Below are 144,179 nucleotides of genomic sequence, written 5' to 3' on the forward strand. Positions count from 1 at the left end.
ACTTATCTTCTAATTCTCTTGATATTATCTTTGGCAGAGTAGAAGTTTTTACTTTTAATGAAGTCCAGCTTATCAATTCTTTTTTTTCATGGACTGTGTCTTTGATGTTGTATCCAAAAAGACATCACCATACCCAAGGTCATCTGGGTTTTCTCCTATGTTATCTTCTAAAAGTTTTATAATTTTGCATTTTACATTTAAGTCTGTAATCAACTTTGAGTTAATTTTTGTGAAGGGTGTAAGGTCTGTGTCTAGATTCATTTTTTTGCCTGTGAATGATCAGCTATTCCAGCATTGTTTGTTGAAGAGATTACCTTTTTTTTTTTTTAAACATCTTTATTGGAGTATAGTTGCTTTACAATGGTGTGTTAGTTTCTGCTTTATAACAAAGTGAATCAGTTATACTTATACATATATCCCCATATCTCCTCCCTCTTGTGTCTCCCTCCCACCCTCCCTATCCCATCCCTCTAGGTGGTCACAAAGCACCCAGCTGATCTCCCTGTGCTATGCGGCTGCTTCCCACTAGCTATCTATTTTACATTTGGTAGTGTATATATGTCCATGCCACTCTCTCACTTCATCCCAGCTTACCCTTCCCCCTCCCCGTGTCCTGAACTCCATTCTCTACGTCTGCATTTTTATTCCTGTCCTGCCCTTAGGTTTTTCAGAACCTTTTTTTTTTAGATTCCATATATATGTGTTAGCATATGGTATTCGCTTTTCTCTTTCTGACTTACTTCACTGTGTATGACAGACTCTAGGTCCATCCACCTCACGAAAAATAACTCAATTTCATTTCTTTTTATGGCTGAGTAATATTCTATTGTATACTTAAAACAAAACAGAGGGCTAGTAGAAATAGGTATAGAAATTAGGATATTTAAGAAAATTTTCTTTCTGAAAATTTAAATGTAATTAAAATTTTTATGAAGCATAATTTAATTTAAAAATATAATACCTCAAATAAAATTTATTTGAATTTATGAACAACTTATTTTTACTTCTTTCATCATAATAAAATAGGTTGGAGGAAATTCAAGGTATGGTGGTTAGAATTACCAGGTAAAATCACTGGCTGGGCAGGAAGCCAAGGAGTAGAGCAGGGAAAGGCCTCTTAGCACTGCTTGTGTAGGGGTGAGAGAAGAAGGAAAGGTTATAGTATCAGTGGGGGACACATACTCCTCAGAGGAGATGTGCCTACAGCTCTTCAGGAAAGTCTGTTTAATTCCAGGGCCTTGGTTGTCTTCTAAGGCCTGAACCTATCTTAAACTGGATTACTCCCAAGTGTGGCAAGGCTTTGAATAATCCCTAATAGACTTCTAAATAGATCTCAAATTTGAATACTACTCCTAATATCTCCTCTCATTTTTCCTACTTTCACTAGTATCTGCTCTTGAAGGAAAGGAGAAAAGAAAGAGAAAGGTAATGCTAAGTAAAGGCAGATGGTGGGAGGCATCTGGCAATGATCTTTGCCTTTTTCAATGAAATGCAAAAACATTAATAACAAGAGTACTATTCCAGAATGTCGTATCTTTGCTTCTGGGTTGGCTTTGAATGACTTTTGTTCACAAAGAAATTCTAATACATGCTGACAAAAGAAGCGGTCAATGGAAAATATTGGAGATTTGGTGGTCTCTTGGAAAGTAGGAGCTGTTTGTTCTAAGCAAAGGAGAAAGGAAAGAAGCATAGAGCAAACATTTTTATCCTGATATTCCTTCTTTCCTTCCTTCCTTCTTTCCTTTCTTTTCTTTTTCTTTCTTTTCCTTCCTTCCTTCGTTTCTTTTTTTGAGGAAAGTTTATGCCAAATCCTCTAAAATTTATTTATTTCCATTACTATTCCCAGTCTCTTAACTTGAGTGGCATGAACTTCCATCTGGGTTATCAAAACAGTGTCCACATTGTTTGTCAGCTTCAACGTCACCAATTCTAACCAATTCTCTACACTCCCTATTTAATGAGTGGCCTTCAGGATGGAGGTCAAATTCCTTAACTTAGGCTTTACCTCTAGCAGGAAGGCTTTTGCTCTTGTGCTTCCCTCTGATGGGGCACCTTGCCCCAGCACCTGTGCTTAACTCGCTCCTATCATTCTGCAGATCTTAGATGTCACATTCTCTAAGCCCTGCTTGCCAGCTAAGTAAGTATGGGTTAAATTCCCCTCCTCCCTACTTCCATTACGCAGTGAACTTCCCTTATCAAAACATTTATCACATTTTATTGTAGTTGTTTGTTTGGGTGCCAGCAAATGCTTCCCAACAAAGTGATGCTTTAGCTGGACCTGGGAGGCCGTTCATGAATTAGTCAGGTGGATGGGGTTGAGAATAAAGACCTTCCAGGAAGAGGGAATATCCCTGCACAAATGCAGATGACTTCAGTCTCAGTTTGAATGAAGTTCAGGAAGCACTGGGGAAAATGAGAGTACATAAGCCAAGAGAGAAGGAGGCATGTGGTCACAAAAGGTCTTGAATATACAGAGATAAATTGTCTGGACTTAATCCAGAAGGGTGACATTTTAAATGTTTTGAAAATATGAATTACCACCATCATATTTGCTTTTTACCAGCATCATTTCTATTGAAAAATAAAAATACACATTACTCTGGCAACACGGGGAAGGGTGGCTTGAACAATAATACAGGAGAGAAAAAATAAAGCCCTAAAGAAACGAATGAAGTAAAAATGGAGCAGTATAGCCAGAACTGATAGGGTTTTGTTTTGTTTTTTTCTTTAAGTAGAGTTTTTTTTTAAAAAAAGTATTTATTGAATTCAGGTAGGAGAATGAATAGCGGTATTTAGGATAGATGAAAAGTTTTTGACATGGGTGACCACAAATGACAATGACAATTTTATTAACAAACCTCCACTGCTTCCAAAAGAGTTACTATTATAAGAGAAATAGACTAATATGGGAAGCTGACGAGTAAGGATTTATACACATTGAGTTTGAGATGCTGGGGGACATCCAAGTGGAAGTGTTTTGGAAGAAATCTGGATGTGTGGACTCAGTGTCATTTTTAAAAATTCCAAATATGATATTTAAAACCTGTATTTTAACACCAAAGGAGTACACAGAACATAATCTCAGAATAAAGTTATGTTCTTGACAGGAAAAAATCTTTTCTGTTTACATATATACATATATATATGTGTGTGTGTGTGTGTGTGTATGTATATCATTTTCTAAATTAGATATATAAATATGTTCTCTGACCCCATCACAATTAAACTGGAAATCATAAATGAATATATGGAAAATCCTCCAAATTTTTGAAAATTGAAAGCCACACCTAAATACTCCATGGATCAAAGAAAAAATCAAAAGAGAAGGATGAAGTAAATCTGCCTCTATTTGGAGACAAAAACATTGTGTACATTAAAAAATCCCATGGATTTTTTAAAAAATAATTTTTAGAAAGCTATTACACCAAGTAGAATTTAGAAAGATGCACAATATCAATAAACAAAATCAAATAGGGTTTCTCTGTAATATTAATTAATTTTTTGCATATTGCTTTCAAGTAAACAATACCATATGCAAAAGCATGAAAATCTGAAGTACTTAGGGATAAATTTAATAAAATATATGCAACACCTATTTGTATCTCCATATTTAAACTGGGTTTGGTAATTTTTAAATTCTATTTGACATGTTTGTCTTTCAAGTGGAGTGTTTAGATCATTTACACTTTATGTAATTATTGATATGGTTGAATTTATATCAATGATATTGCTATCTTACTATGTTTTCTATTTGTTCCATCTTTTGTTTGTTTGTGTTTGTCCTTCAAGTTTTCATTCTTTTAAAAAATTATTTTAGTACTTTGAAAGTTTCCATTTGTCCCCTCTTTTGGCTTATTAACCTTCTCTTTGTTTTATATTTTTAAACGGTTATTCTACAATTTAGAATGTGCTTAACTTATCACAGTCTAACTTCAAATAATATACCACTTCATGTATACAGTATAACACCTATTCCAAAATACTTCTATTTCTTCAATCTTGTCCTTTTTGCTGTGTTAGGCATTTTTTATACATGTTTACAAACAAATTATAAAAAACATACATTATTATCTTGCTTTATACAGTCAACTTAAAAATATTAAAGATGAGAAAATATGTCTTTCATATTTATCCACATGTTTACAATTTCTAGTGCTTTTCATTCCATTGTTTAAATCCACATTTCAATCTGATATCATTTGCTTTCCACCTGAAGAACTTCCTTTGACCTTGTAGTGCAGCAACACTGGTGATAAATTTTCTTACCTTTTGTTTGTGTTAAAAAGTATTTGTTTCGGCAAATTACACATATATAAGATTGTTAGATATTGGCCCATAGGTTACTGAGACTCTGTAACTTTTTTTCCTCTCTAAATTTGCATAGTTTTTATTCTACATTTTCAAGTTCATTGATCTTTTCTACTGCAGTTTCTAATCTGCAGTTAAACCCATCTGGTTTATTTTTCATTCCAGATGATTTTTGTTCATCCCTAGGACTTCTATTAGGATAATTGTTTATAATTTTAATTTCTCCCCTTATTACTTCATGTGTTCCTTTATAACCTTGTCCATGGTTATAATATTCAGAATAGCTATTTTAATATCCTGTTCTGCTTATTTCATAATTAATACCGTAACTGAATCTGTTTCTTTTTACTTCTGCTTAAGAGCCACATTTTCCTGCTTATTCCACTTTCTGAAAGTTTTGATTGGTTACTGGACATTGTAAATTTTATAGTACTGAGTGCTGCATTTTACTGTATTCCTTAAGTATGGCATGCACTTAAATTCCTTTCAGATTTGTTTAGCCTTTTTGAGGCTTGTGTTAAAGTGTATTTAAGTCAGGACTGGAGCAGCCTTTGATGGAGGGCGGAGATCCTGAAACTTAGTTTTCTCAGGACCCATTCTGTCAGATTTCATAATCTTGTGCTGACTATTGTTCAATGTCTAAAAATATTTGTTTCATACATTTTGTCAAGTTTTCTAGTTATTTACAGTGAGACGGCAATTCCCACATCAATCTTTTGTGAATGTAGGCAGGAGATCCTGACTTTAATTTTAAGTAACCTTAAATAAAGCCCTCTTCCCCAATGATTGCACCTCATATTAATGACAGCTTAGAATTTGATTTTTTCTCTCCCACATTAGCTTACTTAATTTTCATGCATTAAATCAACGCAGATATCTTGAAGTAACTAAGATATGGAGAACATAACCATAACAGAGTAACGATATAAACAAAACTTCCTACCACAGTCAGCAACATAGACTCTCCGGACTGCCTAGATGAATTACTCTACTTTACAATTTCAAACAGAAAAAGTTAATCATATACAGTTAACCCTATATAGGACTCAACTGATAACATAAGAGCCACTGAGATAAAACAATATAAAGAAAAACAAAACATACAGAAATTATTTGAGTGCAGTCTTACAAATACCTATAAATGCTTACTATAATAATAATAATTTATAGTCTAGTTAGGATAGTATAACACATTTCCATCTTCTTGTTAAAGAAGATTTGTGTAAAAGAGTAGAGAGCCTTATATTTGTAGTGTATGACTTGGCCATGGGGGCCATCCTCCCTCGCTCCACCAAGAGCAGCAATCAACTTCAGCCAATTGTGTTGATAATTCTGGCAAATTGAGGTGAATGCACAAAGGCTGTTATATTGTAGGTTTAACACATAGTCTCTGATTGGGCAAAAAAAAAAAAAGTGCTCACTATTTTTTTCATCTAAAATAATAAAAAGGTAATGTGATCATATTAGAGATTAATCATGGTTGTTCCAAGAAGGTGTTTAGAGCCTCCTGAGATTTCTTGTCATTGGTGTTAAGAAAATGGACTAGAGTGGATTCATATCCTACAAGCTGTTCCATTGGTAGCACATCAGCACTTCATGCTGCCTCACGAGCACTTACCCAGTTACAAGGTGACCTCATGACAAGCTGCTTTTGCTTCTTACATACTCTGCAGTGGATGAACTGTTCTGGATTTTCATACTTGTGGTTTTAAAATATTTTATATTTCTGTTTAGCACTACAATTCTGATTATTGCTACAATTTGCGTGGGTTTTCAGTAGAAAACAATGCAGGTCAATGCAAGCTAATGCACATGCAATCGATGTCTTGAAAGCTTTTAATCATACTTTCTTCCTGTACAGATCAATCGTTAATGAAGGTATCCAATTACCTTCCTTGGAGTGTGTTTGGGAATAGCATTAAGTGAAGAGATCTTGATGTGACTACCTGTTTATAACTGTGCATTATTCATGAGACTTTTCCTGTGTGTATCAAATGCTGCAGCAGCAGAGATCCTCAGCAGACCTTGGCTGGTTTTTCTTGGGTTGCACTGCAGTAGAATCTTTGTGCGCACTGGAAGGGTGCAGTGCTTTCTTCTGCAGAAAGCAAGGTGAAGACACGGAAATACATTTAATAATTTAAGGTTCAGGAGAAAAACAGACATCTTAGAGATGATTCTTAGTCACTCTTTGGGATGTAAAAGAAAATAAATCAACACATCTCCTTTAATCAATCTGATGCTACTACTGCAGAGTCTTGTTTGTCCTAAGTATGTCAGTGTTTCTCCTTGATCTAAAAAAGCTTTGCTCAGTTGAGAGAACGAATACTTTCCTTCACCAGAACTGTCAAGCATGGTTGATAGAACAATTCGAAAGAAATAATTATTCAGCAAAAAAAAAAAGATAGCTCTTTCATGTACTGAAACAGTATGATGTACCCAATGATCGAAAAGCACTATTTTATGAGATTATGATAGTTTCCTTCCAATTCACTTGTTTAGGATTATTGGAGAGAATCCTAAGCAAAAAGTGAAAGTCAGTGTAGGGTTGGAAACTACTGCCCGTAATACCCATATGGTTAACAAAGAGCCAATTATAATGGGATATTATATTAGAGTGCTATGCTCTCTACTGCACTACTGTATAACAATTTTTCAGTTTTAAGCTCTAGAGAATATGATTCTGCTATAATGGTGTGATTTTTTTTTTTTAAAGATTTGGACCTTTGCCCGGAAATTTTGGAAAGAGGTTTGGGTCATCCCTCAGGGTTCATATTTTTCTTCATAGTTTAGGTAAAGGAGACACAATGTGATCTGACTGTTCCCTACTTTAATCATAAAATATGATTATACTTTAATCATAAAGTATGATTATCTGAACCAGACCCTTCTAACTTATTGCTTAGCATTCATTGATTGTTGGCCTCCCTTGTTTCATAACAGATGCCCTGCCTCTTCATCCATGTTCTGGTCAGTGGAAAGAAAGTTAAAAAGGATAGAATTTAGTTACATGGACAGCCTTAATTGAAAAAAAAAAAAAAAGGTTATAAAGTATAGTATTTATTCCAGAAGGCCATGTTATCTAGCTAAGAATCAGGAATGCTATTACCACCTAAGGATGGGAGAACAAGTTTGGGGGAACAAAGAGTCTTTGTAACATACTAAGAGTCTGCTTAACATGAGACCTAGTTAGAAAATTAGCTTTTATCTAAATCTTACACTTATTAAAAGGAACTTCTTATTGAACAGTTTTCACTGTCGTGCCTTGAATTTTCTGTAGTTTTCTCATCAGGATGAGAGTATGGTGCCCATTTGGAAAGGAGGCTGCTATCTCTGTTTCTGCTGGAGGGACTGGAAGCTTGGAGAGAATTCAGACAGTATTCTTGGTGATGGATTTTCAAGTGCTCAGGCTGGGTTGTGGCAGCAAAGATGTGATTTTCTGAGCAGAAGCACTTCAAGTAATTGGGAGTTGAAGCAAGAGAGGAAGAAGAATTGGGCTGAAACTTGTGAAAATACTGTTTTTCCTAATTGTGTTCATACTGCTAGTGTGTGATCAAAGGCCAGATCAAGTCCTATGGTGATAATCAATTTAGTAGCTGTGGTACATTTACTTCCATTAGTAATCTGAGTTGCAGCATATATCACCTTTAATTATTTTTATGTCATTTTATTAATGGTCTGTTGCCCCACCTAGATGTCAACTTCTTGAGGTCAGAGAGTCTGAATTTTACTTGGTTTCTGTACCTAAATATACTACTTGGAAATAAGAACAGACTGGTTTCTTGGCATATATGAGACAGTCTATGCTACAAGAATTTTAACACAAAAAGAAAATGAGATTCTATTTTGCATATTTTCAGATATTATTTGATATCAGTTCAGATTTTTTTTCACCCTTTAACCTTTGTTTCTGCCCTCTCTCAATTTCCACACATTTAGGAAGAGAACTGATTTGTTCTTTCTAAACCCAGCCAATTATATGTCAAGGCAGAAAAGACAAATAGCTTCTAAGTACCCTGGACTTTGCTTTTGAAAAGCCTAGATCTTTAGGAAATCTTATAGGTTTTAGGTAAGTTTCAGATAGAAACAAAACATCTTGAAAAAGCACAGGGGAAAGGTGAATTTCCTTTCTTCAGACTAGAAAAAAAGATTCTCCCAGACTGAAAACAGGAGTGCTTCTTTCAAAGTGGGGCCACCAGGGAGGTGAAAAGATCTAAACAATTCACTCTACAAGTCTCACCACATAGGTCACTTCTTCCCAAACTTTGCTTGCCCAGCCCTTCTATATCCAAGTTTCCTCTCCTATCTCCCATGTTCTCAGAGCCATATACTTTCTCTATTGTTCTGAGCAGTCAATTCAGCTGTGGTTCCAAGCTTGTTAACACTCAGCAAAATACAAGTATCATAGTATGTACTCTTCTTTCCTTCCTTCTTTCCTTCCTCTCTCCCTCCCTCCCTCCCTCCTTTCCTTCTTTTCTTCCTTCCATTTTTCCTTCCTTTACTTTTTCAAAAAAATAAAGTTAAATTAAAAAAATTTTTAAAAAGAGAGAGAATAAGATTTCAGCTTACTTTGAGGTCAATTATTACAGGAGGTAGAATTTGAGTTCTTTCAGTTTCAAGAACTATAAAAGGCCAAAAGTTTAGCTGGTGTATGGATCAGGGATAATTTGTGGAGAGTTGAGCTCATAAAATGTACGGGCAAAGTTTAAAGGGAAGTCAAGGGATTTTGCTTCTAGGCCTGAAGGCGGGGTGGGGGCTGGGGATCAGGGTGCAGGAGGCATGTTTACAAGAAGTTCCCTAGAGACTAGATGTAGCTATAACAAAGTGTCAGTTACAGAAGTTGCAGCCATAAAGAGTGGAAATTAAACCCAGTAATCTGGGAGATGCAGAGACTTTCTTTCTCTGCCCAGAGACACCTGAATGGATGGGAGGAGCCAGCAAGGAGGATGTAGGCACAAGTAGCCCGGTCCAGAAAGTCTCCTTGTCCTCATGAGCTGTTAGTAGAGGGATCCTTCCTCATTCCCTGACCTCCCTCTGAGAAAAGCCAGGTTGCTTGGCCTGTGAAAACCTCTTTCAGTCCAGCAGGGACCAGGGGCAGCCCAAGCCACATCAGATAAACAAGGAAAACCAAAATAACACCTCCAAGGCTCTGAAAATTAAACTACCATGAGAACCACAGCCTGCAAAAATAGACCAAGACCTATATGCTAAACCTAAACAGTGTGATTAACTGCTAAAATGAAAGATTTAAGTAGGGTCCAGTATCTCCTAATATAGACAAAGTATCCAGAGTATGATTTTAAAAAAACAGCCAACATACCAAGAAGGAAGAAAAATCACAAGTTGAAGGACAAAAGACAATTAGTTGACAGTAATCCTGAGATGAGTCAGATACTGGAATTATCTGAGAAATATTTTAAAAACATCAACTATAACAATGTTTCAACAATGAATTGCAAATTCTCTTGAAACAAATTAAAAACCAGAAAATCACTGCAAAGAAATAGATTATATAAGAATAAAATCAGTGGAATTATAGAACTGAAAAATACAATAACAGAAATAAAAAACTCAATAGATGGGTTCAACAGTAGAGTGAAGATGATGAAGGAGAAAATCAGTGAACTTAAGCAGAGAACAATACAATTCACCCAATCTGAACAACAGACAGAAAAAAGATTGTAAAAAAAAAAAAAAAAAAAAGAACAGAGCCTCAGGGACCTGTGAGACAATAACAAAAGAGCCATCCTTCATGTCATTACTATCGCAGAAGGAAAGGAGAAAAAGGCGAGGCTGAAAAATTGTTTGAAGAAGTATTGGCTGAAGATGCCATAAATTTGGTTAAAGACACAAATCTACAGTTCCAAGAAGCTGAGTAGATGCCAAACAGGATAAACACAAAGAAATCCATGCCAAAGCTCTACCCAGTTAAAAAATTTGAAAACTAAAAATTAAAAATTATTGAAAGCAGCTGTAAGGAGATGACATTTTACCTACAGTGGAATGAATACCAATGCAAATGACAATGGATTTCTTATGTGAGGTTATGGAAGCCAGAAATGGCACAATATTCTTCAGGCAAAAAACTGTCAACCACAAATTCTATATCCTATGAATTTATCCTTCAGGAATGAAAGAGAAATAAAAACATTCTCAGAGGAAGAAAAGCTAGAAGAATTTGTTACTAGCAGACATAGTCTTTCTAAAAATTTAGTAATATATTCTGTTTAACTCAATATATCAAAACGCTATCATTTCAACTTGCAATAAATATATATTAAATATAAAAATATTAAAGAGAAATAAACTCTCTTACTTTTAAAGATTGGCTAAGGAAAATTCTTCAAACAGAAAATAATTGATAAAAGAAGGAATGATGGAGCGTCAGGAAGAAAGAAGAAGTAATGCAAAGAGCAGAAATATGGACTCATACAAGGGACTGTTCTTTTCCTTATGAGTTTTAAAACCATATTTGATGACTGGAACAAAAATTGTAGTGCCTTCTGATTCCCAAGACAATAATATTTTCAAATGGGGAAGACAAAGAGACAAATGAGAGTGAGGTTTCCACGCTTCACTAAAAGTGGTAAAACGCTTTATATTAGACTGTATAATTTGTAGATTGATAGATATATAGATAAGTAGATATAGTAATACTCAGAACAAGCACTACCAAAAATATACAAAGAGATATATTTAAAAGCACTATGAATAAATCCAGATGGAATCCTAAAATATGTTCAGAATTGTGCAGGAAGGTAAGAAAAGAGAACCAGAGACATGAGACTGGAGGAAACAAATAGAAAACAAATAATAAATGACAACCTTAAATGTTAACATATCAATAATTACCTTAAATGTAATTGATCTAAATATACCAGTAAAAAGTAGATTAAAAAATGTGACCCAGCCATATAATGATTATAAGAAACCCACTTCAAATTCAGGGACATATGTCTATTGGAAGTAAAAGAATGAAAACAAGGAAGATTTCCCTCACCAATGGGCAGGCATCATCCAGTTCATTTAAGGTCCAAATAGAACAAAAAGATGGAGGAAGGATGAATTCTCTCTCTGTTCTTGAGCTGGGACATCTATATTCTCCTGCTCTTGGACACTGGAGCTCCTGGTTCCAGGGCCTTTAGATTCAGATTTTGGGACTTACACCATTGTCCCTCCCCAGTTCTTAGGCCTTTGGCCTTGGACTGGGAGCTACCCCATGGCTTCCCTGGTTCTCAGGCCTTTGGATGTGGACAGAATTGTACTGCCATCTTTCCTGGTTCTCAAGCTTGCACATGGCATATCTCAGATTCTCTAATTGTGTGAACCAATTCCCATAATAATAAATCTCCTCTTATATATCTCTATGTATCTAATAAATCTCCTCATATATCTCTATGTATCCTATTAGTTCTGTTTCTCTGGAGAAGCTTGACTAATACCTTTTTAAGGATAAAGACAACTTTATCTCTAAATTACTGTGCCTAGGAGATGCTCAACAGTTTTTTATGAAAGATAGTAAGAAGAAGGGAAGAATGGTGATGAAATTTTGTATGAATGGGGACCCTGAACTTATGGGTCATTTGAAGACGTTACCTTCATTTGGTCTAGACTAGAATCCAGGAGTAAGGGTGTTGTGCCACCTGGATGGTTAATAGAGTAGATAGCTGGAGTTGAGAGAAAATCCTGTGAGCTAATTTGTAATTCTGAAGTCAGTGAAGATAAGAGGTTCACTTACAGATGAGGAGAAGAGTAGGTGTCTGACCCTGACAGTTTTAGGTTACCTAACATAAAGATGAAAACCCCCACCGGTAGAGTGAAGCCTCAGTCATCCACTGCGGCATGTTACTGAGTGTTAGAGTTGAGAATGTGGACCTGGAATTTATTGAAAGGAGCAGTTAAAGGAGGAGAGGGTTCAAGAACCAAAGGGCAAAATAAAGCATGTCTGGGAAGGCATTCAGAGTGCCCAGAGTAATTCTGCTCCAGTTTCTATTCCATCTCTGCTGTGAAAATTTTATCCTATTGTTGATTCCTCTCTCTCTCTTTATTGTCTAGCTTGAATAACTAGTAGCTGGAACCTTAGGTCTCATCTCCATGATGAACTCCTCTCCTTAAAATTGTCTCTGTGTTGAATACAGTTACCTTTTTCTCTAACTGATAAAATCTTTCTTTTTCTTCAGGGGCTCATTTTATTAATATCACCTGTAATTTCTAATGTAGAATCCATCATTCCTTCCTGTATATATATATTACAGGTTATATGAAATAGTATAAAAATTACCATATATTATATATCCAGCTGAATAGTTATGTTTCCCCTGGTAGCCAATAAATTCTTTAGTCTCATATTTCTCTTTGTATGTATCTATGTGTATATGTATGTATATCTATCCAGGCTCTCGGTTTATCTCTAGTATCTAGCATTCAATAAATGTTGAATGAAAAAAACTTCTGTAGTTTTATCCCTTGTGCCTTTCCTTTTTCCAGAAGTGGTCATAACTTTTAAAATTCCTTCCGCGGGGGTGGGGTGTGGGCAGTGGTGGTGGAGAGGGCTGGAGGTTGGGGAGAGAAGGAGAGAGGGAGAAAGGGAAAGAGAGAGGGAGAGAGAGGGGTGGGGGAGAGGGCAAGAGGAGAGGGAGGGAAGAAGATTCGTTATCTCTGCACAAAAATATAATTTATCTTAAACTTCCTTTGTCTTTACCCAGGTCATTTATTACTAGACAGTTGTCATACAGAGTGGTTAGCTATTCAGGCTCTGAAACTAGCCCTGGTTTGCATTCCTGGCCGTGTTAATTACAAGTTCTGTGTCATATAAAAGCCCTTATAACCCTTCTAAGCCTGAGTATTTTCATCTATAAAATGAGAATTATCATTGCTTCATGAGTTGTGAATGCTGAGTTCATGCATGATAAATACTTAGCACAAGGCTGGGCTTAACAGTCTGCTCAATAAATGGTAGCTATTTCCAACATTTGAAAAACCATTTTAAAGTGAATTATATTTATTAAAGAAGCAGAAAGAAAAATTTTAAAGAAGCAGGTATTGATAAATATTAGCATACCAATAAATTTAATTTCAGCATTATCTTCCATATAGCAACTTCTAAAAATATGGAGATATATCTAGTAAACTTCGGATTTTGCTAAGAGGAGTGCTTTTTACATTTTGTCAGTTTGTAAGGGTCTCTGGCAAGCTTACTAATATTTATTTTACAAAATTAAATTAATCCAAAGGAAGCAAAAATATTTCCAGTTTTGAACTTTGAACCTGAATGAATAAGCTTTAATATAAGGCTCATTTTAAAAAGTTCTTATTACACAAAGTTGCCAACCTAATTTACGAAAGAAAAAAACCAAAGCTTACCTTGGTTAACAAGTTGTATTTACTATTTTCTTTAGTATCTAAAAAGTAAAATATATTGTAATATTTGCTAAAAATAATTCTTTACGTAGTTTTTGGAAGGTTAGTGGCAAACATGATTTACAATTAAAAGATATCATTTTCGAACTAAAATCAGTTCATAGTCTTTATGGAATTTACAGAAGCAAGCTTAGATTCAGTTTAAATATTTGAAGCAGTTTTCACATTAAAGCATTTCCAAGAAATAGAAAATTGAGAAGCTTAAATAAAGCACCAGCTGTCACCATGTCACCAAATTAACACTGATTCCTCACTGGTCCCCATCACATGATGGAGAACAGGAGGAGAGAGGGAAGGAACACTTACAGTAAGAAACAACCCTGAAATTACATTTGCTTAGGGGATCCCCCAAAGGCATCTTGGTCAGGTTAATACATTTCTGAGGAGCAGAAATAGATTATAATAGTTAAGGCTCAATCAAGATCATGCATTTATAATAAAATACGATTACTGATATTTAAGTGATATTGAATGTCATACAACATAGTTAAAGCTTGTCATTAAGTCATCAGTATACATATTTTCTTTCTGAATCCTTTAGGACTTTGTAGGCACACTGAAATCAATCTTCATACAAATAGAATAAATATCTGAATCTCAAATTACAGGGATGCAAGAGACTGCATTTTATGATTACATCAAAACAACTATCTGTGCCTATCTTTTAAAAATAATTTTACTAGTGAAAATTAATGCTTAGGATTTTAAAGTTTTTCAAACATAAAACATTTTACATAGTAATTATGTATGTGATGAAATAAACATGAAACAAAACAGAAAACTTGGAAAGATAAATGAGAAAGTGGAAACTAACTTGCATACACTAATGTTATAAAACACCATGAGCAACAAACTCACACTTTGATCTCCTAGTTCAGAGTCCACACAGTTTTAGTGATCATTTTCTTTCTCAAAGTTATAAAAATCCATGAAGTGCAGTGGAAAGTACTACAAAGTGGCCACTGTTTCCCAATGAGAAATGAGAAAAATTAGAAAATGTAAGCTGTAACTGTAGTTCCCTTTATGCTGACTGTTCTAGGAACCCATTCTCTTAAAGAGAGAATGGTCCTTAGCTGGAACTAGCCAGAAAGATGAGAAACCAGGAATCCAAGAACAATGAAACATTAATTCACAAACCAAAAATAAATAAAACCAAAACAATCAAAAACAAAACCTAGGCTCTAATCAATCTTTTTCAAAAGTGGTTTGAATCAGCCCAAGAGTCTCTTTGATTAATCTCAAAGACACTTTCTAAGAACTGCCTTTCCTCTTCCCTTGATTGGTATCGGTCTAGGCAAGTTTATGATTTAATGGCCTGTAGCATTGTACTATTTTTTTAAAATACCATCCTACTTTAAGAAAGTACTTGTTTATTTGTAATTAAGTCCCATTAGTAGTGACTTGAATCCCATCAAGTTAAAGTAGACATAAAATGTATAAGTAAGCTCCTTTGGCTACTAATTTCTGCTACTACCTCCCCCAACCCTCCAGAAGAAGCACACACCATATAAGCCATATAGAGAAAACAAGTATTGGATTATTAAACAACAGTTTTAACCCAATTTAACTCTGCAGTAATATCAAGGGGTTGTCTTGGTCAGACTGAATATACAGGGGTAAAAGTGAATTGGACATGGGATCTTGTGAGCACAAGCTTATCTTCCATGGGTTGTAAACAATTCATTTTTAAGTGAAATCTTTAGTTTCTCTGATCTTTGCTTTTATTTCTGATCTAAACTTTTAACATTTGGGGAATATGTAAAGAAGGTGAAAAGGTAGTAAGTGGGATTAGATCTGGCTTTAAATAGTTGACTTTCCCTCAGTTTTGTCAAAATATGAATCTTCTTTGATAGCCTGAACTTCCACGTCCCCATCTATCATACGAATATCTGATGTTTTTTTGTCATTTTGCCTTAAACGGTAACTTTCATAAGCACGCTGAATGATGGTTGCTGAGACTACCTCTTGTTTTCGTTTCAGAGTAGTTGTAATTGGCTCATATGTGATCTTAAAAGGGTTGGCTAACGTAAATCCAGATTCCATCTCTGAAAGAACTTTCTCCATGCTCACATCTTTACTCATAACTCTCTTTGTTAAAGCGAGTAAGATGTCAAGGCAATGAATTCTGTCCCCAACAGCCATGGGAAGATCCATAGCAACGATCTGGCCCTTGTTTGGTTTTGCCATTAGAAGAGGAGGATCAAGAGCAGCTGCGAAGTCTGAAAGCTTGCTAGAGTCTATATACTGGGTTCTGTCAGGATCAAACCTCTTCCATACCTGAAAAAATTTCCTAAAATCATCTTTACTCAATGTCTTGGCTTTTTTTTTAGAAGCAATATTTAAAAACTCCATGACAACAACAATGTACATGTTTACAATGATCAGCCACGATATGAGGATGTAACTGACAAAATAAACAATCCCAACAAAGGGGTTACCACAGTCTCCTCTAACCTGAGTCCCAGGGTTAATTTTATCAGGATCACAGTCAGACCATTTACTGTTGAAAATTGCATTGAGCATCTCGTCCCAACCAGCAAAGACTGTAACTTGGAAAAGACAGAGCATACTGCTGCCAAAGGTTTCAAAGTTGGACACGTCATTAATTCCAGCTTCCTTTTTAACATAGGCAAAATTGTACATTCCAAAGATGGCGTAGACAAACATGATCAGGAAGATAAGGAGACTGATGTTCAACAATGCGGGGAGGGACAGCATCAAAGGAAGCAGCAGATCATGGAACATCTTTGGTCCTTTCTCAGGACGCAGGATGTGGATGATCCGTGAGAGAAGTATCAGTTGCACAAGGGAAGGAGGTACAAGGTAATATCCCACCATCAGAGGCAGAAATAGTCCTTGGTGTAGAAAAAGATAAATCAGGCAATACAATTATTTAGAGGAATATAAATTATTTTACACTTCTTTGGTTTTCTTCTATATGTTAAGGTAATTAATCCTTCCCGTATAACATTTAGCACATACTGAAAGTCTGGGTTAGCCAAATACTAATTGTGGCAATGCTCAGAGTGTCTAACAAAATTCGGAAGAGAATTATTTCTACCATCATTTTCAGAGTATTACAGATCAAGCACTTCTGGAGTCACAGATGGCATGAATTCATAATATACGGCAGTAGTCATATTTTTTTTTCCTGATTGCAGTTAGATCAAGAAATTTAATTCAACCCAACCTTTATTGGATACCTAATAAAGGTGTCAAGAAAATATGTGAAGATGAGTGACATGACTCCTATCCTCAAAGACCATATAACCTAGGGAGTAGAGGTAGACATTTAAACTAACTATAATGCAAGGCAGAAAGACCTATTGGATAAACATAGTTTAAAAAATATTTCATATTCAGTGATCACAGATTATAATTTGATTTATTGACTTCATAAATAGTATCTGGGACCTTAGGAGCTTTAAATGTGAATTGAATAAATGAGTTTTCGCCAAGAACTTTTCTTTCTGGCAATGGTGGGAGGATGAGGGCACTATGAGAGGGAGATATATAACTATAAAGCAAGGTGAAATTATAATTACCATAAAAAACATAAGGGATGCTCTCTGAAAGTACTGGAGAGGGTGTGGTTCATTCTGAGTTGAGAAGGTGGAGAAGGGGAAAATCCCATGAAACTTCTAAATGAGATGGTATGTTTGCTGAATCTGGAAGGATCATGTCTCACATTTCTGTTAATTTGGTCACTGTCAATGATGGCATTCTCCCTGACGTTCTATCTTACATATACCCTCATTTCCACAGTGCTTTAGTGAACTTTCTACTCTGACTCAAATGTTCATTTCTCCTCAATCTCTCAAACCCTTCCATTATGCAGGAGGTTTTCCTACTTAACTATAAACACATTTTTACTTCTTCATCACTAAATTTTCTTCACTTCCTTTCTTATCTAAAATCTGACTCTATCTTGAGGACACTATTTCCCTTGCAACACTCTCAAGCACAGATAACTCACTCTTTCCCATTCCACATTTCACAGGGTAGAAAGATGGAACAAGCAAGCATCTTTCCCTCTTTCCAATGTGATTTCTAGATACTTTTCCTTCACATTAATTTTATAAACAAAAAAGAAATTTTTCACAGTTTGTGGACCATGACATTCAACTATACCATCTCCTACCATTCCTTGGTTCTATGATTTATTCATTCCCCCTCGTTCATATTCATTGGAGACTTTGGTACATGGCTCACTGTCACCCTTTCCACCCCAGCACCTACCATCAACAACCCATTGAAAGGCTAGCCCTCCAGTATTTGGCTTTCTTAAATTTTAATAATCTCCATCATTTTACTGTAGACACACCCATCTATGGCCACATTCTGCACCCAGGATACCTGACCTTCTGAGATCTCTAATTCGAACATCTTTATCTCGGACTGCAATCTCCTCTCCTTCTAGCTGTCTGATTCAGTAACTCTCATTTCAGTCTCATGGGGCTCTTTAATTCTGTTTTCCTCTGTTTTCTTCCTATCAGCCCTTTCCTGACTTTACATACTTTTCTAGCAAGCTTCTTGTACTTGTCTATCAATATTAGCTGCACTGCCTCTACTACCAGCTGATGAATGAATTTTCTGGGAGCACAACTGAGCAGTTTATCTACATTTTTCACTACTGACTGCATAGAATAGTACTTGACAATAACATTAAATATTGTTTCTACTCTTATGGAGATAACATTCTAGTATGTGTCTTATGGGAGGCAGACAATAAACAAACTTTTCTCTGCCTAAAACACTTTTATCCTAGATTCTTGGCTACCTCCTTATCCAATAGGTCTCTATTTAGATTTTTGCTTCTTCCGTAAAGTTTTCTCTGATCTCTACTTACTGATTAGGTGCTCCTCGCTCTGCTGTGCTGCTGTGGCACCCCATGCTTCTTCCCTTATCATAACCTTAATAGCACAACATTAAAATGTACTGTTTAATTGTCTGCATCCCTTGATAGATTATAAACTATGTATATACAGGAATTATGCCTACTTTGTTTGTAACTGAATTCTTTGCACACAGCATAATACATATTCACAAAGAGGGTAATCAAGTATATTTGTTAAATATAGGACTGGGATCTCCAGAGTAAGAGAAAACTTGTAACAAATTCATTAAACCCTAAAACTCTAGTGTTGTGAAAGTAGCAAACAGCTTTAGAGATTAGAGGAAAGGGAACAATAATGAGTTTGAAAGGTTATATCATGCTAAAACATAAAGGTCCGTCTAGTGTCATCTTAGAAAAATAATGTATGTGATATACTGAAGGGGTAATTAAGCATTTATCTGGTGGTCTGTGAAGTCAAGTCTATGTATTAATTCAGAAAGTATTTTAAATATCTTATATCTGTCAGGCATGTGTACATGTATGAATGTAAAAATGTAAGGCATTCCTGCTGGAAATAAAAAGGATCCCTACCTGTTTTGCTTATTAAGAGACTATATCTCAGGAGATGTTTACTCTAAGAGCTTGCCTGAATTAGTATTATTACAAATGAAAATCTGACTAAACAAAATCTTACCTGTAATAGAGAAAACAACCACCATAAAATCAAAAAGGTTCCATCCATTGGTGAAATAGTTGTAATGGAAAACGACAAGCTTTAGTACACATTCTCCAGTGTACAGTGTAACAAAAACTGAGTTAATCCAGTAGAGAGCAATGTCAATTTTTGGGTTCTGTTCATCACTTTGTATCATAATGGTTATTGCTTGGAAAAATATAAGAACCATGATGATGACATCAAAAACTTGATTTGTTACCAAGTCAAAGACAAATCCTTGGAACTTGTTCTGTGTGTAAAGAAAAAAGGTGTAATATTTTTATTAATAAGATATTTATACAGACGTATTGTCTTTAGATTTACAGCTTCCCTCCCAGCATAAATAGGAGAATAACTGAAGACTAAGATTTTACCAAGCTATGACTATAGCACAGAGTAAAAGCAAACAAACAGAAAGACCATCAAAAGCTCTTTCAAAGACTATATTTTAAAAATTTTGTCAAAAGCATTTGTTGTTAAGAATTTTAAAAACACATCTTCATTTGTAAGAGAGAATATATAAAGGAAACTTTTTCAGAACTTAAAACAAAAATCTAGATATTTCCTTACTTCTGGGCGAGGTACTGGTTTTTGAGAGACTTCGCACATCAGCTTCTTCAGTGCATGGCATTGTTTCTTCTGTTTTACTGTTATAAAGATATTTGAGCCTCCCAGGTAAAGAAATGAAAGAAAAAGATGTTAAAATCATATTTAATCCAAATTTCATCTTACATTAATATGCGTTTTCGAAAGCTTGGCAATTATTGATTTAATCCTTTAAAAAAGGCTTAACTGCAATGAACTAAATCATGTTTAAACATGTCTGACCTTCTGCACAAAAATTCATACAAAACACAGAGTATACACTGGAACTGATTGATAATCAATTATCTTTTGATGAACTTTCCGATGGGTAGTCAACCTTATTTTAACTTTTTAGTTACTGAGGCCTACCTCTTGTTAGAGACAAAGGAGAAACAGCAGAGGATATCTGGAAAGGTTACTAAGAAAAGTTGAACTAAAAAGCTAAAGGTAAAGCTGGTTTGTACCTTTTAATAATCAGGAAAAAAATAATTGGTCATATATGTGTTTTTTATATGTTCATACATTACTTAATTTTCCAAATACTATTAGAAGATACTTTTCAGTATTATTCAAAAAGCACCAGTGCTTACCTCTTCATAGAAACTTCTAGGGATTATTCGTCTTTGTGTTTCTAGTGTTAATTTCAGTATCTTATACAGAATATGCAAAGTGAATAAGAGGTGAACATTTAATGTGTTAATCTAGGAATTAGGAATTGTTACTGCCCATGTCAGGACTTGCTCACTTAAAATTGACAGGGGTCATCAGTTTGAAGTCCAGAAGCAAATCCTAGGATATTATCCCATTAGGTTGAAATCATTAGGAAGATGAAGCATCCAATTCAATGAATATTTCATTTGACCACTGATCTCTCTAATCCCATCTAATTAGTGCAGACTCAGAGTGGTTTGTTTACCAGATTCTACATGTGGTTAAACTTTGATGACATGGCCAAAGATGGAATTTCAAGATTAAACTCTTCTTTTCTTTGATTTACCACAAGTCATTCCTACACCTAATAGGAAGTACGGCCCTGAGGTTAAAATAAGTGAACTTATATGACTTTTGAGGCATTTGTATTAACAGAAGCCCTGAAGGGAGTCTTTGTGTGGAGATGGCACCAAACATGGGTTGTTAAATTCTGCCTCTGAATTCTCTCTTATGTGTTTCAAGCGCTCCTATTTAGGTCATGTAATTAGGATTTATGACTCCCTCTACTTCTAGCAGAAAAAGCTATTTCAACCAGCAAATATGTCTCTGCTGGTTATGACTCTGAAAGCTTTGAGTATATCAGAGAGTAAAAAAGTGTGGCTTATTTTTCTTGAACATCTTCAGATATTTGTGCAGATGCATAACAATGTTATTTTTCAGCATGTCATTATTTACAAACCTATATACAGAAACATTTGTAATTTTTAACGTTTAAACTTGTCTGTGCTTATTTGAATATAGAAAACAATGTAAAGATGAACATTTCAGCAATATCCATCAATCTGCAGGAACATCAATCATTTTTTTAAAGATAAGTACCAAATAAAAACAATATTAAGCTGAATCCAAAACCAATTATTTGAAGCAGGACATATTTTTTCCCTCGGGCATTGATGAACAAAGAATATTTATACTTATCTTTACTTTATGTTTGTTGAAATTAGCAATAATAGCACCAATCAACATACTCAGAGGAAGAAATAATCCAATGATAATAAAGTCAATAAAGTAACAACACATGTAGATGTTGTCTTCAAAATTAGGCTGCATATCTACCTAAAAGTTAAATTAAAAAATAAGCAAAATAAGGCAGAGCACAGAGGATTTTTAGGGCAGTGAAAATACTCTGTATGATATTATAATGAAGGGTATATGTTATTATACATTTGTCCAAACCCATAGAATGTACAACACTGAGTGAACCCTATGAACTATGAACATTGGGTGATTATGATGTGTAAATGTAGGTTTGTCTTTGGTAAAAAATGTAGCATTGTGGTGAGGAATGTCAATAATGGGGAGGTGTGCATGTGTGAGGGCAGAGGTATATGGGAAATCTCTGTACCTCCCTCTCAATTTTGCTGTAGATCTAAAATTTCTCTGAAAAAATTGTTTTTAAAAATAAAATAAAAAGTGAGAAAATAAGCAAAATATTTATACTGACCTTTTAAGACTTAGAAAATAATTTATGACAAAAAAAATACAACAGTGATACTTGAGGCAATATTTCCTCCTTGTTCTTTGGTGAAGAGATATCATGGCTTTTATTTGAATTTTAAAGTTTATTGCATCGGTTTAATCATTTTTATGATAATCCTTCAAATGGGTCTATTTGGCCTCAACCATTGTATATAATCCTGGAAGGAGTTCATTGTTCATGAAATATTCAATCTGAAATGTACTTAATTTCTATCTAGCATAAGCATTTGCTTTTACCATGTTAATTACTCAATTATTGCTTGTGTCCTGTCCTTGAATTGCAAAAATGACTTTGTGTGAACCTTAACAGTGGCTCTAGGATTATATTGTACTTACACCAACAGAATCAACTGCTGAATTCATAATAGTGATCCATCCATTAAATGTGGCCTGTAAAAATGGCATGTATTTAATTTTTATGGAAATCTTATGTTTTGTGGCAAGTAAAAATTAAAACTCAATCTGTTATTAATACAGTAAAGCATTTGATTAGTAAGGCTGACCACACTTCAATATACTGTGTAATTGAGATCTTTACCACTTTCATTTTTACATTTGTATTGTCTATTAACAACTATTTAAAACTACTTAGCTTAATTGTAGTTAATAACTTAAAATATTTTAAGATAGTATTAATAAAAAGAGAGAGAGAGAGCACTGGTTAGATAGATAGATAAATGGTAAGTAAATACACGCTGCCCAAGTGTCATAGTTAGTTGTAACTGCTGTATATGTGGTTTACTATGACGGAGGTAAGACAGGAATTATTCACCACCTTATATCTGCTAGATATTGGGGGACCAAGTAGCCATTCCTCAAAGCACTAAGTAGAAACAAAATAGCAGTAATCTGAGTTAGATCAAAAATTGTGAACCTATTATCTCATCAGTGGTGGAGGAAATAGCTTTGGCCAGTACCTGTCATTTCCTCCGTTAGTCCTACCTTTATTTCCACTTCCTTCTCCCAACAGAGCAAGGACTATATTTCACTTTTGTCTTTCTAAATGAGCTTACTATAGTATGTCCCATAACATGTATCTGCTAACTAATAATTGCTAAAATAATTTAAAACCAACTTTATTAAGCATCCACATTTTGTCCTTTATGTTCACAAACAATATGAATGAACATGTAATTCACAAATTCAAACATGTACTTACTACTTGAAGCAGTGAAAGAAAACTGATTCCAACATTATCAAAGTTCAGTTTTGCATTCTCCCATGGCATGGATTCATTAAACACAAGGCTTTCACATTGACTTCTATTCATGACTTCAGATACAGGAAACCTTTCTCCACTTGTTGGGTCAATGCATTCATAGAATGTGCCAGCAAATAAGTGTACTCCTATGATGCTAAAAGCCAGCCAGATCATAAGGCAGACCAGAAACACATTCAATGTGGGTAAAGTTGTTTTTACCAAAGCTCTCACTACCACCTGGCATATAAAAAACAAACATGTAAACTTTAGGTAAGAAATGTGAAAGTGTTTTAATTAAATTGGAAATATTTATTAATGTAAGGTCATATTGAAATAACAACAAAAAGGCCATCTTTAAAGATTTAATAGATCACATCTGGTATTTGAATAACCTAAAAAACAAATTTCAGTTAAAAATATATATTAAAGGCCGTGAGCCTGTGCTCTAGTGTCAGACTCAGTGCACCCCGTTACCTCACCACCCACACCTGCCCGGACGGTCCCGTTGCCTCCTGCCTGAGCAACTTCAGTGCTGGCTAATCAGACGAGACCAGCCCCAGGTTGCTGATCTTTCTGGAAAGTTTTAACTGTGGAGGAGAAAGGAAATGTCTTAGCTTTAGAAGATAGGCCTGCCTTGAGGGAGTGGCAGACAGGTTGAGGGGGCTGGATTTCTAATAAGTAGAGAGAGGGTGGAAGAACATAATAGGTCCTGAGGGCTTCTGAACCCCAACTAGGTCAGCCCAGCACAGCTTCACCCAACATGACCCTTGGAAGGGAAGAAGCGAGGCCCTGGTTTATTAAATGTGAGGAATAAAATGCCTGCAGTAGAACTAAAACAATCAGAGTGGTTGATGAAAGAAAGAGAGAGAGAGAAGAGAAGAGAAGAGAAGAAATGAAACGAAAAGAAAAGAAAAGAAGGATTGAGATGTTCGAGTTTTAACAAGCTGCCACACGATGCCCATGTGCTGGTCTTAAGATCACATTTTGGATACTGCGTGGCTGACAGGGTCTTGGTGCTCCGGCCAGGTATCAGGCCTGAGCCTTGGAGGTGAGAGAGCTGAGCTCAGGACATTGGGCCACCAGAGACCTCCTGACCCATGTAATATCAAACGGTGAGAGCTCTCCCAGAGATCTCCATCTCAACGCTAAGACCCAGCTCCACTCAACAACCAGCAAGCTCCAGTCCTGGACACTACATGCCAAACAACTAGCAAGACAGGAATACAACCCCACCCATTAGCAGAGAGGCTGCCTAAAATCATAATAAGTTCACAGACACCCCAAAACAAAACAACAGACGTATTTCTGCCCACCAGAAAGACAAGATCCAGCCTCATCCACCAAAACACGGGCACCAGTCCCCTCCACCAGGAAGCCTACACAACCCACTGAACCAACCTCACCCACTGGGGGCAGACATCAAAAACAACAGGACCTATGAACCTGCAGCCTGTAAAAAGGAGACCCCAAACACAGTAAGTTAAGCAAAATGAGAAGACAGAGAAATACTCAGCAGATGAAGGAGCAAAGTAAAAACCCACCAGACAAAACAAATGAAGAGGAAATAGGCAGTCTACCTGAAAAAGAATTCAGAGTAATGATAGTAAAGATGATCCAAAATCTTGGAAATAGAATGGAGAAAATACAAGAAACATTTCACAAGGACCTAGAAGAACTAAAGAGCAAAGAAACAATGATAAACAACACAATAAATGAAATTAAAAATTCTCTAGAAGGAATCAATAGCAGAATCACTGAGGCAGAAGAATGGATAAGTAACCTGGAATATAAAATACTGGAAATAGTTACAGAGCAGAATAAAGAAAAAAGAATGAAAAGAATTGAGGACAGTCACAGAGACTTCTGGGACAAAATTCAATGCACCAACATTTGAATTATAGGGGCCCTAGAAGAAGAACAGAAAAAGAAAGGGACTGAGAAAATATTTGAAGAGATTATAGTTGAAAACTTCCCTAATACAGGGGAGGAAATAGTCATTCAAGTCCAGGAAGTGCAGAGAGTACCATACAGGATAAATCCAAGGAGAAACACGCCAAGATACATATTAATCAAACTATCAAAAATTAAATACAAAGAAAAAAATATTAAAAACAGCAATGGAAAAGCAACAAATAACATACAAGGGAATCCCCATAAGGTTAACAGCTGATCTTTCAGCAGAAACTCTGCAAGCCAGAAGGGAGTGGCAAGGCATATTTCAAGTGATGAAAGGGAAAAACCTACAACCAAGATTACTCTACCGAGAAAGGATCTCATTCAGATTCAACAGAGAAGTTAAAACTTTTACAGATAAGCAAAAGCTAAGAGAATTCAGCATCACCAAACCAGCTTTACAACAAATGCTAAAGGAACTTCCCTAGGCAGGAAACACAAGAGAAGGAAAAGACCTACAAAAACAAACCTAAAACAATTAAGAAAATGGGAATAGGAACATACATATCAATAATTACCTTAAATGTAAATGGATTAACTGCTCCAACTAGAAGACATAGGCTGGCTGAATGGATACAAAAACAAGACTTGTACATATGCTGTCTACAAGAGACCCACTTCAGACCTAGGGACACATACAGACTGAAAGTGAGGGGTTGGAAAAAGATATTCCATTCAAATGGAAATCAAAAGGAAGCTGGAGTAGTAATTCTCATATCAGACAAAATAGACTTTAAAATAAAGACTATTACAAGAGACAAAGAAGGACACTACATAATGATCAAGGGATCAATCCAAGAAGAAGATATAACAATTGTAAATATTTATGCACCCAACATACGAGCACCTCAATACGCAAGGCAAATGTTAACAGCCATAAAAGGGGAAATCGACAGTAACACAATCATAGTAGGGGACTTTAACACCCCACTTTCACCAATGGACAGATCATCCAAAATGAAGATAAATAAGGAAACACAAGCTTTAAATGACACATTAAACAACATAGACTTAATTGATATTTATAGGACATTCCATCCAAAAACAATAGAATACACTTTCTTCTCAAGTGCTCATGGAACATTCTCCAGGATAGATCATATCTTGGGTCACAAATCAAGCCTCGGTACATTTAAGAAAATTGAAATCATATCAAGTATCTTTTCCAACCACAATGCTATGAGACTAGATATCAATTACAGGAAAAAAAATTGTAAAAAATACAAAAACATGGAGGCTAAACAATAGACTACTAAATAACCAAGACATCAGTGAAGAAATTAAGAGGAAATCAAAAAATACCTAGAAACAAATTACAATGAAAACACGACAGCCCAAAACCTATGGGATGCAGCAAAAGCAGTTCTAAGAGGGAAGTTTATAGCAATATAATCCTACCTCAAGAAACAAGAAAAATGTCAAATAAACAACTTAACCTTACACCTAAAGCAATTAGAGAAAGAAGAACAAAAAGACTCCAAAGTTAGCAGAAGGAAAGAAATCATAAAGATCAGATCAGAAATAAATGAAAAAGAAATGAAGGAAACGATAGCAAAGATCAATAAAACTAAAAACTGGTTCTTTGAGAAGATAAACAAAATTGATAAACCATTAGCCAGACTCATCAAGAAAAAAGGGAAAAGACTCAAATCAACAGAATTAGAAATGAAAAAGGACAAGTAACAACAGAAATACAAAGGATCATGAGAGATTACTACAAGCAACTATATGTCAATAAAATGAACCACCTGGAAGAAATGGACAAATTCTTTGAAAAGCACAACCTTCCGAGACTCAACCAGGAAGAAATAGAAAATATAAACAGACCAATCACAAGCACTGAAATTGAAACTGTGATTAAAAATCTTCCAATAACCAAAGCCCAGGACCAGATGGTTTCACAGGCAACTTCTATCAAACATTTAGAGAAGAGCTAACACCTATCCTTCTGAAACTATTCCAAAATACAGCAGAGGGAGGAACACTCCCAAACTCATTCTACAAGCCCACCATCACCCTGATACCAAAACCAGACAAAGAAGTCACAGAAAAAGAAAACTATAGGCCAGTATCACTGATGAATATAGATGCAAAAATCCTCAACAAAATATCAGCAAACAGAATCCAACAGCACATTAAAAGGATCATACACCATGATCCAGTGGGGTTTATCCCAAGAATGCAAGCATTCTTCAATCTATGCAAATCAATCAATGTGATACAGCATATTAACAAATTGAAGGAGAAAAACCATATGATAATCTCAGTGGATGCAGAAAAAATTTTTGACAAAATTCAACACCCATTTATGATGAAAACCCTCCAGAAAGCAGGCATAGAGGGAACTTACCTCAACATAATAAAGGCCATTATATGACCAACCCACAGCAAACATTGTTCACAATGGTGAAAAACTGGAACCATTTCCTCTAAGTTCAGGAACAAGACAATGTTGCCCACTCTCACCACTATTATTCAACGTAGTTTTGGAAGTTTTAGCCACAGCAATCAGAGAAGGAAAAGAAGTAAAAGGAATCCAAATCGGAAAAGAAGAAGTAAAGCTGTCACTGTTTGCAGATGACAAGATACTATACATAGAGAATCCTAAAGATGCTACCAGAAAACTACTAGAGCTAATCAAAGAATTTGGTAAAGTAGCAGGATACCAAATTAATGCACAGAAATCTCTTTCATTCCTATACACTAATGATGAAAAATATGAAAGAGAAATTAAGGAAACACTCCCATTTACCATTGCAAGAAAAAGATAAAATACCTAGGAATAAACCTACTTAAGGAGACAAAAGACCTGTATGCAGAAAACTATAGACGCCAATGAAAGAAATTAAAGATGGTATAAACAGATGGAGAGACATACCATGTTCTTGAATTGGAAGAATCAACATTGTGAAAATGACTATACTACCCAAAGCAATCTACAGATTCAATGCAAACACTATCAAACGACCAATGCCATTTTTCACAGAATGATAACAAAAAACTTCACAATTTGTATGGAAACACAAAAGACCCCGAATAGCCAAAGCAATCTTGAGAAAGAAAAATGGAGCTGGAGGAATCAGGCTCCCAGACTTCAGACTATACTACAAAGCTACTGTAATCAAGAAAGTATTGTACTGACTCAAAAACAGAAATATAGATCAATGGAACAGGGTAGAAAGCCCAGAGATAAACCCACGCACATAGGGTCACCTTATCTTTGATAAAGGAGTCAAGAATATACGATGGAGAAAAGACAGCCTCTTCAATAAGTGGTGCTGAGAAAACTGGATAGCTACATGTAAAATAATGAAATTAGAACACTCCCTAACACCATACACAAAAATAAACTCAAAATGGATTAAAGACCTAAATGTAAGGCCGGACACTAAAACTCTTAGAGGAAAACATAGGCAGAACACTCTATGACATAAATCACAGCAAGATCCTTTTTGACCCACCTCCTAGAGAAATGGAAATAAAAACAAAAATAAACAAATGGGACCTAATGAAACAAAAGTTTTTGCACAGCAAAGGAAACCATAAACAAGACAAAAAGCAACCCTCAGAATGGGAGAAAATATTTGCAAACGAACCAACTGACAAAGGATTAATCTCCAAAATATACAAGCAGCTTATGCAGCTCAGTATCAAAAAAACAAACAACCCAATCCAAAAATGCGCAGAAGATCTAAATAGACATTTCTGCAAAGAAGATCCACAGATTGCCAACAAACACATGAAAGGATGCTCAACATCACTAATCATTAGAGAAATGCAAATCAAAACTACAATGAGGTATCACCTCACACCAATCAGAATGGCCATCATCAAAAATCTACAAACAATAAAGGCTGGAGAGGGTGTGGAGAAAAGGGCAACCTCTTGCATTATTGGTGGGAATGTAAATTGATACAGCCACTATGGAGAACAGTATGGAGGTTCCTTAAAAAACTAAAAATAGAACTACCATAGGACCCAGCAATCCCACTACTGGGCATATACCCTGAGAAAACCACAATTCAAAAAAGAGTCATGTACCACAATGTTCATTGCAGCATTATTTACAACAGCCAGGACATGGAAGCAACCTAAGTGTCCATCGACAGATGAATGGATAAAGAAGATGTGGCACATATATACGATGGAATATTACTCAGTCATAAAAAGAAACAAAATTGAATTATTTGTAGTGAGCTGGATGGACCTAGAGTCTGTCATACAGAGTGATGTAAGTCAGAAGGAGAAAAACTACTCCAGAGTGGGAAGATTGGGAAATGAATCTACCACCTAAAATTAAATAATAGCAATAATCTATGATCACTGTCTCCATTTCCTCAGTTCCCTTCATTCTTTAAATATTATTGATACATTCAGAATTTTATTCTTATCACTCCACTAAAGCTGTTATGGTGAATGTAAACCAGTGGCTATACCCAATAAAATATTTTCAATCTTTGCTACCTCTTTATCTTTCCTTTATCATTTATACTTTGACTCCTTTTCCCCAACCTCACTTCTTTCTCTCTCTCTCTCTTTTTTTCCCTGAGGGACCCTTCTCTTTTCTACCATTCTAACCTTTCCTTCCCTCAGCCATTACTGGATACGTAGCCTTTTGCCAATACTTTCTTTCTTATATTCCTTAGATTTCTGTCCTTGAATTAATATTTTGATTTTTAATTATGCTTTTAATTACATTTAGTTTTATTTCTAAAACTAAGTCACAGATCCTTTGTTGACCTTTAGATATTTTGAAAGGCCCACTGATGCTTCTGATGGAAAAAATGCTATGTCTATTAGAAAATACACACAAATGTAAGAATAAAAGCAATAGATATGGTTGAAACAAATATTTAAATAGTAAGAGCACCTGAAGACCTGAAGCTTATTAAATACATAAAACATTAATTTTGTAATCACTTAGCTTCCTTATATACTCAGTTAATTCAGCTACAGAACTTCCAGAGGATGAGATGAAGATTAAGATCTGAATCTGACCTTGACCTAAACATAATTATTTACCTGACCTCGAATTGTCCATGGCTACTGTCTCATTGCCGTTCTAATTAATGAATGGCATCAAATAGTACAGCACTTGATTTCTGACAGAGGCAGCTTCCCTAGCAAATCGCTTCCTACTTTTCTGTGAATCAAGGGCAGAAAATTTGCTGATTTTGACACTTTTTTTTCGTCTTTGTATCTAAATTTATTAGGAAAAAGAAACCCTGATATTATGCCAGAATGTTTTTTAAAATAAGGAAAAGTAGTCTAGTTACATTCATTATCTAATTTTTGTGTGTTAGTGTATATCTGTACATGTGTTTTGCTTTATTTAGGTATAATTTACAAAAATTGTGTAAATTTAAGATGTACAAGGTGATGTCCTGATATATGTATAAATTGTGAAATGATTCCCACAATCAAGCTAATTAACACATCCATCACTTCACATAATTATCTTTTTGGGTATGTGCTGAGAAACATTTAAGATCTACTCTCTTAGAAAATTTCGAGTATACAGTGCAGTATTACTAACTGTAGTCACCATACTGTACACTAGATCCCCAGAACTTATTCATCTTATAAATGAAAGTTTGGACACTTTGATCAACATTTCTCCATTTCCCTTACCCACAGCCCCTATGTTTTAATAGGCCATGTGTAGTTTATAACTCTAGAATATACTATGAAATTATCTTATCACTAAACTGAATTTATGCTAGAAATTTGGCTGTATTGTCATTCCTGAATCTTACAGATCTTTTCAATCATTTTCTCCTTTTCAGCTTATTTTCCTCCTTATTTTGGTTTAAAAGCACTGGGGAATATCACCACCTGTGGACTTCCATCATGTTGTTAATAAAGTGTTTTGTAAGTCATAATGTAAATTACAATTAATATTCAAAATTTGTGTTTCCTAGGTGTATGATAACTGGAATTTTTCTGTATTTGCTACATGATCAAATGTTTCTTTCCCAACACCAGCACATCAAATGTATTTGGAGAATAGGTTGACCAGTCACAGATTCGTATTAATTACAAAAATATTGTCAATCATGCATTTGCATATATATTAAAATATAATTAACATACGTAAAACATATACACATATATACACACAACTGTGTATCACATAATCATATTATATTGAATCATATAAAGATGGTACTATTAAAATTTTGGCAGTATGTTTTTGGTAAAATACATTTTTAAAATTACTTATATTTCTGTTTGGATTTATAATAATTACTCACATTTTGAAATAAAAATAAATATCTATTTTTTAACCAAGTGGAAAGAATTTAAGTATTGAGTTTCTTAATGAATGGCAGTTTAAATGTAACATATAATGTATCAACTATAAAAACAATACAGCTTAAACATAAATTATATTTCTTATTGTTTCCACCTACATTGAATATATGACATTCCATAGTATTAGTCAAATAGGCAGGCTAATGTTAAATAATCCATGTAAATGACAAATGCAAGGAAATATAAATGTATGATTACAAAATAAAAGGTAAAATACGACTCTCCCATTTCTGCATATAATTGATCACTGTATAGCTACATAATTATACTACTTGTGGTGGTCATAGACTCTGTTTTTTCTTCTAGGTTGAGTCACATGGGACTTCCATTATAGGCCCAAAGATTGAACATTGGCCATTTTATATGGTGCAACCTATTAGTTTCCCTTACATTGTTCAGAAGAAGCTTTAACATGGGAGTGAGAGAGAGAAGACTGGCAAGAATTCATAATTTGTGACATGTGACTTAAAAGTGAATTTATTTTAAAATTCAAACTGTTATTTCATTTGGTAAATTAATAAGTGTGTATAATGTCCTTATAATTTAAATAAGTTAGCTAACTGATCAACATTTCATTTTCTATCAGTTATATTTTTAACATGGACATAATTTCATTAATACTTCTATGTATCAGTGGGTTAGAATGGTATTATTTTTTTCTCTCTCAACTATTAGATTTTTTGCTTATCTTTATTACTTTTCATATCTTATGAGCAATAAAGGCCCAAAATATTAATAAGCATAACTAATAAACCTTTCTTCTATATTTTTAATTAGTAATATGTAAGACTTTTGTATTAATATTGTTAAAGATACAAATGTGAAGACAACAATGATTGTTAATTTATGGAGCTTTATTAATCCTAAATAAAAGCCTATAGATTAGAAAATTTTGTCTTACCTTCATTCTTTCAAATTGAGATAGAACTCTGAGTGCTCGAAGGAATTTAATGGAAATAAGCGGTTTTAGTTCTTCCCGAGATTTGCCTATTAAGCTAATACAAAACACCTGGGTATATCAAAAAAAGTGAATAGAATTTAATTTTAACTTTAATCAAAACAATGTGTAAAAAATCTTTTATTATGGAAAAGATACACAAAGCCTACTAAGAAATTTATGAAAAATTTTAATATACATTTCCATATATCTTAATGATGACCTACAGAAAGATATAAGAAAATCATTCTGTGTTAAAATCACTTAAAGAAAGATAAAACAAAACTATTTTCTGGTAACAGGAATATATGCTATCGAGATAAACAAAAGTTTGTATACTTGAGATTCTTTATGGTCAAGGCTTAATATTTATATCCATTTTTTATTTTTAAATTAAATTAAGAATCAGTTACATGATTATTTGCAATATAGTAATAGTACACAATGTATTCATTAAAACAAAATTCGGAATATATTTACATATGAATCTAAATATGAAGATGGTTAAGATGATATAAAATATAGGATTTCAGAGAAGAGGCATAAAGAAGGAAATGAATACTGTTAAGACCAAGTACTAATTACCAAAAAATATAGCAAGATTCTAAGGTGATTTTTTAAACTAAACATATATGTATAAATATGATTCAAATTTTAAAAAATTAACGGAGATTGAGCAAGGTGGCATAGTTATGATTAACTTTTGTTGTATCTTCATATTTTCTGTATTTTCAAGGCAATATAAATGAAAAAAATTACTCTCTTTTACCCTACTCTAAAGAGATTATCTTGAAGTGGACTTTGAAGTAAGGGTATCATTTATATAATCATGGAGGGATGTGGACTCAAAAGAACAATAACCAGAAAACAGGAAGGTGGGTTGCAGGTGTAGTATGGTTTGGTTGAAGTAGAAGGTTAATTGCAAGAATTAATTTAGAAGACGAAGGTCAGATATTGGAAGTCATTATTTAAAGACTGAGACGCTTCAATCATTGTTTATAGAATAGGGAGACATTTGTGCATTCGACAAAAATTATTGAGCACCTAATATGTGACATGAATTGTTCTAGGCATATAGGATAAGGAGAGAACCAAACTGAGAAAATATTTTGCCTTAATGGAGCTTATATTTCAGTAAGCAAAATCAATGAGTAAATTATATTGGGCTGGCTAAAAGGTTTGTTTTTTTTCTGTAAGATGGCTCTAGTAGCACTTAGTTGTCTTTAACTTCATTTGAAACAATTTTGTTAGCTTGTATTGTGACAGCTGTCATATCTGTGTGCATTTTTAAAAAACTTATCAAAATTGGTGAATTTTTGTGTAACCATTTTAATATTGAAGATGGAAGAAAAAAAGCAACATTTTCAGCATATTATGCTTTATTATTTCAAGAAAGGTTAAAACGCAACTGAAATGCAAAAAAAGATTTAGTAGTTTTTGAAGAAGGTGCTGTGACTGGTCAAACGTGTCAAAAGTGGTTTACGAAGTTTTGTGCTGGAGATTTCTTGCTGGATGATGCTCTATGGTTGGGTAGACCAGTTGAAGTTGATAGCGATCAAATCGAGACATTAATTGAGAACAATCACCGTTATACCATGTGGGAGATAGCTGGCATACTCAAAATATCCAAATCAAACGTTGAAAATCATTTGCACCAGCTTGGTTATGTGAATCACTTTGATGTTTGGGTTCCACATAAGTTAAGCGAAAAAAACCTTCTTGACCGTATTTCTGCATGCGATTCTCTACTTAAGTGTAATGAAGATGTTCTGTTATTAAAAAAATTTGTGACAGGCGATGAAAAGTGGCTACTGTACAATAATGTGGAATGGAGGAGATGGTGGGGCAAGCGAAATGAACCACCACCAACCACACCAAAGGCCAGTCTTCATCCAAAGAAGGTGATGTTGTGTATATGGTGGGATTGGAAAGAGAGTCCTCTCTTATGAGCTCCTTCTGGGAAACCAAAAGATTAATTCCAACAAGTACTCCTCCCAATTAGACCAACTGAAAGCAGCACTCAACGAAAAGCATCCGGAATTAGTCAACAAAAAACGCATAATCTTCCATGAGTTTAATGCAAGACCACATGTTTCTTTGATGACCAGACAAAAACTATTATGGTTTGGCTGGGAAGTTCTGACTCACCCGCTATATTCACCAGACATTGCACCTTTGGATTTCCATTTATTTTGGTCTTTACAAATTTCTCTTAATGGAAAATATTTCAATTCCCTGGAAGACTGTAAAAGGCACCTAGAACAGTTCTTTGCTCAAAAAGATAAAAAGTTTTGGGAAGATGGAATTATGAAGTTGCCTGAAAAACGGCAGAAAGTAGTGGAACAGAAGGGTGAATATGTTGTTCAATAAAGTTCTTGGTGAAAATGAAAAATGTGTCTTTTATTTTTACTTAAAAACCGAAGGAACTTTTTGGCCAACCCAATATAATATTAATAGGAAATGAAGAAAGCAGAGAAAGCACAAAGGAGTATTGTAGAGGCTGCAGTTTTAAATATGGTAGTGCAGAAAGACCTAACTTCAAGTTTCTTTTCAGCAGACATAAATGAGGTGAGCCAGCAAAAGTTTCAGGTGGAAGGAAGAATAAGTGCAAAGGCACTAAGATAGAAGTAATTTTGGCATGGTTTTTGAACTTCAAGAATTCCGGTGCTGGTGGAGCAGTATATAGACCAGGATGGGGGAAAGGGAGAGTAGCAGGAAATAAGACTGGATCATGTAGACACTTGTAGGCCTTTGATTGCAAAGACTGTAGCTTTTACTACGTGTGAGGGGTGTTTATTGGAGGATTTCAAGAAAAGTGACTTGAACTGAGTTTCATTTTACAACAGTACAACATACGTGGTTGCTATGTGGAGAGGGGAACAAAGGTGTGCAGTGGTGGAAGCAAGGATCTCAGCTTGGAATCTACTGCAGTGATACAAATGGGCAGTTCTGGTAGCTTGGATCAGTGTGGTACTGGTGAAGGTAATGATAAGTAGTCTAATTTTAAATGTATGATTTAAAGGTAGAGCCAATCTAAATATTTTAGAATGCTGATATTTTCAAGATATTCTGCAGTAAGCCTATTCTAATTAGTAGCAGGTTTATAGGCAATGATTAGAAGAATCCAGGAGCTAAGTAATGAACTGTTCAAATTTTAGAATGAAAATAAAAGGATGGATGTGAAGCATTACATATGAAGAAATATGGGATGTTGGTGACTGAAAATGTATAGAGAGAGGGAAAAGAAAGATATAAGTAAATGGAAGAGTAAGTCAGAGTAAAGAAGGAAGAGTAAATCAAATAGCCTTTAAATTTTTTCTTTAAAATACGTACAATAACAACCATGAAGTCTAGTTGATACCAGCCATTAGTGAAATAGGCTTTAAAACCATATGCCATCCACTTTAGAAGCATTTCCAGAATAAAGATGTAAGTGAAGATCATGTCAGCATATTCTAATAAGATTTTAATAGTCTTCCTCTGATCAATATATATATCTTCAAAAGCCTGTGGGTAAAAAATTTAAGGATTAGTGTACACGTAATTTCTACAAGCTCTTTTGGCATAGAGGGGGATGAAATCCCATCTCTAGATGGTGAGCATTGTCATAGGTTGTAGTCTCAAGGGCTTGTTCACTTGGTTTGGATTTATTCACACAATCCACATCCGTTTTCTGATCCCATGCCTGTAGCAGACATCATTCATTGATTCCAGAACCTCCAAATTGTCTTCTAATTAGTGATCTGAAAAGCCTCTCTCAAATCAGTTAATCAAACGTAAGAGGTGGAATCTTTAGTCACATCTGACCTGGTCCTTGTCTCTAATTCCACATAGCCATCTCATAGATATATGCTATTGAGAATAAAGGAGCAGAGATAAACAAACAAAGAAACAAAACCCCCCAAACCTGTGTTTTCAGAAATTCATGCTGCTATTACATGAAAAAGTCACAAAGCTTGTCAGATAAACCATTGGAAACACATGAATATGAAATAAAACTATATTGTTTTTCTAAAGTTTCTCAGTTTTAATAGATCAACCTCAATTTTACCGTGAAGGAAGCAAATTCTGATAATGTCATTCAAAGCAATTTCACAGTATTTTTTTAGCACTGAAAAAAAGGCAATAAAGTATCAATAACCTCAGGCAGACTTGTTTCAAAGTGCATTTGAGGTCAAAGATTAAACAATGATGAAAATAATCTTCGGTAAAGAATGGTGTGATTCTTAAAAATCTATTGTTAAATAAAAGTAAATATAAAATAAGAGAATTGCCGACTTGAACGAATTATGGAGTAAAACTGTTTATAAAAGCAGATTATAAATATCATCCAAAGTTATTTTAAAGGACTTTATTCATTACATGTATTTATTTACTGAATAGGTATATAATGTGAAATAATATAAAAAGATATACAGAAGCCTCTATTTCAATTAAAACATTAAAAAATAGGCAAAACCAATCTGTGGCAGTTGAAGTCCACATACTGGCTATCCACATGGAATGAAGAAATAACTGTTAGGGGTCAGAGTATGGTTCTGGAGCCCTGGGAGCATTCTATTTCTCAAGCCAGGTGATGGTTACATAGGTACATTCACTTGGTGAAAATCTTTTATGCTATACACTTACGATTTGCATGCTTTTCAGTATGTGTCCTAAATGTCAGTATAAAGTTTACTTTAAAAATATTTGCAGGGCTTCCCTGGTGGTGCAGTGGTTGAGAGTCCGCCTGCCAATGCAGGGGACACGGGTTCGAGCCCTGGTCTGGGAAGATCCCACATGCCGCGGAGCAACTGAGCCCGTGAGCCACAATTACTGAGCCTGCGCGTCTGGAGCCTGTGCTCCGCAGCAAGAGAGGCCGCGATAGTGAGAGGTCCGCGCACCGCGATGAAGAGTGGCCCCCGCTCGCCGCAACTAGAGAAAGCCCTGGCACAGAAACGAAGACCCAACACAGCCAAAAAAAAATTTGCAGTACAAAGTCTGGTTCCCAACCATGACTCCATCTTCTCTGTTTTGTGCATCTCACGATTAACTATTTCTTGTGTATCATTCTTTGATCTTCTTCAATCAAACACAAGCAAATATCAATATACATTCTATTTTTCTCCCTTTCTTACATAAAATGTAGCATGCTGTGCACTTTATTCTTTCTTTTTTTCACTTATTACCATATCCTGGGGAATTGCAATATCAGCATGCAGACAGCTCTTGTATTTTCTAGGTAACTGCACAGTATCCCATTGGATGACTGTACCATAGCATATTTAAACAGTCACCTAATACGGTTTCTTTTTGTTTTTCAATCTTTCGCTATTACAAAAAATTCTTCAGTGCATAGCCTTGTAAATGCATTTAATATGTGTGAAGATTTTAAGATAATTTTCCTGAATTAAGCTTCTTGGGTCAATGGGTAAATATATTTGTAGTTCAGAGGTTCTTAAAAGTATGTGCAGGGACTTCCCTGGTGGCACAGTGGTTAAGAATCCGCCTGCCGATGCAGGGGACACGGGTTTGGGCCCTGGTCCAGAAAGATCCCACATGCTGCGGAGCGACTAAGCCCATCCGTCACAACTACTGAGCCTGTGCTCTAGAGCCCTCGAGACACAACTCCTGAGCCCATGCGCCTAGAGCCCACAACAAAGAGAAGCCACTGCAATGAGAAGCCCGCGCTCTGCAATGAAGAGTAGCCCCTGCTTGCCTCAACTAGAGGGAAAGCCCGCGTGCAGCAACGAAGACCCAAAGCAGCCAAAAATTGGTTAATTAATTAATTAATTATTTTAAAAAGTAAATGCAATATTTCTCTTTCCAATGGAACAGGTAACAAAGTACTAGCCTAATATGTGCATTTTATTAAACTTTATTAAAATAAGAAAAATTGGGTATTTATTAACATTCTTTTTTCCTGCTATCATTCATATATTTTGAAATTATATTATTTATTTAATATTGAATGAGGCATATACAGACTCTCTAAGAAACTGTAATGTATGTCTTCCAAAACTAAAATCCTAGAATATGAAATTTGGTGCTATAATAAGTATTCTGGGGAAAAATGATTTGGCATGTTGACTTCATGAATGTAGACTCATGATGCATTTTTTTTCCATAAAAATATGAACTCTCACTTACCAGAGCACCTGTGCTGAGCAGAGTGACAAGGCCAATGAAACACTTAAAACAACTGTTTTCTACTATTTTGCAGCAAGTTTTCCTTATGTTCTGCCACATTTTTCCTTTCTTGGAGTCTCTGCTGATTTGAGCAGATGAAGATCTTCGTCCATAACCTGTCAAGAATGAAACTATTAAGAACAGAAATCTAGAAAACTCATGAAAAAGTAAACATTCCAAATGTTTTAGCAAGTATTTATTTACAGAGTCTAATATAGGTGGTTTCTGACATAAATATTTGATTTTTACCTCTATTGTAGTGACCACTGCAATCACTGAGGAAAAAAAGAAAAACTTAACTTGTGAGTTTGGTAACAGTAGGAGGAAATAAATTGTGAAAGGAAGAGATGACGTAGAACATCCTCTTACCCTGCTGGGTAGAGTCTGAGAATAGAACTCACCTCCACTCCTACAAAACACACACACACATACACACAAGACACACACACACCATCTTCTGATTACTACATTTTTGTATAATGCCTGAAAAGTCATTCTCTGAAGACTCACATGGCATAACAAGCATTTCCATTTAAATATACAAATATTTATGACATAGTAAGAGGTATAATATCAGTTAAATAAATTAAATTGATCCCAGCTCTTAGGTGGCATGGGAATGGAAATTTTGCTTGAGACTATTTAAGGAGCTAAGCTTGGATTATGGAGTAATTTGTGGGTGGGTTACTGGTGTATGAGGTTGAATTCTACCTTCTCGTCAAGAGAGTTAGCATAAGGAAAACGTGAGGCTTGAGAAGGGTATGATTAACAGGTAAGAGAATGAAGAATGGAGGTGGGTGGAGTTTAAAGTCAACACATTTTAGAATTTTATAGAATTTTACCTAGAGTCAATTTATACATCTTTGGTCAGAAAAATATAGAAAATGTTTCCTCCCTGGTCTTGTATGATACAAGTGCTATAACTCAAGCTACCGAGAGCGGATTCTTATTTTTGAATATAGGAATTTGAACATTTAGCAATTACCATTTTGATGATTTCCAGTGATTTCAAATGTTCAGAACCTACAGTTATTTGTTAATCTTGTTAGGAAACTAATTTGAATTATAAGTCATTGAGGGGTGCATGCTACATATCTAGTGAGTCAGTCAACTGACAGAAGCCCTGTACATTTCTTAATATTCATGTGGAATATATAAATACATGACCATTACGTGATTTGTTTTCCTATGAGTATTTTAAATAATGACCCCATTCCACGAGTTATAAAAACACACACACGTACACTAATTTAATCTTTTTAATAATCCCATGAAGTCTTATTATTATTCTCATTTCACATGTTAGGAAATGAGCCAGAGAGAGGGTAAGTAAAAGCTAGTAAATGGTGGGCTGGCATATGAACTCAGGCTGTCTGATTTCAGAACCAACACTCTTAACTACTTCATTAGACTCCCTAGGAAGTAGGCCCTTTCTCTCTTTTCCAAATACTGACTTTTTCTTTGATATTCATTGCAAGTTTCTATCAGGATTCATATGGGCATGTGCACATGTGCATGCACACAAACATGTTCATGTGTGTGTATTCCTTAGTCAAATTAATAAACTCTTTAAAATTAAAAGTGTATTCAATAGTATTATTTAGGTTAAGAGAAATTTAGTCTAATTTCAATACAATTTTCAAAGGAATTAATTTTTTTCTTACCGTTTTTAAGACGCTTTGGCTTTCCACATTCATAGACCCTTTCTTCTTCTTCAGAGATAGCAATATCAACCGTACTGCATTCAGATGAGCTAAATTGCTTTACCTTCTGAAAAGTAAAATCCCACCAAGGAAGCTGTGATTAAAGTTTCATTTACTCACTGTAGTTAAAATTTATTTTATTTTCAGAAAAAAGAAAAATTATGTACAGAAAGACTACTGTCAGGCGTAAAAGACTTCAGGCCAATTTCATAATTGATATTAAAATGCATACATATCTCTGGGACTTGAAGTTTTAAAAAAATATTTAAAAAATTAATTTAAGATAAAATAATTTTTAGATTAAAATTAACATATAGTTAATAACACTGTTCTCCTAAAAGATGTGCAGGCTATCTCAAATTTCTGAAAGGAAAGATCTAGGTAGAATATATAAAAAAGAAAATTATAAATATTTTGTTCTACCTCTTTGTCTTTTGCACAGTAAGTGTCAAGGACATAAAATTAGAAGTTTTGTTTGCTTTAAACCATATACAGTCAATTGTAAGACATCATGGTGCTCGATTAAAAAAATAAAATATCCAGCAGGATATTACTCTTAAATAAGCAAATCTTTTGAAAAATTATTTCATTTCCCTTTGTATTCTCTTTATCATTGATAAAATAAGGGTATAGCAACACACTGATTTGTGAGTAGACAATAAATAAATTAATATTATATAATGTTTGAGCATTCAATAATTGAAAATTATACATTTTATATTTAAATGCTTTATTAGAGTTTTTAAAACCCTTGCACATAAATTATTTGATGACATTTTCCCAAAACTGTGTGAGTACTTATTATTCTAAATTTATAAATAAATCAATTAAGATTCAAAATTATAAATCATTTTAGTAAAAGTTTATTTAATGGCCAATATATATTGCTACATTATGAAAAAAACAAGTTTCAAAATCTGATTTAAATTTTGTTATTTTTATGAAATTTATATAGTTATATATTTGTAATAAAATATGAAAGTTTAAATACCAAAGAAAGAAGAGTACGAATCTCTGAATTATCAGATCACATGTAATTTTTATATTTCATCTTTGGCTTTTGGTAGATCAACATCCTAAGTACTCTTGGGCTACATAATCTGGAAAGCGTTATAAATATATAACGAAATACATAAATGAATAAATCTTCTTTGAGTAGTTAACCAATCAACAAGACCAAATAATTATGCAGCTTAAATGACAACTTCTGAAACTTCAACATTTACAGTTATATTAATTTCCATCTTTCCTATGTATTTTCATATCTCCAACTTTCTAATGAGATTGGCAAGAAGTTTCCCATTTCCACATGATGTGCTGTGATAAATAGTAATTTTACTGAGAAATGGATGGTAGTACATGCCTTATAGTGTTGTTATAATTTAAATAAAATCAGCTAGCACTCTATAAATATTCATAAATATTTAAGTGAAGATATAGAAGTGTGCTGGAGAAGAATACTTTTCATTTTCTAATAATGGTATTAATTAAAGGAAAATGAACCTGAGAATATGGGGTGTAATAAGGAGTGAAAATGATTCTCAGAAACAAAGATGCCTGCACTAGAAACTAGAAGGACTTTGAATAATTGAAACTTAATTCCTTTTAGAAGGCCAATTTGATAATTTATTGCAGAGAGCAGCTGCCAAGCCAGAAGAGGTCTGGGAGATAAGATGGTGGCAGAGACTTTGGGGACCTGGAAAAAGATATTCTCTGCCCTTCTCCATGCCAGTGAATGAACTAAAACGATTCTCCAGTGAAGTCCAATGCAAGTGGCTCACAGCGCAGATGTGATCTCTATAGATGTAGCTTTGTATTAAATGATAGCTCCTACTAACACATTATGCTGCTTGCAAATGAAGACAGACTGTATCCCGTAGGTTATACATTTTAAAAGCTAAGTGAATAGCAGTATCTGCCCTTCTTTGAATATGACCCTTCTCCCCCACCACCCCGCGTTTATAAAGTTGCAAAATGTTCACAATTCAAACTGGTGGTTTTTTCCTTTGTTCTTTTAGTCCAACTCAATTATATATGTTATAATATGTTACAGAAATGAACTGACAAGAATCTTAAAATTTTAGCAAGCAAGAAAGTAACTTTTAGCACTCTTCTAGTCCCATCTTATATTTTAAACATGATAAAGCCCAGGAGAGTTTGGTGATTTCTCCAATAATACACATAGATTTTAAAAATGTAGGTTTCTTCAATATGCTTTTCATCACCCCATGCTGCTTGCTTATTAACGGACAGACTATTATAATTATATTATCTGATGTTTACTAAGTGCTTACTATATATGGGCATTATTCTATGCACTATTGAACTATTTTTCTTAATCTTTCTATCTCCTCTAAGAAATAGATACAAGTTTATCCTCATTTACAGACGAGGAAACTGAAGCTTAGAAAGTTTAAGAAACTTGATCAGCAGCAGAAAATCAGGAATCATTGAACTGAATGGGTAATCTAACTCTGGAACTTCAGCACTGCTTCACTTCCTTATCAACAATGCCATCAATCAAAAATAAGAAATCATGATATTAAAACAACTTACCTCTTTGCTGCTTCCATCACCTGACTTGCTCTGAATCTCCTTATTGTCCAGATTTTCTATATCAGATTCTTCTGACGCAATCGGTACAGTTTCTGAGACACTGGGACTGGGGATAAGTGACTGACTCCCATTTTCGGTCATTGTGTTTTTCTCTGTGCCACTGCTTTTATCCTTATCCTTGAGGAAATCTTGGGTGTTGCTCAATTCAGAGAGAGTATGGTCAGAAATATTCTCTTTAACATATATATCACTTACATTGTCCATTGTTTCCTCTAGAACATTTTGGTTTTTGCATAATATTTTAGAAAGCACATAATTTATTCCTTTTTTAATCCTTGCCATTGCACGCTGGAGATTTTTTGCTTCATCATTCTCTTCAGTTGTTGTAGCCTTGTATGAACTAAATGAGCTGACCAATGCCAGAAACAGGTAAAGTATCTGAATGAGGAAGTAAATGAGGTTAAATGCATCTCATTTTTTTGTTTCCTTTCAAACAACAGCAACAAAATAATCTTTTAAAAAAGCTGACCTGAGATTTGAAAACAGCATACACACTACAATGCTATTTAGGCTATTCAGTTTTTGTTCATCTACAGTGGGCCAGGTGCTGTATTAGTGGTTTGTATAGCCAGAACTCATCTCAAGGTCACAATATTCTATGAAATATCATTTGTTTCTCTTTTACAGATGAAAACCACAAAGCTTACAGATGCTAAGTATCAAAGATCACACAGGTTGAACATAAGTCTGTCTTATTCCAAAGTTTGTTTTTTTTCACTAAGCCAGGTTAACTTTCCCAAGGTGAGAAAATGAATTGCTACTCCAGGTGGCTGACTTCACTTTAGCCCTAGCCCAGGAAGATGTGTAATGACATCTTCACGGGTTCTGCAAACCCATGAGGAATCTCATGGGGAGAGAGCTATCCCTGGTTCTGAAGCCCACATCTAACTTTCCTTGTGATGTGCAAGCACAGGGATTGGGTAGGTTAATTGATTCTCTGTGATAATAAATTTGGTCAAATAAGAAGGAGATGAGTGATGGAAGAATCATTCCTAATATTTGCAAGTTATTTTGAATTCAAGGATAGTGTGTATTTCGACTTTTACTATCACTGAGAAATAAGATCAAGGCATGTACATTTTCCAGAGAATCAGATTTTTATTTTGTTTGTTGTTGTAGGGTATAGATTATAATGTTAGATTCTAGTGTTGGAGATTTATATTGATTATTCTCTTAGACTTAAAGTAGTAATTTGAGCATTTTGTCTGTTCTGGCAGTTTTCTCTCTTCTCTTCAGATATTTGAGCTTTTGAAGATTTAATTTACTTTATGCTTTACATATTATTTTTAAAGGGAAAGGTTCAAATGTTATACATTATGTGTAATAACATGTATTTAACTTACATAACATTTTCCTGCTTGTATTTCTGATTTCTTCATATATTAAGATCTACTCTTAAAAATACTTATACTGACAATTTATGTGTACATAAAATAAAATAGCTAAGTATATGAAGATCTGCAGCATTCATTTGTTAAAATATCTTTCAGAATTTTGGATCTATGTGAAGAGGTGAATTCTCAAGCACTCTGATAATTACTGTTTCTCATGCACATATACACCTAAAATATTATGAAGTACCCACCAAATCGTGTTCATGTCTAATGAATTACTTTTACTTCTCAATACCCAGATCTTTTTAACACTTAGGAATAGAGAAATCTCAAATGAGACTCACTCATGGAAAAATCAAAATATTTTTGCAGATAATAAAGTCATCAAATAAATCATCATAATCGTAACCATAGTTTTGGTGTAGCAATAAAACGGAGGGTATAAGATGGCTCAGCATTGGAAATTTCTTGCAGGTAAGATCATCTGAACAACTAACATATATTTTCTATAACCTACAATGACAGAATCTCAATGGAAAAAAAAAAAAAAACTAAAAAGACAGTAATTGAATGCCAATACCCCCAGAATAGTTTGATTGTTCTCCCACTAGTGTCCCATTTTGACATTAAGGCTTATTTACAGATAATCTGGGCAGGGGCTCCATGGCCCTTGTAGGAACTAGACTATTAGCATCTCTATCATTCTCAAAGGACAAAGGAAAAGACCAAGTGTAATTTAAGGTAGTTGGTTGTTTCTTTTTCCTTTGGTTAAGTATTGTCCACGGTGAGAAAAATGAAAAGGGTGTTTAGTAAGAATTTCATGACTATAAGCTTCATATGAGTAGAAACCACGTTTTCTCTTAAATAGACAACCAGCACAATGCTAGGCACAAAGAAGTACATGATAAAAAAATATTTGTTGAAAAATTAGTTAATTATGGAATGAATGAAAGAATAGATTTTTGTGCCAGGATTTGAAGAAGGAAAAATTATGCTACAGCAACTGTATATTTAAGAGCTTACAATGTAAGATTTCTTATATCTTAGACACACACACTTCCCCCATATATATATATATATATATATATATATATATGCATATATACATATACAATAAGAGCGTTAAAAGGCTGAAAATTAAGTTCAAAATGCTCTGGAACCGTGATATAAAGAAAGAACTTTATAACACTGTAAAATGCTACTGCTTTGTTTAAGTGCGCTCGGAATTAAAAATAGCCTTGTCTCTTAAAAGATTAATAGGAGGACTCATGATCCCTTCCTTCATGGAGCTTACAGTTTAATAAGGAAGATAGACAAGTACATGAACAATTAAACATAATGCCAATGTGTGCATATGACAGGAGTATGCCCAGGGTAAATAGAAGCAATGAGGAAATGTGCTGATACAATGGAGTCTAACCTGTGATTTTTTTCCCCACCTTTTGGGAGATGTGCTTGACCTCTATGACTTAGGAATAAAAAGTAAATATTGAGTCTCTTTTTTTTCCTGTTTTTTTTTCCAAAAGAACAATTTTGTCTTATAAGCCATTTTTTTCTTAGAAGAAGTAAAAGGTAATATCACTCCAATTACTGGAAATTTAAAAGTGAAAGCATTTCCTTTTAGTGAATGCATAACAGTTTTATAGATCAGTGGTTTTCCAACTTTGCTGCACAATTTAATCAAATGAGGATTTAAAAAGAAAAATCCTGATGACCAGGCTATGTCCACATACCAGTAAAATCAGAATCTCTGGGAATGAATCCAAGACATTAGTTTATTTTTATTAGTTCCCCAGGTAATTCCAATGTGCAGTCAAATTTGACAACCAGTGCTACATTTAAGTGCTTCTTAAAATTTAATGTGCATACAGATCACTTGGGGATATTGTTAAAATATAGATTCTGATTCCACAGGTCTGGGATGGGATCTGAGAGTCGTCATTAATAACTATCTCCCATAAAGCCAAAGCTACTTTGAGTAGCAGGTTATAAGCAGTGCTATCCAATGGAGATATGATGCATATCACATATACAATTTTCCAGTAGGCACACTAAAAGTGTAAACAAAAACAGGTGAAATTAATTTTACTAATATATTTTATTCAACTAAATGTATCAAAAATATTATAATTAAAATGCATTCGATATAAAAATTATTAATGAAATCATTTACGTTCTTTTTTGGGAGGTAAGACTTCAAATTCAGTGGGTATTTTACACTTATGACACATCTCAAAGTGGACCACTCATATTTTAACTGATCAATGGCCACATGTGGCTAGAGGCCACCATATCAGACAGCACAGTTATAGACCACTGGCTTCCATAAGTCCACATTGTGAAAATGCCAGACTACAATACATCAGTTTTTCAAGGAAAATTTTAAAGCATGGATTACTTACCAATAAGTTTCCAACTAAAATCACCATCATGTAAAAAGGAATACAACTGAATTGGCCTGCTACCTTAAAGCAATCCCATAAAGTCTCTATCCACTCTCCACAGAGAATCCGGAATACATTCAGGAAGGAGTGGAGGAAATCATGCATGTGCCAGCGTGGAAGTTGACAGTCTTCATCTATGTTGCAGACGTATATTTTGTAATTTGAACCAAACAGCTTCAGGCCAAGCACAGCAGAAAAGAATATGAATGTGAACAACAGCAGGACCAAGTCTTTCAGGGCCATCATTGAGTTACCAAGAGTCAGCATCAAAATCTTGAAAGTTGGCCAATATCTCCCCAATTTGAAAATTCGTAACTGATAGAGCAATGTAAAAACCAGAATAAGAAAAAAACAACAAAAAATCTGGTCACTATTCATTACAATGTACATTAAAAATTTTTATCAGCATTATACACGTATACATATGTAGTCTTTAATGTAATATTCAGTTTTGAGAATTATTAATACTAAGCACTGAAAATTCAGTTTATGTACAATGGTTAATACATCTTACATATTGTATAGTTTTTTACTGTAAATCCATGTATATTTTCTTCTATTGATCTGTCAATTCCCATTCAATATTACACTATTATAATTATTCCAGTTTTATGTTTTAATATCTGGTAAAGCAAGTATCCATTCTTTGTTTTGTTTTTCACAGTGTATTGAATATTTTCCCACATTTTGACATATAGATTATGCTGGAAAAGTCTTCAGTTTCCACTGAATTCCATTGACAGTTCTATTGTGTATTTACCTTTAAAAATAACATGGAAGACCAAACATAACATTCTAGGTTTAGTCCGAATATTTCACTTCTTTTCACCAGGTTAAAAAATTTTTATTTATATGGCACAAAATCACCTTAATATTTGGGTCATCTAAAATCCATATATTATTTTTATATGTGCTATACCTTCCTCAACTTTTTCTGGTATATAGTTGGCTTTCTGGACTCAGGGGTAGGACTTAACATTTATCCATGTAAAACTTAATCATCTTAGATTCAGTCCGTTACTAGCCTTTCAGATATTTTGATACTACCTTTTATTACATTGTCTGTATTTCCCAGTCTTGTTTCATCCATAGATTTGAAAAATACAGCTTTTATATTTTTCTCTTACTCATTAGACAAGCCTATGGATAAAGATTTAAGATAGGATTCTGAAGAATTATTTGGATAAGATCAAATCTACTTAATTGTTCTTGATATCTGCTACATTCCTTCAACTTGTTACCAAGAATGAGACAATATATTATTTATCAAATGCCCAACATTTCTATAAATATCATTCTAATAACATTATTTCTTTGCCTAGTTTTCTGATGCTTTTACCATCACCTACATTGCAGGCATATAGTGATTCTGACTTGATAATTTTCTAATAACATTTTATTGGCCTGACCATTCTTCTTTTACAAAGTTTTCTACCCTACATTTAGAAATACTCACCTGATTCTTTAGTTACACACTGGCTTACATTCAGCTTCTGGGACTCCTTATTATCCTGCTTCTCAAAACTGACCCAGTATCCCTGACTCTGCTTTCTAAAACAGTATCTCAAATTTGCTGTATATATGGCATATTTCCTTTAATGCCTGGGCCAAACAACAGCATTGGAGACTACTTTACTCTTTTCTGGGTTACTTTCTAAGCTTGTTACATATGAATTAATTCATTTACTACCTCCAATATACCAAAAGTATAGGTATTACTATTCTTCCCACTTCATGTCTGAGGAAACTGAGATGAATTTTTATAAAATAAAATTTAGGTCTTGGATTCTACTTACCACCCTGAATGATCGAAAAACAGCCAGTCCATGAAAATGTGTTACATAAAGTTCTACTAAACCATGGAACACAATTAGGCTATCATAAATGTTCCAGCCTACTTGGAAATACCCATACGGATGCATGGCAATTATTTTAAAAATCATTTCTGCTGTGAAAATTCCAATAAACACCTAAATAAAACAAAACATAGAGATGAGAATATGATTCCAGTAGCTCTATCAGAACCCTCACACGCAGAAACTGTAAATTTTCACTGCCACCTTCTTCGTATTTCCTCTGTCAAGATCTGATTAGTTTCAGAGTCTGTATTACAAGTACAGGCTCATAGGTTTTGTTTGACAATCTAATGTCAAACATTGTGTAATCTTCAATTACTTTAATAAAAGTCATCCTAGAAGAAAACAAAAGAATATTTGAGAGTGAAAATCTTTTCATTTTGAATAGTTCCTTTTGGGATAAAGAGTACACATTAAGATATTTAATTTTTAAAACTGTAAAAGAAAATTTTCAAAAGTATATATGATCCAGAAAAAAAGCAAACCTATGGAAATTGTCCTTTGAAAACTACACTGGCAGAAATAACTAAATTACTGTTTTGGTATCAAGTAAATGTACAGTTCAAAATTGGCAGCAGTTGGCTGTTTGTATTAGTATCAAGCAACTAAACAACAATAAAAGCAAACGAAATTAAACAATATATATTTGCTTGAATGTGACTTGTTTTTAAACTCATAGAAATCTTTGTCTTTTGTATTGTATGTGGAAAAAAAAGATGGGTGAATCTCAAAAATACCTTGCCAAAAGGATAAGCTCCAGTCTAAGAGTAGGTGCAGTTGTAACAGAATTCAAAATTCAGGTGTCAGTGAAGCACTTGTGTCTGTTATTTCACCTCTGCCCTACCTTGATCTAGGGGTTACCCTACCAAAAGATGGGATATTTGAGAAGGGAGAGGAAATAAATAATTTCTACTTAACCTGACTGCCATGCAGTTAGCTAGAAGTATTAAATTTAAATGGACTCTAGCTATAAATCTATTCAATGATAAGAATATTTACAAAGCAGGGCTGGGGGAGGTGAGGTGAGAAAGCATGAACACAGTACTTCATCTAATACTCATATAATGCATTTGCAACATTTTGGAGTTATAAAATAAAATAACGGGGATAATGATGACTAAAGAAAAGTTGAAATTGCAAAAGAAAATAATGTACAATGAGATTCTTACCTGGTTTTCAATGTTGAGAATGTTGTTGGTTTCTAAACTCATTGGGTAGTGTTCTAAGGCCAAAAAATGTATGTTTAGAATTATGCATATGGTAAGGAAAAGATCGGTAAATGGGTCCCGTATAATCATATGGACAAACTCTTTCAACTTTAACCAACAGGGAGAACAATTCCAGATCAAGAAAGTTTTAGCAAATCTATACCAACAAAATGGGCATCTCTTCCTGGATTTTCTAAGTTCTGAAATGAAAGAATAGAAAAGTTATGTATTAGCTAATTGTTTATTTAAGCTCTAACTAGTAGAAATTTTTGACTTTTGCATGAAAAGGGAGGTTTGAAACTAGACTTCTGATTTTGAATTAGCATATAGAAATATTTTGTGTTAATAAAAATCAGAGTAAAGTAAATTTCTTCTATTTTGTTCATGCTTGCGAGTTAGACAAATGAAAATGAGACAAATTATGTATTAGAATCAAAACATAGGAGTACCTCTCAAGAAAAACAAATATGGAATATAAGTGAGAGTATATTTATAATTTTAGATTTACATGTTTTACAAAATAATGTCTTTCAATATTGCCTATTGTCTATGATTATATTATAGTATGTAATATATAATAGTATTAATATAATAATACTATATAATATAATATTATATATTATAGTATGTAATATATAATAGTATATATTATAGTATCATATTATAATATGATTATATGTCATATTGTCTATGATTACTAGTTATATATATTTAAAAAGCAGAGACAAGTATAAAAAGGACCTTAATAGGTTAATGTTATATACACCAAACTGTATTTTTAGTTACAAGGTAATACTTCATGTTGTTTTCAGTGTTAAACAAAGAAAATTCCTTGGCACTCTTTGGTCCCTTTTCCAGTGTTTAAAACACTATGCTTATGAAATTTTAAAGTATTGTTTATCCTAATAGTCTCATGCTATTCCTTAAATTTTAGTTATCATCATCTAAAATTCTGAAGAAATTGGAGGATTTCCTTAAAAGTGAATCATATGGGGACTTCCCTGGTGGTGCAGTGGTTAAGAATCCACCTACCAATGCAGGGACACGGGTTTGAGCCCTGGTCTCGGAAGATCCCACATGCCGCGGAGCAACTAAGCCCGTGTGCCAAAACTACTGAAGCCTGCGCACCTAGAGCCCACGAGCCACAACTACTGAGCCCGCGTGCCACAACTACTGAGCCCGCGTGCCACAACTACTGAAGCCCACGCACCTAGAGCCCATGCTCCGCAACAAAGAGAAGCCACCACAATGAGAAGCTCACACACCACAACGAAGAGTAGCCCCCACTCGCTGCAACTAGAGAAAGCCCGCGGGCAGCAACAAAGAACCAACACAGCCAATAAATAAATAAATAAATAAATAAATAAATAAATTAATTTTTAAAAAAGTGAATCATATGAATGGTACCTTCCATAGTGTCTAAATATTTTTTACTTTACCTTCTTTATGTCTGATAGTAGTATCATCCAACATATCCAAAGAAGTAATCATAGAAGTTGATGATCTTTTCTTCATTTCTATTTCTGTAGTCTTGGTCTAAAAAGAAATTTGATGAGTCTAATACTGGCTTCTCCCCTTTGTAGATCTAAGACTATAACTATAAGAAGGCTTATAGCCTTCTTTAAAATGCTGATTCTTACTTCCAAAAGCCTTTCTGTGTTCCATAATTTGGCACTCTTTACGCTATAGGTATTATTAAACTGACTTAGGATTATTTGGAAAATGAATGCGTATTACTTGCAACTCAACAAAATCATTTTATATTATGAGGTCAACTATAAAAGGAGAAAACCAGAGAATGATAGTGGTATTACCCATATTTGACAAAGAATTCAGTGTACAGTTTAGAATTATTGTGGAATATCCAGTTGGCAAACATGCTACTGAACAATAACACCTTACATTTCTCTAACACCTTACATTTTTTACTTGGGGATATGTTAACTATGACTTTGTAAACTCTCTTGATAAAATCAATTATTTGGTGTTGAGATGATGAAATATGTCCCATGTAATATCAGGTAATAAAATGAATTTTAAAGGATATTTTTGGTTCGAACATATTTGATAATTCCAAAAAGGAATCACATCTTTCCGTCCCTCATGACTCTTGAGTAATGGTTTTAAGACATCCTCTGTTTTGCTGATGTGGCTACAGAGTTAAAAAGAACCCTTGCAGTGGAAAGGCACTCAAAACTCCTCGGCTTCGATGCAGATGTTACAAGTTCTACACATTCATGATTATCACAAGTATGGCCCCAGATGTTTCTAGTGACCATGTATAAATTTTGTATTTGAATTTAAACTGTAAGAAACTGGCAATGGGTAGATGATATTGCACCATAGAGCTCCCGACAGTTTTTACACTTGGTACACACAGAGAATAATAATATTTGTATGCTTGTTAATTTGGTAAATAGGTGAGCCTAATAGGTGAAATAAATAGTAAATAAATTTTAATAGGTGAGGCAGCTTTTGAATAGAGATAACTGGCATGGGCCTGCTGCTGCCCTAACACTGAGGGGATTCGTGGTTGAGGCTCACTGATAACCCATACCCAGAGCACCCTGGTTGGCAGGTTCTGCTGAGGTCTATCTGAAGTCCCAGAGTAGATATCAAGGGAATCATCACATTCATCTCACTCCGTAGGAGTCAAGTCCTTCTAATTTAAATACTAGAGCTAGAGGAGGTAAAAACCAACTGTACTACATACTGAGTTCCATCAGGAAAATGACAGATTCTTTTTATCTACAGATCTCTGTTGCCTCACTTTTTTTTTTTTTAACTGAAAAAGTAAGCAAAAGCTCAGGATGTGAAGCTAATTTATTTATTTAAACCAATGCTTATTCCAGAAAGTATTTTCTTGGCTGACTTACAAGGCTACATAAAATATGTGATAATTTATATAATTCCAAATTTCTAAGAGTTAAAAACCAACAGAACTATAATTTTTCTGTTATTAAAGTCTGATAGGAATTTCCCAGGTGTTTCTTCATAAAGATGATACTTTGTCATATCGTGAACAATATCCTCCACTATATTCTTAATACCGAGGAATTACTTCTCATAGAGCTGCTTCTGGTAGTGACGGTGACAATGTTTGATGAATTTACAACAAAGAGCAATCCAGTAAAGTTCATCATCTGTGATGGGGGGAGCAGTGGAGTGGGGAGAGTAATAACGTTATTGTTGAGACAGTCAGTGCTCATTAGTGATTTGGCTTGAACTATGGATATGTTTTAGGATACAAAATGAACAAACCACATATCAGTCTAGTAATATATTTCTCTCAATTGAACTTCTCAATAAGTGCCCATACGTTGGCCAACTCCTAAGGATATAGCTAGTTTACAATGTAAATTGAAAGGATTATGACTGAAAAATCTCCTTTTTGGAAGTTTAAGAGCTAATAAGGACATATGCCTGAATTTTAGACAATCCAGCATTAAAATTAAACTGGAAGAAGGGGCTAGGATTCTTTTCACCGCTGGTTTCAATTTTCTCTGGAGGGGAGATATGAAAAAGGAAGAACCCAGTCATACTTCTGGCATTTAGCAATGAACACCTGAAGTGTTCGCCTTGGACCCAGACTTCCTCTCTCTACTGCAACCCCACTGGCCTTTTTAATCCTCTGACTCATCCTGTTCCCTCCTGCCAGAGAGAATGGACTCATTCTTCAGATCTCAGTTCAAGTGCCAAGTCCTCAATAAAAACCTTTCTGACTCAGAGAAATCCTTTATTACAGGCTTTCAAAGCACTATGTTTCTCACTTTTTTAACACTTCCCGTATTTTCATTTAATTTTTTTAGTGGAGAATAATACTCACCAGGTACCCAATAGGTTGCTTCAACCATCAATGACGTTATACTTTCCATTTTTCATGTATTACTCACCCTACTTTTTTCCTGAAGTATTTTAAATCAAATTTCAGATATCATAAAATTTCAGAATAAGCTTTTTTAAAAAGATAGTCACAACACCATTATCACAATCAGCAAAATTAGTAATTCCTTAATATTATCCAAGACCCAGACCATGCTCAATTTTCTTTCATTGCTCAGAAACATTCTATTATAGTTGACTTGTTCCAATCAAAATACAAAATGATATGCATTTTTTTTGGTTTGCAGTTCTACTGATTATCATGATTTTAAATTTATTTAGCCTATGTGATTTGTTAAAGACACTGAATCACTTATATTGTAGAATTTTCCACATTCTTAATTTGGCAGATTATGTGTTTTTAGTTTAATTTAATGCATTCTTCTCTTTCCTATAGTCTCTGGAAAAAGATGGTTAGATCTAGAGGCATATTAGACTTAGTGTGGATTTTGGCAAGCATATATTGTGGTGTTTTATGTTTCCTATTTCATAACACCAGGAAACATAATGTCTGGTGGTCCTAAAGTTACAATTTATTTTTATAGTAATTTTATAGTTTATCTCCCCATTAGACCATTAGCTTCATGATGATAGACACTGTATTTGTATTTATTAATTTTAAAATCTGCAATGCTTAATACAATGCCTAACATACAGAATATTGTCAATAATGTTTAATTATACAGGTGAACTATAAGGATGTCAGTTTAGATGGGCAAATTTTTTTTAATATTTATATTCCTACAGTTGTATAAATCATTCTTTTCTAAGGTTTTGCCAATAACTGACAATTCATAGGAAAGTTTCACCTACAAACTGTGTAACTGATGAAATAATATTGCTTCAGTGTTGATTCTCCAGAACAATGATGGTAAAGTGATGAAAAATGGGTTCTCTTTCTCAGTGTTGAGAAATCAATTACCAATAAATATAGATCAAACTTTGTAACTGGAACTTCTCAATAAAGATTAAATTTGAGAATTTGTGAAGACACTAATTATGTGTCTGGCACATAGTTGACACTCAATAAACATTATATACTATTATTATCATCATTATTACTTTAATTATCCCTAAAAGGGAGACATAGTCAAAGACTTAAAGAATTTTATATTGACAAGTATTCTCCATATGGACGGCAGTGCCTTCTTGCAGTTGTGTTCTTGTCTTTCCTATAATTAGACATTACCATTTTTTCAGTTGCTTAGTATATTCTAAGCAGTGCTAAGTGCTTTATAAACGTTTATTTAATTTGAATCTCACAACAACCTATGACACAGATATTATAATACACACCTTACAGATGAAGAAGTTGAAGTTTAGAAAGGTTAACAGACTTGGCAAATATCATACATCTATTAAGTGGCTAAAATGGACTTAAATCTATATTTATCTGACTGCAAAACTCTGATTTTAGCCAATATGATGTACTGTTTTCTTATAATGTGAGAATATGAAACACATATGTAATTTCCCAGTAATTCCAACATTGGAATTAGAATCTGTCTAGGGTTAAATCAGGTTGGTCACCTAGAGGGTCCTCAGTATGTTCCATTTTAAATTCTTCACTGTCCAGTGTTTTCTTATGTATAAATAAAAAAGGAAAAGAAAATACATCTTGTGAAAATAACTTTTATTCTCATTTTCCCAGAAAACTTTTGCATGACAAAATGTTCTAGTACTCTTCCAGGAACAGAAATCTTTTATAATTGAAAGATTTTAATTAAAACCAGAAAGGCTTTATGTGATCCAAATAGCCAAATGAATGGAAATATTGGGAAATTAGGAAATAATCTAAATTCTTCATAAGCAGAGCTAATAGGGCATCTCATCTGGAATAAGAGAAGTATTGTGCTCTTGAATGCATTTGTGTGTAGCTCTTGACATTTGAAATGCCACTTGAAAACAAATTACACATTCAACATATCATTCAGACTACAATCATTCAATATGAAGGACCTCAGACTCATTTCTAGAGACAGAAAGCTTTTGTAATTTGTTTTTCTGTGACTTCCTCATGGGTGATATGATGGCTATATTTGATAGCTTCTTTTTATACATGTTTTCTTCATACGGTCTGTAATTGCTTCATTTTTCAATTGTATGCATTGAAACCTCATAGATACACATATCTATCAATAACTTGTCATTTGGTATGATCCTATATCATATCATTCAGGCCCCACTTTTTAGTGGAATGACTTTCTAGAGCTTCTCTACTGATGACAACTTAATGAAAGGGTTATATAAAAGGGAAGTTAACATTTTCCCCTTTTTGGCCCAGCAGGGGTCTTCGGTATGAATGAACTTCTTAGCCAGCCATACTACACGTGCCAGAGTGAATCTTTTGCCCTTTACTTTTCCTCAGCTCTTTTTATCTTTTTTATATGAGAGGATCCTGGATATAGCTCCTTTCTATCTTTTGTTTGCTCCCTCAATCTGTCCTTTTTATATCTACTAGAAAATATAGTTCGAGTATTTTTCCCGTGTAGACAATCTTTATTAGCAAGTGTTAAGAGTGCAAAAATAAATATTCCAGAAGGACGGAAAAGAAGGCAGGGCATGGTTCCCCTCCCACAAGTGAGGGTCCTGTAACTAGGCCAGTGGGGTGGGAGCACTGGACTTGCTTGTGATCACTTTGGGCCAAGCACCCTCCAAAGAACAAGCTCCTTGGCAGGGGGGCTCCTCCCAACACAGAGGAAGGGAGCAACACCTCAGAAGAGGCATGGGTTCCGTCCCCCTTAGGCTGCTTTGGCTTCTGCCCACTGCACACCTTGACAGCTTCTGGGTAGGGGTATTAGGACACTGAGCTAAACCTATCCCTCTCTAAACCTAAGAGGAGGTGTGAGATAGCTAGGTCCTGTGGAATATAAGAAAGTTACTTCTGGTTGCTTTTCTAGGTCCTGTTCTTCTTTTCTGCACACTTATGGCACAATTTAGATTTTTAAAGATAATTTTCTACAACTTCTTTAATGTGACTTCTGTCAATACTTTTAGATTCATGGGCCAAATCTTTTGCTATGAGGCTAAACATCTGAAAATATATTCAAACACAACACTAAGGTCATTGAAAATTAGAGTAAAACTGTATTAAGTTTTACTGATCATGGATTTAATTATTCCACAGGTAAAATAACTCCTTAGGTCAGGATGCACAGTGCATTTCCTCTTGAACGAGTAAGAAAGTCAATAAAGTAAAATTTTTTCCTCTTTTTACAACTTCAGTACTATACTTCGATCCATGCTTTTAGTACTTGCTGATTTGTAAATTATGGAAGGCACTGTCACTTTTGAGTTGAACACCGAAATTTTCCAAAGCTAATTCTTATGTGCTATCTGAAGCAAGTTTAAATTAATAAATTATACCTGCATTAAGAGAAGTCAAGTTCAAAAAAATATATAATATATCCATAGTTTATCAGCAGTAGTAATATGCATTTTGGAGCAAAAACAAAATCGTAAACATGTTGGTCACTCTTACCACACCACACTCAGGAAAGAATGTTATGTAGCAAAAATGAGCCCTCCTATCAAAATCACTTATGATCTTATGTATCACACACAGATATTGAGCATCTATTAGAAGACAATATGCTCCAAGGAGATAAACTCTGACTCCAAAAAAGCATTAAAAAAAGCTATACCTCTGCTGCTTTATTTCCTTCTTGAAGTTCCGTTAAAGCCTGCTGAAGTTCCGGCTCAGTCTTCTTAGCTTTTTCAGCAGCTCTCTGCTTTTCTTCTTCACAGGAGATAGCAAGTATGCCTAAGAACAAACTTGCCATATAAAAGGCAAACCAAAAACTTATCACAACAAAAAATATCATGTAGACCTTCCCAGAAGCATAAAGGATCTAAGGAGAGGTGGAAAACAGGACAGAGAGGAAACGTTATTTGTCTTCCTGCAATCTGTTATTTTAAAATGAAAAATGAAATTTTGTTATGAAAATAATTTAGTTATAAGTGGAATGTAATCACAAGACAGTTTAAGTACTGGCTCTACCTGGAGAAATAAATGAAAGCTCTTCAATTTAGACATATATGTAAGGTACAAAATATATGGTACAAAACCAGGGAAGAACTTAGTAATTTAATTAATTCAGGCTGAACACCTGACTTTTATGTCTTCATTAACAGAGTAGACATGTTGAAAGGAAAAAACTGTCATCTTTCAATAAAGAAAGCTGGACATTCTGAATATGAAAGATTATTTACTTTGCAGTAGAATCTTTAACTATACGAAGTGTAATAAAGTCAAAGAATGACTGTTTGGAGATTACTTTCCTCTGAACTTTACTTTATGGAAACATCGCAACGAGGTACAAAATCAGGTCTATTCAAAGGGGTGAGGAACAGGAATATGTCTATATCTGTCAGAATACCTGCTTTGTTGATGAACCTCTAGACAAATCACAAAGGAAAGTCATATCATTCACTTATATGAAGTCCTTTGTGGATAGAAAAATACAAAACTGTAGATTTCCAAACTGCGCATTGACTAGCTTTTATTTCATAATAATTACCTAAGATATATCAGAAAAATTTTAAATTTATAAGTAGATATTACAAATCCAAAATATAGTCCACTGATTTATCTTCATTAATTAAAAGTATATGAACAAATTTCAAGAAAACAAATGGGAATAGTTTTAATTTTTAAGTATTCATTTGAACCAAGAGACAGGTATTTACAGAAAATACTGTGTTGATAAAACAGAGTTAAGAATGTTTACAAATTAATACGAACTTCTAACATTTAGTCAGAAATAATTTCTTATTAATCTATAGTATGTTTTTCTTTAAAGGTATTTTTAATAAACTCGATTATCCCAGTGAGTCAGCTATTTAGGATGTGGTTAAATATTTTTCCTACTAAATGGCTGTCATTTACAGTATATTCAGGAGTTAGTAATAGATATCATGGAGTACACTGCAGGACATGTACATTAATAAATACTTTATGGTTATTATTTTATTAATTCTGGGCAAAACATTCATGTGGTATTTACCACAGAAAAGAGATGAAAATTAGATAGACAAAGATCTCTCAACTGTGGGGGAATGCCTGAATTCAAAACTTTTGCTCTTTCCCCTATATGAAGCTGATAGAGAATAAAAGTATACAATCTTATTAGAATGGAAAAGTATACAAATTCTAGTTCTATTATATTGTAGCAGGAAATAGGGGCTAATTATACCCCTTTGTCATAGATTTGTTGCGAAAATCAAATGAAACAATGTATGAGAAGATCTTAGCTCATGGCAAGTATGCAGTAAACGTTAACCATTGCTAAACATAACTCCATTCCATGAGGATTGACAATCTGCTTTGTTCATTTCCGTACTGATGCTGTATCAAAGAGTACTTGGGTCAAATAAATATTTGTTGAATTAACGGGGAATGATATTCTCTAAAACATGAGCTGTACTCTTTGGGAATAATTGCCAAATTTCCCTAGCCATAGTCAGTTTAATTCAGTAGGGCAATGCTCAGAGTAAAAATCCAGTCCAAATCAAAGCAAACCTTATCTACACTAGTCAATAAAAATTTAGAGTACAATAATGATGAAGGTCCTGTAAGACTCCAGCACCAGGGCACTCCCAGACTGATTTCTCATTTCACTGGTTGTATGAGAGGATTTCCTTTAGACCAATGTTACCAAGAAAATTAGCTAACGTACTTTGAAAGCTGTAAAAAAAAGGCAAGACATTCACTATTATATAAAGTAACATAACCCATAAATATTCACTTATATTTTTGTTTATTAAAATTTCATCAAGCATTTCTATGTGTTAGATGCTGAGAATACAAAAATTAAAATAAGACAAAATACTTCTTCTTAGGTAGTGTATCTCCTAGTGGGAGGAAATGCTGAACAAGTAATTAAAATAACCACTACCTGAGGCAATTACAGGGTACCATGCAATTCTGATGTAGAATATGTCCAGCTCTAAAAGAAGAGGTTGGGGAAAAGCTCAAACAAGAAATATAGCTTGGAGGCATAAATCTGAGGCATGAGACTGAAGATGGAAGAAACCTGAATTTGCACACACTGAAACAAGAAATTATGGGAAAAGGTCATTTAGGAAACAGCAAGTCTTTTTGACTCAAATAAAGCAGAGAGTATACATTGGGATATTGTTGGGAAATTAATCTGGCAACAAATGCAGAGACTAGATTTTAAAGGGCACTATGGACAATGCATATGGACTTTGAACTTCATCCCATAGAAATTTGGAAATCACTGAAGGATTGTTAGAAGGAGAATAACATGATGAGATTATTTTAGAAATAAGAAGTTTATAGTGTTGTGGAGGAGGCATTGATGCTTGTCAAAATTTTGGGAAATAACAATGTAACTACTCTTACAAAATTAGAAAAATATAGTTTGCATAAAGAAAAAATCACTTGTAATATTTTTATGTACTTCTACCAGAAATATAATTATACTACAAGCATGTTTGGTTTACTTGATTTTAATTTAATAATATATTATGAACCTTTGTGCCAAAAGTATATTATATTACCCTTATCATTATTAATGGCCTGTAAACACACATACACACACACCATAATTTATTCAATCATAAAAAGTATGGTGTAAAAAAAAAAAAGTATGGTGTGTGTGTGTTTAAAAAGAGTGTTCTTCTTCAACTGTAAATACTTCTGGAATTTAAAGTAATTTATTTATTTTATCTAATATCTTTCGATATTAACTATGCTGCTGAAATGACACTGCGTATTCCACTGTGCTGGAACTTTTCTTAAAAGGAAAATTGAATCTCTATTTTAGTGAGCACGTATTATATCCTTCTGAGACACTATGGCACACAAATCATCAGTTATAAAGGAGGACTCTCAGCATTTTGATTTCAAGTCTCATAACAGCAGGCTTTCTGCTATTACAACTGGAGCCTGATTGAATATTAAAGGAGAATGAGAAGAAATAGAGAATTAAAGAGAAAGAGTACATTGTGGGCATTCAACAAATAATTTCTTAATACATGGTAATCTCATAGGTTCAATTTTTTGTCTAAAGAATTAGTACTTAGAAATGCTCTTTACTTAGCTAATGTCAAACGTCTGAGACCACAGAGCAGTATAGTGATCTCTGGCAGATACATGTGTTTTAACTTTGGGGAGATTACCTAAATGCTCTGATCTTAGGGTCTTCATAAAAAAGCACATATACATATTTATATCCTTGTAGGATTGTTTCAAAGATTAAATAAGATATCAATACCATACATAAGAACACAGACTTGGGCTCAGTTTTAACATACAGTTTGACATTAGGTAATTCTCGTCCTCTTTTCTTCTGTTCTCAAATTCTTCTTCACATAAAAATTTAATACAGTGTATTATATTTGATCATTATTTCAGAAAGGAGGAGCATGGCACCATTTTTCCGTGCAGTGCAGATTCTCTGTGTTCTTACCTGGTGATAAAGTGCTTCAGGGTAATCTTGCATCATTAACCGAAATAGGGCTAATAAGGTCCAGCCAAAACTGTCAAAATTTGTGTAGCCATAATCAGGATTTACACCAGCTTTTACACACACATATCCTTCAGGACACTGACTAATTAAGACACAGAAAAGAAAAACTGGTTACTCTTAGGAGGTGACTTTCAGATTATGGTCAAATCATAAATATAGAACATCTGCCCATGAATAATAAAGGGCTCCCTCTTCCACAGGGAGTAGTCTTCTCCCAAACAATTCCCAGCAGAAAAAGCTGAATATGAGTTAGACTTTAAGTTGATATAAGTGAAGTGTTAATTAAATTAAAAGACAACAGGGCCTCACAAATGGTTTTTGCCAAGCCTTTTGTTAAAGATTTCTTTACTACCCAGTATCAAAGTGAAAGTATAACTGTTGGAAAATAACGCTGATAAAAACAAAACCGTAGTAGTTTAGGGTTTAATTTTTAAATGATCTCACCTCAAACCCTTACATCCCATTATTTAAGAGTGAGAAAAAATTTATTATCAATAATTTATAAGCAGAACTGACAGTTTGGTAGAAAGATGATTAAATATTTATTTCATTTCCTTTCATGGAGTCTTCATACTTTTACCTACTGGGGCTTGGGTATTGTGGTCCATTATGACAGTAGTGGCCCAATAAATCATGCTTCCTCCATCCACACCTTTCTGTAGTTCCTCCTACATTATTGGAACTTTGGCCATGTCACTTGTTTTGCATACTTGTTAATGGTTAACAATTGTGATGCAGAGGTTTAAAAAGTACTTGTATGTTGAGGCTTGTTAAATTGCTGACCTACAGAATCTGAACAAACGAATTTTCGTTCTTGTCTTAAAGCACCAACTTTTGGCATAGTTTACCATGCAGCAAAGTATGATGGTTGCAGGTGAAACGCTGTATGACTTTCTCTTCTGGCCTTGACATACTATATCATTGTGATTCTGTCTATCCATGACCAGATCTCTTCAACATGCATTTCAGGTCAAATTTAATTTGGAATGTCCATTGAAAGGGTTAGCTCGAGTGGGATGGGGCAGACACGATGAGATGAAATCACAATCTGGACTTGAAAACAGAAAGGAAGCCCAGCAGTAGGGTGGCAAAAGAGTTGAGTAAGCAACAATATGTCTAAATCACCTTAATACAACTAAACTGCATAACTCATGTTCCCCTCTCCCGTGTGCTTTTTTGTCAGTCTGTGCCCAGAGCTTCTAAGAAAGAGCTGAGTTTACACATGGGTGTCAAGTCATCCCGGCTTAGGGAAGTAACATAAGGAACTGAGTCGTAGTACTGCTGAGAAGCACTCTATTTCTACCTTCTTATCTCTTCATCTGAAATTATAGGACAATAAAACTTGAGAATTTTGTCATCTCACTGAAGAATTATTTATAAGTACTGTTTTTAAGAGCAATCAGCTTGTTATTAATGTAAATTATATTCATTAAAGACATACAAGCCATAAAATAAGTGAAATATCATCATATCTTTAATTTTTTTTTCTTCAAAATCTTCTGGCTGAAGAACAGATTATATTGTCTTTCTTGATAAGTCCTATTAGCTCTGGGGCACACTGAAAACAGAAAATTAGATTCTTATTTAAGTCCCAGCTCTTCCATTTACTAACTTCTTGACCTTGAATAAATCATTTAGCTAGTCTATCCATTATACTTTTTTCTGTAAAATCAGATTAATAGTATTCCATATTGTACACTTCTCAGCATGGTTTTGATGGTAAAATGAGATTATGTAATCAAATGGGAACCATTAATAAAAGCAATAATCATTAAATAAATACTATTGATCAGGGATACTGAAACGGAGCAGGACGCTATGGTCCTTGCTCTCCCATGTCCTCAGCCTGCCTTTTGTCTGTGGAAAAACTTTAACCAAAGAATAAGTTTAATCAGAGAAGTGAGAAAAAGTAGAAACAGAGGAAAACAGTCAAAGGAGACCAAATAATAATAGTTTAGTCATTAAACATAGCCAAGGACCTTTAGTTCCTTCTCAAGGGCTACAGATAATATTCTGAGCCATATCCTGTGAGCTGTCTATAGATACTGAAATCCCCACCAGGTGGAAGAAGGTTTGTTTTCGATAAAATAAAATATCTTAGTAAAGCAGGATTAGCAAACTTCTCCCATGGCAAATGCAGATGCCATCGAAATCAATAGCTTTGTGTTTTATAATTTAATTCACCATTATCTAGGTCCAATGACTAAAATGAATAAAACCCTTAACTTTGAGGTTTCTGTATTATTGCTAATTTATTACACCTGGCAATAATTTAGACATAACAGTATTTTTAAATTAGTTATTTGTTTGTTTCTCTTTACCACATAAAGAACAGGCCTTCTCTCTTGGCTATTGCTGTTCATACTAATCACCATTATTTATAAGCATAGGTAAATGCGTAGAGTTAAAAATCAACATGGGTTGCAAATGTTGTTGAAACAAGAAATAGTTTGAAATAGCAGTATTCTATACATTCTTTCATTAACTTTTTTTTTTTAACATCTTTATTGGAGTAAATTGCTTTACAGTGGTGTGTTAGTTTCTGCTTTATAACAAAGTGAATCAGTTATTCATATACATATATACATATGTTCCCATATCTCTTCCCTCTTGTGTCTCCCCCCCCCCCCCCACCCTCCCTATCCCACCCCTCTAGATGGTCACAAAGCACCGAGCTGATCTCCCTGTGCTATGCGGCTGCTTCCCACTAGCTATTTTACATTTGGTAGTGTATATATGTCCATGCCACTCTCTCACTTTGTCACAGCTTACCCATCCCCCTCTCCATATCCTTAAGTCCATTCTCTAGTAGGTCTGTGTCTTTATTCCCGTCTTGCCCCTAGGTTCTTCATGACCTTTTTTTTTTTTTTTTTAGATTCCATATATATGTGTTAGCATATGGTATTTGTTTTTCTCCTTCTGACTTACTTGACTCCGTATGACAGACTCTAGGTCCATCCACCTCACTACAAATAACTCAATTTCGTTTCTTTTTATGGCTGAGTAATATTCCATTGTATATGAAGACCAGACTGTAGCCATGACATAAGCTGCCATAATTCCGAGAATTGGCCTTAAGGAAATGGGAACAAACCGACCCTGGAACTGAAGATTAACCGTACTTAAAACAATAGAGATGATGCTGGTCAGACCACCGATGACCAATATCAAGATGACTGTCAGAGCTGACTGCGCTGTTTCTGCCTGTAGCCCCCTCCCTCTGTCTATAAAAGCTCTTGCCCCCTGATTGTCAGGGCGGTGGGGTCAGAGTCGGCCTTTGGACACAGGCTTCTGCCCTCTCCCCACCCACCCCCCTGCTCCCAGTTGCCGGCACCCAAAATAAAGCAAACTTTCCTATCCACCAACCTGGCCTCTTTACCGGCTTTTGAGCGTTGAACTGCCAGACCTCACTTTTGGTTACAATAGAAGAAAACATTAATACCACTTACCCAGCATCTGTTCTGTTGCCACAAAGAAGAGCATATCTTTCTCCTTCCAAATAATAAAAGTTTTCTGTTTCTGAAAAATAAGAAAGAAATGATATTCCATATCTAATCTTGAGTGAACAGCATATCTGAAACCCAATTAAATCTGTACAGATGAGCATCCTTCTGTACAGTGAGAAGGAAGGAGCACAGAGCCTGCCTCTCCCCCTTTTTTTTTAAATCCAGGAGGCTGTCCTAGCATCCAGTGTACAGGCCAAAAGACCTCTGGCAATCCACCTTCTCCAGCCAGGTATGACCAGACCCTGAAAGAAAAATTCCCAAGACTAATCTATTTGAAAATTGAGGATTATTCCTTCCAGGGTTTATTCCTGATGATCTTCCTGAACAGAAGACCAGAGTTTTCTGTCTCTGGGTTTAATTTCCATTCTCTTCTCACTTTGCAGCTTATTTTTCTACAATGAGCGTCCAGTGCCGCCTAATTACTTGTCCTGATATCACCTAGTTTCAATCATAATCTGAGCTAATCTGAGTCATAGCCCATAGAATTCATACAGGTATTTTTATCTGCTATCAATCAAAATGTAAATTGTGTATTTATAGATATCAGTTACCAGGGTTGGGAACATACATGCTTAGTAGCATTGCTTTTTAGGTTCTGAATTCAAATCACAAAAATCAAACCCATGAGATCAGCCCTGGTGAGTGTGTATGTGTGTGTGTGTGTGTGTGTGTGTGTGTGTGTGTGTGTGTTGCGTGTATACAAAGTTGAATTACACCAATCTCAGAAAATGTCACTTTAATTTGTCACCTAAAATAATTTTAGAAGAATTTAAAAATCATAGTTAGGAACCATTGATCAACACTTTTGAGTGACAGTCAAAAACCAAATGAAATTTGACATTAGAACTGGGCAGTCCCAAGTGCTCTTCTAAATACAAGGACTATGACACGGAAATTAGGTTAAATAATCTTTTGCAAATATATTTCCAGCAATTCCTAACACGTTATTTGAGAAAATAGAATGACTAGAATTGGACAAATATTAAAGTGATAATCTTTAAAATGATTTCATTATAATATACATACTTTAACAAAGAAAAGAACTTGGACTCTGTTTTCTTAGCAATAACCAGTGAAGTAGCAAAATTTGTTTATTTTTTAGTAATTAGCATATTTTTATTACAACACCAAAGAAACTAAAGGGGATTTCAATTGGAATCTAAGATTTAACATCCATCTCCTATTGTTCTTATCAATAGAATTAAGACCATGAAATAGACCTACATAATAAGGAAACATTTCACATATATACTAATAATTTTGCATTACTTGCATCATAATCATATTATGGAGTAAACCAAAGAGTAAAATTTATTAAGATTTGTTTTAGAACTTATTAAATCCAAAGTATAAATAAAGTTAAGGTAGAAGGACTACTTAAGGTTTATCAATATTTTATTTTTATTAGTTGAACAATATGCTTTTGATTTTTTCTAAATACTGTCAGAAAGGAACTGATGAATTTAATATGAGGGAAAAATCTAATAAGAGAGTATGGTCTGGTGAAAAGGGAATGGGTTTTAAAGCCAGATGGAGCTTGGCTAGAATCCTAGTTTTGCCACCGAGTGGTTATAGTACGCTAGAACATTCACAGAATTTCTCTTTACTTCTGTTTCCCTGTTGGTAACAGGGGTTATTCATGTCTTCTCTGCAGGATTATGGTGAAGATATGTGATCAGGCATGTGAATTACTTATGTTTAAGGGCTAAGCAATACTTGTTTGACATTATTTCTGTTAGCCTAAAATATTTTCATTATTCATCAAAGTATAACTCAAATCATTTAAAATGAGCAGCAGCAATTGAAATACAACAATAGTTAGAATTTCTATATTGTAGGTCATTTTTTTGATTTATATGATCATCCCAAAGTTTCTAATGTGTACACTTACATTTAAATTTTAAACAACTTTATCGAAGAAAGGTAGTATCATGAGGATTGTACTCTGATAAAATTGCAATTAAGACTTTGGTCATATTTATTTATTTTTGAAAGGATAAAATTTGCAAGTTTTAGCAATTCCAAACTTAGGTTTCCCTGATTTAACTGTCTGAAGACTTGGAACTTTATTATCCTGATAAAGGAAACTGATCCAAATTAGTACTTGAGCATAGTTATGGCATTGACATGAAGGTTGTTCTGAAGTCGAATTTGTTCTGAAATTGAATGTTCAACATTTCTGTGAAGAATGTTTTGCCAGTAAGAAAAGTTTTAATTTTTTTGATACAGATGCACGGGATTCTTACCTCGAATATAATATGGGTTTCCAGTTCTGTTGTGCAGCGTTTCAGTTTCATTTTCTTGGGGCCATCGCAAACATTTATGCTTCAGGTTGCCCATGAAGAGCTCCATCCCAATTAGAGAAAATATGCTCAGAAAGAAGAGAGTTAGGATAATGACCCCAGTGAGTTTCTTCAAACAATGGATCAGGATCCCTACAAAAGACTTCAGACCTGAAAAGAGAAAGGTTTATTTTTGATAAAATAAAATATCTTAGTAAAGCAGGATTAGCAAACTTCTCCCATGGCAAATGCAGATGCCATCGAAATCAATAGCTTTGTGTTTTATGATTTAATTCACCATTATCTAGGTCCAATGACTAACATGAATAAAACCCTTAACTTTGAGGTTTCTGTATTATTGCTAATTTATTACACCTGGCAATAATTTAGATATAACTTAGTGTTTTTAAATTAGTTATTTGTTTGTTTCTCTTTACTACATAAAGAACAGGCCTTCTCTCTTGGCTATTGCTGTTCATACTAATCACCATTATTTATAAGCATAGGTAAAGGCGTAGAGTTAAAAATCAACATGGGTTGCAAATGTTGTTGAAACAAGAAGTAGTTTGAAATAGCAGAATTCTATACATTCTTTCATTAACTTTTTAAGAACTCAATATTTGTAGCTGATTAAGTAAAACATGAAAAATTTTTAATGATTAGAAATGAGAATAACACATAACTGTGATTATATGTGGCTGTATTTATATCAGAATATTTACTAATCGAGAATTCAATTTTAAAGCTAGATTTATTTAAGGACATTCATTTTTCTAATTATTAAATAATACATGCTCAATATTGAAAACATAGAAAACAAGAAGATACAACAACAAAAACCCCGTAAGTAAATTTCATAGATGAAACTACTATAAGCCTTCCTTCCTCCCTTGCTTCCTTCCTTCTTTCCATCCTTCCTTCGTTAGTTCCCTCCTTTCTTCATTCTTCTCTTTTTCCCTTGCTCCTTTTTTATTTGTTGGTCTGTTTAAATTTATGATCCTAATAACTGCTCAGTTCAACAATGGATGAGAATATACTAGCTCTGTGACGTTGAGCAAGTTACCAACATTTCTATGCTTGTTTTATTATTTTTTAAATGGGTATAATGATACCTATTTCATATATCACTGTGAGAATTGAAAATCTATTTTTTAAATGACCTCCTCAGATTAGATTTCTTGAGTGTAATAGAATAGGGTTGAAATAAAGTTATTCCTGTGGTTAAAGAAATGTGATAACTAGAGTAAATATACAATTTTAATTGCTATCATACCGAAATACATATTTATAGCTACTTTTGCCACCTGGAATAATACTGTTAATTTTTTTTTGCTATATGCAAGTCTTTTTAAAGTATTACATTAGAAATGGAATTTCTGTGTCAAAATATATGACCATATTTAAGTATCGATTCATACGTTCAAATTGTTGAGATGTTGAACCAATGCATAAACCAAAGACTATAAATATATAGTCAGGCCTTCACTAAAGCTAGGACATTTTAAAAAATATCATTGCCAATGTATTAGAAGAAAAATAGGATCATTTTACTTTGATGTAATCTCCATGATCACCATAATAAACTTTTAAAATACGTATAGTTGCACTGTGTATTTTTGTTTGATAACTGTCATGAGTCCTCTGTATATTTCTTACTGAAAAAATTTTTTCATATTGTTTTGTTGAAATTATCTTTAAGAATAGAAATTCTTAAATAAGAATATATATGTGTATAAATTCATGCAAATATGTTTTATTAATGATAGTCTATTATATATTTTACAAATATATAAATTTATATTTATATATCTATGAATATAAAATATCTACCTACATTTATAAATATATATAACCCAAGTCTCTTGTGGAGCTTAATTTAGTGGTGACATTTTGATTAAGGTAAAAAGTCAGCATCAAATTTTACAGAATCAAATTTATTAGTAATTTTCATTGTTATCTGCAATTCATTGTTACCTACATTCAAAGTTCTGAGCCATATGCCAATTTTGATTTTGATTTCCTGGTACTTTTTCCTTTATTTACTTTTAAACTTTCATTTTGTTTAGTTTAGGTATATCTCTTGTGGAGTTTAACTTATTTTTAATTTAATTTTAAAGTCTCTACATCTTGACAGACAATTTTTACCCAGTTATATTCATTTTTATAAATTGGCTTTATTGTTGGATTGGCCTTTATCATTACTTTTTTTTGATTTTTATATTCCCCTTATGATTTACTATGTGTCCTATCCTTTCTGAATAAACTTTAATTTCTTTTTTCCCTCTAGTATTTTAGATAAAGTATATCTATTTTGAGAACCTGATCAAACTTAGGTTCTTATTTTGAAAAAGCATGTACTCTCTACATCTAAAATAAAACTGTATCTACTATAGTCTCACCGTATAAGATAAGGAAATAACCATATTTACTTCCTCACATTTCTCTATTCCTACTTCTCAGTTTTTGTTTATTTATATAATTTAGGACTTTTAACCTAGTTATAATTGTTGAATTTTATGTATTTTGCATTATATCTTATCTTTCATGATTTATAGGAAAGATAACATTCAAATCATCACAAAGACTTGTCAGGAAACATAAATTCATGCAAATAGGGAGTGGAGGATACTTGAATGAATATGCCTGACTTAAAGAGGCAGCTGCTCCTCAACTACAGCTGGCAGTTGCCACGCAAGAATGCTGATAATTCATCCAAGTTAATTTAGAATTTAATGTTAAAATCATTAGATTTTTATAATCTATTTCAAATTTTTCTAAAAAAAGCAAAATACCTCTCTAGTTGAAGAATAAACCACAGACGTCCATGTTATAACTTCTGATTTATAATATTTGCATTCTGTTTTGCAACCCACTAACAACAGTAATTTGGAATTCATTCTCTGTTGAAACGATTTCAGAGTTCATTCCATTCTTTTGGTACTAAATCTTCCCATTGTTGAATATTTTATTTTCATAGTTTCGATTTTCAGCAGATACTCAGGAACGATCCGTGTAAAATTTCAGAATTCTTGGATGGCTGAGGATATTATTGTGTAGATTTCCCATATGAATGGCAGACAGGTATAGAATTCTGGTGTCACAACCTCCCCATCTATACTTCCCCTAAGCTCTGAAACTCCACTGCCTACTCATGTTTAATATTATCAAGAGGTGTGCATAACCTTTCCATAGGCTCTTTTTCTTCGCTCTTTTGCTTGTAGGTTTTATAATGCTTTTTCTCTTTAATACTTTAAATTTACAAAATTTTATAATATGTCTAAGTGTATCTGTTACTTTTTTTTAATCTAGTATAAGATGAGCCTTTTCCATTTGTGACTAAGGTCTTTCTCAGGTTAAGGGACTTGAAAATTTCTAATGTATTTTTGAATAATTTGTCTTTTATATTTAATCTGGTCTCTTTTTTTAGGATCACCAATTATCCATATAATGGAACTTGGTTTTGTCTTCCTTCATTAACCCATTCCATTTTTGGTTCTACTAGGTCTCTAGTTTTTCTTCACATGAGTGGTTTATTTACTACACCATAATATTATACAGATAATGCTGTATATTTTACTACTTCTATTACCATCAAAAGGTCACCAAGGATATTATAATTTTTACTATTTTTTTGTCTTAAAGGTATTTTTATTTGTCTATTTTATGATCTCATTTTCATCTTCTACTTGAGAGTCTAGGTTTTTTTCTATTGGGACTACAAAACTACAAAACAGATGATTTCTTATGCTTGCTTCTATTCCTTAGAGCATATTTTTAAAAGAAAAAAAAGGATTATTTTCATTCTGTTGAATAGTATGTTTTTCCTTCTGTATTGCAAAATATTTTCATACACTCTATATTGCTGATATGTGCCTTGATTATTTTCTCCTTTGAAACAAACAGCAGTTCCTATCAGCCTGTGTGCTCCCAATTCTAGTTACTGTATTCTTCTTGTATTAACTTGGATTTACCTGAATTCTTCTACAATCTTTACCTCTGATTCTAAGATGAAGATGAAAGTGATACAATTTTATGTTCTAGTAATTTACGGAGAGTAGTAAAAGAACTAGGACTGTGAAAATTCCTGCCAAGGCAGTTCTCACTGCTGGTTTCTTCACTGTGTTTGGTGAAGCTGCCATGCCACAGACCATTTTTATCAAACAGCTTTACTGAGATATAATTTATAAACCATACAATTCACCTGTTTAATGTGTACTATTTAATGTTTCAGTATATCCACAAGGTTAGGCATCCATTACCATATTTCTCCAATCTTTTTTTTGCTATTTTGCCCAGCCTGTTCTCCAAGTACAGAGTATGCAATATATCTGGCCTTTTTCATGATGTTCCAGTGGATGAAAGTTGCCTATAGATCTTACTTTTGGTATTATCACACTTGCCTGTGGGTTTATTCATTCAAATATTTCATAATACTTCTGACTCATAGCAGCCAAAAAAAACTCTGGGTCAAGTTTTCCTAGCTGATTGTTTTTATTCATTCAGAACAACAAATCAGAAGGTATTGGTAGGCTTCTCTAAGACACTTTCAGGAATGAGAGGTGTAAAATAGTTGTCAGCTTCTTCCATCAGTGTGGTCACAGCTCTACTTTATTTAGCAGAACCTTCTTAAACTTTGTGGCATGTGGAATGCATCCTATCCAAGCACTGACAGCAAAAGGGAATTTATCTTATTTTATATTGCTTTGTTCATTTCAACTGGTTTTTAGACACAATGAGGAAAAGAAGAGGATAGATTAGATATCTGTCTAAACTGCTATGTCTCTCAGAAGTCTAAGGACAATTTTATAAGTTCATATTCAAGACGTAAGAATAAGTAAAAAAGAAAAAAATAGAAAAATAATATATTTTGATTGAGCTCTGTATTTTATTCTCAAAAGCATTGAACCCACTTCAAATAAGTAAAAAATGTGATATTTTTTTCTTGCCGTTCCAGGAGTGACTGAAATAAATCTGAAAATCAGATAATTCATTTATTCCAAAGCTGAAACACTGTTCAATCTAACATTTCTTCAAGCAATAATAGGGGTGTTCAGATGAATACACGGAAGTACATAAAACAAAATGAAGAACTCAATGCCTTTTCTTACCTTGGTTTAAAGGAATAATTTTCAAAATTCTCAAATTTCTTGTAATTCGAAATATTGAAATGAAGTTTGGAGGTGAATATCTTGATATATGCCTGTGGGATTAAATTGGAGTCATTTAGAAGTCATATTGAGTTTATGTTACTTATCTTTGGCTCTTCATACTATTTGAAACTTATTTTTAAAACCATATATCCAAATGTTTCACTTGCTTTCATTATTGCATTTTGCAAATAGTTTTATTATTGATTGGAAGGGAAAGACTGCTATAGTGCAAGGTATCCAAGTAAATATTAATCTACAAACAAATTATGAGAGTTTATAAAAGCTTGACACTCTGAGTAGTCATAATTCCATATCAAATACTCTATATTATGTTCATAAATATTTTGAATCTAATTGGTGAAGAGATAGTTAAAAATAAGGAAATCCATAGTTTTTTAAAGGAATAAAATTTAAGTATTTAAACTTCTGGTGATGATAGTGATGGTGATGAGGTGGTGATGATGATGACAATGGTGATGGTGATGACAGCAGAAGTAAAGGTGTATAGTGGTTAAGGACATAGACTCTGTAGCCAGACTGACCATGTAGAAATACAGGCTCCACTATTTAAATTACTTAATCTTTCTTGCCTTAGTTTCCTCAAATGTAAAGTAAGGATAATAATACTTCCTAATTCTGAGGATTTGGGGGGGATTAAATAAGTTAATATATGTAAAGTTCATAGCAAAGCACCTGACATATACTAAGGGCTAAATGTTAGCTGTGTTACCTAAGTGTTAGCTAATAGCAATGGCAAGAGCAGAAATAATAATAGTAATAGTAGAAGTAGTAGTGATAATAATTTCAATGATATTAGCTACTATTTTTTGACAGCTTACAACATGGCAGAAACTAATTATGTTCTTTATAAAGATTATTGCTTTTTTTAAAAAATTGACCCAAAGTCCACAAATAGAGTATTATTTTAAATTATTTTTAACAGAAGTTTGATGCCAGTGACAATTTCTTTAGCCATAAAATAGAGTACACTAAGTAGAAGGATTAAAAAAATCAATACACGTGTAAATTATTAGAATTTAATGTACCATTCTAGAAAAATGTGTGTGTATAAAATATCTTATTCTGATAACTAGAATATTTACTGGTTTTAAGCAATGTAGATTAGAGAAGAATCAAATACGACAGGATGCTCTCTTAAGCTCTCAGGAAATTTTCTGCTCACTGAAAATAATCACTTCAAATGCAAAAATTCAATCTCTATTGTTTTTGCTTCAGGTAGATTACAGAGATAAGATCCAATTCCTTTCATTCTGAATGCATATTCTGAGGACTAGTTCAGTTGGAGCTGCCTGAGAGAACTCATTATGGCTATGATTTATGAATTATTCTTTACTCACAGAATTTTTGCAGGCAGAAAACTTTATCATCCTCAATGTTTCTTTATGAAAAGCATTTTCTTAGCAAGGTATTAAGATGTTTGCAACTTAAATACTCACTCAAACAAAGTTACACTGAAATCGAGCCAGTTCCATGGATCACCAAAGAAATAAAAAGATCCTGCCCAGATGCCTCTTGCAATGAGTTTTACAAGTATTTCAAATGTATAAATTCCAAGCAAAGTATTCCTGCAGAAAAGTTTTCATATTAAAAGTGAGACTAATACATCATCATCTCTGAAGTACTATGTTGAGGATAATTATCTGGCAACCAAGCAAGCAACCAACCAATCAACCAGACAACCATAGGATAGGGCTTTAGTTAGGGCTTCTAGAGTGGGCTATGTCTTACAGCATTAACCATGAAATTTGACTACCAATTAATTGTGGAATGTATATAAATATTATATTACATACAATGTATATTATATACTAAAAATATTAATTTGTTATAATATGTAATATATAATGTACTGTAACACTATGTATTAAATATAAAATATAATCATATATGCAATTATACATAATAAAATTATATAACTTACTGTAATGCTGGCCCCCATTTTGGCAAATCAGTCATGGACATAAATATGCAGTCAATCAGGATGCTAATTAAAATTAACAGTCGGAAAAAGGTAAGTTATTGTCAAGGAATAATGGTAATAAAAATAATATTGGAAATATATGTTTCTATAATCTGTTTATATGTATTTACACATATGAGATCACATAGTTTCTTAAGTGTCAAAAAAATATACTGCTCATATTGAAAACAATGAGGATTACTAAGATTTGTTAACATTTACTACTGTTGTGTGTACTAGAAAAGAAAAAAATATGTATATATATATTTTTGGCCACGAGGCATGTGGGATCTTAGTTCCCTGACCAGTGATCGAACCTGAGCCCCCTGCAGTGGAAGTGTGGAGTCTTAACTGCTGGTCCACCAGGGAAGTCCCTAGAAAATATATTTTAAATGTACTTTCAAATATGGAACACAGTGCAGTTATAATCAAGATTTCAGTATGACCTAAAATGAATATTAATTAAAAAGAGAAAAAGACTGCAGCAATATCTGAATAGAATAGTTGCATTTGATATTAGTACAGTCTAAAACCAACAGAAAAGGATATGGATGTACCAAAATCTTAATGGTTGTCCTTCTAACTGAATTGAAAGGAGACAATGTACACCAGGTGGCACTGAATCTGAATATTGTTCTCTTTTTATTTAATACTATGAAAGTCTGTAAGAGGAAAAAAAGAACATCAAGTGAAATGAAAAAAAAGAACATCAAGTGAAATTAGAACTGATAATTATGATCTCATCAATTATGAAACATATTGCCAATGATCATTTCAGTCATGAAGTCTAACAGTTATACTTCTTACATTTTGATATCATTTTACAGACTAAATCAAATGGAAAGGTTTTTTAAAACTATTTTTACTTATATTTAGCCTTATCTACCAGTTTTTCTTTTACCAGTGTTCTACCTAAGAAAACCGTGTGCCACACACCAATCCTCAAGTCTTCCTGCAGAACTAATGTGATAGAAAGAAATCTATATCCAGATGGCTCATGGGTATGCATTTAAGCATACTAAAATTCAATGAATGTAAAATAAGTTAATTTTATTTTGAAGCAAATAAGGTATGGGATTATAGTAGTAAAAGTGACCGAATGCACTCAAACATTACATTAATCATTAGTAATTACCTACGGTATAAAATCCCACTTGTATGTTATCAATGACATAAACATATTTAAAACAGAAGTTTATATCATGTAAAACTAATATGTTGGCATATAGAAGCATTAAACCAAAAAAGGGAAAAATCAGAAACATTTTAAAAAGGACTTATGTATATGTGTGTATATGTATACGTGTGTAAAATATGGATACATAGTAAAAGTGTATATGTATGTGTGTATGTCTATATATATATACACACACACATAAGTATATACACACATACATATGTGCACTTTTATTATATATACATACCCATTTGGAAAATTCATTTGTTGTGGTGTGTGCATAACTATATTACACATAGTAAACATTATATAGAGTATAATGTAACAGTAATATAAATGTATAGTGTATAATGCAATGTGATAAAATATATTAAAATATACTAAAATATATATTATATTTAATATATAATTATACAGAGGTGTATATGTGACTATACATTGGGTATTTATATTTGTCTATATATACAAATATATATTCATTGATATTTTTAATGAATACCTATTCTAATGGAAAACAAACCGTGCTCTGATTCTCCTCAATGGAACACTTTTCCAACATACAATTTGTGTGTATTTTGGCCTGATTGTAGTTACTGTCCCTCTTTCCATTTTAAAGCAAAAAGAAAATAAAAAGGGCCAAATAAAATAAATCTGATTGTTTAAAATGTGCTTTCCATGTATTTCCAAAACAATTTCAAACTTCACACAGGATTAGCCAACCAGCTTATGTCTTTGTGAAGGAATGAGTAGTTCCAGATAGAATAATTTTCTAGTTAATGTTTAAGTGCTGAAATTGTTCATTTAATTTTAGAATTATTTATTTGTATGCCATCTTTAACAGAGTAAACTAAATATAATTCAAATTTTTAATATCTTTGTGTTATCACTAATAACAATACTTTTTATACTAAGGTATCCTTACCGTTTTTGGGTTTTTTTCAAAATCTTTGATTTTGTCTTCAGTAACACACCTAGATTTGTCTGCCATGTCTGTAAATACTACAAAGAACCCAGAACTCTGCTATAATAGAGTTACCTCTAAGGTTACTGTGTTATATCAACTGTTAATGACTTAAGCATAGCAAAAGTGAAAGCGGAGATAACTGAGATGAGGACTTACATTTTCACTAAAATGTTCTTAAGGTTTTATAGGTGTTTTATAGCGAATGATGCATAATGCCCATGGAGGCTGCCAGAGATACTGGAGTCTTTTGTTAATACATACATTTATACTGTAAATTGTCAATACGCTGCCACCATGCAAAGTGTTCAAAAGAGTTGTGATTATACATAATGCTCACTTTGCCTTCTGTCCAGAAAGTGATTCATTTCCATTTCACCCATTTGGTAAAATCACTGAACACTCTACAAGAATATCAAATTACATTTGTCTACAACGGGACTAATCCTCATATCTCCCAAATTTGATCTTTCTTTATAGTTACTTCATTTTTGTCAGAAGCACTTCTATTCTTTCAAGCTGGAAACCTTGGCATTATTAATCAGTCTTCAAATCCTGCTATTTCATCTCAGGTGTGTTACCTCTCTCTCCAAGACACTCCTATAATCCAGACCTCTTGACTTCAGGCCTCAATTGTTTTCTCTCTAATTTCATCTTTCTGACCCTATCTCTTCCATGCAATAGTAATTTAGAAATCTCTAGATTAATCTTACTTAAACACTGCATTCATTACACCAGTACTTTGGCCACCACATTAAAGCCATGTTGTCATCTCTGTTATCTCATCTGATTTCCCACAATTTGCAACACATCTACAGGGTTCTAGTTCTATCATCAGCCTGTCTCTTCCCTATTCCAGAATTAATATCTGCTATTGACTGACTGTTCATTGAAGATCTTCCCTTTGCCTTGTAAAAATTTGAAGTGTTCTCCAAGCTATAACTCAAATTCTATTTCCTTAGTAGAGACTCTTCCAGCTTTGTCAGTCTACACAGATCTCTGTCTTTTCTAAGCATAATTATTTTTATTTTTATCATTTTGTGCTTATTTTTTGGATTGTTCAAATATTTAGTAAGTTCCTCAAATCATTCTCTGGATAGATAGGCTGTGACTGTATGAATGAATAAAATTTATGAATGAAATATAGATTGGCTTTATTTTCCTAACTACTGAGTAAAATCATCAAATTGAACAGCTGAAATTGCTGTACATAGCATGGAAATTTTATATGATAGTTATTTTAAAATCAATAATCTTAAGTAGCCAATCATTATGCTCACATAAAAGAAATCATTTACATTAAGGCATTACAGTATAGCCTGTTACATACAAAGTAAAGTAACCCTAAACAAACTAACCTACCAGGCAAATATTCAGTTTTGATAAAAATCTCAAATATGTGTGAAATTTCTTACCCAGTTTTCTATAACTTAAAATTACCTCTTCACTTATTCTTCTATCTTCTTTCATCCTATCTCAATTACATTTTTCACATGTCTGGAAAATGAATAAAAATATAGTCATAATAAGTTTAATTAATCCTTACCATTTTATTCTTGTAGTATGGGTCCACATCTTCCAATGGCTCAGACACCATTGCTCTAGGAAGATTTCCATAAACAAATGGCAGCTCTTTTCCAACTTCCAAGTCAGTGTTCGGCTTTAAATCTTCTTTGTGTTCCTCACTGTGTTTTTTAGCATTATGCTGTTCCATAACTTCAAGAGACTCTCTGGTGAAGGGGACAAGGCCCTTAGGTTCTGGGGAAGCCATTTCCAATTTTGCACCTGAAAAGTATTTTCTTCAGTTCTAGATAAGATTTGTGTATATAAAGAAAAATTTTAAATTATAAAAGTCTAGGATATGAATAAAAGAGAATAGCAAACTGAATAAAATCATTCAAAGAAAATTCCTGAGTTTTAGAGAAATCTGAGTCATTAAACTTGGTTTTGTTTCACTTAATATTAGACTTAATTTATAATTTCATGAATAACTCATTCTATTTCATTTATTCATCCATTGAATCCTCTTTCTTTTACTGAAATCTGCCTTTCAGTTTCTCCCTTGTAATGAAAGAGTTCTAAAGTGGCTAGAGATTGTTGGAAGGCCAAATCTAATTATTTCACTCTCAGCTGTATTTAACCACTGACTAGACTTTCCTTCTCTAAACTCAGTTTTCATTGGCTCTGGGACCCCCCTCTTCTTTATCTCTTCCTATAGCTCTGATTAATTCCTTTGACTTAGTTTTTCCTCCAAAATTTTAACTTTGACATCCTTTAAAGTTCTGCTTTTCCCCTAGTTATATCCATCTTTTTGGTAAATACTTAGGCAAACACAGAGTTTTAACTACCATACAAGGGTATTTACCAAGTACATTTCCCAAAACACTCCCTTCCCTCAGTCATCTATGTGGCAATCCACCAATAACAGCAACTTAACAAGTAAAAACAAAGTTTGTTGTTTTCCCCCAAGACTAGAATCACTCTTTTACCTTCTAGCCATTGTAAAAACAAAAACACACATATAAACTTATTACCTTGAAAATTACTCATGAAATGTTTTTCTTCATCATTAATTCCTCTGAAAAAAATAATTTTCTTACAATTATTTTCCATCAGGTATTTAAATATTATCCACTGTTCATATACTTACATCAAGATAGTCATCTTTGTAATTCTATCTCTGGATTGCTCTAGTAGTCTTTACAGGTCTCTCTCAATTCCAGTCTTTATCTACTTCAAGTCATCCTATGGGTCACTTAAATTAGTCTTCATTAAATATAATTTCATGTATCAATTCTCCATTTATGAACCTGGTTCTTTCCTCTCATATAAAATTATGTTCTTTTGCTGATTTTTTCCAGCCCAATTTCTGTCAAAACCTACCCTTCAAATGATCCGGCTCAGTGACAACTGACTGATTATTCTTTATACATCCTCCTTAACCCCCTCTGTAATTTTATTATTGCAATTAAGGATAAGAAATTTTGTACTTGATACTGTAGCATTTTCTATATGTATATTTTGTCTGTAATAGTGCTGGCCTTAGCTGAATTTCTTCTATAATATTTTCCTAAGACAGAAATCACACACATATGTACACACACATATATGTTAATCCAGAATTTTCCACTACTGGGTAAAATTGAGTTGTTTAATAGTTGAATCCATTACTTGCTATTAATGGAAAGTAAGAAAAAATATGTTAGTTAATCATAATGGAGTACCAATCATTGTGAGAATCAGACTCCTACTAGGTTAAATAAGAGGTGTGTGAGAGATATTTAAAATACACAAATGGCAATCTCATAGACATCCAAGGAGAGGACACATAGTCCATTTCTGTACCCTGAAAAATAAAAATGGAAAATAATTACTGGGATAACTCCTTATGCCATTCATGGCATCACAGTTTTCTCGGCTTTTCTTTTCTTTTAAATTCTACTGCATTCTATCTAAAGAATGGCTTCCTATGCTGACTTCTAAGAATGCACGTAGAACAAAACGCCATCGCCTGCCTCAACTTTGATTTTTCAGTTTAAGTTCCCACCGTATGCCTATAACCTCTACCTCCAAAAATGTAAATTAAAAGATACTCTAATTGACTAGCCCAGCCTATGGATTTATTTCCTCTTGGTTCAGTTATTTGTGACCAGAGAGAGGGACATTTTCACAACAGCAATGGCAGCTTATGCCCAAGACCCTCAAGAGATGTTGCAAGGATAGGTGTGAAGCAGTTTTAAAGAGAGAAATATGGAATAGGAATGTCAGCATATATCTACTTGGAACCCTCTTTCCAGACTAATAAAAACTAACAATTGCTCATCATAAAATTTACTTATTTTTCAAATATCTTGCTTCAATATCATCATTTATCATCAGACTTATTTATTTTTTTCTACTCTCTAAAACAGGATAGTTTATTGAAATTGAATAATATTAAAATCATTACTGCAATAATTACAGTGAAACCCACCTTTGCATTGCCTCAATTTTTGTCCCACACATCCACCTTGATTCCCGGGAAAAAAAAATTTTACATGTACCCAGTATATTGATTCCTTATAATTTACAATGTCATATCAGAGATATTTGGTAAGGACTGCAGTGATTGCCATGAAACTTGCTGAGAAGAGCATGCAGAGGTCTGATGCTTTGAGAAAATGCCTGGCATAGTTTTCTCATGGGCACAAAGAGTCCTGGACAGGCACTGCAGGACCCAGGGATCTTCTGAGCCAAAGTGCAAGTTCATTCCACAAAGGGATCTATAAAGAGTTCCCCCCTTGAGAAGCTTTTGTTGATTGTCACATTTGTAAAATGTCCATGATATCATCAGACTTTTAGATTTTATTTGTACTGCTTTCAAGTTGCTTGCTTCTATCTGCTTCTTCTTCTAACAACTGCCTCTAACTTGCTAAGTGTAAACACTATAATAATACGCCACGAGTGGCAGTCCAAGACCTCCAATGAAAAAAAAAAAATCAACCATTATTTTCTTGTCCTGAGATATACCTTAAAGGGTTGAGATTGATGAATGATGACTCCCGGGTTAATAGGCAGAATGTACTTCTCTTAGATTCCAAGATTCCTGTCAGGTTTAGAAGAAGCTGATGATATTTCTCTTTATTATAAGTATAATCCAAAACAAGTCACATTTATCGCCTGACGATTTAAAGTCCCACAGGTAGAAATATTTCTATGTGGAAGGACTGATTGAAAGGCAGCTATCGGGACAGATCAAACATCTGATGAAAATAGCCATCGTACTCCTGTGGGTATATAAGTTCTAGCCTCCAAAAACTGGCTCAGGCTTCACTCCATTTACTACATAACTAATTTATATTCTTGGATTCTTCTTGTATTTGCATCTCTTTACTCCAGTGTGCTAACATTTTCTTTATTCCAACTCTTTTTCTTGCCCCTGAGATTGTTTTACTCTTTCCTGACTTAAATGACTTTTGATTTTTGGCTCTTGTCTTTACATTCTCTGCAATTGTATTCCGCCCAGGGTTTAGCCAGTTTTGGCTAACGCTCCTCACTATGTGTGCCTAACTTAGGATTGACCTACTTTGGGTCCCTGTTCTGGACTTTCTGGTGGCTTCAGATTTCCTGATTGCTCAACTCTATCCTTCCTAAGATGTCCTAACCCATCTGAGACCCCGTGGAACACATTACTGGAATATGTTATCTTGCAGAAAGTGGTTATAAAATAAGTGAGTCTCTCAAAAAGCTATTTATAATCATATACACTTATTTTTATTTATAATTCTATATTTTAGCATTTTAATTTCAGATACATTTTTAAAATATATATAAATATTGCAGTCTGCTATATAATATAGGGCAATAAGTTTAACCATGGTTTTTGCTTTTGACATTCATTTATTTAGCAATCATTTGTGGAGCATATATTAAGTGCCAAGCACCGTGCTAGGTATCAGTGCTGGAAATATTAATAAAATATAGTCACTGGATTTAAGGACAATGGAAGACAGACTTGTAAACAAATAAGAACCAAGTTATCTTGGTCATCTCTGAAAATTATTAAGTTTCAAGAGCAACAGAGACTGAAATTAAAATCATTTCCAACACTGGTGGGCCTGGATTCTACAGTGTTAGTCAAATTTTCCCTCCTCTTCTTGAGGGAGGGAGGAGTCTAGGACATTAAGATTCAGAATGACACAGTCAACATACACAATAGGATTAGAAGATCATAACCAGTGTCAGATAACAAAGTCTATCTGCATCTGATTGCAAATTTTCTAAGAACAATGAACAGGAAGCTTAGTGGCAGTTGAAATATCAAGAAGGGATGCAGATCACTGGGGATAGGATCCCAATGAGGGTCTCCCGCCTCACTAACAAATGCCACTATGACAGTGATAAAGGCAGCAGAAAGCCAGGTTGCCAGGAACACAAAAGGTAAAGCTGATCCTGCCTTAAATAGTCCTACTTGAATCTTCTAAGACAACAAATGTGTTGATTCCCTACTGGTGAGTCTGGGAAATTGGTCTAACTCAACATTCCAAACCTCTCAATGTTCCCAGTTTCTCTAGATGTTCTCAAAACTTCTACTGCTTTGTGAAATTGGCCTCTAGGATTTCTGAATTATCCGTTACTCCGAAAAACATGAACAAGTTTTAAAGGCGCAAGGATCTTCCTAGAACTGTATTTCTCGTGAACCCAAGAATCTGTCAGATCGTTGGCCAAAAATTTCTGGCCAGGGGCCTCATTCGGGGTTAACAAGTGAAAGAAAAGTACTCTTTGCCACTTCCCAGAGGAATGCAAAGGGGCTCTGTCACGCAATGAGATTCTACAAGGTATCTTCAGTCCTAATGTCCTTGATGCAACTGGTTCCCCTGAGATGTAAGACCTGATCTCAACATCTGTTTAAAAAGTCCAGAACCGGAACTATATCTTGCAGCTCTTGGGGACCATTCACAACCAGGTGACCTCCTTAAGCATCCTCTTAATCTGCAGAGAGACTGTGGATTTTCTCAGACCTTCACTGTTGCCCAGCTTCTGAGCAGTGGAACTAAGCTCATAGAACCACAAACCATTTCCTAAATCTGCAGTCAGATGGAAGAGCTCTGAACCAGTTGTCATAAAAGACCAACCATTAGCACCTACTCTGGCTCTGGGTTAGCTTGAGATGGGCACAAAACCTTCAACATTGTACTAGACCTTGGGCAGCTGACTAGATGTGATATTGTCAAATCAGCAGTTTATGATTTGCTGGGGCCTCTGAGAGGAGGGAGAAGGGAGAAGGGAAGAGGATGGTGGCCCCTGATCAATATCCTGGTACTGAGAGTTGTAGGGAAAGAAAACCCTCTCAGTACATCTGATTTGAATTATACCAGCTCTTGACTGCATATTAGAAATCTCCTGGCACTAATGTTGAATATCTAGGAGTCAGCAGCCCAACCCAGACAGACAATTTCAGAGTATGTTCGGCTGGGGTCCCTTGGGATAAATCTAATGCAGCCTGCTAGACAGAAAGATTCCTTTGGCTGATAGCCATGTTTCATTCAACCATCTTCATAAAGCAGGCAAAGACATCATTACATTTTCTTTGGTTGTTTTTCTTATCTGATATCCTAAGTATGAGAGACGAAGCTTATACCGGAATTGCTGAGGCAAATACTCGCTTTAGAATATCACTTCTCCAAAAGATCACATGCTTTTCACCTCTCTGGGCAACTTATCTCCCTCAGCTCTAGAATTTTCCTTATTCTGTGGGTGCCTTGACCTTACCAGATGTTGCCATTCTGCCACAGAGGTTCTGGTGCAAAACAGGTCTAAAGTTTGAAATGAAAAATGCAACTGGGATACGCACCTTATCTTGTTGCTCCCAGTTCCCTCAAGATAATGAATCTAGCTTTTTCCTTCCACTCTTACCTTTTGTTTCCAATCCACTCAATCTCATCGTTAAGTAGCAGGACCATAAGTCACAGCATTCTGGGGACAGTTTGGGTTTATGTCTGTTGGTGAGAATTAATTATTAACCGCATTCTCTTTCCTTTTCAAAAGTCTCTGAGTTAGATGATGAATGACACAGCCACTCAATCAGTGGGCCAGCGCTCGGCCTCTCTGTAGTTTAGTTCCCGGGAAGAGGCTGTGTGTATAGATAGCATTCTCTATCAGCAACTGCAGCTGCATTTCTTAGAGATAACGAAGGGCAGGGAAGAAAGGGGATGCCGGAAGTCGATGTTTTTCCTCTCCCTCCTTCTCCCATTCCTTATTGCTTCCCTTGTCCCTCAGTTTGATTCCCAGAGCACAGCCTGCCAGTAATGCAGTCAAGCTGTGCAGACAGATTCTGCACATGTAGGAGGTGACTGCCCATAGCAGTCACAGCCTTCTCACTTTCATTTTTCCCACCTTAGGGAATTAAAACTACAGCATCTAAATAATCAACCTATATGCTTTCTGGGAAGCTGGAGTTGATCTTAGGTGTGAGAAACAGATGCTAGAGTAGCTTTGCCAAAGAGAATTATGAAATGTTCACTTATTATAACAGATAATAAATATTTATTTATTCTCTTAATATATTTACCAAAAGATTTAGGGTTGTTTACAAAGGTGTAGGCCATAGAGCAAGATAATATAAATTAAGAAAAATGAAGCAAAAATTAGGACAGTAGATCCATAGAGTAAGGATAACTTAGCAAACGTCAATTTCACTCTGACAGGAAATAGGAAATAAAGGGTAAAATGACTTCTCACTTAGTTTCCAAGCTATTTTGAAACAATTATGCTCTCTAGTGGACATGGACAATGCAACAAGCCTCTTGTACCAATTACATTCAGATAATTGTAAAAAAAAAAAAAAAAGTAATGATAGTAATAACAAGGCTGATAAACATTTGGAGACTAGAAGGTACTGCATGTATAACTGACAGAGACAGAGTTAATGTGATGATTAACTGGAATCTATATTGTTGAGAATGTAGGAACCATACCTGCTTTAGTGAAGTAAGCAATTTAGATTATATTTTTGTTCATTGGAGCCTCTTGACTGCACTACATAGATATATTATGGCTTATATTTCATCTTTCCCAATTCTGTAATGACTCACAGCTAAATTCTCTGATGCAAAGCCTTTTCACCAAGAGTTCTCTATAATTTTTTCTTCTCCAGGGGTTAGAACACAAATGATATTACATGTATCGCTTTTTTCTTATGAAGGATACAAAAATATTATCATTTTCTTTTAGGAAGCATAAGGAAAGATGTCTCACGAAATTTTGAAAGATATAAATAAGTTTAAAACAATCAATAATCTTAACAGTAAATCTCTAGAGACATACTTCAGACTCTTCTCAGTGGGTGCAATCTTTGGCAGGCTAGGATATGGAAGTAATGGGCCCTCTCTCATAGTTCAGGAAAGAGTGTAAATAAGTGCATTTTTTCTGAAGGACTGCTTGGCAATACTTCCTAAAATAAAGTTTCATGAACTCTTTTGCCCAGCAATTAAACTGCCCTATGAATATTTTGTTAAAGTTTGAGTTCTGTGTTCATATGGAATGATTCTCCAAATAAATTATTTAGTGAAAAACAAAATGTTGAGAACAGCTTGCATTGCATTCAAAGAACGGCTTTGAATAAAATGTTTTATGAAGATTATACACACAGTAGCCTATATGCTAGCACATGCATGGTGTTTTCCCTCTGAAAGGAAGTAAACTGCTATATCTAGGCAGAGGGACTGAAAAGGTGTCAGAGGACTCTGCTGCTTTCTGCTTAGTATTTCTATACCACTTGAACATAATTTACCATGTACATGTATTACTAAAATCCAAAAATGGAAAATTTACATACTGAAGGCTTGGGAATAAAGGACAGATTAACCAGAATAACGCCAATCCACCTGGAATTTTGCAGCTGTCTGCTCCCCTTGACTTCAACCTACCTGGTTTTCTGCTTTGGGATTATTTTTTCACTTCAACGGTTTACTTCCTGTTTAGCTTTGATTATCTGACTCCTACACTTTTACTTCTCTCTGGTATACAGTTTATCTCACCTGGCTTAATTGACTTTTTCTCCTTTGTCCCTGGACCTGGATTCTGCCTGCAGCTGTGTTCTGCAACCAGGTCAGCCAATTTTGGCTTCAATATATACACACAATTCTGGACTCAACTCCCTCACTGTGACAATTTCAGCCAACACGTTCCTAGAATATGTCATTCTGCAGAAGAAAACTGTACATAAGTAATTTTCTCAAAAACATAAGTATACATTGCCATTTTACTTTGATTTTATTTCTTAATAATTTTTTTATTCCAGGCATTCTTCTATATTCAAAAACTCAGAAAGCAGCCTTTGAAATAAACAAGTACCAGCAAAAATCCAAAGGGACAGGTGCTATCTTTCCCCAAGTAAAAAGTTGTCTTTTGAGAACTGAACTCCCCCCAAATCTGGTGAACTTGAATTATAGTGATGGTTCATTAACATAATTAGGATCTGAGGTCTTTGTGTCATATTTCTAGGGAGGAGGAGCTCAGGTCACACATTCAGAGTAGTATGACTTATACTGAGGAGAATAAATCTGGACAAGAGTGTCATGTGACAAAGTCTTAGCACCTGGTCTCTTTTCACATTCATTTCGAAGAATGAGCCCAAGGAAAGGTCAGTGCATGTTTGAATGCCTTGACAGGATGCAGGACGGTAAGTGTCTATGGGAGATGGAGTCTCACTAGGGTGAACCATTATGACTGGCAATGGAGGCAGAGAAGGGTTCTAGAACATGAAGGAAAGTTGCCTGGGTTTTAAGTATGCCCACTTGAGCTTCTCTATGGCAACCTCATGGTTCACAAGCAGGGTCCCTTGTTTCTATGGATAGGATAATAACTTCCAAGCTGTGCCTGTCCAGCCCACCAAAATAAGCATGTTGGGGAAAGGCCAGAATCTTCCCGGAACGAACTGTTCTTGTGACCCTAGTCAGTCAGACCTTTGACCAGAGGAATCTGGCCAGAAGCCATGTAAGAGCTCAAGAGGGAGGAATGTATTCTTGCCTCTGCTAGAATAATACAAAAGGGAGCTTGTTATGCATGTAACTTCTATACTCATCAGTAACCCTGAGACCTTCTGGCCTATGGCTTTAGACACCACTGAATCTGTGGAATGCTAAATTTAAAAAAAATTCCAGGACTGGCATATTCACTGGAACCCTAGATGCCTCTTAGAATTGGCTATTTACCTCTGCTCCTGATCATCTGAAACAGGTGGTCTGTTTTTCCAGGATCTACTTGTACCACCCCCAAAACTACTCTAGCTTTTCAAATGTGGAACTAAATACATAGACACCAAGTTTTTCTCAAATTGGAGAGTAACAGCAACTAGAGAGGAGCCTTTAAACATATTAGGGTGAGGCAGGATATGGAAGTGCCAAAATTATAGCCTATAATTAGGTTCTTAGACCATGCAGCCTCTGGGAGAACTCAGAGAATGAGAAGCTGGTGGATGGGGAGCCTCACTCTGGCATTTAAAGCAGAAGGGAAGGAATATTCCATCCAACACTATATATTCAACCAGGGACTATGGCCCTCAAATCAGCATCCTCTTATGTTCCAGTTTAAAACCAAGTGCCCTGGACTAATCTCTGACTTTTAAAATCAGAATTTCCTTGGGTGGGGCTTCAACATTTTCGTCAAGCTCCTGTTTGATGCTGATACAGTCAGTCTGGCACCTGGCTGTCACCACAATCAAAACTGTCAACAAAGTTGGCTATCCTCAGTCAGCAAAAGCTGAGTCAATCCACTCAGAAATGCTGTGTATACAACAGGGATATCTGTTAGCCAGACATGGGGGTTCCCCTATCAGCATAGAGCATAACCAGAATAAGCCTGGTTTATAAATAACAATAAATGAACAAACACATGGAAATCATGATCCCAGCTGGGCAAAGAGATACAGACCAGCTAAAGAAACATCTCTAGAAGCTCTCCAATGAAAACTTTCTCTTCAGCCTTAAAGGTTCGCTTTTTCAGTGTTGCAGAGGTGAGACCTTGCTTGCATGGCCTTGGTTAGCCCACATTAATAGAAGAGAAGGGGACCAACTCAGGGAAAAATGAGATCTGTCCATACAAGTTAGTGTCATATGATGGTGGGTGACTGTGCATTGCCGATAGCTAGTCAGGGTGGGCAGAGTTTACAGATGTCCTCTCACAATGGACCAATCGTGATATGGGTTAGTGGAAATAATGGGACCAGACTTCCAGGTATCAAGACTGTCTCTCTTATGCTAATGCCTCTACCATAAGCTTTCAAGAAAGAGTCTATGGTGGTAGGTTTAGGGTTGTGGGTCAGTCTCTGAATACCCCAGTTGTGTTACAGATACTGTCATAATGAGATCTAGGCCTGGGGCATACTGGGATACTTCTTCCCTAAGTGAGGGATTGAGCAAAATACTGTTGTTTCCATTTTCATTGTGCTTTAGACCTGTATTCATCCTACCTGGGCAAAATTAGTGGGAGTGTAAATCAACTACCCTCCCAGAGGTTTTTCCACAGGAGGCTGTGAGACAGAATGCCCAGTTCCTAGGGGCTTAGCTCTTCGGCCCCCTCTGCAGTAGAGACTGACACACAGTAACATGTGTATCATGTTTGGAATCTGTTGGTTCCTTTTCCTGAGCCTACATCCAATTTTAGGTTCTTCTCTTATTGTTTTATATACATTGATGGTAAAAAGGGAGCTCACAGTACCTCTCCTCTCAGTGCAGAATTTTCATAAATCCCAGCAGTCAAGAGTAGCGTATTTATGCCTAAACTTTGATTTCTCCTATGTTAATTAGTGGATCAAATAAATTCAGCAATACCCAATATACTGATGGTTTCATCCCAAGGAAGTAAGAGCATATACCTAAAACAAAATTTAAAACTAAAAAGAGAAAGAGAGTACAGTATATTTTGAGAATATTCAAAAGGTTTAAATATGAATTGTTAGCCAAAGTACACAATTTTGTGAGGATGGAGGCTCACAGGTTAGAATATACTTTAAACTGTACTGGTGGCAGTAGATCGTGACCTGGATTTGAATTTCACTTCCTCTAGTGCATTCTAGTGAGGTCTGTCAAAACCTCTTTTATTCTTATAATGAACTGGACTTTAAATGAGAGCTAGAGAGTGAAGTGGATAAAAATGCAGAACAATTCCTTATATAAGCAATATTTACACATGGTATTACCTTTACAAAACCCTTCATGTAATCTCTGTCATTTGGTCCTTGTCAGGATCTGTAAGTTTTTTATGTCATTTACAGATAAGAAAAATAAAGCTTAATCAAAAGTTAAATAACTTCAATTTCACAAAAACAGAAATCATTTTATCATATAAAATTCAAAGTTTTCTTCATTGGAATTCCAGCTCATCATTGATTAGCCAGGTAGCATCATCAAATTATTCCTCGTGGGCCTTATCTTCTTTACTTGTAAAACTAGAGGCTGGATTATAGAAACTTTAATTAGGGCTGGTTATAGCAGGTATGGTGCTCAGGACTCTGTTTATTATAGGGCCCAGCTTCCTTACATTTTGCTATAGAGAACCCGATAGCCAGGAATAAAAATATCCACAAAAAGCACCACCCAAACTCCTCCTCATTTCAAGAGATTTTTCTGGCCAATATCCAAACTTGACTCCATCATTTCCATTAATGAAAGGAACCCATCAGTGTGTCATTCCACACGTGTTCATCATTTGTCCTTCTTAGACCGATATCCTAAGTATTGGAAGCAACATATAACCACAGTCACAATGAACACATCATCATCACTTTTAAAAGAAAACCTTCAGAAGGTATGCATATTACAGAACTAAACAATGGAAAAACAAGAACAAAAACAAAAACCTGTTGATCCAAACAATACCAAAATGCCCAACTGTTTAAACTGGCACACCATTTCCCATCACATCCGTGCTGCTAATTTTATCTGTTGATTCTTACATGAAAAGCATCAATCGTGAAATCACTAAGTTACTTGGCGTAGAAGATAAGATTCCTTAGAAGAAGTATACTCCACCTTGCATAAGCTTTTATTCCTTCTGTTCTATCATTGTGTCATGTAACCTAAAAGTCATTGCCATGTAGAGTTTTTAGAAATTTTACACTAACAGAGCATCCTGGTTTCAGAAGCTTACCTGATGGGATGAGAAAACTGACCACACATACATACAGTGCAGAGCAAACATGCACAGACAGTTGCTGCTCTTGAAGTAGCTCTCGTAATTCAAGTCCAGAATCTCCTACTGGGGACCCTAAGGGTGTGTACGGGGTGGGGCAGGCAGGGTGGGTGGGAAAGGCTGGCAGCAGATGGCAGCTATCACTATCCCGGGACTGGGCACTCAGCAAGAGAAAGGCACTTACTTGCTACCAGGTGACGGGTCTCCACCAGCACCTAAAGGGAACTCTGAGAAGTTGGGCTCCTTGGAGCCCCTTTCTCCTCCTGGGCTTCTCTTTCCTCCAGGATCTCTGGTTTCCTGAGCTCTGGTTGCTCAGGAGGTGTTGCTAGGCTGGCGTCGGCCCTCACCAGCTGATGCCACCCAGGCCACGACAGCTCAGCAGTAAACGGACCCCACCGAACTGTCGGCTGCAAAGAGTTTCTGGGGCGGCTGCCCAGCCGCTGACCCGAAAACCCCTCCCGCCCAGATGCGCAGTGGAGCTCCGCCCGCCGCCTGGAAGCTGTTTTTGAGTCCTTCTCACTCCTCCCTCCCCTCTCCCAGCCACGCCACCCTGGCCCCCGCCCGCATCCCCAGGATGGTGCGCGACTTCGGCCTCCAGACCCGGCGAGGGCGGGGTGATGTTGACAGAGACAGCGGCGGCTGCGGTGTCTCCTCTACCAGCTGCCTGGGAAGGGAGGGGGCGAGAGGAGCGGGATGGGTGAGGAGGGGGAGCGCGGAGAGGACTGCAAGAGCGGGAAGGAATGGAGAATAGAGGAAGAGCGGGGATGCAGCTGGGATGCAGCTGAGGGTGGGGGAAGAGTCGTAAACAGGAGGGACAGGAGCGGGAGGGGAAGAGAAGGCGGCAAACTCAGGTCTTTAGGTCTAGGAGCTTGCTCTCTCTCCTTGCCTAGTTGCCCCCATGGAGGCCGTGAGAGGCAATTATTAGCCTGCAGCATTCAAATCTGGACAGTGCCGTAGGGGTGTGTGTGTGTGTGTGTGTGTGCGCGCGCAGATGTTTAGGAAAGAACGGATTGGAGCCACTATACCTTCTCACTCGAGATTTCTTGCCCACTCTGGCGATTTGAGACACAAAGACAGAGGAACAGTTATGCATATCTTGGAAAACTAGTGCACGACAGGGTGGTTTGGGGGTGAAAGAAGGAAGTGTTTGACCTTCTTTCCCAAAGGGAGTTTGGAAAATTTTGTTACATCATAGAACATTCATTTTATAACCCGATCTTGTTCAAAATAGTGACTTTTCCTTTAAAAAAAAAAAAGGATCCCTACAACACATGTCAGAAAGACAATAAAAATGAGGAAAAGGGAAAAGAAATCATGTATATTTATAAGAGGCTCAAATTTTACATTCCAAGGCATCGGACAGAAGAATAAAGTAGAACTAAGCTAACATTAGTTCTGTGCAAACCATGTCAGAAACAGCATGTTTCATCCATGATTCACAGAAAAGGTCTTGTTACATGTATTTTGTTTGTTTGTTTAAATCATAACATTTGTTATGAAAAATTTCAAAAATATACAAAAATACAAAGAAACTATAATAAACTCCTGTGTACTCATCACTCAGCCTCAACTATTGTCAACATGTAGCCAATTTTATTTTGTCTATACCCACCCTCTCACCTTAGATTAATTTAAAATTAGTCCAGATATCATATCATTTTAACCAAAAAAAAATCAGCATATGTGTCTCTGAATGATAAGAACTTCTAAAAAATACAACCCAATACAATTATCATACCTAAAAATTAATCGCTATTTTGTAGTCAGACATCCATTTGATCTATTTTTTTTTATAAATTTATTTATTTTTATTTTTGGCTGTGTTGTGTCTTCATTGCTGTGTGCAGGCTTTCTCTAGTTGTGGTGAGCGGGGGCTACTCTTTGTTGTGGTGTGCGGGCTTCTCATTGCAGTGGCTTCTCTTTGTTGCGGAGCATGGGCTCTAGGCGCACGGGCTTCAGTAGTTGTGGCATGCGGGCTCAGTAGTTGTGGCTTGCAGGCTCTAGAGCACAGGCTCAGTAGCTGTGGTGCACGGGCTTAGTTGCTCCACAGCATGTGGGATCTTCCCGGACCAGGGCTCGAACCTGTGTCCCCTGCATTGGCAAGCAGATTCTTAACTACTGCACTATCAGAGAAGCCCCTCCTTGATCTATTTTTAATAGACAATGTGTGGATTTCCAGCTTCTCTTGCTCACACTTTGAGGTAACCCTACAAGTGGATTGTCTAGTGCATTGGACTTTTCTTGGAGCATTCCTTCACACCCAGTAAAATTCTATGCATCTTTCTGTACAAACATAATATAAATAACATAATATAAAGTTAACAAACTTAAAAATATCAAATATTTTAAAGTTTAAATAAGATATCTGACATAAATAAAGAGAAATTCTGCTTTGTATAATGAACAACTATAACAGGCAACTAATCCCAAGACATTGTGCAAACCAAAAATAGAAACAGAGGCAAATGGAAGGGAAACCAATGATATTGGACTTACCTTCTGAGTTAGACAATAATTTTTTGTTGTTTTTATTCTGGAGCAAATATTTTGTCACTACTATTAGATAATATTACTAAATTAATCTGACAAATTTTAGCAATTATTATGATCCTAATAAGAGCTTATGAGGGGCTTCCCTGGTGGCACAGTGGTTAAGAATCCGCCTGCCAATGCAGGGGACACGGGTTAGAGCCCTGGTCTGGGAAGATCCCACATGCTGCGGAGCAACTAAGCCCGTGCACCACAATTACTGAGCCTGTGCTCTAGAGCCCACTGGCCACAACTACTGAGCCCGTGTGCCACAACTACTGAAGCCTGTGCGCCTAGAGCCTGTGCTCCGCAACAAGAGAAGCCACCGCAATGAGAAGTCTACACACCGCAACGAAGAGTAGCCCCCGCTCATCACAACTAGAGAAAGCCCGCGTGAAGCAATGAAGACCCAACGCAGCCAAAAATAAATAAAATAAATAAATTTATTTTAAAAAAAATAAAGAGCTTATGAGAACCCTTTGGGTTGTCCGGCTGGGTAAATGTGTGGGTAGGAGGGGTCACTTGCTGTTTGTTTTCCACGCTTCTGCCTGAAGAACCTTATAATCATATATTTTAAGCTGTGTTTCCTAAGTATGTACCCAGCAGGCAGAAGCTCTAGACCTGCTTGCCCTACCTCGTCAAGAGAAACCTTTTCTATCATACTACACTTGAACCAGATAAGCCCCTGGAGGAATTATTTCCCTTGAAGCCTGCTTAAGTGGAGGCTGTTCATTTCTAACCTCAAATATATCAGTGTCAGGCGTGTGGACGGGTCTGGTGTTTTGATTCTGACTCCGTATCACCACATCCGAGGTCGGTAAAACCTTAAAACAATTCTTCCAAAATACAAACAAATCAAAACATACCTTCCTTTGAACGTATGTCCACTAGCTGTATCATCCTTTTCTTCTACTGGTCTAGCATTCATCTTCTGACTTTATAAATATTCTTATTTATTAAGGATTTATTTTCTGGTTGACAGTCTTCCCTTCCATCTGGACTCTTACAACTTTCTACTTTCTACTCTTAACAACTTTCTCATTCATTTGGATGCCGATAGCCATTTCAGTAGCCTAGTTTCTACTTTCCTCCCTAATAGATGATTTTTTTCCACTCTACCTCAGCTACTAATTCCCACACTCACATTTTGAATCTTGTCATAGCTAGCAACTGCTTGTTTTTCTCTGTAACGTTTATCTGACTTGCTAAATGTCAGTTGCTTATTTTTTTTTTTTTCTGTCTTGTACCACCAGAATGCATGCTACATGACAAGGGAGACTTGTTTATTCCCTGTTATAAGGTGCTTAGAACAGAGGTTGTAATATAGTAGGTACCCGGTAAATCTGTTAAAGGAATGAACACCAAACATGCCCCCAGTCCACTGTGTGCTTCTTGGAAGAATGTGGTGATTCACCGTAGAAACAGATCATAGGGCACATGTAATATGAAGAACGTGAAAACTGTTTCTTTATCTGCTTTTATTCTGCTTCATCTATGATACTTATATACTTTAATGCTTCTGTATACACAGATGTGAAAATTTCCCCTGGCTGCAGAATCTTGATACAAAGCACAGGTCTGTCTGAAAAGAAGTGGTACAAATAAGAAAGTACAATTTTGTCTATGGGGAATGCCAAGGCACTCAGAGAAATAAAACACTCAGCATTAAAACAAACAAAAACAACCAAAAAGCTATACCCTTATTCTAACATACTAAGGAATAGACATTGGTGTGGGATTGTTGTCAAAATCCAGGCCTAGATATTTTTAAGGATGAATATAAAATAAAATGTATTGTAGAAACATGTTTCTGAATCACTTGAATTTTATGATTTTTAAGACTTCATATTGGGACCTGGTGGTGCAGTGGTTGAGAATCCGCCTGCTAATGCAGGGGACACAGGTTCGAGCCCTGGTCCGGGAAGATCTCACATGCTGTGGAGAAACTAAGCCCATGCGCCACAACTACTGAGCCTGCACTCTGGAGCCCATGAGCCACACTACTGAGCCTGCATGCCACAACTACTGAAGCCCGTGCACCTAGAGCCCATGCTCTGCAACAAGAGAAGCCACTGCAGTGAGAAGCCTGTACACCACAACGAAGAGTAGCCCCTGCTCGCTGCAACTAGAGAAAGCCCACGCGCAGCAACGAAGACCCAACACAGCCAAAACTAAATAAACAAATAAATTTTAAAGAGTAAATCCTAAGAGCTCTCATCACAAGGAAAAAAAAATTTAAGAAAAAGAGCATATTTTCTTTAGCAAATGCTAGTTAACTTTCCACATGTCATGTATAATATCACAAGCAAATGCCTATGATCCTTTTTGTCTTAGTCAGTTAGGGCTGCTAACTGGTGGCTTATAAATAACAGAAACTTGGTGACTTATAAATAACAGAAAATTATTTCTCACAATTTTGGCAGCTGGAAGGTGACAGCATAGTCAGGTTGTGGTGAGAGCCCTCTTCTGGATTGCAGATTGCAGGTTTATCATTGTATCTTCCCATGGTGAAGAACTGAGAGAAGAAGAAAGCTCTCTTATGATTCTTATAAAGGCACTAAACCCATTCATGAGGGCTCCACCCTTGTGACCTCATCTAATCTTAATCACTTCCCAAAGGCCCTGTCTCCTAATGCCATCACATTGGGGAGTAGGGTTTCAACATATGATTTTGGTTTTTTTTTGGAAGAGGACACGAACATTCCATCCATAATACTTTCTTTTCAGTTTTTATCATCCTCACCTACCTACATCAAAACAGTGCTGCAGGGACTTCCCTGGTGGCGCAGTGGTTAAGAACCCACCTGCCAATGCAGGGGACGTGGGTTCGATCCCTGGTCTGGGAAGATCCCACATGCCGCAGAGCAACTAAGCCTGTGTGCCACAACTACTGAGCCTGTGCTCTAGAGCCCGTGAGCCACAACTACAGAGCCTGCACGCCACAACTACTGAAGCCAGCATGCCCTAGAGCCCATGTGCTGTAACTACTGAGCCCATGTGCTGCAACTACTGAAGCCCGTGAGCCTAGAGCCCATGCTCTGCAACAAGAGAAGCCACCGCAATGAGAAGCCCGTGCGCTGCAAAGAAGAGTAGCCCCTGCTCGCCGCAACTAGAGAAAGCCCACGAGCAGCAAGGAAGACCAATGCAGCCAGAAAAAAAAAAAAGACAGTGCTGCAAAGCCAAAATCAGTTTCTTATCATTATTTTTATTTGTATAGTGTTCTACTTATGGTTCTGACTATATGTTTGAATTACTTAGAACTGTTCCAAGAAAACCTTGCCACAGTCTTCAATTCTGTCCCAAGTTCCAGAACTATAAGAATCTGGACATGAATAAAACTGTAAAAAGTTGTTTAAACAGTTGCGGAGGAAGCAAATAAATGTCTTGATTCTTAAGGATTCTCAGAATTGAAGGAACAGGCCATAGATGGTGAGAGTCAATTGGGGTTCTCTATAAAAAAGTGGACAAAAATTCTTTTAGAGCTTTAATTATCAGTTGATAAATTACTAAACCAGTTCCAATTTCTCAGATTCCTTGGAATATATGCATATGTACACAATGTCCCAGTTTGACTCTTCCCCAAAATGTTCCAAAGGTAGGCATAGTCAACAAAGACTCTCAGTGAAAAGCCAAATTAAATATAGGAAATCAGCAAGGAAACATATGTCAAACTTCTCATTTGGAAAACACATTCATATAGTATAAGGTGGACACTTTTGTGCCTATATTTATTTCATAGTTTTCTGTGGTACCAAGAATCAGATTAGACAAATCATAGACACATCTGGAGTTTGTGTTTGAAATGTTCCTGATCACAATGCATTCCATTTTGCACTTTTGAATCCAACATTCATCTGTCAAGTAATTTCTAATCAGTCTTGGCATAAATCCAGAATATTTTCAAGTGAAATAATAAAACACAAAACAGAGATAAATACAAAATCACAATTTGTTGTCATTTATCTGAATGTTCCATTATAATTTGTGTGCCCATATGTGAAACAGTTGAATATATGCACGCCATATGTAAAAGTAGGATTTGACTGCTTTAACAAAAAGCTAAAAAAATTGTGGCTTAAACATGATAGAAATTTATTTCTCTCAAACCTAATAACCTAGGCATAAGGAGTTCAGGGCTACAAAATATCACCAAATCAGGCTCTTTCAATTTTGTTGATCTGCCATCTCTACTGTATTATACAATTGTTTCCATGATTCAAGATGGCTCACCAACACATTTGTATTCCAGATAGCAGGAAAAGGGAATAGAGAAAATGGAGTTCATGCCCATTCCACTAAAGGTTACAATCCAAAAGTTTTACTTTACACATTCTTGAGTTCATATCATGTTGGCCAAAACTTAACCCCATAGACACAACTGGCTGCAAGGAAGGCTCGGGAATGTCGAGTTTATTCTGATGTCTATTCGGTGAGCCAAAAGTTGAGGTTTCTACTAATGTAGAAAAGTAAGAATAAATATTGGGGGATGATCAGCAACTTCTGCCATGCCATGTCTGCATCTGCAATTGACATTCTAATTAGACTGGATGCCCTCACCACACAGCAAATTAGAAAAAAATGTGTAACTTCTAAAAATTTAAGAACTTACAAAAGCAAAACTAAATTTATCAATAAACATTTCTCTCCACCTAAATTAGAATTATCAGGCAAGAAATTCAGATTGAAGAACAACCATTTGAACAGTTACAGTATTAGATTCTAATTTGTTTCTTCAAATGCATTAGATTTCTTGCCTGTCAAGAGTAATACTGGTGAAAGTCGAGATAATCATCTCTGCAGACAGCTAGGAAAATCTTAGGAATTAGGGAGACCTGGTTATCTTGCAACTGGGCTAGGTTGTGTGCTGAAAACAGGAAGTTGTTTGAAAATCTGTAGGCCACCAGAGGTCTAACTCTAGCCCACCCTGCTAACTGCCCCTTCCTCAACTCGTGGTAGGAAATACATTCTCTAGAAAATTTGGATTGTAAAGTCTTGAAATCTGGAATATTAAACACAGAGAAGAATACAGAGAGGTGCTAGACTGAAAAGAAGACCTTTAATAAAAGTTTGTGCTCTAGGGGCTTCCCTGGTGGCGCAGTAGTTGAGAATCTGTCTGCTAATGCACGGGACACGGGTTCGAGCCCTGGTCTGGGAAGATCCCACATGCCGCGGAGCAATTGGGCCCGTGAGCCACAGCTGCTGAGCCTGTGCGTCTGAAGCCTGTGCTCCGCAACAAGAGAGGCCGCGATGGTGAGAGGCCCGCTCACTGCGATAGGAGTGGCCCCCGGTTGCCGCAACTAGAGAAAGCCCTTGCACAGAAATGAAGACCCAACACAGCCATAAATAAATAAATAAATAAATAAAATAAAAAAAAAAAAAGTTTGTGTTCTAAATGATGAGACTCTCTCCCTTTTGCTCCTGGTAATTTCCCTTAATCAACAACCAGTATTCTGGTAGTCAGATTTTATATTTCAGAAGGGAGATTCTAGGATCTTCTCCTGGAAAATCTGACCTATCCCAGGACAGACCCATTGATACTGGTATATTCATGTCTTCAACAAAATACTTAACTGATTACTGGATCATCCTAGAATAAAGTCTTCTAGTCCACAAGATTTACTTCTCCAACCCTCAAACACATGTATAAATGTATAATGTATCTGGTTATTTACTTAGTGATCACTAAACAAGAATCACTGGACATTTGAGCAATGATTTCATCATGGCAGAGAGGAAATGAAACAAGTCTATTGAACAGAGTAACTTTGTGAAGGTAGAAACAGAGTAAGGCACAGAGGAAATTCAAAGAAAATATAATTAACGTGGGAAATAAGAGTGAGTGATATATCCATGGAACAAAGATAGGATGTACTATTTTAAAGGAACAATATATGAAAGAGCTCTTGGAATCTTAATCTATGATAGATGATGATGATGATAATGGAAGAGTCTGTATAATAAAATTGTGGAAATGACCAAGTATACACAAAGAAAGAGACAACAGCATATTAAAGATAAAATAAGAGACTAAATTCCAAAGGTCCAACCTTCAGTTTCCAGAAAGAGAGAATAGAGAGCAAGTGAGAGTAAATCATCAAATAAATAATACAAGAAAATTTCTGAGAATTGAAGGACCCAAGTCTCCCAAGTGAATGGGCCCAGAAAGGGCCAATCAGTTTAAGTGGAAATAGTTCCTCGACAAAGAGAATCACCATGAAATATTAGAATTTTTAGATAAAGATAAGATTTTAAAGCTCCCAGAAAGAAAAAAATTGAGTTACATACCTTTTGCCCAAATCTTGGGTGTAATATCATTCTCCAATAAAATCAACCAGGACTCCTTTGAGAGATGGTTGATTGTAGGTCTGGGGCAGGAAAAATATAACATGAGTCTGGAGCATCTTGCAGTATCAGAAAGTAAGAAAGCTCAAAAAAACTTCACAGTAATGGGGGTATGTCAAAACAAAGGGACATGAGGGCCAACTGAAAGCTACTAATGACCGAAGCTGGAACAATTTGAGCAACACAATAAGTAAAGTAGTGTTGGATTATAACCCAAAGTATAAAATATCCATGAGTCCATACTGGTATAAATAAATGATTGAATAAATTAATAAATGTGGGAGAAGAGACAAATGTCCCATGCAGAAGAATTTTAAATAATTTATATAGATTCTCCACACTGAAGGAGAGGAAGCATAATTCCTTACCCCTTAAGTGTGGGTTACACATGGATACTTCCTTCCAAAGTGTACAGTATGGAAAAGGGGAAAAAGAGTAACTTTACAGTGTAGAAACCTGACAATCCTACCTCAGCCAGGTGATCAAGGTCAACATCAACAGTCATAAATCATGCTGATAGTAAGCACTCCTGAAATGACTTGATGGAAATAGCACTTTATCTCTGTGATCTTCCTCCCAAATCTCATACCTGCAGACTAAGAGAAAAACATCAGACAAATTCCAATAGAGGAACAACCTACAATTTACCTGACCAGTACTCCTCAAAACTGTTTAGGACATCAAAACAAGGAAAAGTCTAAGAAACTGTCACATCCAAAAGAAGCCTAAGGATATGACAACTAAACGTAAATATGGTAAGCTGGATGAGATCCTGGAACAGAAAAAAAGGACATTAAGTTAAAAACTAAAGACATTTGAATTAACTATGGACTTTAGTTAATAATTATATCAACATTGGTTCATTAATGGTAACAAATGTGCCATACTAATGTAAGATGTAAATAGTAGGGGCAACTGTGTGTGTGTATGTTTGTGGGGCTGGGGGAAGGTATATAGGACTCTCTGTATTATCTTTTCAAAAAATTGTTCATAAATCCCAAAGTGCTGTATAAGAAATAAAGTATTATTAGGATGAAAGTATAATGAGAAATAGGATATTCCCATATTCTCAAAGAATCTAGTCACAAAATAGGCATTAATTACAAAAGAAAAACTAGCAACTTTACAGTGGAGTATCCTGACAGAGGCCAACATAATGAAATGATCAAAATTAACATCACCAATAATAAGACATGCAATCTTTTGCCCCCAATTCATAAATTCAATTTAGTCAGGAGAACACACAAAACTCAAATAGAGGGATAATCTACAAGATAACTGGTCCATACTAATCAAAGGTGTCAAAGTCACTAAAGGCAAAGAAAGACCAAGGGATTGTCATAGAATATAGAGACCAAGGAGGCTTGACAAGTATGTATAATGTGGAATTCTGGATTGTATCCTGAATCAGAAATGTGACATTGGTGGAAAAACTAGTGAAATTCTAATAAAATCTGTAGATTAAAACCACAACAGAACAAAGAATTGGGCTATAAATTATATAGGATTTATCAGTTGCTGCATTGGAATCCAGAAGGCAATGGGTGGTAAGTTTCAAATGTCTAGAGAAGAATGAACTCCAATCTAGTATTTTAGACACAGTTAAGCCATCAGTAAATATAAGAGAAGGATATAAATAATTTTCAGACATGGGAGTTCTCAAAACTTTATTTTCCATGTACTTTTCCATCTATGTATTCTTACTTAAGAAATTATTGAAAAACGTGAGTTTTCCAAGGAGAGAACAATTCAGAAATGTCCCTGGGATCTAATAAACAGGGTTTCAAAATAGAACAAAGTGCCAGAATGAGAGATACACTGCAGGCCCCAAGAGAACCAGTTCAGACTGGAGATGGAGGTACATGTGGTAGTTTACATAAATTTTTAAGAGTACGAGAACATTTAGTCAACAGTTAAAAAAATAAGAAAATTTAAAAGTTATTTAAATATTAACCTGAGAAAAAACAAAATCACATATATATAAGGAAATATGATTATGGTACTCTCCTTGACTTAGCAGAATCTTATTATCAAAGCAACCAATGTGGGTTTAATCAGTGTCATATAGCAACATTGGCAGGATGTTTGCATGGGCAGGGGGTGAAAGAGAGGGAAAATGCTTATTTCCCATAGTAGAAATGTGATACATAATATCTAAAATTGATGAATCAAAAAAAAGCAGTATCCACATACTATCTGTAAATTTGGAAGAAGATTATAGATGAAACAGCTAAAACGATTTAAAGGGTTGCCTGACTAAAGTCAAGAAAATAAGAGAGTTTTGATACATGCCTTTTAGGAATATTTAACTTTTTAATCCATGTTTATGTTTTACTTTAATAAAACATAAAATTAATTGAAAATAAAGTTAATACATAATTTCCCAGGAAGTCATCACACCAATATGAAGATATAAATAATGTCCCACCTCTCCCCCTGACTGCTGCTTTATCTCTTTATCCCATCTGAAGAAAAGACAGACTTGGAGCGAGAGATTTCACAAAACAGCTATTCAAGAGATGACTCTGCAAAGAGATGGCTGGCATCCCTATCTTTTCACATCACCTGAAATGAGAGAAATTTCCGCATAGTCACCCAATATTCAATTGGCTCTTCTCTTAAGTGAATATTGCATTTATAGCCATAGTCTGAGAAATTCACCTACACATCCTTCCAAACTCCATTCTCACATTCAAGGAAGTCTACCTGCAGGCTCCATCTTGTAAACCCCTGTAAACAAAGAAAAACAAAGTGTGTTGTTCACCACCAGGTTCTACAAGGATTAAGTTGTTAGCCACTGCAGTCTCTGACCAACAACATACCCTGAGAGGAATTCAGGGTGAAAAACAGGATGAGGCACCCTGTGCTTTGGGTAAACAGGTCCCACAGATAGTTAGATGTATATCTCAGGAAGAATTTTAATGAACCCAGACTCTTGCATCTTCCCATACATCGAAAAGCACTAAAATCATTAACTTGAGATATCTGTTCTTTGTGACTAGCAGTAGTCTTTTACCAAAATGTGTGCTTGACTGCATGTATTCCCTAGCCAAAAATCATATGTAAACTGGCTTCTCCTCTACCTCTTGGGAGCAATTTCCTCAGAGCTACTGAGTAGTTGTCTCCTGGGCTATCATCCTTCTTAAGATCCCTGAATAAAACTTAAACTCACAACTCTCAAGTTGTGTGTTTTACTTTGAGTCAACATCCCCTCTGCCAGCAACTCTCTTCCAGAAGTAACTGCATCCCTTCCAGAAACAGAATGTAATTGTCCTTCAGGACCCCTACCTCCCCATGCCCCCAGTATTACAGGTGATGGAGGGAGCAAATCTTGAATGAACCAATAGTACAGGAGGGTTCATATCTTGCCAACACCATCTCTTCTAATGCATAACAAACATCAGCTAAGGTAAATAGCTAATCATCTAAATCCAACATTCTGAAATGTTCATGAATGGCAAATAAATCAGGTTTTTTTTCCTTCAACCATGTTATAGAAAACTGAAAGAATTAACTATTCTTTCATTCTTCTTTCTGAGTTAGATTCTTCTCCAATGTTTGTCAAGCCATTTTGCCTCTTGCTTTATTTTCCCTTCAACGGTGTATCCCTCATTTTAAAAATCCTTAGGAAACCCTCTGTTGCCTTCTACCAGATCAAGTTAATTACCCCAGCTATGGGGTTTCATATTACTTATTGTAATTTAGTTATTAATTATGTCACTACTTGTTTAATTTACATCTTCTTCTCAGAATGTAACACCCAAGGGGTCAGTGAATGTATTGTTCTTACCATGGTGTCTCAGTATGAGCTCTGGAGATTCAAGAACTATTGTATATGTTATCTGTAAAACAAAATAATAATGTACCAACGTCTAAAGTCATTGGGGTGATTAAATGACACAATGTATATAAAGCTCGTTGACTTATAGTTACTACTTAATAAATGTTATGTTTTATTGTTATTAGATTTTTTATTACAGATTATTAAGGAACAATCAGAACAATAACAACAAGAACGTAATTTCCAGACACCTACTTTAGAATAGAATAAATATAGAGAGGTTAAAGGAAATAGTATCACATTGTAATTAGACAGGCTTCCTAGGAACTGTGGCTACTTAATGTAAAGTGTAATGAGGATTTTGGACACGCTAGAGAAAGGCAGAAAATAAATTATGCAAGATGAGTAGGAAAGAAAGGTAAGATTCCCAAGTGTACTAAATGTATAAATTATTAAAGTCATACTGCATGTGGTCTTTCTTTGCATAGTTCTGGCCTTGGTACAAGTAAACATATGTAAGAAATTAAAACATAGTACTGAGTATACATATATATATATATATGTACATATATATATATATCAGCTTATATTAAGTGCTTAATTAGTATTTGTTGATAAATTAGTTTACACTTAGTGTTTTTAGACATTTGCCATGAAATGTAATATACTGTTTAACAGAAACATTTCTCTATGTAGAGGCAAAAATATTTGGAGAATCCCTAGGTGAAACCAAGAAGAAATTTAAAGCGCTGTAAACAGTTTTGCAGGACTTCTCAATATGATTATTCAAGACTGTCTCTGCATATACAGCCTTTCTTCCCTAAGATGACCAAATTGAGGCTTTTTTACTCTTCCTTAGGATCTACTTTTCCCCTCTCTTCCTGATTCCTTTTGTTACCTCCTTCCTCAGGGACTTTGTTCAGTTTTTTGCTTTTTCTTTATCCTCAAATTCTCTCATTAGACTAAACTGTAGATACGCTACACACTCAATTTACAGAAAAAAGTACATATGCACAAACCTAGAAAGTTTTGCACTTAGTGTCATAAGATTTGTGAACCAGTCTGAAGGTCATTTGTTAATCTTAAAGTAGACAGTGCAGGGAAACAAACTCCTAGTCTTCCGTAGGCTACCGTTCTTTCTTTCCTTTCTCTACCACCTTAAAAGTACAGCTTATACGTGACGTCTCGCTTCCTCCCCATTCGTTTTTTCATTCTACTCTGGAATTTCCCACTGAAATACTCTTGCCAGAGTCACTATAAGAGTATCTTATAGGAATAAAGTACTGTGCAAAGGACACACAGGCTGCAGTGGCTGTCTCCATGAGTTGCTCTATTAGTTTACCTTTCTTTCAGTGTATATTTTCACAAGCATTTTGCAAAGTTTACACTACAAAAATTAAAATTGTACCTTTCAATGCTGATTAACTGAAATTATGTGTTATCATGTCTTATAATTCAGTAATTTCATTTTGTTACAATTGTCTTCCCTCTCTGGAAAATCATGTTACGTTAGGATTCTGGGAAGTGAGCAGGCACTGTATAAAACTGTGAAAAATGATTTGCTAAATGTCAGAATTAATGGACCCTTTTCAGTTTCCATCTGCCTAACACCTCTGTTATATTATTTTCTTCTTGAAACTGTAGTTTTCTTTGTGTTTGCTCACCCCACACTTTTCTAATTCAATTTCTCTGGCCCATCATCTCAAGAGAACTGGTTTTATTCCAGCTCTTTCTCTAATCCAGGGCTCTCCAAAAGAATTCTCTGCAGTGATAGAAATGTTCCATATCTGCCTAATACAGTAGTCATCAGCTATATGGAGCTACTGAGCATTTGAAATATGGCTAGTGAAATTGAGGAATGGCTTTACAAATTTTTATTCTCTTAAAATTGATTTAAATTCAAAAAATGATGTGTGGCTAGTGGCTACCAAACCGGGCAGTACAGCGCTAGAAAATAGTGTGATCTTGGAGAAGACTTTTTTCTTCTCAGTTGCTGCATTTGAAAAAAGGGGGTCAGAACAGCTGGTTTCAATGATTCTTTCTACTTCCCGGTCTAAATTTTGATTGTGCTCCTCCACACGAAAAAAATCATGATTTCCTGAAAACATAAACCCCAAAGATTTTCCTTTTTATGATTTGAAGCAGAAGCAGTTTGAATACTGGAGAAGAGAATTAGCCCTCAGTTAGTTACTGGCATTTATTTAGAGAGCATTTGCACAAAGGAAGTAGAATGCCACTTAAGGAATTATAGTTTAGTTGCTAAGAGAGTAGATCATGAAAGTTCTCATGAAGAAAAAAAATTTGTAACTGTGTGTGGTGATGGATGTTAACTAGATTTATTGTGGTGAACATTTCACAATATATACATATATTGAATCATTGTTGTACCTCTGAAACTAACATGATGTTATATGTCAATGATATCTCAATTTAAAAAAAAGAAATTATGGATTGCGGTTATAAGAGGCATTCATATTGATTTAAATTGAATTAGGAGTCATTGACTTAAATGAGGTAACACAGAACTGATAATGGATTTAATAATTATTCCAATTTAAATGCCTATGAACTGTGTACATTATTTCTTAAGGAATTTTCTCAACATATTTTTCAAGGGTCTGCACACAGTGGGCATTAAATAAAAGTGACTGATTGAAAAACAATTTTAAATTAAGTTTTTCCTTTAGATACATTATATTTTAAATAAGAAAATACCCTATTGCCCCCTGGTGGTCAAATTAAGCCTTATACGCCACACAGTCTACCTCCTACCCAACTTTCCCATTGTTTTATTCAAGCTTTTTCTTATCAGAGGTAGGGTGTTGGTTCAGATCTATTTTCATTACAGCTGTGATTTTTGTGAGATTAATAATTATACCTGGCATGTCTGAGCTGATTCAATTGCTATATATGAAATAATTCCTGCCCCAAATCTAAATTTCAGAGTCTGTGTCTGCTCTCTCTTCTTGCTTCCCCTGCTCCTTTCCTCCTCCCTTCCTCTCATTAATAATACATCCATGCACATTTGCAAGGCTGCACACTCATTTAGCTTGCCTTTGCCCCTCCTGTTCAAATTAACTGTAAGGAACAGTAAAATTATTATTAGACATTCAGAGCTGACAATGATCTCTAGTTCAAATCTCTCATTGTAGAAGTTAAGATGTATTTCACAAGGGACATTTAAGATAATAGTGTAAATAATGATGTTAAATGTCCTGCCCACCACTCAGGACTTTTCCTTCTGTTTCCTTCTTCGTTTCCTTCTTAATTTCCTTCTCAATTGCCTTAAAGTCAAGCAGACAGGGATTTTCCATTGTTAATTTTATACACAAATATTGGTAAATTTTGTGCCAGATTTTGTGCTAAGCACAAGGCAGACCCTTCTTTCCCTTATGAAAATTATAGCCTAATAGAGAATACAGATAAATAGTTAGGATTTACAGTACAATGTGATACAACTGCATTAAAAGAACAAATACAAGGTACTATGGAGGATCAAGAAAAATTGTTCCGAATCTAGATGGCAAGGATCAAAAACACTTCCCATCAGAAGTGGTGGCTAAGCTTTGACCAATGTTGCAATTCCAATAACCCCATAGTAGTCAATGTGTCAATTTCTATAAGAAATTTGGCAATGAGGTGTAAGAGCAAGGAGCTTATCTTTCTACAGGCTAAGTTTGTTTAGAAATAGGGATTGATTTATAAAGAGAAAACAAAAACAAACTCAGAACCCATTCTCTTCCTGATTAAATACCTGAGTCTCCCTTAACCCAGGCGAAGGGAAAGGTAAGGAAAGAAGAGAGAGAAACAAGTAAGCTGGCAGGAAGGCCATTAGAAGATTATACAATCAATCCAGTAAAACATAATAGCACCAAAGTGCTTCAGAAGAGAACCACATTTGAAATTCTAGGTAGACCATAGGGAGTTTATATGAAATTAGTGCTCAAACTTTATTTTAATAAGATAATTTGTTTCAAGGACTCAGAATGCAAGGAAATTTTTGCTACATTTGGGGGGAGGGTAGTTGCTAAACGGTGACCATTTACATTGGGATCTAGGAAAAAAGAACAACATTTTGAGGGCCAGAATTAGTTGCAAGTTCCAGATCTTGTTTTAGAAAAACATTTGTTTTAGGATATTATTTGTATTTTAATGATAATTGAGAATTTGTCTTTTGAGACACCCACAATTACGGATTTTAAAATTTACACAAATACCATAATTGTGACTAAAAGAACTTTCTGTGTATAATCTATTGCAATTGCTTTTGGGCTTCCACCCTTGTAGTCATTAAGAATAAATGTCAGAGTAGGGGCAAGATGGCGGAAGAGTAAGACGCGGAGATCACCTTCCTTCCCACAGATACAGTAGAAATACATCTACACGTGGAACTGCTCCTACAGAACACCCACTGAACGCTGGCAGAAGACGTCAGACCTCCCAAAAGGCAAGAAAATCCCCACGTACTCGGGTAGGGTAAAAGAAAAAAGAAATAACAGAGACAAAAGAATAGGGACGGGACCTGCGCCAGTGGGAGGGAGCCGTGAAGGAGGAAAGGTTTCCAGGCACTAGGAAGCCCCTTTGCAGGCAGAGACTGCGGGTGGCAGGGGGGGAAGCTTCGGAGCCGCGGAGGAGAGCGCAAGCCACAGGGGTGCAGAGGGCAAAGCGGAGAGACTCCCGCACAGAGGCTCGGCGCCAACCAGCACTCACCAGCCCGAGAGGCTTGTCTGCTCACCCGCCGGGGCGGGCGGTGGCTGGGAGCTGAGGCTTGGGCTTTGGTGCTAGCCGGGAGGGAGTCCGGGAAAAAGTCTGCAGCTGCCGAAGAGGCAAGAGACTTTTTCTTGCCTCTGTGTTTCGCGGCGCGCAAGGAGAGGGGATTCAGAGCGCTGCCTAAACGAAATCCAGAGACGGGTGCGAGCCGCGGCTATCAGCGCGGATCCCACAGCAACAGGGGCGCAGAGGGAAAAACGGAGAGATTCCCGCACAGAGGCTCAGCGCCGAGCAGCGCTCACCAGCCCGAGAGGCTTGTCTGCTCACCCGCTGGGGCGGGCGGGGCTGGGAGCTGAGGCGCGGGCTTCGGTCGGATCGCAGGGAGAGGACTGGGGTTGGCAGCGTGAACACAGCCTGAAGGGGTTGGCGTGCCACGGCGAGCCGGGAGGGAGCCGGAGAGGAGGTCTGCAGCTGCCGAAGAGGCAAGAGACTTTTTCTTGCCTCTTTGTTTCGTGGCGCACAAGGAGAGGGGATTCAGAGCGCCGCCTAGACGAACTCCAGAGGCGGGCGCGAGCCGCGGCTAACAGCGCAGACCCCAGAAACGGGCGCAAGCCGCGGCCATCAGCGCGGACCCCAGAGACTGGTAGGAAACGCTAAGGCTGCTGCTGCCGCCACCAAGAAGCCTGTGTGTGAGCACAGGTCACTCTCCACACTGCCCCTCCCGGGAGCTGGTGCAGCTCGCCACTGCCAGGCTCCCGTGATCCGGGGACCACTTCCCCGGGAGAACGCACGGCGCGCCTCAGGCTGCTGCAACGTCACGACGCCTCTGAAGCCGCAGGCTCGCCCCGCCTCCTCCATACCGCTCCCTCCCCCAGCCTGAGTGAGCCAGAGCCCCCGAAGCAGCTGCTCCTTTAACCCCGTTCTGTCTGGGCGGGGAACGGACGCCCTCAGGCGACGTACATGCAGAGGCGGGTCCAAATCCAAAGCTGAACGCTGGGAGCTGTACGAACAAAGAAGAGAAAGGGAAATCTCTCCCAGCAGCCTCAGAAGCAGCAGATTAAAGCTCCACAAACAACTTGATGTGCCTGCATCTGTTGAATACCTGAATAGACAACGAATCATCCCAAATTCAAAAGGTGGATTTTAGGAGCAGGATATATTAATTTCCCCTTTTCCTTTTTTTGTGACTGTATATGTGTATGCTTCTGGGTGAGATTTTGTCTGTATAGCTTTGCTTTCACCATCAGTCCTAGGGTTAGGTCCGTCCATTTTTTTTTTTTTTACTTAAAAAAAATTTTTTTTCCTAATATATGTTTTCTTAATAATTTTTTCTGTATTTTCTATTTTTAGAAATTAAAAAATTTTTTAATAAGTTTTTTCATATTTTTTATTTTAAAAAATTAAAAATTTTTTTTCTTAAAAATTTTTTTCTTATTTTTTACTATAAAATATTAATAAATCTATTTTTTAAAATTAAAACAAAATTTTTTCTAAATACATTTACTCTTAATAATTTTTTTTCTTATTTTTTATTATAATAGCTTTATTTTATTTTATTTTATCCTCTTTTTTTCTTTCTATTCTTTTCTCCCTTATATTCTGAGCTGTGTGGATGAAAGGCTCTTGGTGCTCCAGCCAGGCATCAGGGCTGTGCCTCTGAGGTGGGAGAGCCAACTTCCGGACACTGGTCCACAAGAGACCTACCAGCTCCATGTAATACCAAACGGCAAAAATCTCTCAGAGATCTCCATCTCAACATCAAGACCCAGCTTCACTCAACGATCAGCAAGCTACAGTGCTGGACACCCTATGCCAAACAACTAGCAAGACAGGAACACAGCCCCATCCATTAGCAGGGAGGCTGCCTAAAATCATAAGGCCACAGACACCCCAAAACACACCACCAGACGTGGACGTGCCCACCAGAAAGACAAGATTCAACCTCATCCACCAGAACACAGGCAATAGTCCCCTCCACCAGGAAGCCTACACAACCCACTGAACCAACCTTACCCACTGGGGACAGATACCAAAAACAACGGGAACTACGAACCTGCAGCCTGTGAAAAGGAGACCCCAAACACAGTAAGATAAGCAAAATGAGACTGACAGAAAAACACACAGCAGATGAAGGAGCAGGGTCAAAACACACCAGACCTAACAAATGAAGAGGAAATAGGTAGTCTACCTGAAAAAGAATTCAGAATAATGATAGTAAGGATGATCCAAAATCTTGGAAATAGAATAGACAAAATGCAAGAAACATTTAACAAGGACGTAGAAGAACTAAAGAGGAACCAAGCAATGAAGAAAAACACAATAAATGAAATTAAAAATACTCTAGATGGGATCAATAGCAGAATAACTGAGGCAGAAGAAAGGATAAGTGACCTGGAAGATAAAAGGGTGGAAATAACTACTGCAGAGCAGGATAAAGAAAAAAGAATGAAAAGAACTGAGGACAGTCTCAGAGACCTCTGGGACAACATTAAACGCACCAACATTCGAATTATAGGGGTCCCAGAAGAAGAAGAGAAAAAGAAAGGGACTGAGAAAATATTTGAAGAGATTATAGTTGAAAACTTCCCTAATATGGGAAAGGAAATAGTTAATCAAGTCCAGGAAGCACAGAGAGTCCCATACAGGATAAACCCAAGGAGAAACACGCCAAGACACATATTAATCAAACTGTCAAAAATTAAATATAAGGAAAACATATTAAAAGCAGCAAGGGAAAAACAACAAATAACACACAAGGGAATCCCCATAAGGTTAACATCTGATCTTTCAGCAGAAACTCTGCAAGCCAGAAGGGAGTGGCAGGATATACTTAAAGTGATGAAGGAGAAAAACCTACAACCAAGATTACTCTACCCAGCAAGGATCTCATTCAGATGTGATGGAGAAATTAAAACCTTTACAGACAAGCAAAAGCTGAGAGAGTTCAGCACCACCAAACCAGCTTTACAACAAATGCTAAAGGAACTTCTCTAGGCAAGAAACACAAGAGAAGGAAAACACCTACAATAACAAACCCAAAACATTTAAGAAAATGGGAATAGGAACATACATATCGATAATTACCTTGAATGTAAATGGATTAAATGCTCCCACCAAAAGACACAGACTGGCTGAATGGATACAAAAACAAGACCCATATACATGCTGTCTACAAGAGACCCACTTCAGACCTAGAGACACATACAGACTGAAAGTGAGGGGATGGAAAAAGATATTCCATGCAAATGGAAATCAAAAGAAAGCTGGAGTAGCAATTCTCATATCAGACAAAATAGACTTTAAAATAAAGAATATTATAAGAGACAAAGAAGGACACTATATAATGATCAAGGGATCGATCCAAGAGGAAGGTATAACAATTGTAAATATTTATGCACCCAACATAGGAGCACCTCAATACATAAGGCAAATACTAACAGCCATAAAAGGGGAAATCGACAGCAACACAATCATAGTAGGGGACTTTAACACCCCACTTTCACCAATGGACAGATCATCCAAAATGAAAATAAATAAGGAAACACAAGCTTTAAATGATACGTTAAACAAGATGGACTTAATTGATATTTATAGGACATTCCACCCAAAAACAACAGAATACACATTTTTCTCAAGTGCGCATGGAACATTCTCCAGGATAGATCATATCTTGGGTCACAAATCAAGCCTTGGTAAATTTAAGAAAATTGAAATCGTATCAAGTATCTTTTCCGACCACAACGCTATGAGACTAGATATCAATTACAGGAAAAGATCTGTAAAAAATACAAACACATGGAGGCTACACAATACACTACTTAATAACGAAGTGATCACTGAAGAAATCAAAGGGGAAATCAAAAAATACCTAGAAACAAATGACAATGGAGGTACGACGACCCAAAACCTATGGGACGCAGCAAAAGCAGTGCTAAGAGGGAAGTTTATAGCAATACAAGCCTACCTCAAGAAACAGGAAACATCTCGAATAAACAACCTAACCTTGCACCTAAAGCAATTAGAGAAAGAAGAACAAAAAAACCCCAAAGCTAGCAGAAGGAAAGAAATCATAAAGATCAGGTCAGAAATAAATGAAAAAGAAATGAAGGAAACAATAGCAAAAATCAATAAAACTAAAAGCTGGTTCTTTGAGAAGATAAACAAAATTGATAAACCATTAGCCAGACTCATCAAGAGAAAAAGGGAGAAGACTCAAATCAATAGAATTAGAAATGAAAAAGGAGAAGTAACCACTGACACTGCAGAAATACAAAAGATCATGAGAGATTACTACAAGCAACTCTACGCCAATAAAATGGACAACCTGGAAGAAATGGACAGATTCTTAGAAATGCACAAACTGCCGAGGCTGAACCAGGAAGGAATAGAAAATATGAACAGACCAATCACAAGCACTGAAATTGAAACTGTGATTAAAAACCTTCCAACAAACAAAAGCCCAGGACCAGATGGCTTCACAGGTGAATTCTATCAAACATTTAGAGAAGAGCTAACACCTATCCTTCTCAAACTCTTCCAAAATATTGCAGAGGGAGGAACACTCCCAAACTCATTCTACGAGGCCACCATCACCCTGATACCAAAACCAGACAAAGATGTCACAAAGAAAGAAAACTACAGGCCAATATCACTGATGAACATAGATGCAAAAATCCTCAACAAAATACTCGCAAACAGAATCCAACAGCACATTAAAAGGATCATACACCATGATCAAGTGGGGTTTATCCCAGGAATGCAAGGATTCTTCAATATACGCAAATCAATCAATGTGATACACCATATTAACAAATTGAAGGAGAAAAACCATATGATCATCTCAATAGATGCAGAGAAAGCTTTCGACAAAATTCAACACCCATTTATGATAAAAGCCCTGCAGAAAGTAGGCATAGAGGGAACTTTCCTCAACATAATAAAGGCCATATATGACAAACCCACAGCCAACATTGTCCTCAATGGTGAAAAACTGAAACCATTTCCACTAAGATCAGGAACAAGACAAGGTTGCCCACTCTCACCACTATTATTCAACATAGTTTTGGAAGTGTTAGCCACAGCAATCAGAGAAGACAAAGAAATAAAAGGAATCCAAATCGGAAAAGAAGAAGTAAAGCTGTCACTGTTTGCAGATGACATGATACTATACATAGAGAATCCTAAAGATGCTACCAGAAAACTCCTAGAGCTAATCAATGAATTTGGTAAAGTAGCAGGATACAAAATTAATGCACAGAAATCTCTTGCATTTCTATACACTAATGACGAAAAATCTGAAAGTGAAATTAAGAAAACACTCCCGTTTACCATTGCAACAAAAAGAATAAAATATCTAGGAATAAACCTACCTAAGGAGACAAAAGACCTGTATGCAGAAAATTATAAGACACTGATGAAAGAAATTAAAGATGATACAAATAGATGGAAAGATATACCATGTTCCTGGATTGGAAGAATCAACATTGTGAAAATGACTCTACTACCCAAAGCAATCTACAGATTCAATGCAATCCCTATCAAACTACCACTGGCATTTTTCACAGAACTAGAACAAAAAATTTCACAATTTGTATGGAAACACAAAAGACCCCGAATAGCCAAAGCAATCTTGAGAATGAAAAATGGAGCTGGGGGAATCAGGCTCCCTGACTTCAGACTATATTACAAAGCTACAGTAATCAAGACAGTTTGGTACTGGCACAAAAACAGAAATATTGATCAATGGAACAGGATAGAAAGCCCAGAGATAAACCCACACACATATGGTCACCTTATCTTTGATAAAGGAGGCAAGCATATACAGTGGAGAAAAGACAGCCTCTTCAATAAGTGGTGCTGGGAAAATTGGACAGATACATGTAAAAGTATGAAATTAGAACACTCCCTGACACCATGCACAAAAATAAACTCAAAATGGATTAAAGACCTAAGTGTAAGACCAGACACTATCAAACTCTTAGAGGAAAACATAGGCAGAACACTCTATGACATACATCACAGCAAGATTCTTTTTGACCCAGCTCCCAGAGAAATGGAAATAAGAACACAAATAAACAAATGGGACCTAATGAAACTTAAAAGCTTTTGCACAGCAAAGGAAACCATAAACAAGACCAAAAGACAACCATCAGAATGGGAGAAAATATTTGCAAATGAAGCAACTGACAAAGGATTAATCTCCAAGATTTACAAGCAGCTCATGCAGCTCAATAACAAAAAAACGAACAACCCAATCCAAAAATGGGCAGAAGACCTAAATAGACATTTCTCCAAAGAAGATATACAGATGGCCTACAGACACATGAAAGAATGCTCAACATCATTAATCAGTAGAGAAATGCAAATCAAAACTACAATGAGATATCATCTCACACCGGTCAGAATGGCCATCATCAAAAAATCTAGAAACAATAAATGCTGGAGAGGGTGTGGAGGAAAGGGAACCCTCTTGCACTGTTGGTGGGAATGTAAATTGATACAGCCACTATGGAGAACAGTATGGAGGTTCCTTAAAAAACTACAAATAGAACTACCATACGACCCAGCAATCCCACTACTGGGCATATACCCTGAGAAAACCATAGTTCAAAAAGAGTCATGTACCAAAATGTTCATTGCAGCTCTATTTACAATAGCCAGGACATGGAAGCAACCTAAATGTCCATCGACAGATGAATGGATAAAGAAGATGTGGCACATATATACAATGGAATATTACTCAGCCATAAAAAGAAATGAAATGGAGGTATTTGTAATGAGGTGGATGGAGTTAGAGTCTGTCATACAGAGTGAAGTAAGTCAGAAAGAGAAAAACAAATACAGTATGCTAACACATATATACGGAATCTAAGGAAAAAAAAAAAAAAAGGCCATGAAGAACCTAGTGGCAAGACGGGAATAAAGACACAGACCTACTAGAGAATGGACTTGAGGATATGGGGAGGGGGTGGGGTGAGATGTGACAGGGTGAGAGAGTGTCATGGACATATATACACTACCAAATGTAAAATAGATAGCTAGTGGGAAGCAGCCGCATAGCACAGGGAGATCAGCTCGGTGCTTTGTGACCACCTAGAGGGGTGGGATGGGGAGGGTGGGAGGGAGGGAGATGCAAGAGGGAAGAGATATGGGAACATATTGTATATGTATAACTGATTAACTTTGTTATAAAGCAGAAGCTAACACACCATTGTAAGGCAATTATACTTCAATAAAGATGTTTAAAAAAATAAAAATAAAAAAAAATAAAAACCTAAAAAAAAAACAAAAAAAGAATAAATGTCAGTATTTGTAATGGCACAAAAATTAGTTTTGCTGCAATGGTAATGATTTTCAATAGTTCAAGAGCAGAGAAGGAAAACAAAATGCATTTAGAGAGTGAAGATAAGTAAGAAATATATTACTGCTTAGGCAATTCTTGGAGTCTTGGGGACCTTGAGACTAAGAATATTGTGATTATCTGAGAACTCACAATTGCATCTAAAACACCATGGTTTCATTTTACTTTAAATCAGTTAAAATCATTTAGAGTTGAAAATTTTTTTGAGAACATTATATACAATACATTCTTCAGCTCAGACTGAAACTTATGGTAGGTATTCATTTTACGGAGGGTTAATTATTTATTGAAGTCAGAGGCATAATGGAGTGTGTGAATAATGTAGTATATTGTACTCTCCAACAATTTGTTTGCTTGAAAATAGCCCAGATTCTCTTTTTAGTAGGGCTCCTCATTCCTCACTCAGTTTCCTTCCACCCAAGTTATTCTTCACTTGTTTTGAAACTTCAAAGAATCCTGAATTGCTTACTGAGTTCCAGTCATTTGGGGGCAACTCAGCCTATGTTCCTCTGACATTTAACAGAGCTGAACAATGATGTTTCTATTTAAGTAATTCTATGCTTTCCCATGTGTAGAGATGTAACTAGACCGTAATAAATAGGCCCTTGACTCCAGAAAAATGCAGAATACTAATTTTTTTTCAATTAAAAACACTCCCAATTCTGCAGGTTTGAAATTCATTTAAAATGGTCATTCAGGGTATTATTAAAGTGGAAACAAATTTATTGAAAGGTAGCACACAAGGAGCAAAGGCATTGACAGTATGGAGCTATGCTTTGACAATTGTCGTTACAGCCAGCATCATTCAGCACACATTATATGCTGAGCTAAAGGCTCATAAAGGAAGTAAGATTATCATCTAACATACATAATGAGTCCAGGTAGACTTAATCCAGGGTCCATGTTCTTAACCCCTAGGGGATAACCTCTTAACCTCTATATTCTAAGCCAATTTATAGTCCCCAAACTTTGGTTTACATGAAAAACAATAGCTTAAAGAAATTATTGCAAATTTAATAGATATGGAGTGAGGTTCAGGGATCAACATTTTAACTGCAGCCCAGATTACAAGTGTAGATATACCAAAGTACTGGGATATACTAGTTTGGCAGGGATCATGAATATAACAATGGAGTTATTTTGTACATGTGAGCAACAGGTATTTGGTTTGTACAAGTTGGAGGAGCCAGCTTCTTTACTCAGTACCCTTCACTCACCATCAGCTGCCCGCACACATCACTCACTGCCCAGCACCAGGCAAGCTCCCTTCTAGGGATGCTCTGTTTACCCAAGAAAAGTGGCACTGGCTTCTTTCAAACATTCACTTTTCCTAATGTAACTGTTTTGACTAAGCATTGGCGTCTTCTTAGAATATTATGTCAAGAGTTGGAAGAACATAATACTCTTCACAGGCCCACTGGGACTGCTGCATGGAAAGTGTTAAGAAGCAACTCTTTCCCAGCCTTACTAAGAGCCATCAGTGACAAGTTAAATTCTAATCCATTTTCTAAACACAGTTAATGCCGAGGCTAAAAGGAACAGAAGTAGGCATCTCTTAGGGAATAACATAATTTCCAGTTCCATTGTAACTTGTCTGTAAGAGAGAAGTGTTAAACAACGTGAAAACCAACTAGCATATTGGTCATTTTTATTCCTTACTTCTAACCACCGATTCTCTGCTTCCACTCTTTTTTAAAGGTATTTCATTTTACAGAGACTATTATTTATAATCATATAAACTTTATCCAGTTTTAGTCACCACACCAGGTTTTACAGTGTCTGAGAAGTGCATAGGGCACTCAAGATAGGTTAACAGAACTAGCCAGTGTACTCTAAGAAGTGTTATAAAACATGAAACAAAATGTGTTGCGGTAGAATTTCTGCTTTTGATAAATCTTGCTCTTAGCATTGGTCTTATTAATATATTCTGAATTTCAATGTGTGATTTATTTTTTGAATGATAAATTACTTGGGGATATTAACTTGAAGGTGCTCTGCTAGGAGGTATGTCTCAGATTTTAAAAATGTAGTAGTATGGAATAGGCAAAAAAACAGAGAGTCTATCTAACAGTGTTCTTGAGCATCAAATTATACACCAGCAAATAATTTTGTTCATTAGAAAGGCAACACTGGAAGCATGGAATGTACTTCTGGAGTTCAACAGGCAGAGTCAGGCTATATGAATATATGGGGCACCACTTACTGTCACCACAGATCTCAAGCTCACCTACGGTTCCTAGACCAATTCTTTGGTCCCAGCTACTGTAAATCCACTGACTTTAGGTGGACCTTGTCCCAACTATCGCAGAACAATCTAATGCTAAATTTTGTGATGCTTTATCATCCCACTACCTCTGACTCAAAAAAAGTTCCATGAAACAGGTGGAGGAATTTGGCTTCCTGATGGGAGCCAAGACAGTCAGGTGGGACACCTAGAAGTGAAGGCAAATTAATCCCCCACGGGGAAAACTTTGACCAATGAGAGATAAGGGGTCAGAGGGAACCAGAATAAATTCTCTCTCAATGTCCTCCGGTTTGGACTATTTGAGATGCAGCAGCTCCATACTGCTTCTATGAAAACATCCAGCAAGCCAAAGCAAAAACTTATCCTTGTTACAAAGCTGTGGCTGCCTCACTCCTGTATATCTGTTCTCCCCCTTTAAAAAATCAGAACCTGAAGCAAAAGCTATTTGCTTATGCTTTTTTAAAAAAAATTTTTTATCGGAGTATAGTTGCTTTAGGGTGACTGTGGTCCCTCAGACCTCAGCTCCTGTGGTGTTGCAATCACCAATAAGAAGCAGGCACATAAGCTTTTACTTCAGATTCTGTTTTCTATGTAACCCTATTGAAGACAGTGTAGCTGGCTGGGCAGTGTTTATAACATAATTTCAGTCCTAATGCAAGTTTCAAAAGGTTTATGAGTTTGTTCAGCTCCAGTTGGAGGGAACATAGGAAGCCATACAGAAATATACTTCACTAGAACAGGCTGAGTTAGGGAACTCAGAGATTGCTCCAATAGGGAGAGTTGTTTGCCCGAAACTGTTTACTCAAGGCTGCCTGAGTATTGCTAAAGGAGATTTGGAATTGTGGTTGGTAGGCACAGTTACAGACTTTAAGATTAAGAAGACTTCTGAAAGGCAAGGGAAAGGAAATATGATAATATAAAAAAAGGAAATTGGAAAAATCAAGAAGCAAAAGAGTCAAATCATTCAGAATTCAGCTGAGAAGGAGCCCTGGCTTGGAAAAGGGAGTCTAGAATAAAATGCTTTACCTAATGTCCCACCAGCTTTCCATTCTTGAAGATACAACAATATGATCATGGTATATTATCCTTTTTACTTATTATTGGATTTGATACGCTAATATTTTGTTTAGGGTTTTTGCATCTATGATCATGAGAGACGTTAGTATACAATTTGTCCTTCTTATAATATCCTTGTCAGATATTGGATCCATGGTTATGCTGACCTCATACCAGCAATCACTTTTCTATTTTCTGAAAGAATTTATGTATACGTCTAGAAAAGTTCACATGTGAAACCATGGCTTTAAAGCCTTATTCAATTTTTTAAATAAGTATAGAATTATTCACATTTTCCATTTCTTCCCAAGACAAATTTGGAAAATTACATTTTTAAGAAATTTGTCTACTTCATCTAAATGTTTAACTTACTGGAATAGAGTTGTCCATGATATTCTCTCTTATCTTTGTATACTAGAATATGTAATGATGTTCCATTTAAAAAATTCTTGATTTGGTAATTTCATTTTTTCTTGATCAGTTTTATTTAAAAAAATTTTTTTCTTAGTCTTTTTAAAGAACTAAATTTAGTTCTGTTGAGTCCTCTATTGTTAATTTGTTTTCTATTTCATTGTTTGTGCATCTTATCTTTATTATTTTCTTCTCTTGTATTTTGGTTTGATTTGTTGTTATTTCCAAGCTTCTTTAGATGGATTCTCCAATTATTAATGTTTAAGCTTTCTTCTTTCCACAATATGCATTTAAGTCTATAAATTTCACATAGCACCACTTTAGCTGCATTCTATAAATTTCTGTTTGTTTTCATTGTCATTTAGCTCAGAATATTACCTGATTTCCTTCACAATTTGTCCAATGGGCTATTTAGAAGTGTGTTATTTAATCACTAAAGAGTTAGAGATCTCTTTTTGTTGTTGTTGTGTTGTTGTTATTTATTATTTTCTACTTGCTTAATTTCATTGTGGTCAGATAAATATTCTGTCTGATATTTAAACCTTGGGCTTTATGATTCAAGACATGGTCTATTTTGTTAAATGTTTCATGTGCGCTTGGGGGAAAAGTGTATTCTATTGTTAATAGGTAGAATGTTCTATATGTCAGTCATTTTTGTTAATAGTGTTGTTCAAATATATTATATGCTTCCTGATTTTTGTGGCTTTCTTTTATGAGTTAGTGAAAGAGGTATGGCAAAATATCCTATTATGATTGTGGATTTGTCTATTTTTCATATAATGTTGTCAATATTTGCTCTCTATATTTTAAAGCTATATTTTGGGTATACAAAGATATAATATTGTGATATCTCCTCAGTATGTTCAACCTTTTATCATTATGAAATATCATCTTTATTTCCAGTGATGCTTTTTGCTTTAAAGTATTTTTGTATTACCTTAGTAAAACTACACATTCTTTCTTTTGGTTGATATTGCATGGCATAATCTTTTATATCATTTTACTTTCAACCTTTCTTATATTTAAAGTATGTTTATTGTAATCAGAAAATAGTTAGATCTATTTTCATCCAGATTGAACATCTTCATCTTTTAATGGTATCACTGGTATATTTGGATCTAGATCTATCAGCTTACTCCTTTTTTCCATTTTCCCCTTTTGTTCATTTCCTTTTTCTTCTTTCTTGACTTATTATGAATTAATCAAATGCATTTTTAATATTTCTATTTTCCCTTTTATTAACTATAGATTGTGTTATTATTTTGGGAGGAAGAAGGATGAATTTCCTAGAGGTTACACAGTGGATCCTTGATTTATTGAGTCTCTACCTTAAATTAATACTTTATCAAGGTAGTACAAATGGATACATATTATGGTATATTCAAATCACTGCTGTATACAGCAATTTGGATGAATCTCAAAATCATAATATTCAGCTAAAGAAGATATATACAAAAGAGTACATGCTTTAGGATTCTATTGCTATAAAATACTGCAATCTGCCAAAATAATTTATGGTGATAAAAGTCAGGATAATGGTTTCTTTGGGGGAAAGTGGCAGAGATGGGGCACAGAGGGAATTTCTTGGGTGCTGGTATTTTCTATATTTTTATCTATGTGTTGATTGTATGGTTGTACTATAACCATGTTATGAAAATTCACTGAGGTATACACTTACATATGTACTCTTCTATAGATATATTAATATATGTGCAATATTAATATATATACTAACCTTTAATAAATGTAAAATAAAAATCTAGTTTTAAAAACACTCCTTGGAGAAATTGGAATCCTTTTGCACTGTCGGTGAGATTGTAAAGTGGTTCAACTGCTATGGAAAACAGTATGGTGGTTTCTCAAAAAATTAAAAATAGAAATGCCATATGATCCAGCAATCCCATTTCTGGGTATGTATCCAGAAGAATCTAAAGCAGGATCTTGAAAAGATATTTGCACTCCTGTGTTCACTGCAGTGCTATTCACAATAGCCAAGAAGTGGAAGCAACCCAAATGTTCATCAACAGATAAAAGGATAAACAAAATGTTGTACATATATACTATGGAATATTATTCAGCCTTAAAAAGGAAGAAATCCTTAAGCACGCTACAACATGGATGAACCTTAAGGACATTATGCTAAGTGAAATAAGCCAGTCACAAAAAGACAGATACTGTATGATTCCACTTATATGAGTACCTAACGTAATTAAATTCATAAAAACAGAAAGTAGAATAGTGGTTTCCAGGGGCTGAGGGAAGGGGGAAATGGAGAGTTGTTGTTTAATGAGTTATAGAGCTTGAGTTTTGCAAGATGAAAAAATCTGTGCAACAGTGTGAATATACTTAACACTACTGACCTATAAACTTAAAAATTATTAAGATAGTAAATTTTATGTTTTTTTACCACAATTAAAAATTTTTTTTAATTTTAAAAATTAAAAAAAAAATAAAATTTTATGGTTTTTTTACCACAATTAAAAAAATTTTTAATAAAAGTTAGCCTTGGGTCTATCTTGTACAAGTTGTCCAGACAGGGTGAATCAATCCTTTGTGCTCATAACACATTACTCATATGTTTTTGAACACTCATATAGCTACCAAATTGAAATGTGCAAGTGTACTCAGCAGATTAATAATAAAATCATTCATTTTTCAAGGAGGGTTCTGGGAAATGTAAGGGCATGGGTCTTTAAGTGGTCATAGTAAACCATTTTGTAATCAACCTTGATTTCAGAAACAAATATTGTAAGTAATGTTTTCTTCAGCTCTGCCTTAGGCTTGCTCTGGTGATCCCAGAGGGGACTGGCAAAACAGCCCATGAGGGGCTTGGGATGTCTTTCTTCAAGAAGCTAAGGCTCACCTGCATGACATCTAGTTCCTCAAATCTGCCTGCTTCTTTTTTCCAAGTCTTAGAATCCTGCCACAATTATCTTCCTTTTTTTCTTCGTTCTTCACTGACTTTACCAAGTAATCAAGACATGTGCTAGATGTGTGATTAAGACAGACCTCTTCTTGAAGAAAGATTCCTTCATATCTTGTTCAACTTGTAGCAATCTTCCAAATACTGGCTCCTTGACTTGTCACTCAGAGTAGAACTTCTTCTCTTTAAACCCATAGGCAGATTATTTCTACCCTTCTTGTTACAAGAGTTGTTATAAATTCTGCATATGAATCCAAGTTACTGCACTACCTCTAGTGTAATGAGGTCATCCTCTGCTGAAATATTGTCTACTAGTGCCTGACCCTGCAGACCTTCACACAATTGACAGCATTTTTGTGTTTCTTCAATGGTTTCCATCTCTCATCTCTAACAAGAGCTTACTGTTCTTTTAAACAAGGTCATATTCTCCTCTTCTTTGCACAGAATTTCTTCAGTTTCTGGTAGAAAACAACCCTTACTATTTTCAAATTTTATAGCAGTAGCCAAAGTCTTCAGCCTCAGCCAGAAAGGCAGTGCAAGGGATTTAAATTCATTCAGGCATGTATAATAATGACCCTCACCTTCCAGCCAAGAAAAGTCCTACTGTTTAGAAATTGGGTTTCCATGCAGGTTGGGTTGAAAATATTGTTTAGTTTGCAATCTTACAGAGAAGTTTCCCTGGATTTCTCTGTGAAATGAAAACAAACAAACCAAAAAAAAGAAAAAAACCATTGTGAAGAACATTTTATATCTTCTGATTGGATAAACAACTTTTTCCTCCAAATCACAACTCTAGTCTGGTCAACTTGCATGCTTTTCAACAGTAAATTTCAATATCATATGTTCGTAGTTAATCAGTACTCTTGACTCATCTCTAGGGTGATGATTTTAATTCTAGATAAACTCTGCTTTCATTTTGAGGAGAGAGTTTTCAATGAGTCAAAAATAAATCTGACACAGTTTCTAGTCCCCTCCAGTCTTCCCAGGAAACAGCTGCTGTCTGTCCAACTAGTTACTCAAGCCAGAAATTAGGAGTCATCTGTGGCACTTTCTTATTGATCCTCCACTCACTCCATCATTATTAGTGAAACCTGTTGATACACTTTTAAACAGCTTTTAAATCCATATACTCTCCACATTTACGACATCACTACGCTGTTCCTAGCCACTATCAGCTCTCACCAGTACTAATGCAATAGCCACCTACTGGTCCATTTACATATCCTCTTCTATTCCAAGCAGTCTCTGAAGAAAAACCCTCTCACAATGTAAAAGTGATTATATCAACCCATTTCTCCTAAGGACAAGATCAAAATCATTATTAAGATCCTCAGGACCCCACATGGTCTGACATCTTTCTGACCCATCCAGTCTCCTTTCACTCCAAGCACCACCTCACTGAATGCACCTCAGCCACACTGCTTCCTTTAGTTCCTAGAAAAGGCTATACTATTTCACTTATTCATCCTTCAGATTCCAGGGAAAGCTTTGTTGACAGTCCTGAGTATATTAAACTCCTCTACTTTTACAATTGTAGCAATTACAACATTAATAATTTAACATCTGCATGTCTGATTATACAATCAATGTTTGTCATCCTGCTTCTACAAAAACTAAATGCAGACAGAAACCTAGTTTGTTTTTTCTCTTCATGACTATCATGACCATCTAGCACAGGATATGACACATAGTGTTGGCTCATTAATAATTTGTTGAATGAAAAAATGATCTGGCAACCTTAAATAAAAGCAATTTTAGTCTCTACTATATTCTCTTAAAAATTCTCAAGTCTCAGTATCTTACTAAGGCATGTTCTTAAAAATCATTTCCCGGGCTTCCCTGGTGGCGCAGTGGTTGAGAGTCTGCCTGCCAATGCAGGGGACACGGGTTCGAGCCCTGGTCTGGGAAGATCGCACATGCCGCGGAGCAACTAGGCCCGTGAGCCACAACTACTGAGCCTGCGCATCTAGAGCCTGTGCTCTGCAACAACAGAGGCCACGATAGTGAGAGGCCCGCGCATCGCGATGAAGAGTGGCCCCCGCTTGCCACAACTAGAGAAAGCCCTCGCACAGAAACGAAGACCCACACAGCCAAAAATAAATAAATAAATAAATTAAAAAAAAAATCATTTCCCTATTCTTTTTCACTTTCAATATTTCTTATACCTCCTAGTCATCTCTGTTTCTTTTCTCTTTCCTGTTTTCTCTCCCAAGAGAAATCCTGTGATTTAGCCAAAGCAAACCCCACTAGCCTCTCTTCTTCTCCAGCTTTCCCTTTTACTCACTATTAGGATAAGTATGGGGATCTCTGGTTAGTAGGAAATCCTTAAAGAAATAAGTGAGGACTGGGAAATATTAATGGTTAACATCTACTAAGGGCTTCTTAATGTGTCAGGCGCTGATTTCAGTACTTTACATGGATTGGCTCAAACTTCAAAAACCCCATTATGTAAAGGCTAAAACAATTCTTATTTTATTGAGGAAAGATATGAGGCACAAAGGAGTTAGTAATCTATCAAGATCAGAGGGATGATAAATGGTTGAGCCCTGTCTGAACTTAGAAAATGTGAGTTCACTGTCTATCAGTAAGCAGTAGGCTTCTGTCTCCCTCAAGTAACAAAATAATTCTCAGTGGTGGTGAGCTTGGAAAAAGCTGTAAAAACTCACGCATTTATATTGTTTTGCGCTTGTCACACACACACACCCCCATCCAGTGTCTAGCATAAACTCTAGAAAATGGCCAATAAAATATCAGTAGAATGAACTAATGAATGAAAGAATGATTAACCAATGAATCAGTCTATCAAGTGGTATGACTTAAGGTGTTGAAGCAACAAAATGATGTACAAGCAGCTTGTGTTAAGAAGAATAATCTGTAGGATTGTAGGAAACAGCCTTGAAAAAACACCAGTAACTAGACACTTATAATAATTTACATAGGAAGTGGTAGGACTTGGACTAGAATATAATCATGAAGCTGGTCAGATAGATAATTTTTATAAAATTTCTTGAATGTGAAGTTTTTTCTATTTTTTCTCTGACTTCCATTTACATATCTGCAGAAGGACAGATAAGGCAGATAATGGGGAAGGGAAGGCAATTCACATCTATAAATTGTTTAAATACATTACGGTCCAAATTTTAAAAATTACTCTCCAAAAAATGACCAGCTTCTGCCTTAACAGAACTTATTTCCTACTTAATATCCCATAGGGATTATATTAACCTCTTTCATTGTATTATAGTTTTAGTGATAAGGAAGGAACTTAAACTGTTTCCAAAGAGGTCTTTTTCTTTTTTCATCTGTATTACTTTCTTTCTCTTCCCTAGACCACATTAAATTTAGACTCAGGTTTGTAGATGCTATTGTAGATGCTACTGAAGTAGACAGAACACTATCTTCCTCCTCTCCTGCCAAAGATGCCCATATCCCAATCCTCAGAATATCAATGTTACCTTACCCAGCAAAAGAGACTTTGAAAATGTGATTAAGTTTAGGATCCTGTGATTAGGGAGACTATCCTGGATTACCTGAGTGGGTCCAATGTAATCACAAGGGTCCTTATAAGAGGGCAGCAGGGATATCAGAGTCAGAGATAGTTTTGAAGATGGAGTGAGGGGCCATGAGCCAAAGAGTGCAGGAGGGCTCTGGAAGCTGGAAAAGGCAAGGAAACAGATTCCCTCTTAGTGGCCTCCAGAAAGAATGGAGCCCCTATGACACCTGGATTTTAAGGTTTCTGACCTTCCATACTATAAGGTAATGAATTTGTGTTATTTTAAGCCACTATGTTTATGATAATTTGCTACAACAGCAATAGGAATGTAATACCCCTACAGTATACCCATAACTTATTATTTTTTTTTATTTCAAGGTTGGCAAAGGAGCAAAAGGACTAGTATTGATTCACCTCAAAGAGTCAATCATTTTGCTATTGCTGGGGACAGAGACAATTGAAGTAATTCTTGGAACATTATAAAGTTAACGTCATTCAGTTTTGTTTTGTTTTCAGAGATGCTTTAAGTGGCTTCAATATAGTATCTTAGTTTTTCAAAACTGGATTACCCCTGGAGGAGTGAAAGATTGATAGTGAGAGAAGGGAGAGAGGCAATGTAGATGTAAAAACATGTAAACATTGATTTAGATAGGTGCTTAATCTATAAAGTACCAATTTTTTTATTCCATTGTTTAAGATTATCAGAGGAAAAAAAACAATAGCTCCTGAGAGCTAATGATATAAATCCAAGCATGTATCATTTTGATATATAAACTTTATTACATAAAAGGCATTCTGGAATTATATTGTTCGAAACAAACTTTTCTAGAAGCAATGTTTACATTTTCCTCTGTGTTAATTACTCCCTTCATCCATATCCTAAACTATAATTTACATTTCAAGTAGTATATTTTCCACTATAGTACAGTCTTTCATTAATTTACCCATAATCCAAAACTCAATTTCTTCATTGTTTCCAATTAATACATGTTTATCTTTTCCCATTTGTTGTACATCTATGCTATCTTTCTGCTGGTCAGAAGCTTTCCGAGGCTGATTGAATTTATATTTAAATAACAGTGGAAAGAATTCATATCTTGGTATAATCTTATACTCAAACACAACAGACTGGGGAAAAAAACCTATATTCTTTATATATTATTACTGATGCTATGTAGATAAACCAGGAATAATTCCAAAGTATCTTCTGACTGTGCTTCTTAAATGATGTGTGATTAACGAGTTTTAGTCCTCAAAGTAATTTAAGAAAATACTTTCTACCTGCCAGACATTCCTCTCACCTCAGTTACACTTACTCAGGGAGAATTCTCACAACCCAAACAAAGTTTTGCTTTCCCAGTAGCTGCAGAGTGCACACTGACAGGCTGTGATCTCACTAAATGATGCCAAGAGAATCTGTTATTTCTGTTTGATTGCATGAAAGCATAGCTCTGATGAGTGTCCTGAGTCATAGGCTTAGGTAATATCTTTAGAATCTAGAATCTAAAAGCAGAAGCCATTTAAAATGTCATAGACAAATGAGTTTTTTCCTCAGCTCAGTAACTTATTGGCCTTGCCACCGTTTTTTCAGTTAAAGACTTTATCTTTGGGCCTGAATTAAATTCTTCTTACATTAAGGATGAACATTAAAACTCCATGAAAACAGAGACTGGTGACTATCCTTCCTTTTACATACTTGTTCTTGCATCAATTATCTCTTCACAGTTGAACTTCATCATGTCAAACAATTCATTTAAGTAATGATGACCACTAACCCTTGTAATTCATTCCACAGTCTTTTGCAATTTCATATTGTCTCATTAGGTTCAGTTCTAGCCCATTTCATGATCAGGCTGTAATTTGTTCGTTTTCCATTAACTTCATTATAGGCAATTATTTAAGAAACTCTCTTAAAGAGTTGTCAAATGGAGAGAAAATCAGCAGATTTTAGAGTTACTCTGCCTTTGGGTACACTCTAGGTAGATGACAACATTCCAGAAACAATCCGGACTTGTTCTTAAGTAGCCTCAGACATGTATTGTAATCTCTATGGTTCCTATTGTCAAGAGGTTTGAGGGAGCCTAATTAATCACTCTTCCCATCTTTGGGAACTTAACCAATTTAAGTTCGACAAAACGCCAGTAAGTATTAAAATAGGCTCAGAAGTTTTACCAGTAAAGCTGTAGTGAAGAGTATAGCAGGGTCTTTCTACCTTTATTTTGATCCTAGGACTTGAGACCCTCAGGTCTCTGACCTGTCTGTCTCATTGCAGGTGGATGAGCTGGGCCTAAAAGAAGCCCTGCTTCTTCTGCTTATTCCATGGAATTTACAAGAGCAAGCATTAGCTTTTCCTAGACACAGTTCTCTCCTAAAAGACAAGAGATAATTGGGTTCATGCTGCCTAAATCATAATGCCTGTGTCCTAACCTCATGATTATGTGATTCAGGGAAGGGCAGACTCAATCAGAGTGCTCACTTCTTCTACCATGGGGAGAGCTCAACACTGGAATAAGGTGGGAAAGGAGGATGTGATGAAGTGTTCCTTCCTGAGAAATGGAGTGAAAGTTCCTTCATAGAAAAACGAACATGGAGAAATAGCTCCCTGCACCCAGGAAAAATACCCTGACGTGTCAGGTATATGACACCTTGACTTCCAAGTATTTCTGTGGAGCTGTTTAGAACTTGGACTCAGCAGAGCTGACTTTAAATCCCAAACTGCTACCTTTCAACTAGAACATTGAATAAATATATTAAGTGTCTAAACCCCTGTTTCTTCATCTGCCATAGGGCAATGATATCAGTACCTACTTCACAGGTTGATGTGGATATTAAGTGAGAAATTACATGTAAAACATTATATAAAGTGCCTGACCTATAGAAAGACCCCACCAGAATGATAACTATAACAGTAATTGTAATTATTATCACTATTATTATTCTCAACTGAATATCTTCTTCTTTGTGAATTGAACTTGCTTATATATCCACATGCATATAAATGGTTCCTGTTCACTTATTGAAATCAGTAACTCTAACCCAGAGGCAGCAAACACAGCCCATAGGCCAAATTCATCCCCAAATCCCTCTTTTTTTTTCTTGTAAACATATTTGTATTGGAACACAGCCACATTTTTTTCACTTATATATTGATTATGGCTGCTTTTGAGCAATAATGGCAGGTTGAGTGGTTGAGACAGATGCCAGAAACCAACCAGCTCACAAAGCCGAAGATATTTACTTTTGGGCCCTATACAAAAAATGTTTGGCGATCACTCCTAACCTCTGTGCAGGAATATGTGAAACATCAAAATGGGCCCAACTTGGGTGGTAAGAAACACTTATGGCAATTTAAAATTAGAGCATCGATACATTTTGATAAAGGTAATGGTTAAAAATGTGAAAATGCCTCTGATTTGGGTTTATGAGGCAGTCAGACTTTGAAAACCTTGCTGTGATGACTTTGAAATAATACTGTGTTTGGCTGCTCCAACCAGACACAAATAGGCATGTTTTTGTTTTATATTATTGTTTCTTAATAAAATGTTTTTAAGCAAATTAGTCCTTTTCACCTTTACTAATTCTCTTCCTTATTTGAGATTGTCATTCTTTTTCTAATAGCTTAAGGTAAATACCAACTCCTCTATTTTTCATCTTTTTTTATTAATAACAAAGTATTGTGAGGGTACAATTTTTCCTCAATCCTGCTTTTTCTGTAACCCCTAGGCTCAGTTATAAAGTATTCTCCTTTTCATTGATTTTTAGTTTATAATTTTATTTTTCTGTTTCCTTTGATTCAAGAGATGGGTGTGCTGCTTAACTCCCCAATAACTATGATATTAAAATTCTTTCTAGTTTTATTATATTATGTGAATATGATATATAAACATTTTACTTTTTGGATTCAAGATATTCATTTTAGCTAAGTGCACGATTTTTTTTTTTAATTTCCAAAAGATTATTCTCGATTTGGTGAATTTAAGACCCCTCACATATATAGCCATAGTTATGTAATCAGATACACCAATTGCACTATTTATAGCCTGTATGTCTTTACCTGTTTTTTGTGTACTATCTCAATCCAACTCCAAAATGGGTGTATTGAAATCTTCCACTTGCACTAAAAGAAAGAAAGAAAAAAAACCATACAATATGACCTCATTCACGCATATGTAAAATTACCCTCAGATGTGTGTGAACTTTCTTATTCCCAGGTGTTACTGCCATCCTGACTGCCATCACCATCCATTCTTATTTCTACCAAATCAGGGTTTCTATCATCTCAAACCTTCCTGTTTTTTAAAGTTGCTGTATCAGTGAGTACTTCTATAGATTGGCCCTGTAAATATTTGGTAAATTCCTTAGATCTAAGAATAGCTTCTTTAGCATGGTTGTTTTTCAGGATAGTAACGAAGAAACACCAAGAAACATCCCTTTGACTGTACCTGCTTTGAGTCAGTGCCCAGCCTCATGCTAGCTGCCTAGTCTTTGAGTCTTGCCCATGACATATAAGATTTTATTTCCAAGACGTGATTCCATGTTTAGGACACTAGGTGGGACTAACACCTCAATGCTTCTCATAAGGAACACTGATCTGGGTTTTCTCCCAGATAAACTCTAATTTAGATTGTTTCTTACTGAGCCACTTTCTTGATCCTCATATACAGACCACAATCCAGAGTATTTGGTTTTTGTACACAGTCTTTAATATTTCTTTAAAAAATTAGAAAAGAAAGAAATGCAAGGCATTTAAATGTGTTGACTACATTATAGCATCTGTTGTATATAAACCAAAAGATTAAAAAAAAAAAAACAACTGTGTGCCTATAGAGAAAACAATGTTAAAGGAAAGAAAAATTTCATTGTCATGGAAAGCACTAGCCCAAAAGCCGGTTTCTCAATGTTTCTCAGAAAACAGAATGTAAACCAGAACAACTGCTTTGTTCAGATTGGTTGTAGAACCAAGCAAAATAAATCTGACACTTCAAAATCTATCACACAAAATCAAACATGGAAGAAACAAAACCTTTAAAATTCAATTTAAGTATCTAGATATATGGAAAATCCAAGTGTTTTGACAAATACACCAGGTTTTATGTTGGTGAAACGAAGTTGGTTATTTTTTCTAAGCTGCTTCTTTAAGGTAGACTAATCCAATTGTTCTCTGAGGGAAGAAGTTAGGAATTACAATTGCAATAGCTGTGAAAAATACTCTACTGGACCCTAATATTGTAATCTAGTAACTCATATCTTTTGAAGTTTTGGTAGGTTTAGATGTCTAGTTCAAAATAATTTTTAAAAGATGGTTAGTGGGGTATGCTCTGACCAATAAAAATATTAGTGAGCAAAATTAGGAAGTGACACGCTCCACATACAATTAACTTAAGTGTCTAAGACTTAAGGACAAAGCCCTCATTCACCTAGAACATCCACTCCAGAAATATGGAGGGGGTATCCAGTGAACTGAGATTAAAGTTTTAGACATATTACTGCTCACTTACCTCTGTATATGGCAACCAGGAAAACTGTGTATTCATATCAGAAATCTTAGAATTATCTTTGTACAATATTAAATTTTACAAATTTATCTGCAGTCCACTTATTCTTCCCATTATGGCTCCTTCCAGGAAACCTGACACTCTCCTTTGGTGGTCTCAGGAATCTTTTCAACATAATTATTTCTTAAGAAAAAAAGATTGCTTTGAGCATAAAATGCATATGTGGTTCTGCCATATTTATTAAATGGCTCTTGAAATATTTGATTCTTGGTTGAAGGTAGAAGATATCCACACTGGTTTGAAGGGAGTTGTTATCTTCAGAAGTGTTTTTGTAAATCACTCTTCTCAATAACTTTTGGAAATAAATTTTGGAAGCTTTGGTGATGTTCATCATGAATTGTTTCAGAAACAAGGCCTACAATCTTATTCCAGCTTTATTTTCAAGAATATCTTGATCAAGACATATTCGTCAATGTATTTTTTTATTATGTTTATAGATTTTCTGAAAAAAGGGTGAATTTTTTCACTTACGTGAACTTTCTTTGTAACGTCTTGGCCACCCTTAACAAGCCTCAAATACGCAACTACCCCAGAAAGTACTTCAGAGGGCAATTTTCTGATTCATCCCAGACACAGCAATGAACACCTCTCCTTCCAGAATATACCCAGAGACGATGCTTAAATCCCAAATCCTCCTTCAGGGCTCTGTTGATGGTGCATATGACCGATGTCATGAGAGCCCAGCACTTAAACATTTGTCTACGTCCTCTTTTCGAGATCACTCTGGTTGTTGAAGGACTGGTCGTGAACGTAAATATCCTTCCAACGTAAATGAATATTCACGGTGCCGAAAGTAATTCAGTAATTCTTTATCACTCCACCATAGCTGAGCCAGCGACAGTACCGGGCATATGGAAAGAGCCTCTGGTAATAAAGCTTAAGCAGCTTGGGCAGCTGGGCAGCGTCCAATGCCTCCACAGAGCGTGGAACTCGTCCCAGGCCGGACGGCCCAGAGAACTGGCGGGAACCTCAAACCGCAGTCTCGGCCACTGCGCAGGCGCGTCGCGGCCTCAGAGGCCGTCTGCAGCCGCCACCGGAAGCTGTAGTTCCCGCTTGGGAGATGGCCTGGCGCCCGGAGGCTCTGCAGCATCTCTGCCCATCCGCTCTGACAGTGGGTCCAACGCTCAGATGGAGAGAAGGAGGCCATGCCTATTCCAGAAAGAAGTTCTTCTGCGGGAAGGTGAGCCCTTGAGCATATTGAGAATCAGCAGCCCGGTGAAGAGATACGTGAGGCAGGGCGAGGTGTGTGGGAAGGGGCGGGATGTCCCAGGTACTCCCCAGGCACGCCCCTCTTTCCGAATCTCCGCTCTGTTCACCAACCCGGAAGCTCCCAGAGTGATTTTTAGTACACGACAACTTGCCTGCTGCAAAAACCCAAAAACCCGTGTATGCCTGAGGACGAGGAGGTTGAAATAGAGGGGGAAGGGTAAGCTTATTTGCTCTCTCTGCTCAGGTGGAACTGCTGCCAGGAGTCTGAGCTCCACGGAGTGTGAATTAACTTGAGATGGAGTTCAGAATTTGCTTATTAGTCTCCAAAACTTCATGGCCAAAATGGTTTAGAAATTGGCCAAAATAAGACGTGGTTTCTGTCTGAGTAAAGCTTCAGTTGATTCTTTCAGACCTGGTTATCTAAATTTCAAAACAGTGAGAAAAAGAAACCACTCAATTGGTACTTGACTCTGGTTCATTGCCTATCTAAAATAATGCAAAAAGTTAGCATTACTCACATTTTGGGGAGAGGATCTGGCTTAAGAGTATTTTTCCCTATCCTAAGACCATAAATATATGCTCCTATATTTTCTTTAAGAATAGTTCTTTATTAGTCTGTTATGCATCTTTTTTTTTAAGTCTAATGAAAAAAAAGAACTTGCTGGGGGAGAAGGCCATGGAAGGGCTTGGGTACCATGGAAGATAGAATATATTTAAGTATCTATTCTGTATTTCAGGAAGATAGAGATATTGTTAAGTTTTTAAAAAATGAAAGGAGAGGCAGCAACCAGAAAAAAATTGAAGGCTGTATGAATTTAAACCCATCAAAGGAAATCTGATCTGTCAAGTGCAGGGCAGGAAAGGAAAAATGGAAAAAATATAAATAAAAGAAATACAAAGAAACTTGGACAAAATAAATAAAGAAATACAAACAAATAAAGAAGGAAATACAAAGAAACTTAGACAAAACTTGTATTAATGAGCACTGGCTGTCATAACAAAATACCATAGACTGAATGGCTTAAACAACAGGCTTTTATTTCTCACATTTCTGGAGGTTGGAAGTCCACTCTGAAGATTCAGTTCCCTGGTAAGGGCTCTCTTCCTGGGTTGCAGAAGGCTACCTTCTCACTGTTCTCACATGGTGGAGAGAGAGGAAGCAAGCTCTCTGATGTCTCTTCTTATAAGGGCCCTAATCATAAGGGTCACACCTTCATGACCTCATTGAAATCTAACTCTCTCCACCTCCAGCTGCCATCACATCTGTGGTTAGGGCTTCAACATGTGAATTTTGGAAAGACACGATCCAGTCCATACTGTTCCACTCCTGGCTCCACAAAATTCATGCCATTCTCACATGCAAAATATATTCATGCCATTCCAGTAGCCCCAGGCCTTAAATCTTTTGAGAATTAATTCTAAATTCAAAGTCCAAAGTCTCATCTAAATAGAAAATCAGATATGAGTGTTAATCGAGGTATGATTTATCTGAGGCAAAAATTCCTCTCCAGCTGTGAAGTTGTGAAACCAGACAAGCTCTGTGCTTCCAAAATACAATTGTGGGAAGAGCATAGTATAGACACCCCCATTCCAAAAGGGAGAAGTAGGAAAGAAGGAAGCGGTGATGAGTCACAAGCAGGTCAAAAACTAGCATGGTGAATTCCATCAGATTGTAAGTCTCAGAATAATCCTGTTTTGTTTGATGCTTTGCCTTCTGGAACCATTGAGGCAACAGTTCTGCTCCTGTAGCTGTGCAGGGCAGGGGTCATGCCCCCAAAACTCTGTCAGGTGGAGGTCATTTCCCCAAGGCTCTTCCAGGTGAGAATCTAGCCTTGAAGGTTCTGGGTGACCCAAGCCCCACAGCTTCAGTCGGGAGCCATATGGCCTGTTGAAACTGAAGTGGTGGCCTTAATGATCTCTGAATTGTATGCAGGGCCATGCTTTCCTTTTTTTTAAATTGAGGTATAACTGATATACAAGATAATATTAGTTTCAGGTGTACAACATGATTTGATATTTGTATATATAGTGAAATGATCACCACAATAAGTCTAGTTAAGATCCTTCAGCATCTGCAATTACAAAATATTTTTATTGTGATGAAAAATTTTAAGATCTACTCTCTTAGCCACTTTCAAGTATGCAATATAGTGTTGTTAACTATAGTTACCATGCTGTACATTACACCATCATGACTTATTTATTTTATTTTAAAAATTTATTTATTTTTGGCTGCATTGGGTCTTTGTTGCTGCGTGCGGGCTTTCTCTAGTTGTGGCGAGCGGGGGCTACTGTTTGTTGCGGTGCGCTGGCCCCTCACCATGGTGGCCCCTCCCACTGTGGAGCACGGGCTCCAAGCATGCGGGCCTCAGTAGCTGTGGTCCATGGGCTCAGTAGCTGTGGCTCAGGGGCTCCAGAGCACAGGCTCAGCAGCCATGGCACATGGGCCTAGCCGCTCTGTGGCACACGGGATCCTCCTGGATCAGGGCCTGAACCTGCACCGCCAGCATTGGCAGGTGGACTCTCCACCACTGCGCCACCAGGGAAGCCCATACTGGAAGTTTGTACATTTTGACCCCATTCACCCATTCTGTCCACCATCACCCACCCCTACCCCCAGCCTCTGGCAACCACCAATCTGTTCTTCTCTGAATCTATAAGCTTGTTTTCTTTCACTGTCATTCTTCTCTTTTCTTGAAGAATAGTGCATATTTGCAGCCAAAAATCTTTATTGTCCTGTCCTGTAGAATCTAAGAAGTCCAGTAACCTTTCTTTATTTCATCCTGTCTTGATCCCCTTCAATTCAGACTGGCAGTGTTTCTGCTTATATAATCTCATAATCTCTTTATCAAGTGATGGTCCAACCATATCCTTGGTGTTATCTTCTGAATACACTTTCTCATTTTTTGAAATATGGACAGGCTGAGAATTTTCCAAATCTTTAAAGTTTGTTTCCTTTTTGCTTAACAATTCCTTCTTCAATTCATCTCTTCTTGAATTTTACTATAAGGAGGCAAGAGGAAACAAGCTGCTCCTTCAATGTTTTGCTTAGCAATGTCCTCAGCTAAATATCCAGTTTCCTCACTTGAAAGTTATACCTTCTACAAAACACTAGCACACAAACACATTCAGCCAAGTTCTTTGCTGCTTTATAACAAGGATTACCTTTCCTCTGGTTTCTAATAACATGTTCCTCATTTCCATCTGAGACCTCAAAATGGCCTTTAACATCCATATTTTTGCCAGTATTCTGCTTATGATTATCTATGTATTTTCTAACAAAATGGAAGTTTTCTCTCCAGCTCTCTTTTTTTTTTCCTGAGTTCCTCAGAATCACTCTTAATGTCCATATTTCTAGCATATAGCTCAGAACTCATCAGGCAGGTCTTTACCCATTACCCAGTTCCAAAGCTGCTTCTACATTTATAGATATTTGTTGTAGCAGCACCTTACTTCTTGGTATCAAATTTATATTAGTCAGCTCAGGCTACTGTAACCATAGACTTAAACAGCAGGAATTTATTTCTCACAGTTCTGGACACTGGGAAGTCCAAGATCAAGGTGCCAGCCCATTCGGTTCTCCATTGAGGGTTCTCTTCTGGCTTGCAGATAACTGCCTTCTTGCTGGGGCCTCGTATGGCAGAGTGAGAGCAAACAAGCTCCCTGGTGTCTCTTCCTAGAAGAACACTAATTCCATGGTGAAGCCTTCCACCTCATATATGGTATATATGATACATATAATATATGTATATAAATGTATGACATATTTATATAGTGTATAAATATGTGTTATATTTAATATATGTTTAAATCCAGCAATACTTACTAAATCAACTAAAAGTCAAAAAAAGCTATAAAACAGGAGCTAACTTGGCAATAATGTATCATTTTATTAAGAAAACAGTTGTATTAAATTTATTAAACAAATTTGCATAAATAAAACTCAGGACTTGTTGGGACAAGATAAGCAGATTGGAGTGAACAGAGTTTAGAGCACATGGCTGTGTAGACAAATGGATGCAAAACTATAAAGATATACTGGAGCCAAACTGTAAATATTATTACTTTAAATTTTAGCCTGCTATTGTTGGGGCGTATGGAAGGCTTTCACAAAAGTTAAATGGCATGACCAGAATTATATTTTAAAAATATAATTATGGCAGTGGAATCAAAGCTGAATTGAAACAGAGAGCAAGAGGACACTAGAGAAAATGTAATCAGCCAGGAGGTTTCCTCAGCTAAAGAAAAGAAGGTCCTATACCAATGGTAAACTAATTTCCTTTCAATCAGTTAAAGTTACTCCCATGTTCAGGAATCTATCATGGCTCATTTTCCACTGCTGAAAGCCTCAAATCTACCTGGCATTAATGACACCCACATTTTAACCTCACTCTTCGAATATAATCATTTCCTAAACTAATTGTTTGTATAAAAGTGCTCCTAAAACTTGTAGTAAAGTGATTTAAAGAAGACATGAAATCTAGCATGGCTCCTGTCACTCTGCTTGTGTGACCTCAGATAAGTATTTTAATTCCTCAGTGGGACTTTTTTCCTTACCTGTAAGTTCCATGAGGGCCTGGACCATGTCTATCTTGTCCATTATTATGTTTCAGCCCAGAGTGTAAAACATAATAAGTGCTTAATAAACACCCATTTATTAAGTGGTGTGATAATAATTTTTGCCTTATGTACCAGATAAGAGTCCTGTGAGGATCAACCCAAAGAATGCAGGGGATAAGCATTTTACAGTTTAGCCATGTTAAAAATCTTAGTTCGATTATGACTTGGTTATAAACAAACAAACAAATAAATAAATGTGTGTGTGTGTGTATGTCTGGTCTACTTACAGAAATAATGCATGTTTACTGTAGAAAATTTTTAAATTTAGTAAATCACACACAAAAATAACAACAGATATTATTATGCTATGCAGAGATAATCAGCAAGATGAGCTTACACTTAGGCTTTTTCTAATGAAATATACATCTTTAAAAAAGACCGTATGTCATAGGATATTTTATACTCTATTCTTTTCTCAGTAATTGTTGGAGGAAGTTACTGAGAGGGCATGAATGCCTCTTGACCCACAAGCTCCTTACCACCTCCCCCCACCCCCCACCCCCTGCCTTGGAATAAATGTTCCATCTTCTGTTCTCATACTAGAAGCCAGTTCAAGGATGCAGCTTTGACAGAGTAATGTGTTATTGAGGCCATCTGGGCTGTATATGTGACTGAGGCTTGTTAAGGCCTCTATTTAAATTCTTAAGATTCTGGCAGGTGGGGGCAGAAATCTACGTGCCTTGTGGTTGCCCAAGACAAGCCTCATGTGTAAGCTCCCTTGCTTATTAAAACTGCTGCCACCCACAGAAAAAAAATAAAAGAAAAAGTAAAAGGTGGTTGTATTAAGTTTATTAAACAACTTTGAATAAATAAAAAGGTATATCATATTCATGGAATGACATAACATACTAAATGTGTCAAATATTACCAATTTTCTCCAAATTACTTTACAAATCCAATGTAATCTCAAAAATCATTATGCTGGATCTGTGGTATAACTGAACAGATTCATTCAAAAATTTATGTTGGAGACTAAATAAACACCTAGAGATTGCTAGGTTCACTTTAAGACGGTAAATGAGAATACTGACCACATTTAAGACATTCTGCAAAGCTATAGTTATAAAACCAATATTATCTTTATGCCAGAAGAGACAAATAGATAAGTCAAACAGAATAGAAACTTTAGAAATAGATACATGCATTTATGGAAACATGATATATTATGAAATGGCACTAAAATCAATGGTTAAAAGATATGAGGGAAAACAGCTTCTGTAATTGGAGAAAAATAAATCATGGGTGCTCCTTATCTCTGATACAAAGGCAGATTTCAAATATGTTATAGATAAATGATGTGGAATTTGCACCATAAGCATCATAGACCACAAGGTTATTCTTCTACCGTTCTTCTATGTAGAAGAAAATTATTTCTTATATTTAGAAGAAAATTAGTAGAATAATTTGTGGACCATAGGTAGGAAAAGATTTTTGCAAGACCTTCAAAGCACAAACTATGAGATGAAAAAGCCAGTTGTTATGATGTTATCAACAGTAAGATTTTCTGTCAATGAAAGATACCATTGATAAATGGGTAAGCTATTGGCTAAATTTAAAAAGAAAGGGGACTTCCCTGGTGGTCCAGTGGTTAAGGCTCCACGCTTCCAATGCAGGGGATGTGGGTTTGATCCCTGATCGGGGAACTAAGATCCCGTGTGCCACATGGAGTGGCCAAAAACCAAAAAAAATGAAAAACAAACAAAAAGAAAACAACAACAACAAAAATAAAACTAACAAGGGATTGTTATCTGTTATATAGAAATAACTTCTGTTAATCAAGGAAAAGACTAAAAATCCATTGGAAAAAACTGGACTAATGAAAGAGACGGACTACCATAGATCAGACTTCTGCACAACTAAACAGTACACAAGGAGACTCTCATACTTATAATCATATAAATACAAATTAAAGCAGTGACAGATCTCTTTGCTCATGTCAGAAAGATTATATTTCAAAAGGATGGAAATATAAAGTGTTGGTGAATGTGTATTGAGTGCTAACTTTCACTCACAGTGGAAAGTAATCTGGAAAGTAATTTTTTCTAAATTAAATATTAATAATACTTAATGATCACATGATCTATATGATATATATCATACAGAAATTCTCAGAAGCATCCATACATAAAGACAAGGATATTGATCATGGTATTGTTTGTGGTGATAGAATTGGTGGCAACCTCAGTGTCCATCAGTAAGAGATATGATGGATGTTTAAATGCAGCGGATGTCTACTAAAATTCACTATGAAATATTAAGAATAAATGAGCATGTTCCAGCAACACAAAAAGACCTCTAATCAGAGATTTGGATAAGAGAAGTAGAAAATAGAGATTTATACCATATAAGTAAACTGGAAATATCCACAAAGCATACTACATATTTTATAAAGTTATATTTAAGGGCATAGATCAATCACATTAGTTATGGGATGAGGGGAATAAGAATAGTGATCTTGAACGAATGGAAAAAATAAAAGAAAGATTACTGGCAGGATGGATGGTGGTAATGTACTTTTTAATTTAAAAGTATGATCAATTCTTTCAAACTGAGCTCCATTAGAAAGACAAAAAAGGAGTGGGGGGGAGAAAGGAAGGAAAAAAGCCCCTAATATTTGGTGTTTGCTACTTGGAGCTCTGACTGTTTTATTTAATAAAACATTTCAAAAAGGAACACATTGAACATTTTAATTTATTGGGCCTGGTAGAAGAGAGTCTGCCCTGATACATTTCTAAATGTGAAGTTCTTTTTTCATTACTTATTGTTTCACTAATATTTTTATTGTTACTATTGCTTATTACTGCACTACAACTGTTATGTCACTACAGTGCATTGGTATGGTGATTAATTCTTGTTTATCCTGCTTGTCGTTCCTTGTGTACTTTCCAATTGAAGATTCATGTTTTCTAACTGTACTAGAATAGTCTCAGCCTTACATCTTTGCGTATTGTTTCTCCAGTACTTCCTCAGTGTCTTTCTTGTGTATTCCTATGATAGGTATATTAGAACCTGTCAATAAATCTGTCATTTGACATCTGTCTCTGAACTTCTTTTTTGTATTTTTACTCTCTATTTTACTGGCTTTTCTATGTTCTATGTGCATTCTTTACAATAATAAGGAAATACTCTAGTCCTTTTTTTGACTATGTCCTTTTCAACCTAAACAATCTCTAATTTTTTAAATTTCAGTCACTACATTTTTAATACCTGATATTTGAACTAGTTGTTTTCATATTGTCCTGCTCCTGTGTTTCATGGTTTCCTTTCTCGTATGCCTTTGAGAATCTGCAACATACGTATTTTAAGGTCATCTTAGATATATTATTTTGTGCTGTATCTGAAGTGACAGATCTCTTGAATTTTGATGTTTTAAAGCTGTTGCTATTAGCATTTTTTCCTCATTTGTTTTAGAATTTGGTTTGTAGGCCTGTCTGTGATGGCATTTGCTTCCTCCCATCCCCTTTCTGTGCAGTTTTCCTTATCTGTAGTTTTGTGTTTCTTAATTTGGCCATTATAGTCCTGTGTATATAACCAGATCTTATGTTATCGATTTAGCACTTTAATCTTCTGGGGATATTGGGAAACCTCAGATTGAGTCATGGCCTAGCAAGGAGCTGGGTTCCTCTTCTCAGTGGGAAGATTTTTCAATTTCTTCCCCATGTCTTTAGGTATGCCTCTTTATATGTCATTTCCTTGGGAAGAGGTACCACTTTTCTTTGTCCTGCTTTGTAGGCTTGGGTTCAAATAGTGAATGTGGATTTAGTGTCTACTTCTATGAGACATTTTAAATCTCTTCTTCTCCCCATCGACTCTGCCTGCTGCTGGAGGTGAAGCCCAGGAGATCTGAAGCTTCAACTCTGCTTCCTGCTTTTCACATCTGATTCCACTTTTGGTTCCATAGATGTTTATCTTATTTTTGAAGATTGCTGCACTTAGAAAACCATTTTTTTTCCAGATTTTCTCTGTAATTGAAATTTGTTTAATATACACAGGTTGTCTCGAAGAGTGAACTGGTCTTTCAGTCTCCTTTTTCATTAAAAAACAAAACAAAAAATAACTGCAAGAAAAGGGATTCTTTTAAAGTCATTTAAAAGAGATTATTTTCTCAAAGGCTTAAAGTATATAATTATATTCTAGTCTCTATTTTAAAATCTTTCAGAAGTGATGTGTTAAAAATTACTTTCCTCAATTTGTGCAAATTATTTTTAATTTTCTAGTTGCTAGTCAAGACTTTTAAAGTTTTAAATGACATAATTGCAAATAATATTGTGTAGTAGACTTATTTTAGTAGCTTAGTCGAACTTATTTTCATACATTTATTTTGTAAAAATCAAATTTAGGGATCGAATGTACTTATCTGAGTCATTAATTTGGGCCAGTCTCTTCACTGAAAGTGAAATTTCACACCAACCCTTGTTAAAAAATAAAATTTTGAAAGTGCATTAAAAATAATGAAGTACTTGTAATTTTGCATGAATATTTTGGTGACAGAGAGATAAACCTATTTTAATATTAGTAAGAAACATCTACTCAAATGTGTAGTAGCGACTTGAGTGTGGAGTTTTTCAATAATGCTGTAAAAATATTCATTTCTATGAATCATCTTTTTCAGATATTTATTTGTCATAAAGGTATTTATCCATTCATTTGTGCCTGATATGTTTAGAAAATACTAAGTACATATTTTTTTCAACAAGTAAGTTGCTAACTTTATCTTCATAAAAGGTAATAGTGTTGAAATTAAAGATATTGAAAATATGTCATTTTACTCCCTATGAGGCACAATCGAAATAGATTCCTGTATTAAATTATGGCATTTGAGTGATTTTAGTTCTCTTACTCTTGAGCAGTTAGCTAGTTTTGACATCATATGTCCTTTAATCCAAACTTCATTCCTTTATTAATTTAACAGGTTTAGAATTACAAATATTCTAAGCCATCTTCAGTAGTTTTTAGCTTAGTGTTTTAATCTACCATTACACTGGAAGAACAGCCTAGTCAAAAACTGGGTACATATAAACAAAGTTGACCAACTTTACATAAATAAAATATGAAAAGAACATGGGTTCTGTAGTTGGAGACCTGAATTTGTATTCCGGCTTCACCACTTAGTGCCTCTATGACCTTAGGAAAGTTATTTAAGTCTCAGTTTCATCATCTGTAAAATGCTGGAAATAGCACATAACTCGCAGGTTTGTTGGAGGATAAAATAAGGTAACGTAAAACCATTGGCCCAACACATACCCCGTATCAGGGACTCTGTCAGTGATGATTCTCTGAGCTATGAGAATCCTAAATTATCTATTGGATTCCTCGGAACCAGAACATCTAAACAAACTAATGTCTTTAAAAATATATATATTATATATAGTTTTTAAAATCAATAACCATTTTTTGAGTACTCACTATGAGGCCTGTGTAGTCCTAGTTGTTGGCAGTGCAAACATGAGCTTGAATTCTACTCTGGTGAGGAAGAACAATTATAATTATCCTAACTTTCCTAATTCCTAATGGCATTTAGTCAGGGGAACAAGAACCAAGAACTATAAAATAGACACTAAGAAAGCTATTACCCTTATTTCTTGCTCTCTGTCTCTCTTTCTGGGTTCATATTTCATTTCATCCCTGCTTCTCTTTGTGAGTCAGCTTCTTTCATCTTTCTTCTGGCACATCAGATTTCTTTGTTCAAGTTCTTCCTTATAGCTCAGTGATAGTCACATAAGAGTCTCTCAGAGCAGAGACTGCATCTTCTAATCTCTCTGCGTAATGACTCCACATTCCTTGGAGACACATTCCAACTGGGCTAGTTTTGGTTGACTGTCCACCTAGTCCAGTTGGCGGTGGCAGGTGGCAAGGTCATGGAGTAGGCTGCTTACTGAAAAGAAGCTGAGAAGATCCAGGATTTAAGGTTGTGGTCTGTACAGACTGGAATAGGTTCGTTTCTAGCTATTGGTAAATATTCTTAAGAAGAGAAAATACTCAGAGAAAAGGAGCTTTAAAAAAGAAAGCTAGCATAGGCTGATTGAAATAAGATCACCATGTCATATCTGATTTCATCTAAATTTTTCCACATCAAAATATCTTATTACAATGCAGTGACCAAAAGAGAAATATTTATGAGAGTTGAAGAAACTGTTACATGAAACCAAGCATTCCCTGGTGAGGACTTTTGGTATCCTGATAAAATGGTAGAATTGTATGATAAAATGGTAGAATTGTACAAAACCTTCATAGACACCTTTATAAACCACATTTATTCGTGAACTCATTTTCTTCAGTCACCTTGCTGATGTGACCAGGGACACAAAACATTTGGCTTCATTCTACTCCATTGATACAAATTGTCCACCAAACCCCATCCAAATAGAATCTATTGATCTGAATGATGAACAGGTGAAACTCTGTATGTATGTATATTTAAATATATATGTTTACACAACAATATCTGAGAAAGGATTTATGGTAGCTCATTCAATATTGCATCAAAAAATATTACTTTACTAGAAAAGTATTTCAAACGGCATGCCCTACTAAAAATGGATAAAGGGTGCCTCTCTACATTATACACACAAAAAAATCAATAGTATTATCTGGAATTTAGATCTAGAGAAAAGGAAGTTGTGATATACAAGGACAAAGTGTAAGTCAGACAGAAGTAGAGACATAATTTGGATTCTTAACACAAATTCTTAACACCAATTCTGTAGTGAGGACAGTGAAATTTAAAACATGGCAACCAACTTAGGAGAGCTTATTTAAATTAAAAAAAAAAATTTCTCAGTGTGTTGATAAGGAACATTAATAATATAAGATTTACATGGCTGAAAATCACTTTTTTTCTTGAACAAAATTACCTTTAGTAAAGTTGAGGTCAACCATTACTGAATGCCCACCATACATAAGATTCCATACAAGATTTTGAGGATCAAGAATTAATAAAAGTTATGATGCTTTCCTTTAGGGATTTTAAATGAGGGTATCAGATGGGGAAGACATGAATACACACAATTATTAATTCACTGTTACTTTCAAAATGATGGAAGCATGTATACAGTACAAAAATAGTATGAAGAAAGGTATGTTAAAACTACTAGTGTATAAACCAGAGAGTGGTTCACTCATAGGTTCCAGATGTATGAAGACTGGAGGTTAACCATAAATCCTAACATCACCTTGATGAGATGAAAAGAATTGACAACAGATTTCTTTTCTATAGAGGTTCAAAACTTTAAGCCAAATGATTGAGGTGTTAAATATTATTTCAACAATCAATGAATGAGTCTTTTTTTTTTCTTTTTGTTTTATATAGTATAGGACCTTCCTATGTATCTGAAATTAAGCTTGGTAGATAATTACCTACTTTATACCTTGTACATGGAATGGGTTCCCTTTCAACATGCTCCCACTTGAGACCCCTTTTTTTTGTGACAGATCTCAATGTTTCTGGCTTTCATGTTTCTATATTTCATTCCATAGCCCCAATTTATTCTTGCCTATGATGACATTGTATGGTCTTCTTTTGACCTTCTACTCTAGAAGGCTGTCCTTCATTTGCCTACTCAGACTTGGCATCCATGATATTCCCTTTGTTTTGTCCTAATGACCTTAGTTCTGCTTAAAATTTTTCCAGTAGATTCATGGTATGTATCAACTGTGACATATAATTTCTCATGCCTTGATTACCTGACCAAGATTCTGTTCTTTTCTCCTTGCATCTTGCTATAAAAACTTTGGGATTTCTCTTTCTGACTTACTTCACTCTGTATGACAGACTCTAGGTCCATCCACCTCACTACAAATAACTCAATTTTGTTCCTTTTTATGGCGGAGTAATATTCCATTGTATATATGTGCCACATCTTCTTTATCCATTCATCTATATATGGAATCTAAAAAAAAAAAAAAGGTCGTGAAGAACCTAGGGGCAAGATGGGAATAAAGACGCAGACCTACTAGAAAATGGACTTGAGGACACGGGGAGGGGGAAGGGTAAGCTGGGACAAAGTGAGAGAGTGGTAGTGTGTATATATGGATATATACACACTACCAAAT

The 144,179-nt window shown here is 35.5% G+C and overlaps 1 protein-coding gene across 2 annotated transcripts; it reads right to left on the minus strand.

The window, feature by feature from the left end:
* Nucleotides 1-13,664: 13,664 nt before the first annotated feature.
* On the minus strand, nt 13,665-90,342 carry SCN7A (sodium voltage-gated channel alpha subunit 7). 2 transcript variants are annotated; one of them, XM_036858901.1, is made up of 25 exons: nt 90,078-90,342; nt 77,769-78,007; nt 74,634-74,746; nt 74,046-74,135; nt 73,561-73,689; nt 72,062-72,153; nt 66,918-67,124; nt 64,615-64,684; nt 61,106-61,247; nt 57,314-57,520; nt 51,227-51,323; nt 49,749-49,987; nt 48,520-48,693; nt 46,682-47,038; nt 42,886-43,323; nt 40,291-40,396; nt 38,588-38,757; nt 35,792-35,965; nt 32,423-32,530; nt 23,212-23,490; nt 22,389-22,442; nt 21,492-21,629; nt 19,848-19,952; nt 19,257-19,527; nt 13,665-16,580 (listed from the first exon to the last, which is right to left on the minus strand). In XM_036858901.1, the coding sequence occupies exons 2-25, from the start codon at nt 77,991-77,993 to the stop codon at nt 15,526-15,528; spliced, it is 5,040 nt and encodes a 1,679-aa protein (XP_036714796.1). In that variant the 5' UTR covers nt 77,994-78,007; nt 90,078-90,342; the 3' UTR covers nt 13,665-15,525. The 2 variants fall into 2 exon arrangements, with proteins under 2 accessions (XP_036714796.1, XP_036714795.1); XM_036858900.1 differs by lacking the exon at nt 90,078-90,342 and adding an exon at nt 78,757-78,793 and having other exon boundaries at nt 38,588-38,742.
* Between the last annotated feature and the right edge of the window lie 53,837 nt (nt 90,343-144,179).

This window comes from Balaenoptera musculus, chromosome 7, assembly GCF_009873245.2.
Source record: "Balaenoptera musculus isolate JJ_BM4_2016_0621 chromosome 7, mBalMus1.pri.v3, whole genome shotgun sequence".
NCBI classification, from domain to species: Eukaryota; Metazoa; Chordata; class Mammalia; order Artiodactyla; family Balaenopteridae; genus Balaenoptera; species Balaenoptera musculus.

Coding starts and splice junctions, on each gene's coding strand:
- SCN7A (XM_036858900.1), bottom strand. Junction 74,747..77,768: donor CATACTACAAGAATAAAATG/GTAAGGATTAAT, acceptor TTCCTCTTACAG/ACTTTCATAGTATTAAATAA. Junction 57,521..61,105: donor CTGAAGCACTTTATCACCAG/GTAAGAACACAG, acceptor ACCTCTCCTTAG/ATCCTTTATGCTTCTGGGAA.